At 49.6% G+C, this 140,415-nt stretch overlaps 5 protein-coding genes and 1 non-coding gene across 14 annotated transcripts in view; 4 read left to right on the top strand and 2 right to left on the bottom strand.

Annotated features, from left to right (window-relative positions):
* Positions 1-6,313: 6,313 nt before the first annotated feature.
* Positions 6,314-42,568, top strand: Nap1l4 (nucleosome assembly protein 1 like 4). 4 transcript variants are annotated; one of them, XM_027408843.2, is made up of 16 exons: positions 6,314-6,436; positions 15,784-15,814; positions 17,543-17,601; positions 19,431-19,530; positions 21,887-22,028; positions 22,194-22,280; positions 24,257-24,388; positions 25,638-25,709; positions 28,104-28,243; positions 30,407-30,552; positions 33,042-33,064; positions 33,461-33,580; positions 34,291-34,320; positions 35,183-35,239; positions 37,138-37,173; positions 41,495-42,568. In XM_027408843.2, the coding sequence occupies exons 2-15, from the start codon at positions 15,801-15,803 to the stop codon at positions 37,141-37,143; spliced, it is 1,128 nt and encodes a 375-aa protein (XP_027264644.1). In that variant the 5' UTR covers positions 6,314-6,436; positions 15,784-15,800; the 3' UTR covers positions 37,144-37,173; positions 41,495-42,568. The 4 variants fall into 4 exon arrangements, with proteins under 4 accessions (XP_027264644.1, XP_027264642.1, XP_027264643.1 ...); XM_027408841.2 differs by lacking the exon at positions 37,138-37,173; XM_027408842.2 differs by lacking the exons at positions 6,314-6,436; positions 37,138-37,173 and adding an exon at positions 9,326-9,346.
* Positions 26,308-26,434, top strand: LOC113831553. Its single transcript, XR_003484059.1, has one exon. It is a non-coding gene; the product is annotated as a small nucleolar RNA SNORA54 (small nucleolar RNA).
* A 9,401-nt stretch (positions 42,569-51,969) lies between the features above and the next one.
* Phlda2 (pleckstrin homology like domain family A member 2) lies at positions 51,970-54,698 on the top strand. The gene is made up of 2 exons (XM_027408849.2): positions 51,970-54,137; positions 54,397-54,698. Coding segments are annotated over exons 1-2 (423 nt in total). The 5' UTR covers positions 51,970-53,715; the 3' UTR covers positions 54,398-54,698.
* A 2,339-nt stretch (positions 54,699-57,037) lies between these two features.
* Slc22a18 (solute carrier family 22 member 18) lies at positions 57,038-83,097 on the bottom strand. 6 transcript variants are annotated; one of them, XM_027408846.2, is made up of 12 exons: positions 82,945-83,097; positions 82,492-82,671; positions 80,944-81,196; positions 77,848-77,945; positions 77,385-77,545; positions 76,948-77,080; positions 66,453-66,565; positions 65,509-65,616; positions 63,908-64,008; positions 59,350-59,451; positions 58,931-59,051; positions 57,038-57,285 (listed from the first exon to the last, which is right to left on the bottom strand). In XM_027408846.2, the coding sequence occupies exons 3-12, from the start codon at positions 81,061-81,063 to the stop codon at positions 57,098-57,100; spliced, it is 1,245 nt and encodes a 414-aa protein (XP_027264647.1). In that variant the 5' UTR covers positions 81,064-81,196; positions 82,492-82,671; positions 82,945-83,097; the 3' UTR covers positions 57,038-57,097. The 6 variants fall into 6 exon arrangements, with proteins under 6 accessions (XP_027264647.1, XP_027264646.1, XP_035297983.1 ...); XM_027408845.2 differs by having other exon boundaries at positions 82,492-82,674; positions 82,945-83,096; XM_035442092.1 differs by having other exon boundaries at positions 82,492-82,734; positions 82,945-83,036.
* Positions 83,098-93,480: 10,383 nt separating this feature from the next.
* On the top strand, positions 93,481-99,513 carry Cdkn1c (cyclin dependent kinase inhibitor 1C). The gene is made up of 3 exons (XM_035442093.1): positions 93,481-98,082; positions 98,594-98,732; positions 98,824-99,513. Exons 1-2 carry the CDS (start codon positions 97,122-97,124, stop codon positions 98,725-98,727), a joined length of 1,095 nt encoding a protein of 364 aa, XP_035297984.1. The 5' UTR covers positions 93,481-97,121; the 3' UTR covers positions 98,728-98,732; positions 98,824-99,513.
* Positions 99,514-133,769: 34,256 nt separating this feature from the next.
* Positions 133,770-140,415, bottom strand: part of Kcnq1 (potassium voltage-gated channel subfamily Q member 1) — a 326,442-nt gene continuing 319,796 nt past the window's right edge. Inside the window, exon 16 of the mRNA XM_027408856.2 lies at positions 133,770-133,985. Within this exon, the coding sequence (XP_027264657.1) occupies positions 133,770-133,985 (216 nt within the window). The remainder of the gene's footprint in view (positions 133,986-140,415) is intronic.

Here is a 140,415-nt window from a genome sequence, read left to right on the forward strand (position 1 = left end):
GCCCTAGTTATGTGAGATGGAACATTTGGAAAGTGCTTGTGTGGGAGTGGTTAGTCTAATGTTATCCCTGGGAGAAGAGACCCAGACGCCATACATGCAGAGAAAGGGACACAGGAACACAGAGGTAGGGACTTTCAGGGCATACCAGGTCCTTCCCCAACCCTAATTCTACACAGCCAGTGAGAATGTTTCTGCTACTGCAAGCTTCTGGCTTGTGGTACTTCCTCACAGCAGCCACAGGAAGCAGACAACCATTCGCCACCTCTGCTCTCTGTAGCAGAAAAACATGTGAACTAGTTTTTATGTAACAAGCAGAGATCAGAAGGGACCAGATAGTGTGTGTAACTGAGGCTGGGGAGATTCAGTATTTCAAAGTACCTAGTAGGACTGGAGAGATGGCTCAGCAGTTAAGAGCACAGTTTGCTCCTCCAGAGGATTTGAGTTAGTACCCAGCACCCAGTTCAGATGGCTCACAGCCTCCTGTATCTCCAGCTCCAGGGAATCCAATGCCTTTGACCTCTATGGGCACTTGGACACAGGAGCACAAACCCACACATAGACACACAAATACAGTTTAAAATAAAAAAAAAATACTCAAAATAGCTAATAGACAGGATTTTCAGTGTTCCCAGCGCAAACGTCTGGAGTAACAAATATGTTGATCCAGTTGCTGCTATACAGTGAAGATGCATAGAAATTAGCCAGGAGCTGGGCATTGGTGGTGCACGCCTTTAATCCCAGCATTCGGGAGGCAGAGGCAGGCGGATCTCTGTGAGTTCGAGGCCAGCCTGGTCTTCAGATCGAGTGCCAGGATAGGCTTCAAAGCTACACAGAGAAACCCTGTCTCGAAAACCAAAAAAAAAAAAAAGAAAGAAATTAGCCGGGTGGTGGTGGCACACACCTTTAGTTCCAGCACTTGGGAGACAGAGGCAGGCGGGTCTCTGAGTTCGAGACCAGCCTGATCTTCAACAGCTAGTTCCAGGACAGCCTCCAAAGCCACAGAGAAACACTGCCTCAATCCCCTACCCCCCAAAAAACTATATAAAATCACCATGTTCATTAAAAATGAAAACACTAAAGAATATACTCAAAACCAGACATGGTGTAAGTTCCAGGCCACCGAGAGCTAAATAGTTTTCCTACAGGCAAGTGAATTTGTCACTGAATTTTGCTAATTTGTTCTAAGACATCCTCATCCTGTAGCTCAAGCTGGCCTGGGACTCACTGTGTAGCTTCAACTTGCCTGGGACTTGTGGCAGTTCTCTCACCTTGGCCTCCTGGGTTATAGAATTTCAGGCACAAGCCACCATATCTAGCTTGTTACCAAATTTTATAAGGGACCATTGCACCAATGACAGACTAGTTTGAGATTCCACCTGAGTTCACTGGGCTTCCAGGAGCACGGGTGAAGGTTAACTGAAGAAGCATGGGCAATCCCAAACAGCTGCCATTACTGATCTCACTCCAGCATGGTTTCCCCTATCGATACATTGATGGAGTCCTGCCCACCAGCTTTAACTTTCTACCCTTTGTAGGCTATCATCTGCCAAGCTGTGTAGCTAAAGCAAAATTACATACAGGGAGGGAGGTGGAGGAGAAAGTATCCCAGGTGAGGGTCTAATGACCTTTCTCACCACATCGTGTGAGGAAACATTGACATGCTCAATTTTGAATCTCTTGGAGGAAGTCACAGCCACTCTGATGAAGATGGTAATGACTGTACACCTTGTGGGGTTCGAAACCTGCTCTTCCGGGGGCAAACTTTATGGGGCTCTTCAAGTTCCTGCAGGGAAATTCCAGGCCTGGCACTCACATCACAAGATGCCAGTGTACCCAGGCCCACTAGGTACCTACATGATACGCTGCTAGCCAGGGTTACAGCCTGGCATCATCTTCACATCAAATCGCTGTCGCATCTGTAGGAAGAGCCACCTGCACCTGTACCATTACATTTATCTCTAACAGCCCTTTGAGTGGCTAGAAGGGCCACTCTCTTTAGGGGGCTCTTCTGCACTGAGCAGGGACATGAGCCAACCTAAGATAGTCAGGTCCTATGTTGTGCCATGCTGCTGGCTGCTGGCTGCTATAGGGCCTTGGTCATCATCAGCTCCCAGATCCTTTCTTCCAAAAGTCTTGACACTTCTAGGTAGGGGCAGGGGACAGGTGTTAAGAAAGCTGCATAATCAAATGATGCATGGAGGAAGCAGGCAACAGTGACAGTGGGAGTTCTGGCTGGAAGCAAAGGCTTCTCAGAAGATTTAAATGAGAGGCTGGAGAGATGGCTCAGAGGTTAAGAGCACTGACTGCTCTTCCAGAGGTCCTCAGTTCAATTCCCAGCAACCACATGGTGGCTCACAACCATATGTAATGAGTTCTGGTGTGCAGATATACATGGAAGCAGAATGTTATATACATAATAAATAAGTAAAACCCTTTTAAAAAAAGACTTAAATGATAGGAGGAGGGGCTAAGGTGGGATCATGTAGACAGATGGGACTTTGACATTATTCTCCACTTTCTTACAAATTCCTAATAGGCCTGGAGGGACAGCCAGGGTGTGGACAGCTCCAGATGCAGGCAGGTGGACTTCGGGTGTCATCCAAGCCAGAAACGAACCTATGAACTGAACTGGCCCTTCTAGCCACTCAAAGGGCTGTTAGAGATAAATGTAATGGTACAGGTGATACAGGCTGCCCAATCCCCAGCTACTTGGGAGGCTATGGTAGGAGGGTCATGAGTTCAAGGCCAACCTGAGCCAGAGTGAGTTCAAGGCCAGCTTGGGCAATTTAATGAGACCACCCAAGAATATAACTCAGTGGTTGAGTGCTTTCCTAGCATGTGCTAAGCCCTGGATTTAATTGCTTTGGGGAAAAACGTTTTCAGAATTGGTCTTCAGCTCAGCATATAAATCCCACAGTTGCATTACATTCAGTTTCCTGAGCTCAGGGCCTGTGTGGGACTGAGTGGGCAGGTCTTGGTGTGGGATGAGCCACTCTGAGGGGTAGAATGAAAGGGATCTGCTTGGCTGCTGGTTCTGGCTGCTAGGACCTGGGTGGTTGGATTCCTTCCCTTGTTACTATTACATAGATGGACAGGAGCCAATGACAACACCTAATACCAGCCTCAAGGTGACAACTCACCCAATGCTACTTCAACCCACCCTCCCAAGCCTCCCCAAGTAGACACATGGGAAAACAGAGGCACAGGCACTTGCCCAGGGTCACCAGCTAGTTAGGAGTCTTACCCAGGAGTCCCTAGCCTTTAACCTCTGCCTGATAGCATTTGCACAGCCAGACATCACAACTACTAAGGCCCTACTTTAACATCAGGTGAGATGCACAGGGGCTCCCATAGTTCTGTTCAACACCCAATTCCTGGTACCTATGCATGTGACAGCTGGAGATGGCCCTAGACATGTAATCCCATCATGATGAGGGTGGACCTAGCTAGGATTGGGACCTATGGGAAGGCCATGTTCCAACAGAATCTGGGATTACAGGGTTGCAAACAGTAGCCAAGGAAGGCCTGGAGCCCCAGGAGCTAGAGAATGCAAGGAGGGAGTCCCCACTGGATACACCAAACCTTGACTGAAATATAGCTCAGCTGCCACATATGCATTTCAGTTTTCAGTCTCCAGAGATCGGTCCTGGTTAGTAAGCTCATCCATCTTGGCCTGCTTGGTTGTAACAACTCAGCAAAGCATTCTCAAGGTCCTTACAAATGGGAAGGTTTTGGGGGAATGTTGTCCATCTGCTAGTCACCAACCTCCATCAGATTCAGGAGCCAGCACCAGCTCCTATGGGGGCTCTACCACTTTGATGCCCCCCACACTAACCCCAAGGGGGATAGATGACAAGACAGAAAGTAGACCTGAGACTATTAAACAGACTCTGAAATTTGAAAATGCTGGCATTTGTCTTTGCTTCTTCCCCTGCCCCCATCACTCTCACCAAATGCAAAGCCTGGTGGTGAAGGAAGAGGCAGGAGTGTCCCCATGGATAGCAGAGCTTACTGAGTGGGACACAATCTAGATACCACTGAGGTTTGCAACCAGCTATCATGGTCAGCATTGCCAATGCAAGAAACTAGACTCACCTAGGAGATTACAATCCCTGGTTCCAGGGATTATATTCACTAGGATAATTGATGTGGGAAGACCCCTTTTAGTCTCCCTGGATGGTGGGGGAGGGATCCTAGACTGCATGAAAAGGAGACAGTGGCTGAGCACCAGCACTGCTGCTTGGGTTTACAGACTTAATGTGACCAGTTGACATCCCCATCATGATGGATAGAGTGTACCTTGTACTATGAGTTAAAATAAACCCTTTCTCCTTTAGGTTGTGTTTGATAGGTGAAAAACCAATTATGACAGCAACCCCTGTTGTTAATTCCTCCATCAGGAGCCCTTGAGTGGTTTTAAACTTTTTCCTGTTATAAACACTACGGAGCAGGAATCATTTGCTAAAAATACCAGACTGAAATTGTTTCCAAAGCAACCCTCACCTGATGAAAGGGTAAAATTCTAAGAAATGAAGACCATTTGTCCATCCCTACCTTTTTTTGCTAGCCAAATTGGATGTTTTTCTATAAACTGACATGGGGAGACTGAGGCTTGTACCCAACTCCAGATTATATAGAGGAAATACCTCCCTGGTACCCTCGTCAGCAGCAGTGGAGACAGTCAAGTAGCCTGATGCATTTCCTTCCTTCTTAGGAACCTCTACTCAGATAAAACTGGATCCTTGACTATGCTGCAGAAAATAATTTCAAGACAAGTCAGAGCAAAGCAAAGTTAGCAAGAATATTAAACAGAGATAAATAGCTCAGGCTTTGGATTTAAGTGCAGGCACTGAGCAAGAGAGACAGTCTTGGATGAAAGACAGTTCATCTGTAAGACATGAGTGCAAGCTGCTGAAAGCTAGGCTTACTTACTGTAAGAGGAGTTGTCGTCGTAACCCTGTGGCTCTCTAAATCCAGTTGCTCAAAGGACGTAATTGACAGCAACAGTTAAAGACTAAGTATAAACTGGGAGGTGGTGGCACATACCTTTAATCACAGCACTCAGGAGGCAGAGGCAGGCGGATCTCTGTGAGTTTGAGGCCAGCCTGGTCTACAAGAGCTAGTTCCAGGACATCCTCCAAAGCCTGTCTCGAACCCCCCCTTAAAAAAACAAAAACAAAAACAAAAAACCCAAAAAACAAGGTTTAAATTATTTTATATGTGAGGGGCTTTCAGACTGCCAAGTGAAGTATTAGAAGATGGGTGTATGCACAGCCCAAACCAAATCGAGTCCCTGACTGCCAAACTATTTTCTTTGCTTGTCTGCTTTAGCCACTTCCTACCCATCCTCAAATAGAAATTAAGTAAAAAATATATGAGCTTATTTGCTTTTCTTAATTCTGTAAATGAAACTTTATATATTACCTAGTCCCAATTTAAGGATGGGAGAGAAGTAATATAGTAAAACTCAGCGCTGTAAATCTTCTGGACTTTAGCAAACATACTTCATTTTGAGTTTTATTTTAGAGACAAGGTCTCACGTAGCTGGCCCCAAACTTGCTTAGTTGATAGTGACAAAAGGCTCATCCTCTCACCACCACCTCTCATCTAGCACACCCCACTACACAGCTTTGTTTTTAACGACCCTGTCTGTAGACTTTAGGAAAACACATATCTGCAGGCAGTTTTTTTTTTAAGATTTTATTTATTTATTATGTATACAACATTCTGCTTCCATGTATATCTGCACACCAGAAGAGGGTACCAGATCTCATAACGAATGGTTGTGAGCCACCATGTGGTTGCTGGAAATTGAATTCAGGACCTTTGGAAGAGCAGTCAGTGCTCTTAACCTCTGAGCCATCTCTCCAGCCCCCGAAGGCAGTTTTTTTTTTTTTTTTTTTTTAATCAGGTATGTTTAAGTTTCTTCCTATGAGCAGGGTAGCCCCAAGCCAGGCAGACACCGTAGACCGAGGGCCACAAGGCCTTGGGAAGTAGGCGGTGCTTTCCCCAAGCCAGGGACGGCAGGTAACCTGGAGAGAGAACTGCGGACAGGGTCAGGACGCAAAAATTAAGAGTTGCAAAAGACTCAACAGACAAAAAAAAATAACCCTAAGTCCTCCACGCGCCCCAGCAGCCCCTTTAAAAAGGCGCGGCACCGCGCGTGCGCCGGAATACACGTCACGACTCTATTTACATATAGCTCGCGGGCTTGAGAGCGGGGCCCGTGCACGCTTAACGGCTTTTGATTGGATGTCGCCTCTATCATCACCGAGGCGCAGTTGACAGACAGCTCTACTGCCAATTCACAGACCGTTTTGTTCGCAGAGGGCGGAGCCCGGCGACGCGGCCAGTGGCAGGTGGTTTTATTGGCGGCCACGGCGGCGCAGTCCCGGAGCGAGCTTTACACGGGAGCCAGTGCCGCAGGAGGCGCGAGGTGCGGTCCCGACGGGTAACGGCGTGGCGGGCGGCTGGTCAGGGGCCGGGGCCGGGGCGGCGGAGGTGGGGGTGGGTGGCGCGGGCGGGGCGACGCGCTATGGCGGCTAGCAGAGGCGGGCGGGGCCCCATCAGCCGTCCGGGTGGCGGCGGATGGCGGGCCCGTCCCTCCTCCGCGCCGCCCCGCCCCCGGCTGAAGGTCAGCGCGCTTTGTTCCCGCCGCCTGAGAGCGCACGCGAAGCCGCGCAGGCGGTTCCCTGAGGGGACAAGGCCTCCCCAGCGAGGTGGGCCTGGGTGCGCCTCGTTTTGAAACAGCGCTTGGGAAGGAAGGGGTCCACGGCGTTCGCGCGGTCTGGCCGCCGCCTCGCCCTTCCGGGCTTTGCATGGTCTCCGCACACCGCCCTGGTCCGACTCAACGAGCCTGCGGTGGAGGCGGAGCCAATTTAGTGACACACACACTGAGCCTTCCGACCCGACTGTGGGCCCCTCAAGGGTGCAGGGTCGCCAGCAGTACCCCTTCTTCCCAGGGGTATCCTTGGAGCAGTCGGCCTACGCTTCCTCCAGCTCTGCTTAGCTTTCTCGGAGGAATCCCTGTGGTAGTTTGCTGCTTGTACGCCGCTGTAACAGGCGTATGCAAATTCCCCAGCAAAAAGGCCCAAGTTGAAGTTCTTGGTCCTAAAAGTTGCATGCTTTTTAGTTACTGCCGCCTTCCTGTCATAGTAGCTGCCTCCTCTCGGTGACTAATCTCTGCTTACTACACACCAGGGCCTCCTTAAAGCTCCTGTCGTGTGTTTTAACTCCATTCACAATAATCTTGTGATATAGGTGCAACAGGCTGAGTATGCCTTAGCACGAAACGCCTGGTTTCAGAAGTTTATGGAATATGTAGGTTTAGCAGATTAGCGTTCCTAGTCTGGAAGTCCAAAATCTGGCATAAAACTCTAAAAGAAATGGGCTTTGGAGTGTCCTGAAATTTTAGCATAGGAATGTTCAGCCTGTACTGCAAATTAAAGCCCTGTTAAGTGTGATGGTTTGACTGTGATGGTCGCTTGAATTTAAACTCAAGTAGAATTAACCTGGCTCGGTTGCTATTGAAATAAACAGTGTGCAGATGAACAGTGAGATCCAAAGAAAAGAGTGGTAGGATTGGGATGTAGTCCAAAATGACAAAGGGATGGTTCACTTGTCGGGGGCTTTTGGCAGTTGCATCTTTTTTTGTTTGTTTGTTTGTTTTTGTTTTTTTCGAGACAGGGTTTCTCTGTATTGCTTTAGAGGTTGCCCTGGAACTTGCTCTGTAGACCAGGCTGGTCTCGAACTCACAGAGATCCTCCTGCCTTGCTTCCTGGGAGTGCTGGGATTAAAGGCTTGGGCCACCAACGCCCAGCCAGTTGCAGCATTTTAATGCCTTTGTCTAAAGTAGCTGCTGTCAAACGATGTTGGAGGCTTTTTTTTTTTTTCCCTCCTTGGAGACAGGGTTTCTTTGTAGCTTTTTGAAGCCTGTCTTGGCACCTGGCACTCACTCTGTAGACCTGGCTGGTCTGGAACTCACATAGATTTGTCTGCCTGGGCCTCCCAAGTACTGGGATTAAAGGCGTGGGCCACCACACCTGGCTAAGTTGACCAATATTATTGGTTCACAATGTCAAAACATTTAAACGTTTAAATTTTGATATGTTAGTGTTATTTTTTGTTTTCAAGACAGAGTTTTTCTTGTGTTACAGCCCTAGCTGTCCTGCAACTAGCTCTGTAGACCAGGCTGGTCTGGAAATCACACACATTCACCTGCTCTGACTCCCGGGTGCTGGGATTACAGGCATATGCCCCCACTGCCTGGCTGTATTATCTTTAAATCTTGAGCTGTTTTTCAAGTATGTATAATAACTGATTTTATTGTTTTTTGGATTATAACCTTGACCACCAAAATTCTGGAAAAGATGTATATATTCTGAGGTCTCAGAAAGTATGGCTATTATGGCTTGTGAGTTGGCTGTTTGGATTTCTGTAGTTGAGAAAATAGTTTACAAATTAGTATTTCTTACAGAGATGCAGTTCTTAGGGATGAAGTACTTCACGTCAGTCTGACTTTGTGCTTGAATCTTAAAATGTCCCAACTAAGGTAGGTGTGGTAGTACACATCTAAAGTCCCAGCTGCTCAGGACTGGAGAGATAGCTCAGAGGTTAAGAGCACTGGCTGCTCTTCCAGAGGTCCTGAGTTCAATTCCCAGCAACCATATGGTGGCTCACAACCATCCCTAATGAGATCTGGTGTGACTACAGAACACTGTATAAATAATAAATATATATTTTTTTGGTTTTCCGAAACAGCGTTTCTCTGTGACTTTGGAGACTGTCCTGGAACTAGCTCTTGTAGACCAGGCTGGTCCTGAACTCACAGAGATCCGCTTGCCTCTGCCTCCCGAGTGCTGGAATTCAAGATGTGTGCCACCACCTCCCAGCTAATAAATAAAATCTTAAAAAAAAAAAATCCCAGCTGCTCTGGGGCTCAGACTTCAAAGTCAGTCTTGGCAGCACTGCAAGATCCTGGCTCAGTTTTTTCCCCTCTTAGTTAAGTGAGAGCTAACTAAGAGCGAGTACTAACTCCCTGTTAACTGTCTTCATGCTGTGTAGTTTAAGGCCTGTGCAAAAGTTTGTGTTGTGCTTGTAAAAAAAAAAAAAAATTGCCAGAGTGCCTAAAATTTTTGTTTGGAAGAAAAAAAAAAAAGTCTGGGCAAGAGAGGGGCTGGATAGAGAGTGGTTTGAGTACCAGCACTCATAGGGTGGCTCCTAATGTTCTGTAACTCCAGTTCCAGGGATCCAATGCCCTCTTCTGGCCTCAGCAAGTGGTGCACAGACAAGCAGGGAAAACATCCATACACAAAGAGTAGTTTAAATCCCTGAAGGTCTAAGGCAGGTAGGTGAATGCTTTTACAGCTTGGATCTTGGCACAGGTCACCTGTTCTGAAAGGAGGCAGTGATCATGAGCTGTTGGGGACCACTCCTAAAGAGTACAAGCTTTTTTATTTAAAGGAAGTCTAAGTGGATGTGCTGGCTTATGTCTGTATCCCAGCACTTGGGAGGTAGCTCATTTAGGAAGCTCAAGGTTAGCCAGCCCTACGGCAAGAAAGATGAAGTGCATTTCAGGCATTTAGAATTGAAGCTGATGCCAGTTTGCTGCTTCTGCTGTAGTGGAGGAAGCTACTAGGGGAACTGCAGGAACTTCCTCTTCTTACCCCCACCGCCCACCTTTGCATGAGACTACTGATCAGCGGTAGCCTGTGGAGGCTTCCTGAACCACACTGAGAGACTTGTTACTGATCACAGACTAGGAGGGAGGCCTGTTTTGATGCATAAATGTGAAGACAATTGATGGCATGGATTTGCTTTTATTTGCAGTGGGTTCTTCCTGCCTTTGGTAAACTAGGAAGCTCAGCTGCTTTACTTTGGTCTGCTATTGTATTTTACTTTGGGTGGATTTGGAGTAACAGGAGGCACGTATTTTTTTTTTTTTTAAGATTTATTTATTATGCATATAGTTCTGTCTGCATGCCAGAAGAGGGCATTATGGATGGTTGCTGGGAATTGAACTCAGGACCTCTGGAAGAGCAGCCAGTGCTCTTAACTTCCAAGCCATCTTTCCACCCCGGTACCTTGTATTTGTATATTTGTATTTTGTAGAAGACAGCTTTGCGAACTTTACATTTTGATCCTGTCTGCTTGCTGTGTCAGCTGTTGTAACTGAGTGTGCTTCCATCTTGTGTCCAGGAAACTCAGTCTAGTGAGGTGAGATTGGTTCTGAGCTTTATGTACAAAGACTAGTATATAATTTAAGTCATACTTAGTTACTTCAGAGTAGTAGGTATTGATTGTAAGCAAGTGTGAATAAAGAAATATCTTCATCCCGTGTCTTCCAAAATTGCCTAGGATAGGCCAACGTGTGCAAAGGGACCTGTTTAGTGCCATAGTACTTACAGGTAACAGCAGAGATTAACTGAGCAGAGATTTCTGGCTATCTGTTTCTTGCCAAGTCCTTTACTGAGTCCTGAACTCTGCATTGAGTAAGTGGACATGCTCTGCCCTCCTGGAATTTTCTCTTAATGGTCATTGGTGTTAAACACTCATGAAAAGTTTCAAAAGCAAACAAAAACAGTGATTTTCTAGCACTACCCAGCACCTTCAATTGCTTAACAATATTATGGGGTCGGGGCCTGGAGAGATGGCTCAGAGGTTAAGAGCACTGGCTGTTCTTCCAGAGGTTCTGAGTTCAATTCCCAGCAATCACATGGTGGCTCACAGCCATCTATATGAGATGTGGTGCCCTCTTCTGGCATGTAGGCATACTTGCAAGCAGAACACTATATACATAATAAATAAATCTTTTTTAAAAAAAAAAGAAAAAGAAAAGAAAAACAATATTATGGGCTAACAGGAAGGCTCAGCTGGCAAAGATGCCTGCTGTCAGTGCCAACCCTGATGACCTGAATGTGTCCCCTGGCCCCACATAGTGAAAGGTGAGAACCTACACATGAAAGTTGTCCTGTGACCTACATGTGCATGACATAAACACCCCACATACACAATAAATAAAATAATGTGGTGAGAGCACTAGATACACAAACATGAGAACCTCGGTTTGGACCTGAGCACCAATGTGGAAAGCCAGGTGTGGCCTAGCTTAAGGCTATCTTTTAAGTTCATTGAGACTTGAGGAAAGTGGTAGTGCAGGACACCTTATGTCTTTTGACCTCCACCTATGTGTGCACAAAGGCACACAGTATCACACACATCTCCCCAAAATAAAACATTGTCAAATAATAACTTTTTCAGTTTTGCTTCAGATAGCACATTTATTGTCTTATAGTTCAGAGATTAGAAGCATAGAGTCTCAAGGTATTGCCAGGGTCATGTTATCTTTCAAAACCTGCAGCTATATTATTTCAACATCTGCCTCTGTCAACACTTGGGGGACTCCTGTTTTGTTATTGTTTTTAAAAAAAACAAGGCCCTAGACGGCCTGGAATTTTCTATGTAGCTGATGTTGTCAAACCCAGGCTTGGTGCGTGTCTTGGGGTTTTTGAGACAGCCTGACCTCAGTCACACTCCCTCAGTGCCCTATGGGTGTGTACTACTATGTCTGACTTCCTGTGGTTTATTTTATTTTTTTCTGAGAGAGGGTCTCCTGTTTCAGTTGAGGCTGGCCTTAATATTCTGACTTACGGTTTCAGCCTCCAGTGTGCTGAGATTGTAGAGATAAGCCATCATACCTGGTTTAGTTAAATTTTGTGATAAAGGCTGAAAGATAAAGGGAGGATGTGTGTGTGTGTGTGTGTGTGTGTGTGTGTGTGTGTGTGTGTGTGTGTGAGAGAGAGAGAGAGAGAGAGAGGAGAGAGAGAGAGAGAGAGAGAGAGAGAAAGAACATTAAGTATAATTTACATTAGTTTAAACAAAATAAAGACTAGTGGTGTGTGTTTAGGATCAGATACACTCTATCCCTTTTAGTTAGGGGCAGGAAATTACAACAGTGTTTGAGACAAGGTTTTGTGTATTCCAGGCTTGAAATAAAAGCAATCTTCCTGGCTCCCTTTTGTTTTTAACAACTCGAAAATTAAAAGAATAAATGAATGTTGACTATTAGCATTTTCTTTTTTGGGAATGGACCCAGGCACTCTGCTCGCTGGGTAGTGATTTACTACCGAGCTTCATCTCCAGCCCAGTTAGCAACACATTGTATGCATCTGGGAATCTGAGTCAGTTCCCAGGGGCTTTAAGTGTTTCCATGTACACCTAGCATACTAGGAGTAATGAGCTATGTCCAGTGTCTGCACCTCACTCACTGGCCAGGGGAAATTGGGATGTTCTAGGGGCCTTTTCTGATTCCTTTTTTGAACAGGTCATTCCTTTATTCCTTTGACATGGTCCTAAATTGCTGCAAGTCAGTACTCCTATAGGACCTGAACACACATCCTTAGCTTTGCTTTACTAGGTCATCCTGCCATCTTTCTGTGAACCAAGTTACTGTGCTTTAGGGTTTCTTCATGTGCATGCACATAACATGGATATATGCCAAATGCAGAGGTCAGAGGACAACTTACCTCTTCAGGCTAGTTTAGGTAATAGTAATCACTTACTCTCATGCCTTTTTTTTTTTTTTTTTTTAAGATGGGTTTTTTGTGTGTGTGCAACAGTCCTGGCTGTCCTTGCTTTGCAGATAAGGCTGGCCTCGAACTCAGAGAGAGCCACCTTCCTCTGCCTTCCAAATGCTGGGACTAAAGAAAGGCATCTGCGCCTCCCAACTCATTTGCTTGTGTTAAGACTTTGAGGACCAAAAAAAAAAAGCTCTGGTTGCTCTTGCAGAGGACATGGGTTTGGTTCTCAAGACCTATGTGGTGGCTCAACGCCATCTGGAATCCAGTTACAGGAGGATCTGGTGTCCTCTTCTGGCCTCTTCGGGTATTGTACACATGCTACATTTCCATAAAAAAGTTTGTTTTTTAATCTTTAAGAAGTGGCCAGTTTAGCTGGGCGTTGGTGGCCACGCCTTTAATCCCAGCACTCAGGAGGCAGAGGCAGAGGATCTCTGTGAGTGCGAGACCAGCCTGGTCTCCAGAGCAAGTGCCAGGATAGGCTCCAAAGCTACACAGAGAACCCCTGTCTCGAAAAACCAAAAAATAAAATAAAATAAAAGTGGCCAGTTTAAACTTTGCTGTAAAAGTTTAAAAACTTTTCCTTTGAAAAGTTTTTGATGTTTGGAACAAAAAGGAAATAAGGAAATAAATCTATAGTCGGGCTGTTGTGATCTTGCTGAAAAGCAGCATGTTGGCCCTGGAAGGGAACCTAAACCTCTGTATTTTATTAACTTAGGGTCCTCTGGTGTCTGTTCTAATTTAACTTGATTGCAAGGTTTTGTTTTGTTTTAAGATAGATACTTCTGTAGCCCAGGCTGGCCTCTAACTTAACCATATAGCCAGCATAACCATACCTTCCAAGTCTTGGAGTTACAGGCATGCATCATTATGTCTGACTCTTGATGCCTTTTAAAAGTAGTTTTCCTGACAAGGCTTAGTAATGTGGCTTCATAAGACCAGCATTAAACCTATCATTCCAGCCTCACACCAGCAGATTGATAGCTCTTTATGACTTTCAATGTTTGGTAAACACAATAATGGATGGTGCTGAAGCATGGCTGAGTGAACTCTAGCTTGTGCTAGCACTTTGCTTTGGTCTCAGTGTGCAGGGGATAGAATGACAGGGCAAGACAGTCTGTATGCATGTGTCATAGAGGTGGGTAGGCATGTGGTGCCACTATGGTGAGGCAATTGATCTTCATAATTGCTTCAGGTGGGTATGACTTCTAGGTTATGGATGGTGAGACCTAGGTGCAGAGGAAGGCTGGAATAGCTGGGGAAAAGGATGGTAGACTGGAGTTGTGGTCTAGAGAAGGTCATAGGTAGGTAATGAGGTACTGACTGTAGTTACATAGCCAAAGTGTAGGGAGTACCAGTATGCTACCAGCTCAGCAATATTTATTGGGATATGCTCATTCTTTGAGTGAGAAATCCTGCATGAAAATCTTTCCAAGTTAATATCTAGGGGTGTGGAACCATATTTGACTAAGTAAAACCTAAAGTGTATGGTAGAAAAACCTCAGACTTGGCCATCTGGGGTGGTAGTGTTTGCTGGCGCTGAGAATGGTGGGCTTTGTAGGATGACTATAGGAATGTAGATCCTGTGGTCAGTGAGTTTGGACTCCAAAGAAGATGCTAAGTCTGTGGAATGTTCTTTGGAGGTGATGGAGGTAAAGCCGAGGAGTGGGAAGCTGCTGTAGTGCTGTGGGCCTGGTCATCTGCAGCTGTTGCCTTACTCTTTTTTTTTTCTTCCTTAAAATAGTTTTTAAAAGACAATAGCTGGGTGGTGCTGGTGCATGCCTTTAATCCCCACACTCTGGGAGGCAGGCAGGCAAGCAGATTTCTGATCTGCAGAGAAAGTTCCAGGATAGCTAGGGCTACACAGGTGTACCCTGTCTTGAAAAACAAACAAACAAAAAGACAGAAGTTGAGTTGTAGGGGTGTGGTGATTCCAGCATTCAGCATTTGCAAGGCAGAGGCAGATGGATCTTTGAGTTTGAGGTCAGCCTGCTCTACAGAGTGTTCCTGGAAAAACAAAAACCCTGTCTTGAAAAAACAAAGACAATAACCATGTGATAGTGTTTTTGTGCATTTAATTTTGAATTTGTTTTGATACAGGGTTTCACTGGCCTGAACCTCAATATGTAGAGCAGGGTATCAGTCCTTGAGTACTTGCCAATGCCTACCAAACCCTGGGGTTAAAGGCATGGATCATTTGCACACGTTTTATTTTGAAACAATAAAAATCTAATAGTAGATAGAACTGAGTTAACTATGAAACAGTTGTGCATCACTCTTGCTGGAACCGTTTTTCCTAAGTCTCCTGTTTTCCTAGTACCAGCACAGCTTTCAGAAAGTCTTGTTTGTGTGCACTGGGCAAGTGTGAGGAGCTTTGTATGGTCCCTCAATTCATTATACCTTTAAAGTAAGGAGGCTGCCCTGAGATCAAGCATTCTTACACAGTAGTCATGTGTGTTTTAAATACAGATGACATAAAAGATATGGACAGATAGAATTAACATTACTCTGTATTTGAGAGTGAATGCTTTTGAATTGTTTGGGTTAGAGTTGCTATGTGGATCTGTTAGATTTATTGTAGAAAGAAGGCAGATTAGGATTTTGTTTTCTTACCGTGAAGTCTGGTCACTTTTGTGTCAGTAAGAATTTGATGGCTCTAGCTTAGTTTATCATGCATGAAGCCCTGGGTTTGATACCCAGCACTGCATAAGCCCAGTACGGGGGAGGTGGAATCAGAGTCAGAAATTGGGTCATCAGCTGCATGGCAAGTGGGAAGCCAATCTGGGATACACGAGATCCTTTCTCAAAAAAATAAAAAGTTGTAAACCATGCAGGAGGTGAAACCTAGATTTATTTAATTTTATTTTTTGACTTGGTCTTACTATTGTAGCCCTATCTGACCAAGAACTGCCTATGTAGATCAGGCTGGCCTCAGATTTACAGAGATCTGCTTGCACCTGCCTCCCAGTTGTTGAGAGTAAACGTATACACTACTATGTGCAGTGAGACATAGATTTTAAGGGTACCTGTCTATAACATTAGACACCTGTGTGCTCAAATAACTTCAGGTCATGTCTGGGACATTGCCTTTCTTCACCTGCAGAAAGGTTTCCACTGCTACGTTTGGTAGAATGCCATCAGTAGGTGGTGTTGGAAGAGCAATACAACATTTTTTTGTGAATGTAACTGTTAACTTTCTCATTTTTAGGGGACAAAGACGTTCAGATGGCAGAAAACAGGTAAGCCAAAATGGACTTTGTTTATTGGATTTAGGTTTAGGTAGGGAGCAAGTGTCCACTGTATTTCAGAAACTAGAATTTAAAAGTTAAATATTTTAAATTCCAAGTGGAAATGGCTTTTTTTCTCCCTTTTGCTGACAAAGAAATTGGTGTCAGATACTGTCTCAAACACTGATATTTGAAGACCTTGTGTAAATACAGTTTCTGTGCTTCCTGACATTATTAGCCCCTGCTTCCCTACCCTTGTTGAAGTCCATTAACCTGATATACCTATGAGGGATGGGGAAAGGATTGGGAGGGGGATGGTCAAGGTCCGTATTGGTTGAATGTATTTATTTTTTTGTTGTTGTTGTTTTGTTTTGTTTCAAGACAGGGTTTCTTTGTGTAGCCGTGGCTGTCCTGGAACTCACTCTGTAGACCAGACTAGCCTTGAACTCATATAGATCCAACTGCCTCTGCCTCCTGAGTGCTAGAATTAAAGGCGTGTGCCACCACCACCCAGCCAGTGCCTGGTTTTTAAAATTTTTTTAGTTGGCATGTAAAATAATTTCATCATGGCATTGTGATACACGTGTGCCAGTATGTTTTGCTTGTATTTGCCTTTCATTTCCTCATAGCTCCGTCTGCATTCATGTTACAGAGATGCCTTGGATGGGCTTGTAGAACTTTGTCTTCAGGAAGGTATACATGGTTCTCTGGTAGTTGTGAAGCCCATTGCTTTCAGTGATGCTGCATGGTTGGCATTCAGAGCAATGTGACCATTGTGTCTACTGTACAAGGTCACTTGTGTGCGCTGCTGACCATATGGTAGCATGTTATATAGGTGGTGTGGTTTAAGGCCAATTATACAATCAAGGGATTAACTATCAAAATAAAAATTAGAGGGCTGGAAAGATGACTTGGGAGTTAAGATTGTGTGCCACTCTTGCAAAGACCTAAGTTTGGTTCCCAGCACTCACATTAGGCAGCTCACAAGCTTCAGTTCTGGGGATCTGGTCCTCTTCTGGCCAGCCTCCACTGGCATTGCACTCGTCCACATACCTACATATGGGCATATGCATAAACATAATTTTTGTTCTTGGGTTTTGTTTGGTTTTTAAGACAGAGTCTCAATGTATAGCCTGGGTGGCCTAGAACTCCTGTGTACACTGGGCTTGTGCAAAACTCTCAGAGATCTACTTTCCTCTGTTCCTAAGTGCTGGGATTAAAGGTATAAGTCACCACACATGGCACGTAGGCTTTTTTGTTTGTTTGTTTGTTTGTTTTGAGATTAAGCTGGGGCTACTGAATTAGACCTTGTCTCAAAATAAAGGGGAAATTAAGCATTGGCAAGGGTGCAGATTAGTGCAGAGCAAGCAGCCTGTGTGTTGGAAGGGGAGTTGGGTGGATATGATCTTTTCAGAAGGAAGTCTCCTTTATATAACACGTGAATGTCAGGTTTGTCTTTTTTGTTTTTTGTTTGTTGTGCCCTGCCCCTGTCCCCAAAGGTCTCATGATATAGCTCTAGCTGTCCTGGAAACTCAGTATGTAGAGAGAGCTGGCCTTGAACTCAGAAATACGCCTGCCTCTTCCAAGTGCTAGGATTAAAGGCATGTGCCACCATCTCTAGCTAGTGTTATCTTCACCTTACCTGAAGTTCTTTGCTACACAGATCCCTAATACATTGGAAAAACACTGAAAATGCTGTCTTTAGAACTCTGTTTATAATACTTTGTAAACTTGTTTTAGTCTTTCAGATGGAAGCCCTGCAGATTCTGTGGAAGCTGCTAAAAATGCCAGTAATACAGGTCAGTGCAATGGATGAAGCAGTGATTGAGGGTTTCCATGTGTGTCTGGGAATCTCTTCCAGAACCACTTGTTATAGTAATTATAGTAGCAATAAAGAGTATCTGTCTAAGACAAATACCAGTACTTCATTTAGTGATTAGAAATTCAAACTCTATGAAGGAGAACAACACAACACTGCCCCAGTGTTGGCCTCTACATGACCTGGGCACCCTCTACTTCCCTCACCTGCTTATTTTGAAGGAAAACCTAGATGTATTGTTGTGTCTATAAATGGACACTCACTGTCTTTCCCCATGAAGAAATCTCCATAGGTTGGGTTAGCAAAGTGATTCAGCTTATAGCATTGCTTGCCATGCAAATCTGGCACCCTGAGTTTGTCCCCAGAACCCACTGGGATGCAAGAGCCAACTCCCAGAAGTGATCCCCTGACCTCCACATGCAGGCTGTGGAGCATGTACACTTCTCGTGCACATTGCATTTCTGATTGAACATATACACATAATAATGATGATAAAATGCAAAAAAGTTTAATCTGAGCTGGGTGTGGAGACTGAAAAATCCCTGCTTGGGGAGTCCAAGCAGGAAGGTCTCAAATTTCAAGCTGGCTTGGACTATATGAGAGGGAAATAGATCAACTCCCATCACCAAGTGAAGAACAGTTACTCTCTTGTTGGTGTCTCCTGGTTAATTTGGGGAATGGGTTCTAAATAACCGGTCAGTGTTACACGTCCAGAACAAAGGCATGTGAGCTGTCAGAAGCAAGGTGGTCAGAGTACTTTTTGCAGGAGGTGGGTTTTTGGGAAAAGGCTTTCCAGGAAGAGGGCAAGCTGGGGAGAACCATCTCTTTGAGAAGTGGGTGGATGCAGTTTCACTTTAGGAGCTGATCTTGTCCCTGTCCCTGACTTCCAAACACCAATGGAACTAGGGAGCAATGTATAACTAAAAGTAGACCCCTGAAGTTGGTAGTTAGTGATCTCAGGTAGGGTTTAGAGTTTAGCTGGTTACAGGCAGAAGCCTCTGTCTGACTAAGGAAGATACTTTTAAGGTACAAGTTTCTAAACAAGTACTTTATTATTTCTAGAAATTAGTAGCTAAGCAAAGCTAAGTAGACATTTGTAGGGGTTTTATTTGTTTGTTTATTTTTTTATTTTTTATTTTCGAGACAGGGTTTTTCTGTGTAGCTTTGGAGCCTATCCTGGCACTCGCTCTGGAGACCAGGCTGGCCTCGAACTCACAGAGATCTGCCTGCCTCTGCCTCGAGTGCTGGGATTAAAGGCATGCGCCACCAATGCCTGGCTGGGGTTTTATTTATTTACTTTAACCTTTTTTGAAGAAGCAAATGTGGTCTGAGGCTGTGAAGGTTTGTGGTTTTTGTTTTTTGTTTTTTGTTTTTTTCTTTACCCAGCCCTAACATAAAGTGACCATTGACCTAAATTTGGCCTATGGAATGTATACCTGTTTGTTTGTTTACTTTATTTTTGAGGCAGGGTTTCTCTGTGTAGTTCTGGCTATCCTGGAACTCATTTTGTATACCAGGCTGGCCTCAAATTCACCTGCCTCTGCCTCCCAAGTGCTGGGATTAAAGGTGTGGGCCACCACTACCCAGTAGGAATGTGTACTTCTAAAGCACATTTGTTGTGGTGGTAAGGATTGAGCCCCAGGGCTTCATGTGCTAGGTAAGCATTCTACTATTGAGTTATAGCCCCAGCTGTAGAGTTTTTTATTTTGAGATAAGGTCTTGGCATGGCATCTCCTTGCTTAGCCCAAGATCCATGTTGATGTTTGGGTTCTTAGCTGCAAAATAACTGGTCTTGTTTCCAACTTACAGAAAAGCTCACAGACCAGGTGATGCAGAACCCACAAGTGCTGGCAGCTTTGCAGGAACGTCTTGACAACGTCTCTCACACTCCTTCTAGCTACATAGAAACGTGAGTACATTGCCAATGAGATGTCAAGCGATAGAACAAACATCTCCATGCCTCAGAGTAGGAACAAGTGTGGTTTTCATTTCTCAGGATCAGCCAGCTCATCTTGTCTGCTTGGTGCTGCACAGTGCCACCTTGTGGCTTGAAGAGAACTCAGCTAATATAGTGCTGGTAGAGTAGAGTGCTGTCTGGCTGCTGGAAATCCACACCTTTACCCTTGTTAGGAGGCCTATATTGTATATTGAGATGTCTACTCGGTAGCACTTCCCAGGGCCTCTGTCTGATTTCTGGAAGAGGTCAGCCACCTCAGTCTCCATGAATATAGTTAGGCAAGACTTGGCTGTTACAACTGGAGAAGACACTGAACATTTTCTTGTGTCCACTTAGGCCTTTCTGGGTTTACATAGTGGATGCAGTTTGTCTTTGTCCTGCTTTGCTTTTTCTTGTACTGGGTCGAGTTCAGCCTCTAATGCACAGGTACCTAATAGGCAGTTTTGTTTAGTAGAGTAGGTGGCAGGCTGGAGTGAGGGAGTTGAGAATGGTGTCTGGTTTCTGGCTTTTGTAAGTATGCATATAGAGTGGCATTTGCTCACTGGGATGGTGACAGTTTGTGAGCACAGCCTTATATATGTGTTGACCTTGAATGGTGCTTGGGCCAGTATTCAGATTTACTGTGAGCAAGTTTTCACCTGGGGGCACAATTTTTTTGGGTTTTAAACAGTTTTATAGGTTAAAATTTCCTCCCTTCCTTCCTTCCTTCCTTCCTTCCTTCCTTCCTTCCTTCCTTCCTTCCTTCCTTTCTTTCTTTCTTTCTTTCTTTCTTTCCCTGGTTTTTCAAGACATGGTTTCTCTGTGTAGCCCTAGCTGTTCTGGAGCTTAATCTAGACCAGTTTGGCCTTAGAACTTGATACCTTCCTGTCTCTGCTTCCTGAGTGCTGGGATTAAAGACATGTGCTACCACTGCCCGGCGTGGTTTTTTTGTTTGTTTGTTTGTTTTAATTTAAGAGTGTTTATACAAACAAAAAAATTGAACTCTGGAACAAAGGCAAAGAAATTGTCAGCTGGTATGAATAGAGAAAATTGTATGTGAGTGTCTACATGTGTTCATGATTTTCAGACAACCAACATCAGGGTCTGTGTGCCTACTATCAGCTTACCTGTGTCTGGTCCTTGTCTGGGGATTTTGCTTTTGCTATTTATTATTTCATCCTATTGTGCACATGTAGAGGTTAGAGGACAATTTGAAGGAGTTGATTTTCTCCTTCAACCTAATGATTCTCAGAGACCTAACTCAGGTCTTTAGACTTGGCAGCAAGTGCTTTCACCCACTTTGGTGGGTTTTTGTTTGTTTTAAATTAAGTGTGTGTGTATGTATGCAAACACACATTTGAGTGTAAATGCCCATAGAGGACAGAGGCATCAGATTGCCCTTATATGGCGTTCTAGGTGGTTCTAAGCCACTCATCCTGAGTGTTAGGAATTGAACTTGGGTCTTCTGTAAGAGCAGCAAGTAGTCATAACTGTGAGTGAGTGATCTCTCCAACTCTGGTCTTTTTTTTTTTTTTTTTGAGAGACAGAATCTCATGTAGCCCAGGCTGGCATTGAAGTCTCTAGTAGCCAAAGATAGCCTTAAATACCTGATCTTCTACATTGACTTCCTCAAGTGTTAAGATCATAGGTGCATAACTTCATGCCTAGCTCCACCCCCACTCTCCCCTTGATGGGAATTGAACCAAGGACTATCTATCTGCATGTTAGGTTAGTGCTTTCCTGTGAGCTACACTCTTTATCCTTGGTCTCTGTTTAGCCCAGATTAGCCTTTTGCTCTTGCTACTCTTACTGTTTTGGCCTTCCCATGTGGAGGAGCAAGTGTGCCCAGCTTCCTTTGGTCTGTTTTCATCACCAGTTTGGTTCAGACAAAAGAACAATTTTATAAACTGATCCCCCATTTCTGCTTTTTTGTTTTGTTTTATTTGTTTATTTGTTTGTTTATTTTTTGAGGCAGCCATGGCTGTCCTGGAACTCTCTTTGTAGACCAGGCTGGCCTCGAACCTCCCAGAGATCTGCCTGCCTCTGCCTCTGCCTCTGCCTCCGCCTCCCAAATGCTGGGATTAAAGGTATTCACCGCTACCGCCCAGCTGTCCTGGAACTTCTTAAGTAGACCAGGCTGGCCTTAGGCTCACAGAGATCCACCTGCTTCTGATGGAATTAAAGGCATACATCACCTAGCTTAACAAGCAGTCCGTTCTTTTCTTTTGGCTTGTTTGCATGTGGGGTTTTAGCAGCTCTTTATAGGCAGGGTGTTGTGTGTGGTGGCTGTTTGCTGGCACTAGGTGTTTTATTTCCCGTTCCCTTGTAGTTTACCCAAAGCTGTCAAAAGGAGAATTAATGCTCTGAAGCAGCTGCAGGTGAGGTGTGCGCATATAGAAGCCAAGTTCTACGAGGAAGTTCACGACCTGGAGAGGAAGTATGCAGCCTTGTACCAGCCTCTGTTTGACAAGGTGTGTGCTGTTGATGTGCTTGCCTCATTTGGTTGCTGCTGTGGGTTGAGACATGGTACCACTCAGGGACTTCATGACTGTCTTTTCAGAGGCCTGAGTAAATATCTTAGCTTTTGAGTTTGCAGAGAGCCTAAAGTGCTGATGGACTCTTGGCTTTTAATGCAGAGAAGAGAATTCATCACTGGTGATGTGGAGCCCACAGATGCGGAGTCAGCGTGGCACAGTGAGAATGAGGAAGAAGACAAGTTGGCTGTGAGTTTCTGTTGTGTAGTGTTGTTTAATCCTAGTTACTTTTATGTATTGGATGGTGAACTAAAGGCCTTATTCTGCTACTCATGGTTTCTGTCAGCAAAGCTTTGTAGAGTAGGCCTGTAGTAGTTCCCTTCTCTTCCACTGGGTGCATGGGTCCATGGTGACACTTTGGCATCTGAGGCAGTGCTGTTGGTTATCATAAGTGAGTTGTGGCCCCTTCTCAGTGGTCTATGCAACACAGGATTGAAATACAGGTCAGGTAGGCAAAAATTGATTGTAGTGTGCCAGACTTGATGGAACATGTTTCTTACCCCAGCACTATAGAGAAACAGGCCAGCCTGGTCTACATACATAGTGAGACTCTGTCTCCAGAACAAAACTAACTGTAATTAACACCAGTGAGAGTCTGAGCCCAGAGGAGGTGGAGGTTAGTATGGGTGGGGACTGCACATGTTCCTCCTCAGTAGGGAATGTTAAGCATATGAGGAACCATCTGGAGACCTCAGGCTGTGCTCAGCCTCACTCTAGACCAACAGGTGAGCGAATGACCAGTATCATGATGTCCTATCCATTTACTATGACGGTCTCATTAAAATGCCATGGAAAGTTCCAGCATGGTACAGAGTTAACTTTGACTTCTATCCTGGTTTGCTTGCCCCCCCCCCCAGCTTTTTAAAAATTTTATTTATTTATTTGGTTTTTCGAGACAGGGTTTCTCTGTAGTTTTGGTGCTTGTCCTGGATCTCGCTCTGTAGACCAGTCTGGCCTCGAACTCAGAGATCCACCTGTCTGTGCCTCTCGAGTGCTGGGATTAATGGTGTGTGCCACCACTGTCCGGCTTTTGTTTGCTTTCTTAAAGATACTAGGGATGTAACCCAGAGGCTCATGAGCAAAAGGCAGGTTTTCCACCACTGAGGCACACCCAAGCCCCTGTCAGCCTAATTTTGTATTTAAATAACAGGTAGCTTTGGTTCAGTAGAATTATCTTTTAGGAATCTTTTTGAAATACATTAAATTTTTGTGGCTATATGTAAAAGTTTGTTTTTGTTTTGTAGTCCTGCCTGACATGGAACTCACTGTGTAGACCAGGCTGACCTCAAACTCAGATGGCATACACCACCACACTCAGCAAGAGATACTCTTTTAAACATAGGAAGAATCTTGTTGAAGCTATGGATCTGAATGTTTGTTCCTTATGACTACAAAAAGTGCAGTTTGATGGTTTAGCAATCTCTGTATTTCAGTCATAGCAGGCTATTGTGACAAGCATTCAGAATTCACTTGGTTTAATTACCTTCTTCCTAAGGCTGTATTACAAGTCTCCTTAATGGAGTTTTATGACCTTTCTGGTCACAATGCTCAGTATGTCTGCCCTTGTGTGCTCTTTCCACCTGGGAACTGCATGCCCAAGTTTGCTGATTATATAATGCTGCTACAGCAAACAAGGTTTTCTTGGATTTTGTTACTTCTTTTTCTCCTCACCCTCCCTCCTTCCCGGATTCCATTATATGGCCTTGGTTGGACTGGAACTTGCTATGTAGACAAGGCTGCCCTCAAATTTACAGTAGTCCTCATTCATGCCTCTGCCTCTCAAGTGCTGGGATAGCAGGTGTGTGCTACCACATCTGGCCTGGACTGGGGTTTTTTCCACCTTGATGGTAATGAATGGCTTCCAGTGTCTGCTGGAAGCTATTCATTGTATGATAACAGGAAGCTCACCAAGACAGACTGGCTATTCTTTCACAAGTCTGGTGGTAATTTGCCACCTTTCCAGTTTTCTCCCCTGGATAGGACATTTCGTTGTGAAATTACATATAGACATAGTGCCATGAATACCTTTTCCAACTCCATGGTTTGGAGACACACAAAAGGAAAAGGAAATGTGTGATGGACCCTAAAATAATGTCTTTCAATAAGACTTGAGCTGTGTATAAATTTGTGTTTTCAATGACTTGTGTTTTGAATCTGTTTTGTAGGGAGATATGAAGAATAAAGTAGTTATAGCTGAGAAAGAAGCAGCAACAGCAGAAGAGCTGAACCCCAAAGGCATCCCTGAGTTCTGGTTCACCATCTTCAGAAACGTAGATATGCTTAGCGAGCTGGTGCAGGTGAGGGACTTATGCCCAGTGGGTGTAAGTGGGGAGAGATTGGGGTGAGGGACTTGCCTTGTATTATTCACACACTGCTTACCTGGGTGCTGGGAGGTGCTTGTAGGAGGATAAAAAGTCTCCTGGGACTTGGCACTTGGACAGCAACCCTGATCCCTAGGGGGCATGGTCCTGATCCCTAGAGAGTGTGGTCTTTGCTGGAGGGGCCACATTCTCTTTTGCATGCGGTTCTTGGCAAGGCTGACAGTTCTGTTCACACCAGAGTTTGAGAGGCAGTCTCATGTACCTCCTGCAGAGTCCAGCACTGTACCCTTAAGACCTTGTTCATAGTTCTTCCTGTGTGAAAGCAGGGAGTCTGGGAAGAGTCTTACATCTCCATATTGGTTCTCATTTGATGTGCTAATAGATGGATGATAGGGTGCTAGACATTCAGATCAGGTACATAGCATGTGAGACATCAGTGGAGATCTCTATGCTCCCTCTGTCAGCATCAGAGATGTGACTGCTTTTGGTATAGCCTGCTTCCACAACTGTCTTTGGATTTTTTTTTTTTTTTTTCTTTCTCCTTTTAAATGCCTACTAGGTGTCCTCCTTGTCCTGGTTTGGTTTTATTGTATCATGTCCAAAGAGCTTAAATTAGGATGATAACCTTTAGTGGGCTTAATTCTTAGAACTTTAGAACCTTAAATTCTGGGACTCGATGCCAATCTCAGGGTGAAGAAATTAACAATCTACACCTGTCATTAGTGTACGTTTTTTGAGAATCCAAGTCTTTTCATTCCTTTAGCTTTACGGTACAAGTCTAAGCAATAGTCACTGTGTAAAGCATAGAGCCACACAAGTTGTTGGCTCTTGTACATTATGGCGTTCTGTGATCTTACAGAAGTGGTATATGCAGATTTATTGTCCCTGGTGGATACTGTACAGGAAGACTTGCAACTAACTTGAGCCATTTTCTTCTGACACTAAGCCTTTTGCTTTGTCATCTCAGATGCTGGTAGCCAGAATTCTTGGTAGCACTGTGCCAACTGCAGTGTCAAGTAGTGGCAGGCGAGCTGCAGCCAGCATTGGTGTTGCTCTAGAGACAGGTAGCAGCTGATTCTTGGCATGTCGTTGCCGCCACCAGAGATACACATTGCTTTCCAGAAGTTACTACTGGACAAAAACAGAATTCCAGGAAGGACAAATGCCCAGAATCTGGGACATATGCAAGTGTGACTGCCATGATCTGTGGTTCTCTGTCTGTTAGGAATATGATGAACCGATCTTGAAACATCTGCAAGATATTAAAGTGAAGTTTTCAGACCCTGGACAGCCTATGGTGAGTACTGATCAAGCTCCTTCCTGATTGACTAAGGTGTTAAAAGGTCTGATTCTTGTCAAATTTGGGCATTCCTGAGTGTGCCTGCTCAACAGACATCAGACTTCTCTTGGTGCTGCAGTTGGCAATGTGAGCTGGATATTTGGCTGATAACAGACCATGTCCTTTCCCGAGGCTGGCTACAGGCTAGTAATTACTGGGCTGTGGTTATCACCTGGATAGCTTCCGATTTAGATGCTGGATTTTTTTGTTTGGTGGAGATCAGCACACCATATTTTTCCCAAGTGTCACATGGAGGTGGTAGGGCATTGTGGCATGAGTTTGTAATCCCAGGAGGTAGACGGATTACTTGAATATAGGCAGTCAGGACCAGCCTGAATCACAGCACAGTGAGATCCCATCTTAACAGAATTGGAAGAGCATATACAAACATGAGCAACAATGGTACAGAAATTTAGATACTAAGGAGAGTAACTTGCTGGATTTGGCCTAAAGTAACCATTGTAGATGTGACTGAAAACTACCCTGAAATAGCTTCAAACATGGGAGGTGGTCTGGCCTTTGGGAAGATGGGCTTAACATAGGATTTTCAGGGCTTGTGCACTGTTCGTAATCTGTCAGCCTTACTGTGGTTGGTGGGTTCCATTCCAGTGCTACAGGATTTCCAGTGACACATGACTGACTGGCTGGCTGTTGGCTTTCAGTTTCAGGTCTTGGAGACACACATGGTATGAGGGGCTAGGCAAGGGATCTTGAGAGAAGGACCTAGAAGTTTCTGTCTTCTCAGCTCTACCCCAGACTCTGTTTAACAGATGGAAATAGGCCTGTATAGGTGGTATTTCTTTATCAGCAGTTCTTCAGGGGCAGCTGTACAAATGTCTTTACTTTGTGAGAGATAACATTTGGCTGTCACTCTGAAGATGGGTCATGGATAGTGGGAGTTCAACATGCTTGCTGCCTCTCTTGGTCACGGGCTTACCTCTTATTCATGTGGCCACAGATGCTTCCTTTCCAGCTAAGGCTCTGGCTGTGCTACCTGATCTCTGCTTTTCCTGAACAGGCAGTTTAGAGGTTCTCTGTTGTTTTTACTTTCAGTTCATCCAAATTTAGTTGTTACTACTTTTGCCTTCATTGAATTCTTTTATTATTGTGAGATAGGGTCTTGCTTATGTAGCCTGTACTAACCCAGAATATAGACTTAGACTAAGATGGCTTCAAATTTATGGCCCCCTCCTATCTCTGCTGCCCATGTCCTGGGATTACAGGCATATGTCACCTTGACTGGCTGGTTTGGGGGGGGGGTTGTTTTGTTTTTGTTTTTTTGAGATAGCTTATTCACATGGCACAGATCTCTCCCCTTTGGTAGTTGCTTCTTTTTTGAATTCTGGGTAAAGTAAGCACAGTGAAAAAAGCAAAACTGCCTCTTCCAGGGGCTCTTCCTTCGAGGGTCTGGGTGTGTCACATGGTCCTTTCCAGCTGGGATAGTGTCTGTGTGCTCTAGTTCAGGAGCAAGCACTCATGAGCCCATTGTGTCTTGATAAGTGGCTTTGGGGTCTGTTTCTCTTTATGAATAAGTTGAGGGTAAATGCACACATCACCCTGCTTCCTCCAGTGAGCTGAATTACCAAAATCAACCTATGATAGGTCAGGCACATTAAATTTTTGGTATGCCATCACCCCCAGTTTTGCTTGTTTATTTGCATTTTTGTGAATTGTCTTTTTTTCCTGATGCCATGTGGCCTTGGTATGCCTGTTTTTCTGCAAGTATTGTCTCCCAGTGTGCTTTCTGGATACTGTACACTTCCTTTTTTTTTTTTTTTTTAAGATTTTATTTATTAATTTTGTTACATATACAGTCTTCTGCCTGCATGCCAGCAGAGGGCACAAAATCTCATTCAAGGCGGTTGTGAGCCGCCATGTGGTTACTGGGAATTGAACTCAGGACCTCTGGAAGAACAGTCAGTGCTCTTAACAGCTGAGCCATCTCTCCAGCCCCGATACTGTACATTTTCAAAGGAGCAGCTGATTCTATGCTCTCTATCCACCTCCCATAAAGGATCCTGTTTTTGTTTGGTTTTTAGAGACGGGGTTTCTCTGTGTAACTTTGGAGTCTATCCTGGAACTCGCTCTGTAGACCAGGCTGGCTTCAAACTCACAGAGATCCACCTGCCTCTGCCTCCCGAGTGCTGGGATTAAAGGTGAGCGCCACCAATGCCCAGCTAGGATCCTGTTTTCAAGGCGCAGAATAAGATCCAGATTTCATACAGAGGGAGAAGGGTGGCGCTGCCAATGCTGATTTCATTGGGAAGGTCTGCAGCCCCTGAGATGGGCTATGAGGTGTTCCCTTAAGCTCTTCTTATAGATGTTAGTTCTTACTCTGCATCTTTGCTTCAGTCTTTTGTGCTAGAGTTTCACTTTGAACCCAACGACTACTTCACCAATCCTGTCCTGACGAAAACATACAAGATGAAATCAGAACCAGACAAGGCTGACCCGTTTTCTTTTGAAGGTCCTGAAATTGTGGACTGTGATGGGTAAGATATATGTCTTTCTGAAACAAAAGTGGTAATGCTTGTGGAATTTTTAAATGAAGAGTCAGGTATAGGGTGTTCATGTGTTCAAGGCCAGTCTAGGCTGTATAGCAAAGAAAAAAGATAGAAAATGAGAATGATATAAAAAGTCTTAGAGACTGGAGAAATGGCTGTACATTTAGGAGGATTAGAGTGCAGACCCAGCACTTTTTTTTTTGTTTGTTTGTTTGTTTTTTGTTTTGTTTTGTTTCGAGGCAGGGTTTCTCTGTGGCTTTGGAGGCTGCCCTGGAACTAGCTCTTGTAGACCAGGCTGGTCTCTAACTCAGAGAGATCTGCCTGCTTCTGCCTCCTGAGTGCTGGGACTAACGGTGTGCACCACCACCACCTGTTCCCAGCACTCATTTTTAAAGTCAGCACTTAAAAGCCCTGCAGGGTTTATGTGCAGTAGCTTTTAGTTGGGAAGCTGTAATGTAGACATGGCCAAAGCTGGAAGGTATGTCATGTCCTGAAGTTCAGATATACTTGCAAGTTTGTGTTCAGTTTGTTTGAATGGGGCCAGGTCTTGAATTCTCTAGACATAATTTAAGGGATTCTGTTTGTTTACTTTTTATTTACTTTGTGAGACAGGTTTTCTGTATAGCCTTCCTTGGCTTTCTAGAAATCACTCTGTAGACCAGGCTGGGTTCAAACACTCAGGGACCCACCTGCCTCTGCTTCCTAAGCACTGCAATTAAAGGTGGGTGCCACCACTGCCTGGCTTATTTATTTTTTGTGGCACTGTAGCACTGAAGATTGAGCTCAGGAACTCACACACATAAACATAAAAACAAGTGCTCTACCATTAGATTGTGTCCTCAGCCACAACTTTTTTTTTTTAAGATTTTTATTTTTAGTGTGTATGGATGTTGTGTCTGCATGTGTATCTGTGTACTACATCCATGCAGTCCCTGTGAAGGTTGGAAGAGGATATCAAATGCTCTGAAATTGGAGTTAAAGATGGTTGTGAGCTGCCATGTGGTGCTGGGGAGCAAATCTTGGGCTTCTGAGCCATTTCTCTAGCCCATCCTGAAGTGTTTTTTTGTTTGTTTGTTTTGTTTTGGATTGTTTTTGAGCCATGGTCTCATGTGTCTCTGGCTGGCCTAAAACTTGCTGTGTAGACTAGGCCTAACTTAGCTCCACATGCCTCTGTTTCCCAAGTGCTGGGATTAAAGGCCACCATCATGCCCAGCCATGCACCAAATTCTTTTTTTGTTGTTGTTGTTTGTTTGTTTGTTTTGTTTTGTTTTTCTGAGATAAGGTTTCTCTGTGTAACAGCTCTGACTGTCCTGGAACTAGCTCTGTAGACCATACTGGCCTCGAACTCAGAGATCTGCCTGCCTCTGCCTCCTGAGTGCTGGGATTAAAGGCATGTGCCACCACTACCCGGCAAGCCCCAAACCCTGAAGAACAAAAATACTTGTTGAGTGGTAAAGTTCAGTGCAGGTCACAGTCCAGTGACAGCTTTGAAATTTGGTACACCATTTGCCACCTGATGCATGTCAGTGTTAGTCTAGACTACTCCGTAGAGATAGAGCGTAGAGTTGACTCCTTGTCTCACTGTTTGGGAAACTGACTGTTGAAGTAAAACGCTTACTAGAACCAGCACTAAGTGATTTGGGCTTCATTAAAATCCCACTTGATTTAAAGGCTTGAAGTAATTAGGGTTAGAGTTAGGGAAGCTCTTTTCCTGAGGACAGTCTGTCATGTGGGAGAGGGCTTGGCTCTTCCTGAGCACACAGTAGCCCCTGATGTCCTGTTCACTTAGTTGTTTGTGAGTTGGGTACGTGAGTGGTAATCCTCAGTTTGCTCAGAGACAGCAGATGATGCACTCTATAGCATTATGCACACTTGACGGTCTTGTACAGAAGACACATGTCAGAATCCCTATGGACCACTGTGGTAGAGTGCTGTTGTCATTTCAGAACTGTAAGGCTTTGAGCATTGGTTACTCCAGGATGGTGGGACCAGGCTAGCTTTTGTAAGCTGCCATACAGATGTTCTTTGGGTTCTTTTCCTTGGTTTGCAGATTAATGGTGTCAGACATTCCATAGGGCTGTGGTTCCTTCCTGTGTAGTAATGGGATTTCTCTTGTAGAAAGTGTCTATAACAGCTGCCTTGTCCCTGCAGGTGTACAATTGACTGGAAGAAGGGAAAAAATGTCACAGTCAAAACCATCAAGAAAAAGCAGAAGCACAAGGGTCGGGGCACCGTGCGAACCATCACCAAGCAAGTGCCCAATGAGTCCTTCTTCAACTTCTTCAGCCCCCTGAAAGGTGGGCAGGGCAGCTCAGTGTGTTGTGTGAAGTTGTTCACTCCTCACATGTTGGCTTAGCTTTCAGGAGTTGTGTGTGCACCTCAGGAGAGGATGGTCCCTTTCCTAGGTATATAGAAGGGTACAGCCAGCTAGGCAGGAGGGACCCTTCTTGGCTCAAGCTAGTCACAGTTACAAAGCTTCAGAATCAACTGTCCAGCTTCTTTTTTCTTAAGATCCGTTTTTTCTTAGTTTTACACAAGTTGATAGAGCACAAGGACTTATTTGGGATTTGTATGTGATAAGCACAAGTACATAGATTTATATTTTTTAAAGACTCGAAGCAAAACTATAATATTGGAGCTTTTTGTTTTCTGAGCTATACAATGAAGATGGGATCATGAGCCTTGTATTAATTATTGCAGTCTATCCTGCAGTACTGAATCCTGCAGTAATTCTGTAATACTGAGATGATGTTTGGCCATAATCTTTCTCAGTGTTAAAGGAGACAGGATTTTGTCATTTTCTGTGAAGGGACCATCATTGGACGTAAATGTCCATCCCTGCAGCCAAGGTCAGCAGGTGCAGAGTTGTATGTGTGGCCTTAGTTGGGTCCATTCCTGGATCTAGGCACTTGGCTTTCTTTGTCCCGGAGCTCACTGCTGTTGTCGATCACGATGCCCCTCATGGAACATTTGGGTGTTATTGTTGTTGTTAATGTTTTTCGAGATAGGGTTTCTCTGTATAGCTTTGGAGCCTATCCTGGCACTCGCTCTGGAGACCAGGCTGGCCTCGAACTCACAGAGATCCACCTGCTTCTGCCTCCTGAGTGCTGGGATCAAAGGCGTGCGCCACCACTGCCTGGCCGTTTTTTGTTTTTCTATATAGGGTTTCTCTGTGTAACCGCTAGCTGTCCTGGAACTCACTTTGTAGACCAGGCTGGCCCTGAACTCAGCCACCTGCCTGCCTCTACCTCCCAAGAGGTGGGATTAAAGGCATGTGCCACCACTGCCTGGCCGGGTATTACTATTGTAATGGCCATTTTCTTTGAGCCCAGAAATACAAAGTATGTTGTTTTGGTAAATAAGCTTAATAGTACTCAAGTTTCCTGTGTGAGGAAATCCCCTTTGAGGACACTGACATGTTGAACCAGACCCACTGTGTGGCTCGCTGGGCATAGTGGCACACACCTTTAATCCCAGCATTTGGGAAGCAAAGGCAGGCGAATCTCTGTGAGTTCTAGGCTAGCCTGATCTACGTAGTGATTTCCAGAACATCAGGGCTACATAGTGAGACACACACACACACACACACACACACACACACACACACACACACACACACACACACACACACACACACACACACACACACACACCCCACACACACACACCCACCCCGTCTTGAAGAAAGAGAAAAAAAAAAAGTCAGCTTCTCTGGGAATTTTCTTATTTTTGTTTTTAAAGCAACAGCAAAAGTGGGCTTGATAAGCAGACATGATATTAGGGGTGGTGATTTACAGTAGCACAACTCTGAAATTAGCTCATTCAGTTTTCAGCCTGCATTTTAGTCAGGCAGCACATAAAACCAGGGTCAAGTGATGAGTGCTGTGAACAAGAAAGGAGGAGGATGGCAGGGGGGTGTGTTACAGATTCGGGGATGAAGGAAATGCTGCATAGTATAGCCCCCACTGACCTTCAACCTACAGGATCGGTCTAGAAGGCAAGTGCTAGGGTGCTTGTCCCTGGGAAGATGGGGTTCTAGCCCTCAGACCCTGTACATTGCCTACATAGCAGCAGTCTCTTGGGTGGTGCTCATACAACCAACACTGTCTTTGTGCCAGTGAATGCTGCCAGGCTGTGACACCAAATGACTTGAGCCTTGTGAGAAATGCTGGCACCACAGGTTGAGCAGAAGGGATTAGGTTAACTCCAGCACATTGCTAGTCAAGGTCCAAATTATCTGTCAGGTGGTGGTTGGTTTGGTTTCATGGAGTGTGGTAAGAAGCCCACATCTCCTCTTTGGCCTGGTGAATGTCAGTACCACTATGATAGTCTTGTGTGTATACCCTCACTCATGGTTGCATCAGCCTTGGGTGACAAGCTGCAACCCCTCTGTAGGGTCATCATCAGACTTTGAATTCTTCCTTTATAACAGATAGGCATGCGTAATTCAGCATTTATACAGTGTACAGGGTCAATCTACATGGACAGTTCACTGACTGCCATCCCTAGGGCAGCTGGTTCACCGACTTCCTGCTCATTCTTCAAATTCTCAGGCTTTTTTGACCTACAGCCTTCTCTAGCTGAAGTAATATATGGAGCTTATGAAAATGTTCACAAGGTGCTATGGTGCCTCATTGGGGTCTGACAGAACTGTCCACCAGCTGAGTTGCCTTCAATGTGGATGTTAAGACATTGGTTGTCATTGTAATGTAAGTTTTTTTTTTACATTGTAATGTACATTGTAATTTACATTGTAATGTAATTTTTTTTTTTTTTCTTTTTCTAGCCTCTGGAGATGGAGAATCTTTGGTAAGATATATTATCTAATGCCCTGGTTTTCTGTCTTTCTAATCCATTCTTGCTCCTTTAGTTTCTGTAGTTAAAATGAAGTCATTATACCTTGGGCCTGGGGAGAAATGTTTGTTTTTTTATACCTGTCTTTTAGTCCCTGCTAGAGACCCAGTGCCCCTATGCTGAAAACCTAGACAGATGGCAAAGCTGCAGCTCATCTGCTCTATTGTTTTGCTTTCATGTTATTTCATAGTGCCATTTGAACATTGACTTGAAGGTCATTTTAAGTGGCTTTCAATGTGTTGACTACCCAGCAGTATAGATGATTCAGAGTAAGGGCTGAGGGTAGGGTGAGGGTGCTGAACATGTCTTTAACCCACTGAAATGATTTAATGTATTGGTTTTCTCTCTCAGGATGAAGATTCCGAGTTCACCTTAGCCTCTGACTTTGAAATTGGGCACTTTTTCCGTGAGCGAATCGTGCCACGGGCTGTCCTCTACTTCACTGGGGAGGCCATAGAGGATGATGACAATGTATGTGGGCTGGGGGGAGGGGGAGATATGAAATGCCCAAATTCCTGCATGCAACTGGGCAGCTAATTAACTTAGTTTTAGCCTTAGTCTTAGTTGGGGTAAACATCATGACCAAAAGCATCATCCAGGGAAGTAAGATGAGGAGCCTGGAGGCAGAATCTGATGCAGAGACCATAGAGGGTTGCTGCTTATTGGCTTGATCAGCCTTACTTATAACAGCCAGAACCACCAGCCCAGGAGTGGTTCCACATTCAGTGAGCTGCACCCGTTCATGTTGATCATTAATCAAGAAAATGTACCACTGTCTTGCCTTTAGGCACATCTCATGGAAGCCTTTTCTCAATTGAGAGTGCCTCTTCCCAAATGACTGTAGTTGCCCCTGTTTTAGTCTGAAAATAGAAAGGGAGCTTATCTAACATGCAGCCAGCAGCTCTTTGTCACTCCTTCCCATTCTTAACTCTTGTTTTGAGCAACTTTCAATACTGGAAAGTCCCTCATCATACAGCACAGTCCTTGCTCTGCTGGGCTGAGCTGGGCCTGCAACAGCAGCATGTGCCTCTCGGACACCTGGATGGAGCAAGCCATCACTGCTTCTGTAGCAGCAGCACCAGGCTTCGTGCTGTCTTTAGCATAGCAGGGTGCTTATCAGCTTGGTATTGGGGCTATGTCATGGTTGTAGAAATTTAAATTGTTTTCTGTTTCCCCTGCAGTTTGAAGAAGGAGAGGAGGGAGAAGAGGAGGTAAGGAAGAAGGTGCATGTAGTATTCTCACACCAACCTTGTATAGCTTTGAGTTCTTTGCTTGGAGTTAGGAGGTCAAAGGGTCTTGCTCTGGTTTTGGTTGCCATTTTGATTTTTTTGTGCCCATAGATTTTGACCCTGTAATTGCTTATAAAAATGTCTTAGCTGGTGATGGTGACACCTTTAATCCCAGCACTCGGGATGCTGAGGATCTTTGTGATTTTGAGTTAGGCCTTGTCTACAGAGCAAGTTCAAGGACACCTAAGGCTACACAGAGAAACCTTGCATTGAAAACAAAAGAAAAAAAAAGTACCTTAATAATTATTTAATAAGCAATGTTTACGTTTTTAGAAGTGTTTCTGAGTTACCTGTGAAAGCAAAAAGATATGTAGAGTAATTGTTAGTGACTGGCCCAAAAGCAGGTCTCTGCTGTGATTTGCTTGTGGAAAGCAGAAACCACAGGAATCTTAGCTTCTGGGTCAGTCTATTCAGCTGAATCTTTTTTTCCTTTCATTTTTAAAGAAATACTTTTCCAAGATTTTTAAGAAAAAACTTTTATTTATGCTCATGTGTGGTTATGCTTTGAGTGCTGGTTCCTGGAGTGCAGAAGGCGTCTGATCTCCTGAAGCAGATGTTTCCAGGGGTGTGAGCATAGGTACTAGGACCTGAATTCAGTCTCTCTACAAGAGCAGTTTGTGCTCTTAACCACTGAGTGTCCCTCTAGCTCTGGTTTCTTTTGTAAGAATTAGCTTTAGTTGTGCAAAATAAAAATAAGCTGTGTGTCACTTTCCACGTGTTCAGGTGACGCCCTTTGGTCATGTCCTTAGTCATCTCCCTTTACCTTTGTCTCCTTTTATTATAGGAATTGGAAGGTGACGAGGAGGCAGAAGATGAGGATGATGCTGATGTTAACCCCAAGGTTAGTTCTTTGGGGACTTCCTGAGTCTACCAATATTGCACAGTGGGGCTTTTAAAGCTTCTTCCCATTTTGAGGCAGTGATGCTAGGAATATGTATATCCAAAAAAAAAAAAAAAAAAAAAAAATCTGCAGTTGAGGGCTAGAAAGATGGCTCAGGGATTAAGAGCACTGATTTTGTAGAGGTCCTCTGAGTTCAATTCCCAGCAGCCACATGGTGACTCAAAACTACCTGTAAAGAGATCTGGTACCCTCTTCTGGCCTGCAGGGACACATGCAGACAGAATACTGTATACATAATAAATAAGTAAATATTAGTTTAAAAAATCTGCAGTCGAGGAAAGACACCTCATGTGCCTGGAGCATTGGGTGTTTAATTCAACTAGGTGTTCAGCTCTGTAGACTTGAGCATGCACCTGTAGTTTCCAGCTCTTCCTTAGAGGAATGCTGTAACAGGAAGCACCCATGTTTGTCTGCAGAGGACCTGGCAGGGATTGTGTGCTGTAAAAAAGAAAAATTAGCTTGTGGTCAGAACTTCACATTCATACTTGCTGAGAAAATTCAGGAAAGGTGTCCTAGACATCTGTACGTACATACACACAGCTAAAGAAAAAAATGGACAGGCGCAGCCGGGCGTTGGTGGCGAACACCTTTAATCCCAGCACTCGGGAGGCAGAGGCAGGTGGATCTCTGTGAGTTCACGGCCAGCCTGGTCTCCAGAGCGAGTGCCAGGATAGGCTCCAAAGCTACACAGAGAAACACTGTCTCAAAAAAACCAAAAAAAAAAAAAAAAATGGACAGGCTACTCTACCAATTTTACCAGTTAAGTTTGGGATTTTTCTCTTGTCTCAGGAGACTATTGTTAGAAGACTGTAGGCACATGAAGACAGGATAGCCTGAATTGCTCTAGCGCAGCCATACTGCCTTGTGTTTGACAGTGTGTGGGGTCTGTTGGAATGCACCCCTACCTGGTGTCTCTGTGCTCTGAGTCTCTTGACTGGCTAGTGTCTGTCTGTTGTCCTGTTTTCCCTGCGTGGAGTGTGTGCTAAAAGCTGCCAATGCAATGACTTGGTGCTGTGGCTGCTGTGCTGCCGGGAATGCATGCACACACTAAGAAGTTCCTGAAGGAAAAGTGAGAAATGAGCTGCTGCCACTGTTACGAATGATACTCTCCTCTAAGGATCACCCTTGGGTCACAGAGACTGTACTGGTGAGCCTCATGGGGTGGAGGTGGGGATTTATGCCCTGTGGGCACTAAATGGACACATGGTCACAGTGCACTTGGCAGGGACCAGGGCATGTGCACAGTTCAACTTGGTACACCTTGGCCTCTGTGCTATGTTTGTCTCACTTAGCCTCCGGTGTATCCCCTCTCCTCCCTTTTCTTTTTACTGTTGTTTGCCCTTTGTCATCTGCAGAGCCTTCTGTCTCCTCTCATGTCTGTTTTTTGAAGAGATCCTCTCACCCTGATGATCATGTGTTTAATAAAAAGCCCTTTGGGCATCTGGCCTCTTTTGTTGTCTGGGTGTGGAGAGAATCTAAAGAAGTCATGTAGGCAATGGGACAGTATGGCAAGCTGTTGTTGCAGGCAGTTCAAGGGGTGGTCCTGTTGTCTTTGGGTCAAGATGTGGTTCTGTGGCTTCATGTGCACCTTTCAAAGTGAAGGGCTGTTGGAATCTGCACACAAAAATTACACAGAGAGTGTTGTCTGGGAGTTGTTTGTTGTAAGAGGGAATGAGGTTCTGGCCTTGGGAAGGAATGCAGCTCTGCTATGCTAAAGCTGCTCCTACCCCTACTGGAAGCCTTTGTATCATGAGAATGTGGCTGTTGCCTCCTGTATAATTTTGTGCATTTCATTTCTTTCATGCTGACAGTTCCTTTCAATTTTTTTCCCCATTTAGGTGTAATTTTTGTGTTAATCATTCATGCATTTCTAGGTAAGGTGGAATCTGTTCATACCTAACTTCCAAATTATTGTCTGTACTTGATTCCTTGCATTACTTTGACTTCTGGGACACAGAAAGGTACAATCCACCACATTGTTCAGGAGCTAGGGTTCCTCCAGCTCTTGTAAGCAGCTCGTGTATGGAGCTTCCACAGCTAAATGCATTTGTAAAACCAGCAGAATAGTTAAACTTAACCCCTGCTTTCAGGGCCTGCCTGGTGTTTTTGTTAACTAGTACTTGAGCTATACTTGGGAGGGGTGGGGCATTGTCTTGTGACAGAACAAGAGACTCTGGGGGATCAGCAACTGGCAAGATGGCCACAGAAGCCACCTTGAGCACACAGGCCTGGTAGGGGAGGTACCTGTTGGCTACGCTGTGACAGTCTCAAACACTTCGGCTATAGTTACCCTGGATTTGTGTAGGTGTCTATTGGGTTTATACACTATACCAGGCATTGTGCAGACAAGTGAGTGAACGGAAGATCAAGTCATATTGGCTGAAGTCCCTACCAGTGTGGGGATGATAAAGCCCCACCTCAAGTTTGGTTAGAGGATGACAGAGCCACTTGTGAGCATGTTGTGAGGCACCTTTTCTTTCCTGTGTAATCTGGAGAGCGTCCCTCACCCTTAGGCAACTAGCAGGGAGGAGAGACCCTTGGCAGTGACAAGCCTTCCCTATGGAGTGCTCACAGCTTTGCACATGTATACTGCTGTAGGAGAAGGAAGGCCAGGAAGAGTGGGAGACACCACAAGGAACTCAAAATCTTATCCCATGGGTAGGCCCCTGTCTTTTGTTGTGAAGACAATAGTTAATAAAGAATAGTTCAGAATGACAGTGCAGTCCTACAGAGCCTTGGTTTGTTGCCCTTGGTGGGCTCACTCTGGAGCCATCTTCACTCCAGCAGTTAGGTGCAGTTGACTGTCAGTGTTAAAGGTCTCCTGATTACGAAGGCCATAGTAACAGCAGACCATGGAAGGTGTCTACCTGCAGGTAGTTTTGGCGTGGGCCTGGCTCCCTAGTGTAGCTGGCATGGTGGAGGTAAGTGGCCTCAGTTCCACCTTTCTCAGGCCCACTGTGCTCTTAACAATCACATCTTATGTAGTCCTGGTGGGCAAGGTTTTGGCTTGCTTGTGTGTTTTTAAGTACTGGCTCCCCTCCCTTGACAGGCAGGCTAGCATTGAGTGGCCAAATTGTCATTAAGATGTGATGTGGCAGATGTTACAGTTCAGTTGCAATTTAGTTTCTGACTATGTCCAAAGCCAGTAAATATCCCATTTGCAAAATCCCCTTTTAAACCTGGTTACCACAGCAAGAGCACCAGTTGACACTGTGATCTACTGCCTGGCAGTGGTGGGGTCTGGAGCTATAGTATCCCCGTTTAAGCCTGCTGCCTCACTGCTCTTGCCGTGATGGCAGCCTCTTCTGCCACCGAGTAAGGATTGTGCTCTCTAGTAGCTTCATCACCTGCATTGCTGGGGTCTGCGTTTTGGATTTTACACCCTCAGTTTTGGTTTTATAGAAGACAAAAATGTTAGGTTCTGGTGGTCAGAAATGCCACTTCATTTAAGTAACAAGATAAAATGCAGGGCGCCTGTGTTCTGAGGCAGTGGTGGGGAGATGCCACCTGCAGTGCCTCTTGTTCCGTTTGCCTTTTTTATTTACTTTATTTACTTCTCTACTGGGACTGGACTCCAGTTGTACCCCAGCCCATTGAGCTCACACTCCTTCCTGTGTGTGCATCGCTTGCCTTCCTCTCTCCTGTCCCTGTTGTACTTGCCTGGGACACCCTGCCTCCCTGATGCTCTCTAGATCAGTGGGTCAGTGACCTTGGCTACTGTGTTGACTGCCTCTAGATCTAGCTTTGGCTGTCTTCTGACTGCTCTTGCTTGATTTGCATCTGTATTGGGTTTTTCTAGGGGGAGGAAAAAAAAACTGATATAGGCTGGAGAGATGGCTCAGAGGTTAAGAGCACTGGCTGTTCCTCCAGAGGTCCTGAGTTCAATTCCCAGCAACCACATGGTGGCACCCAATCATCTATAATGAGATCTGATGCCCTCTGCCGGTGTGTAAGCATATATGCAAGACAGAAGACTATACATAATAAATAAACCTTTTTTAAAAGTTTAAAAAGAAAAACAACTGATAGACTGTGGCTTATAATCTATGATCCAACTAATCCAACAATAGCTATCTCCTAATGGAAAGTTCAAAAATCTGATAATTGTTCGGTCCACAAGGCTGGATGTCTCAGCTGATCTTGTGTATATGTCAGAATCCCAAAGAAGTCTCTAATAGAGCCAGTGAAGGAATGGACTTGCCAGAGAGTGAGGGCCAACAGACAAAGAGCAAAAGCTTTCTTCTTCCATGTCCTTTACATAAATGTGGCCTAGATTTATGGTGGGTCTTCTCACCTCAAATGATCCAATCAAGAGAAATCCTTCACAGCACCCAAGCACCTAGCAGCTTGGGTTTGAATTCCAAATGTTGTCAGCAACTGAGAATATCATAGCTTCTCTGGGCTTGGATTCCTTGTCGACTTACAAAGCCCTCTTAGACACGGGTAGGGATGGCAGCCCCAACCTGGAGGCCTGTGTTCTTCTCATCACAGTTCAGAGGCTGGAGAGATGGCTTCACTGTTATGAGCATTGGTTGCTCTTGCAGAGTACCTGGGTTCAATTCCCAGCACCCACACAGTAGCTTGCAACCATCTGTATTCCACTTATAGGGGATCTGATGCCTACCCTTACATAGACATACAGGCGCACATAAGAGTAAAAAAATTTTTTTTTTTAGTTGGAAAACATTTGCAGTCAGACCAGGCCAAGGTTCTCCTTGCATGTCTTGGCACTGTAGGTATATTTTTGCCCCTGAAGTGTGGTGTCTCAAGGTGGACTTGTTGGGGTTCTCCTCTTATACCATAGACACTTCTGGTGTTACCTTAAATGTTCACGCAATGCAGGCTTTTCTTATTAGAACCCCATAACCATGCAAAGTAGTAGAAACACTTTTAACAAATTTCTTTTATTAGGGCTGGAAAGATGACTCAGCAGTTATGAGCACAGGCTACTCTTCCAAAGATTCAGTTTCCATCATCCACATATCAGAACACAACTGTATATAACTAGTCTAGGGAATCTGACTACCCCCTTTTCTGAATTCTGCTGGCATGCATAGTGCACAGACATACATGCAGCCGAAACACCCATGCACATAATAAAATAAGAGTAACGGGGCATAGTGGTGCATGCCCCTTAATCTTAGCACTGGATAGGCAGATACCTTGAGTTCAAGACCATCCTGATCTACATAGTGAGTTCCAGAACAGCCAGGACTACACAGTGAGACTGTCTCAAAACAAAAGCAAAAAAGTAAATTTTTTTTAAAGCACTTGAAAGACCTAGGCATGCAGATAATCTGAGTTCAAGGGCAGCCAGGGCTATGTACATAGTCGTTCTCTAAAAACAATTGTTTGGGGTGCTAAGGATAAAGCCTTGGGCATGCCAGACAAGTGCTCCACTACTGAGCTGTATCACTAACTCTAGTTACTTGGGGACATGATGAGTCTCACCACATGGGTCAGGCTGGCCTTGATTGAGCATGGCATTTCCCTGCCTTATCCTGGAATAACAGACTTTTACCACCATGCTCCACAGTCAGTGTGAGCTTTAGTTGTAGCTCCCAGGGATTCTGGGGAGAGATGAGTTGAGTGCATGTCTTAGCTCTGAGGTAGCATTGAGGTCCTTGGCTGTCCTCGGGCTTTCATTGACCTCCATACAAAGTTCCCTGGGTCCTGAATGTGGTTTAAAGGCACCAGATTTGTGTGTTATGTTAGAGTGAAGTTGCCTTGCGCCTCAGACAGTCATAATCTGGATTCCTGTCTTGTGAGACTGGTGGATGTGGCTCTTTGCAGGAGGTGGCCATGGCCATGAGCTACTGGAGTCAGCTCGCTGGGAAGGACAGCCTTCCCTGCATGAATACCCAAGGACAGAGCTGCCCTTGGGAGAGGCGGTTGCAGGCATAGATGCAGGTGTAGTCTGTAATAGCAGCAAAGCCTCTCGGGGCATAGTTTGTTTCTGTGGCCCCCAACAGATCTCTGCCTAACACATTCTAAGTTAGACTTTGTATTAGAACAGATGAGCAAACTCCTGTGACTTTCCCTGGAGAGCTGACTTGTTTCCATGTCAGCTCTTTCAATGTTTGCAGGAGCCACCTTTTTGGTAAGAAAGAATAAGCTCCTTGGTTCTTGTGGGATGGGGAGACTTGATGAGTGATGTTGGTTTTATTCTCTTCAAATCCTGTATTCTCCTTGCAGAAAGAACCCAGCCAGCCAGCGGAGTGCAAGCAGCAGTGAGAAGCAGCGACCCTGAGGGGCTGCCTTGTGGACGGCTGTCAGGACCCCAGGCTGCAGGCAGGGGCCTCAGTCCCTGCCAAAGCAGAATTTTGACAGTGCTGTGACATCTAACCATTTCCAAGTGCATGATTCCTCTCCCCCTTCCCTTCTTACTTTGCTTAACTTGTACAGTGGAGGCTGGGCTGCAGTTCAGGATAGAAGATTTAGTTGTAGCACCTGCTGCCTTGGTGCCTGAAAACCACGTAGGGGGCGCTGGGGTTGTGTCTGGCATTGGCAGAGCCTGGTGATTTTGTGCACACAGCCCTCCCCTACTGAAGAGGCCCCATGGTTTCCAGCTACTGATCTTCATGGGAAGTTGCTCCAGCTGCTGTACCCTAGTCATCTCCCAAGCACTGTAGAGGAGGCTATGCTCGCCTTAGAGCAGTTCCCCCCACCCACCCACCCCTTTTTTTCCTTGAGTTTTGGTTTCAGGGCTGGGTGGGTTGTGGCACACACCTCTGAGGCCAGAGCTGTCTGGTTCACCCTTGTGCTTATTTATTCACTTGTGCTTGGGGGTGGGGGGGCTTTGAACTTCACTGTCGTCCTCCTCTCACTTACGAGACCGTGTTGCTGACTTGACCAGGAGGATATGACATCAAGTAGAGAGGCCCATGGAGGAAGCCCTGCTGCCACCTGCCACTAGCTGTTCTGTGCCATGCAGACCACTTGTTATCGTTGCCTCTGGAGGGTGTCAGGCTGTAGCCAGGGGGCCAAAGTCCTCCCTCATGAGGGGATTGCTGGCCTGTAGAACAGAGCTTCAGCTTGCACTGTGCACACCAGGGTCACACCTGGGTTTGGTGACCAGTTGGTTGGTGTGTGTGGAGTTTGCGAGTGTGTGGTTGTGGTCTTTGGCAACTGGGACAGCCATGTCCACAGTGACCAGCCGTGTAGAGCGTGCTCAGCCTTACCCGATAACACATTTGTAACTGAATACGGTGTTTTCAATTTGTACAGAATAGTTAGAATATTCTATTAAAGTTGTGAAACACAAGTGAACACTTTTTCTGACAAGCCACCTGCCCTTCCTGACTGCCCACAGCTGGCCACACCCTGATGGACTGAGTGACTGCAGACTTCACACTTGGCTGATGTGGCTGTGAAAGCTCATTCTTTCAAATAGAAGAGAGCTGTTTGGTTGTGGAACCAGCCTGGGACCCTGGGAATATTTTGCTACTGTGGGGCAAAGGCCTAAGAAATGACCTGGGATGGGGTTTGGGAGGTCTTGAGAGATGGCTCTGCAGAGCACTGGCTTGTCTTCCAGAGGACCATCTGTAACTCCAATTCTAGGGTTATCTGATGCCTTTTTCTACCATCCCCAGTGCTGGGATTAATGGCCGGGCTAAGGTAAAACATCAATCTGGGGCTTTGTCTTGTAGATCCAGGAGATGCATACCTCACAAAGATTATGTGATGCCTTTGGTTTTTTAAAAGTGGGGATGGGTGGCTGTGAGATGCTGTTGCTGTCTATAGACCTGGCTTGCCTCTAACCTGCAACACCTCCCCTGCCTTAGCCCCCAGGTGCTAGAAGGTCAGTTTGGTGGCTGTTTCTGACTGACCCTAATGGTGGAAGAGCTTATCCCCGGAATGCCTACCTTACATGCTCAGTTACAGAAGTGGTATATGCCTTTAATACCAGCACCCCAGGCAGAAGCACGCAGATCTTTGAGTTCAAAGCATACCTGGTCTTCAAAGGGATTTCAGGACAGCCAGGGCTGTTACACAGAGAAACCCTGTCTTGGAAAAATCAAAGTGGCCTACTCTCCCTACAAGTCCAGTGTCCAAAGTGGCCTGCCTGCATGGCTGCCTTAACCTTTGCTGCTTCAAAGCCACCGAAGGCGGCAGTAGGGGAGAACGAGGCTTGGAAGTGGACATACATTAGTTGCTTTGACAATGGTGTACCCTTTCTCCACCCTGTCATTCCCCTAGAGAATCCTCTTCATCTGTGCACTCTGCCCCTTACCCCAATCTAATCTCCACCTGGGTCATTTAAATTCATTTGTAAACGTGCATCTCACCATTAAAAGATCAGGTAACTGCACAAAATGATGTGCTTGGGTAATTCCAGGCATATTAGCCTGGCAATCTAAGGGTTGCTTTCTAAGCCAGCCTTGCCTCTAACTCCTAATTTACCACCCATGGGCAATAGACCTCAATGAAGCGGAGCTGGCAGGGGCCACCCGCAGTGTATGTAGCACTATGCACCAGGACTGAGGACACAGCAGGAGGGCAGCTTGAGGGTGACCCAGAATAGAGGTGGGCTTCTTTGACTTTGTGAGCATGGAAGTCATGTGAGCATGACTTTGTGAGCGTGGGACTGGGTCCTGAAGCTGGGCTACCTGTGATCAGAGGTTGCATGCTGTTGCCTCTCCTCTGGGGTCAGGAGGAGGGAGGAGGCCCCTCAGCATGGAGCCCAGATCCCTGGCTGGCCACTGTTAGGTGCTCAGAGAACCCCAAGAAACTTGTCCTCACTAACCCATCCTGTAGACCTGGGGCAGGAGGCCCACAGCTATCACCAAAGTATTCTAGTGAGGCATCTACGCCTCTGGCCAAGGAGTATGCCTTATAGTTTCCTCCTGCACAGCCTCAACTCCACCTAGGCTTCTGGGGTCACGGGCAGAGCCAGCACCCTGGCAGCTCAGCTGCCAGCTTCCAGGGCAGTGGCTGCATCTGTGTGGTGGAGCCTTGGCCATGGAAGGGTGTGATGGCATTCAGCCACACATGGCCACTGAGATGCCAATAAGATTTTGTTGCTTAGTTGGTCTCACTTGCCCACTGAAATGTCTAGCCCCAACACCTCCCTCGGTGGAGCTAGATGGTGCTACTCTGCCAGGGCTTGCACTTGCTTCTGGTGGTGAGGATTGGGTGGGAATGCCTTGGAGTGGGGGGTACCTATCTCTGGCCTCCTCGGGTGGGTCAACCTGCTACCACCTCTAGTTCCAGCCTGCTGAGGAGACCTTGGCTTGCAAAGGGGCCAGGTTGACAGAACAGTCTCCAGCATTGCTCCAGACTTCCTGCCAGCCACCTACACAAATGTGAATGAGGATCTTGGCTCAGGCATTCTCAAAGCCAGTAGTGACTGCCAGGCCTTCCTCTGCCGACAGAACCCACACATCCTCCCCAGACTGGCCTGACCCCACCCACCGGCTGGCACTAGCCTGGCAAGGTGTTCCAGAACTCTAGGGTTCATCTGACCTGCTTTCCCAAGTATGTGGAATCAATTTTCAAACATGGACCCACAGGAAGTCACTGCCCAGGGCACACAGGCCACTAACGACAGTTCTTGGTCACCAATGGCTTAAGAATAAGGCCTGGAAACACCTGCCAAGTCACCTTCATGTGCCTAGGTGGAACCACTGTGCCAGCCAGCTCCCTGGCCATGCTGACTCGTCTCCCACAGGTGGAGACTGAATGTTGTCCATGACAGCCCACTATGTGTGCACGGAACACATCACATTCTCCCTATCTGGTACCTCAACAACTCCAGTGTCTGTTAACTCACTTCTCAGGGCCCCAGTGTGTCTAGCCCTGCTGCTGCCCACAGCAGCCAGCTTTCCCTGTCAGGTAGCTGCCACCTTCAGCAAGGTGCCATCAGGAAGCCTGAGGATGCGTTTGGGTCTCAGCTTGCTCAAGTTCTGACTGGACTGGCACCCCCAAGCCCCATCCATGTTCATCTGGGGAGCAGAGAGTTGGTGGTTCTGTGGCTATTACATGCAGAAACTTGAGCAAACCCCACCCCACTGGCCAGCCATTCCCAGCTCTGTTGTGTGGGGGAAGGGCCCCGTCCCTGGGCATCACCTCAGAGGGTAAAGCTTAGGGGTAGTGAAGAGCTACTCACTGGCCAGGCCCATTCTGTGTGGGATGGCTAGCTCTCAAGCTAGCCCCCAGGTTTGCAGAGGTGGCAAGAGGGTGTTTGCATATGTAATCAGGTAAAGATGCCCCTGAGTCAGTCATCAAGTGGGCCTTCAGCCTGCCTTTGCTGAAGCCCAGGGGCCTACAGTGCTGACTGCTCCTCCAGCTGCCTCCCCAGGCACACCTCAGGACAGAGGCAACCATGAGCTGGATGCCAGGGTCATCGAACACCTCCATATCCTGTATCTGCACAGTTTGTGTGTGAGGCCAGGAAAGCCTGCCTCGGCTTTGGGCCTGGCCCTGGCCCTGGCAGTGCTTCTGTCACACACTCACCAGTATCTGAGGAGCACCAGTGAGCCTTCTCCCTTGTCCCAGAATGTAAATGCCCACTAATGTTACTTATGTCTACAACTCCCTAGTCCTGAAAACATCAGCCCTGGAAAGCACTGCTCCTGGGCATGGTCACTCAGACTACCCTTAGACCTGCTGGTCACATGACTCCCCAGTGTGGGAGCTTAAAACAGTTCCACAAATGTGGTGGGGCTTTGCTCCCTGCCGATTTCAGAGGGTTCTTCCTTCTGGTCCCGGCCCTAAGGGTCCCCAGTGTCCCTTAGTCTGCAGCCGTCACTGCTGTCTGCCCTCAGCCTTCACCTGGACACTAGGAATGGCATTTCTGGCCACCTGGGAAACATCTCTAGCCAATGAGGTCATGTTCTCAGGTTCTGGAGATTAGGAAGTGGGCATGTCTTTGGGGGCCACCACTCAGTCAAGGGGCACCCCATAAATATCAGGTGAAGTGGGGACAGAAGTGACCATAGAGACCCTGGTTTGGGAACATTTGAATAGCTAAGGTGAGATGGTGTCTCCTGTGATAGGAATGCCCCCAGACCCCTCTCAGTTCTGTTTCCATAGGGAGTCCACGGTTGCTCCTTCAGCTCTTTGACTGGAGGCCCGGGGAGGGCAGGACTCCTGAGATTCTGCCTCCCTCTTCTGTCAGGCAGGCAGGTCCCCTCAGCTCTCCAGGCCTGGCCAGCATTGACTCATCTTACGAGCCTCACAGGTACCATGTCCACAGAGAACAGCAAGTCTATTCCACCCTGCCCACCAGTGTAGCTCAGCACATCAAGGAGCTGAGTCTTGCTCTTGCAGACCATTACATCTGGTCCATGCTTTTGGCTGAAGAATGTCTCAAGCGAGCTTTTGACTGTCTTCAGAATCACCTTCTGAGTGCCCTGGCTGGTCTGGCAGACAGTTTTCACATGCTACATTGCAGGGCTGATGGCTTCTGAAGGGGCCCTTGAGAACTTAGAGCAAAAGGAGACTGCAAGCTGGGCGGTGGCAGTACACACCTTTGACTCCAGCACTTGGGAGGCAGAGGCAGGTGGATCTCTGTGAGTTTGAGGCCAGCCTAGTCTACAGAGTGAGTTCCAGGACAGCTGAGGCTACACAGAAAAACACTGTCTGGAAAAACAAAATGAAAGAATGATAGAAAGGGGAGAGAGGATACTGTAGGTGGCAGCATTGGCCTGCGTTGCCAGTACCTGCAGCTTTCCATTCCAACAAATGGGAATCAGGGACATTGAGGACAACTCTGGAAGGTTGAGGCCAGGATGACAGCAAAGACCTGAAACAAGGTAGGGCAGGCAGATCAGCTTCTGTCCCAGGCTTCTTTCTTTGCTTAGACTGTAGCTGGGGAGAAGGGGGATCCAGAGCTGACCTAACTCATAGGTCCTAGACTAGGGCCTTTGGGCTCCAAGGTGGGATCAGATTCCGACTTCTGCTGTGCACCCAAGGACCTGCACATGATGAGAGGCAAGCCTCAGACACCATAGCAATCCCTGAGGTGGCAAGAGGAGAATATTGAAGGCAGGAGAGCAGGACAGCCATCCACAAGCCTCCGTGAGTTCACAGCCCACAGGAAGAGGGTGACATTCAGTCCCTGACAGGCTCCATGACACACCTAGCTGGTTGGGCAAGTGCCTATCAAGCTGGCCTCTACGAGGAGGTGACCTCATTGGGGAAATTTTCAAAGAGGTGCCTCATTCCTCCCAGCTGAGCCAAAGCCTCACACAGCTCAGCTCCAGTGCCAAGGGGCCAGGCAGCTGGGCAGGACAGCGAGTGTTCTGGAAGTTTGGGGACACACAACCCACTGTGACCTGCCTGGGTGAGCAGATCCTTAGGCTCATATTGTGTCAATCCGAATACTGCCCCAATAAATATTAGTAAACTTGGCCAGGAGTGAGGCTGACTGGCGTGAGAGGCTTAGCCCCCAACGCTGCCCTCCTGTCCGAGAAACCCTAACCCAGAACCTTCCCCACACCAAGTTAAGGGGTGTTTTTCCTGGTTCCAGGCACTTGGTGCAATAGAACCAGGCTTTTTTTTTTAATCACTTATTTCTTTGTTTATTGGTTAATTTTGTGTGTGGGGTGTACATGTGGAAATCAGAGGAAATCAGTTTTCTCCTCCTACCATGTGGGTTCTGGGGCTCTGCAGTTTGTCGTCAGGTTCAATGGCAAGTACTTTAACTTGTTTAGCTTTCTCATATCTACCCCTCCCCCCTTTATGTGAATTTTCCCCCATTTTTTAAATTTGATTTAGAAACAAGATTGTTTTACATGTCAATCCCAGTTCCCTCTCCCTCCCCTCCTCCCCTACCACCCCCCCCAACTAAAACCCTACCTATCACATACCCTTTCTGCTCCCCAGGGAGGGTGAGGCCTTCTGTAGGGTGTCTTCAGAGTCTGTCATGTCCTTTGGGATAGGGCCCAGGCCCACCCCCATGTGTCTTGGCTCAGGGAGTATCCCTCTATGTGGAATGGGCTCCCAAAGTCCACACCTATGCTAGGGATAAGTACTGATCTACTACAGAAGGTCCCCCCTTTTAAGAAATATTTTTTTCTAAGCCTTGAACTCATAGAGATCAGCTTGCCTCTGCCTCCGGTTGCTGAGATTTAAGGCAGAGGCAGGTGGATCTCTGAGTTTAAGGCCAGCCTGCTCTACAAAGCAAGATCCAGGACAGGCTCCAAGCTATAGAGAGAAACCCTGTCCCCCCCCCCCCAAAAAAAAAAGTGGCAGGGCCTGAGGTATATCTCAATAGAAGGTAGCCCTCTTGACTGGCACACAAGGCCCTGGGTTTGACTTCCAGCACCCCTTAATCAATTAACTAATTAATTAAATTAATTTTAAAAGTTCCTTAAAGTTCTTTAAAAAATAGTTATTTATTTTGATTCTGTGTGGTATGAGTGCTTGCGTATGCATCTGTGCATCACATTTATGCAGTACCTGAGGAGGCCAGAAGAGGGTGCTAGAACTGAAGTTACAGATAGTTAGGAGCTGCTTTGTAGATGTTGAGAATCCAACTTGGCTTCTCTGCAAAAGCAGACTATGCACTTAACCCTGGCCCATCTCTCCAGCCCTTAATTTAAAAAAAAAAATGTTTAAAAAGAATTTACAGGAAGGAGATTGGGGGGAACTGCAAGACAGCTCAGCAAGTAAAAGCAATTGCTGGGCTTGTCTGATGCCCTGAATTTGGTCCCCAGAACCCATGGTGGAAGGAGACAACAAACTCCTGCAGCTTGTCCTTTTACCTCTATGTGCTGTGACACAGGCACACCTGTGCACACACATAGACAAATACAAATGAAGAAAGAGCCGGGCGGTGGTGGCGCACACCTTTAATCCCAGCACTCGGGAGGCAGAGCAGGCCGATCTCTGTGAGTTCGAGACCAGCCTGGTCTACAAGAGCTAGTTCCAGGATAGCCTCCAAAGCCACAGAGAAACCCTGACTCAAAAAAACAAAAAGCAAAACAAAGAAAAAGAAAGAGAAAGAAAGAATTAGCAGAGGGGCCTGGGGACTGTAGCTCAGTTAGCAGAGCACTTGCCTGGCATGATCAAAGCCCTGGGTTTGATCTGCACTGCATCAAATCAGGAGTGGTCCTGAACACCTGTGGTACCAGCACTTGACAAGTAGAGGCAGGATGATCAAAGGTTGAGGGCTGTCCTCTGCTATACAAGTTAAAAGCCAGCCTGGACTGCACGAGACCCTATCTCAACATACTAACAAACAATAAAAAGATCCTCGAGGCCAAGGCCTCTCTCACTTGGGCTCTTGAGTCAGAGCTTGCTTCCTCCTGATGACCCCAAGTCTGAGAAACAGAAACAGGCACCTCAATCCCCTTACTCTGGGGACTCAGATGACCTCTGGGGTTTGGGGATAGAACCTTCCTGGATGGAGTGTGACCCTGACATAGCACTGCTCTTTATGAGTACCTGTATAGGGTAGGTGTTCCCTAGTATGTCACTAAGAAAGTCTGCACCTACCCAAGAGCACAGTCCAAGGTACCAACTGAGTTCTTATTGACTTGGCCATGCTAGACCACAGGGTATCCAACAACTGTCAACTGACCAGCCTAGGGCTCTCTGCTGACAGAAGGTCTAATGTTCTTGGCTAAAGTTAGTCTAATGTCAGCTCTGCTCATCTGGACAGCAGTTCACCAGAAGCTGTTGTACCTCACACCCAGTTTTGACCTTTTCTGAAGGGCCTGGACTGTTTGGACAGGAAGCCCACAAGAGAACAACAGACACAAGTCTTTCTGTGTCCTGTACCAAGCTTCCCAGTTCCCTTCCCCACTTCTTTCCCCATTTGGGGCCCTGCCTACTGGGTCATTTTTGTTGTTGTTGTTTTGTTTTGTTTTTCTAGACAGGGTTTCTGTATTGTTTTGGAGCTTATCCTGGAACTCGCTCTGTAGACCAGGCTGGCCTCAAACTCACAGAGATCTGCCTCCTGAGTGCTGGGATTAAAGGCATGTACCACCAATGCCCGGCTCACTGGGTCATTTCTAACTTCCAGAGAGCAGCAGGGCTTCTGGGTAGAAAGGAGCTGGATGGCTGAGTTACAGCCTCGATCATGTGTCCCCACCCTGGGCTTTAAGTGCTCACCCTTCTCCTCTGCCCTTGGGGTCATCCAGGCCCTCTGTCCCTTGAACCTGTTTCTTCTCCAGTGATGCACATTAGAATATTCTGTTTGGATCTCTGGAATGGTGGTGGAAGCTGGGTACATAGTACCTAATACTAGGATAGCAAAAGGCCCTCCATGATCTTCGGGGGACCCTTCCAAGATCCCCATAAGTACCAGATCTCCACCCCTATGCTCACAAGGAGCAACACCAAATGTCTGTGAGGCCTGGAGCAAGAGCTCCATTGAGCTGCATGGAACACAGAGAACAGAGCATGATGGGAGTGCGGATCCAGGGCAGCTGCAGTTAGTTTCTTTTCTAACTTGCACTTTCTAGAGTGGCCTCTTTCTTGCCTTGGGCTTTCTTGCCTACTGGAAGCACATGGGGCGGCGGCAGCAGCAGCGCAGGCCACCATATGGCTAAGCAGCCTGGGGAAAGGACACAGGGAGAGCTGGCGCTTTCTAGGAATTCTTTCAGCCTGACATTGGCTAGTCAGCTGGGATGTTTTCAGCGTGGACTCACTAACTATCTTACCCAAGGGTCCCAAAAGCACCCTCCCATCCACCTTCTGGGTTGCTCTCATCTGAGGCAGGAAGGACTGGCTGACTGCTTACCTATCTCTATTGTTGCTGTCCTCTTCCAGAGGAATCCTGAACCCTCCTGCTCTACCACACACCCCTCAGGGCCCTGGGCAGAGCTTGTAAATCCCATTTTTTCGTCAGGGACCCTGAAGGGCAGGGGTCTGTGTGCATTGGGGCTTGTGGACCACGGTGACAGTCAGTGGGTGGGTCCAGGATTTCTTTGTTCATTTCTTTATTTTAAAAGATTTTTAATACTATTTTGATCTCCCCCCCCCCCGCGTGTGTGTGTGTGTGTGTGTGTGTGTGTGTGTGTGTGTGCATTCATGCACAAAAGTCAGAGGAAAATATGAGGGACTTGGGTTCTCTTCCTCCACCATGTTAATACCAGGGATTAAATTCAAGCCATCAGGATTGAGAGCAAGTGCTGGGCGGTGGTGGCACACGCCTTTAGTCCCAGCACTCCAGAGGTAGAGGCAGAAGGATCTCTGTGAGTTCGAGACCAGCCTGGTCTACAAGAGCTAGTACCAGGACAGCCTCCAAAGCCACAGAGAAACCCTGTCTCGAAAACCAAAAAAAAAAAAAAAAAAAAAAAGATTGAGAGCAAGTGCCTCTAACCACTGAGCCATCTTGCCAGTCCCCCCCCCTTTGTTTTTTTGAGACAGAGTATCTCTGTGTAGCTTTGGAGCCTATCTTGGCACTTGCTCTGGAGACCAGGTTGGCTTCGAACTCACAGAGATCCGCCTGCCTCTGCCTCCCGAGTGCTGGGATTAAAGGCGTGTGCCACCAACGCCCAGCACCAGCTCTCTCTTTTTTGTTGTTTATATTTTAAATTTTTTTCTTTTGGTTTTTGAGACAAGTTTTCTCTGTGTAGCTCTGGCTTTCCTGAAACTCACTTTGTAGACCAACCAAGCTGGCCTCGAACTCCCAGAGATCCACCTGCATTTGCCTCCCTGAGTGCTGGGATTAAAGGCACGTGCTTCCACCACCTGGCTTATATTTTTAAAAAGTTTATATTTAGTTCATTTATGTGTTTGAGTGCATTGCCTGCACACATACATGTGTACAGCATGGGTGCCTGGTGCCTGAGGAAGTCAAAAGAGGACATCCCCCATGGGATTATGGATGTAAGCCACCCTATGGGTTCTGGCAAACAAACCCAAGGGGGTCTGAAAAAGCAACAGGTATTCTTAACCCTTGAGCCCTTTGGGCCAGTCCCAAGTTTATTTTTATTTTTACTTTAATGTATATGCATCTGTGTGTTGTGGTAGGGGGGAGGGGCAGGAGAAGGGGACATGTTCCCTGGAGCTGGGTGGATGTTTATGAGCCACCCAACTGGAAGCAGAAACCAAATTTAGGTCCTCTAAAAAACAGCAAGCTCTCTTAACTGCTGAGCCATCTCTCGGGCCCCCTCATTTTTTGCTATGCATCTCTGGGTAGTCTTGAACTCACTATAAAATCCAGACTGACCTAGATTGGCCATTCTTGCCTCAGCCTCCTCATTGCGGGATATACCTGCCTCAGAATCACAGCAGGTCGCCGAACTGGACTTTTAGGCTGGCTGTCAGTTTTAATTTTAGTTGTTTAAATGGAGGCACCGATGTTTTTACTGGGAGCCAGCTGGCCTAGACGTCGGGTGTCTAGTTCTCCAGCAGCCAGGGGTGTTTCCTTGCTGCTCCCCCATATCACCCCAGGACCCCGCTCCCCATCCCACACCGGTGGTCGACTCTCAGGGGTCCCTCGGCCAGCCCCTCCCCCATCCCTGGGAACCTTGGAGGAACAGCGTCCGTTTCCTGCTGCTATTAAACCTTTAAAGGCAGAGGGTAAATAAAACCGTGCACTGAAAGGCGATGACTCAGCCGCCCCCGCCGCCCCTGGCCCCTAGGTTGGTCCCCACATTCTCCAGGATAGCTTTGCTAGCCCCCTCTGAGCTTTCTGCAAATCGGGGTTGTAGGGTTGCAGCCCGAGGTGTCTGTCGCCAAGATTGTGGCACACAAACGGCTCAGGAAGGAGCAGGCTTCTTCCTGCTGTTCACATGGCTGAGCATTGCGGGGTGTTATACACCCATTCCCTTTCCTCACTGCTTAACCTAATAAAGGTCATTGTTCCATTTTACAGAAGGGAAAAGAAACTCAGAGTACTCCTTCTAGGCACAACTCCGGGGAGCAATACGGGTAATAAAGCCCTTTGGGGCAGGGCCACTTCCCAAGAAGGTCTAGTGGGTGGCCTTTGGATGCGCGCCCAAGTTGGGAGGAGACGGCTGCCGGGGCTGGGAAAGAATCCCTGGGTCCGTGACCCTCGTGAAGCAGGAGCCTTGGGTCTCTCAGTGAGTGGAACTCTGGGCGCTGGGGTCCGGTCTAGGGGTGGGGGCGCTGCCTGGGTCTTTCCCGCCAGTGAGTCACAGCGAGCTGGGGCCGCTGCTGTGCATTCCTAGGCAGGCGGCGCCAGCCCCCGGCCGGGGAGGGGACCTAGAGTTACTCCAACAGGCAGCTGGCACTTTGGGGCTGGAGGGGAGGCTCGGGGCGCCCATCAGAGAGGCGCCGAGCAGCCCCCCTACCCCCTCCAGCCTCCGATAAGCGGTAGCCCCAGGCAGTGGGTAGGGGGCAGCCCGGGGCGGTCGGTGGGGGCAGCCCCAAGAGCTTGCCTAGGCAGGAGAGTGCCCGGCTCCGGGGCGTGTCTAGGACGTGGGGAGGAGTCCTTATAAGGCCCATGCTGCGGCCGGCAGCAGAACCAGCGAGCGCATTCGATACATCCTTTCGCAATGGCTTCGAAACTCACGATGACCCCCGGAGAGATTCTTCGTGAAGGGGAGCTGGAGAAGCGAAGCGACAGCCTGTTCCAGCTCTGGAAGAAGAAGCGCGGAGTGCTCACCGACGACAGCCTGCGCCTCTTCTCCGGCACCAGCGAGCGCGCTAAGGAGCTGCGCTTCCATTCCATCCTCAAGGTGGACTGCGTGGAGCACACCCGCAAGTACGTGTACTTCACCATCGTCACCACCGACTTCAAGGAGATCGACTTCCGCTGCACCGGCGAGAGCTGCTGGAACGCGTCCATCACCCTGGCCCTGATCGACTACCAAAACCGTCGAGCGGTGGAAGGTTTCCGCCGCCACCGTTTTCAGCGCGCCGCGTCTGAAGCGGAGGAGGAGCCGGAGTCCCCGGAGCAGCGCGCCCTGAGTCCGTGGTGAGTGCTGCGCTCGCCCGCGCTGTCCCAATACCGGGAATGGAGATGTGTGTGTTTGTGGATGCGGGTCATGCGGCCCATTGGGGGGAAACTTGGATTTCAAATGCTACCGGGGAGGATACGGGGATCCTAGCTCCTTGAAGACGCTTTGGAGAGGGGACCTGGGACGTAAGGCAGTATTTCGCCCCCCACTTGGAGACTTACAGACTGCACCCAGACCCTCTCTAGGACAGCTCCTGACTCAGTCTTCTCTCCACAGAGACGCACGGGACCAGTCGAGCCGGGAACCAACCCACGCGGCCGCGTCAAACAGGATCCCAGGAGCCCAGCAGATGCCCCGGGCGACGCCGCTGCTCTTCGCCCAAGATTTTCCCGTGCTTGCTGAGCCTCGCCCCGCTGTGCGGGCGCGCTAACTTATTGGACTGTATTTATTTTGATGGTCGTCCACTGTCAACCCACCGTTCCGTCTTAATATTTTTTATACTGTATTTTCATTCCAAATAAACAATGCCATTTCTCTTTTTTAAAACTTGTGTGGTTCGTGTAGTTCCTGCTGGTGTGTGTGTGTGTGTGTGTGTGTGTGTGTGTGTGTGTAAGGGAGGGAGTGAAAGGGTCTCCCATCCAGTGTCATTCCCTCTCCACATCCCAGGAACCATTCAAATTGCCTTTGAATGAATTGTCACCTGCTAGTGGGGTTCACAGCCTCTCCAGGTCAGGAAGTACTCCGGGTGTGGCTTGGCTACCTTTTGCTCCTGGGTGTGGCTTGGGGAGGATAGGGCTGGTGGCCATGCTTCCTCAGAGTTCACTCACTAACTAGCATCTCCTGGACACCTGAGTAGTTTCTCTGTCCACTAGGGTGGCAGCCCTCATTGTCATCTCCCACCCACACACCACCTGTCCAGCAGCTGATTCAAAGGGCAGTTGACTATTTGCTCCTTGACAACCCCCATCACTGGACCACAGTGACTTGAGAGTCCAGCTGCCAGTCCTCCTGTTCCGTGTCTAGCAACAGGACTAGCACACTGCGTCCATCTTTTGTCACAAATGGGAGGCAGGCCTGGCTGTCTCCAGGGATGCAACAGTGGGACCCAGAGCTGTGACACTGGTGTGAAGCCTGGGGGCTCACAGGACACCTGTCCTACTTCTACCCCACTTCTTGAGTCACTTGCCAGGTGTTACCTCACACTCCTCACCTGGCTGTGTTCTTTGTAAGGGGCTCAAAAATTTGTGTCCAGTAGGCAGGCAGCCAGGTGGTAGGGCCTGAGACAGAGGTGTAGCCCTTCCCTGAAGCTTTTTGCTGGAGGACAAGTCCAAAAAGGTAGAGTGACACTGAGTCACTGCCCAAGCAGGGTATCATCCTCCCTGGGCCTCTCTGGCTATGGGAATGCCTCCCAGATTGGCCTTGGAAGCCAGGACTGGGAGGGGCTCCCCTTTCTCCTTAGGAAGTCTTGGGTGCTAGAATTGTTTTTTCTTACAAGAGTTTCTCTCTCTCTCTCTCTCTCTCTCTCTCTCTCTCTCTCTCTCTCTCGGGTTTTTGAGACAGGGTTTCTCTGTGGCTTTGGAGGCTGTCCTGGAACTAGCTCTTGTAGACCAGGCTGGTCTCGAACTCACAGAGATCCGCCTGCCTCTGCCTACCAAGTGCTGGGGTTAAAGGCAGGCGCCACCACCGCCCAGCAGAATTTCTCTCTTAAAGCAAATAGAGGAGGACCTTTTCTAAGAGCAGAAGTCATCAGCAGGGTCCCAGGAGACCCTTCTGTCCCATTTGTTTAAGACCTCATCCCACAGATCCTCACATGACCACATGACCAAGTTCAGGTGATGAGCCCCTTGTTCCTGGTAGGGTTTAAGTGGATGCTGTGTCCTGAGGTGGTAGGTGGAGTGTGGCTAGACTGTGGGATTCTGAGGTTTAAGGATTTTAAGTTTTTGCTTGTTTGTTTTTTGTTTGGGGGAATTTTGTTTGTTTCTAGACAGAGTTTCTCTGTGTATCATTGACTGTGCTGGGATTCACTTTGTAGACCAGGCTGGCCTCGAACTCTGCCTGGTGGGATTAAAGGCATGCGCCATTATGCCCAGCTAAGGTGTCCCCCCCCCCACATGTATGTATGTGCACCACATGTGTGCCCAGAGCCCATGGAAGTCAAAAAAAGAGCATCAGATCCCTTGGAACTAGAGTAATAGATGGCCATTAGCCTTTATGTGGATGCTATGAATTGAACTGGGTCCTCTGCAAGTGATCCTAAGTGCTGAGCCATCTCTCTTCAGCCCAGATTCTAAGTTCTAACAGCTTCTTTCAAATAAGCCCACTGGAGTTGGCTGCTTGGTCTCAGGAGGAGAACCTAGCCCCTGTCACCGGGGATGTCTGTGGGGAGGTGGGTCAGACTAGTGTCCCTCGTGCAGTTCTCAAGCTGGGGAGGCTAGGTCATGTGTTTGGCTCCCAGTTGTTTCCTCCCAAGCCGAGTTCCCCTCTTCCTCCTCTTTATAAAGACAAGATCTTACTGTGTAGCCCTAGCTGCCCTGGAAGTAGCTACTCAGTATATAGACTGGGTTGACCTTGAACTCAGAGATCTGTCTGCCTCTTCCTGGAATTCTGGATTAAAGGCATGTGCCACCACAACTGGCTCCTGTCTTTTAAAGCAAGCCTGCTTCAGATCCCAGGATGGTGACACTGTGAGCTCGAAGAGGGGGAGCACCCTGTGTCAGGGCTGTTTCTGGAAGACTCCTCAGTGGCTGTGTTAGTGGACACAAGGACTGGATTAATGATCTGGAACTGATTCAGGCAAGTTTGTGCTCCTTAGAGCCTTGGGCCCAGCTGCAGTTCCTCTTCCAGAAAGCCCCCTGGCTTGGCTCCATCCTTGACCCCTGGGTTCTCTATCCACAGATTTAGGCAAAGCCCAAAGAACTCAGGAGGAAGAGACTCCGAAGTTTATTGCCTGACTGGACCAGGTCACCAGGCTGTGTGGTCACTGGGCTTTGTCTTTCTTCTGGGACAGTGGCTTCCTCCAGAGGACCAATAGGACAAGCAAATTCACCATAAGCTGCACCTGGCCAAAGATGGCGACACCATAGCTGCGGTACAACAGGCCACCCAGGGTGGGTCCTACAGTGCGAGTCAGTGGATGCACAGAGGCAGAGAGGCCCAGCATGGTCCCTGGGAGAAAGGGAAATAGCAGTTAGACTCTAGGGAGGTCTCTGGACCCTGCCTTCTGGCCTTAGCCCAGCCTTCTGTCCATTGTTCATGGATGGCTTGAGATACTTCAGAGTGCCATCCTCCTCACAGCTGCCCCTCACCTCCAGCACCCCCTGCCCCCAGTTAAGCACAGCATCCTCCATTCACAGGGTCAGTTTCCCCGTGTAGATGGGACTGAGCTTCTTTCCTGCTCTAGAAATTCCCCAGGCAAGGGAGGAGCCTGGGAAAGGGGTCACAGAGCAGGAATAGGACACACCCTCCAAGACCTGTTAGGGTAGATGTGATCTGCATAGGCTGGGCTCCACCCAGGACATCCGGGGTGCTGGCTTTCACACTCTCTCTAAATGGTGACTGAGATGGCCAGTGTAGATTTGGCTAGAAAGGGTCTGGTCCCCTGAGCCACTGTAGGGTTTTAGGGCTGGCATTCTGGTTGGGTGTGGTGTCCCTAGTGCCTCTCATATGGCCCTTCCGCCACCATCCTCCTATAGATTCCATGGATCTCAGGGGTCAGGGCCAGGGCTACAGGAGCTACCAGTGTCCTCCCCTGAGTGTGTGAGCCCACGTCTCCATGCTTCTGGTCAGCTGTCTTAGTGTGGACATGTGTGTACAGGGTCTTGTTAAAGTGACTGCAAGTGGAGAACAGTGCTCACTAGCACAGTAGCTGTTCCACCTGTTATTCCCAGGTGGGAGTCACACTCTGCCCCATTCTGCTCCAGAAGGTGATCACTGACTGAGCTTTGCTACTCACTGGCCAGGGCCTTCTGAGAGCAGGCTTTTAACTGGGTTAAGACAAGGGCCTGCAAGGCCCTGCCCACACTCAGGGCCCCGCTGAAGGGAAACTCAGGTGCAGCCTCTCTCACTGCCCACAAGCCTGCCTGCCTGCCTGTCTGCCTGCCTGCCTGCCTGCAGACACTAACTGACATAGGGCAATTACCGCCCCCTCTGCGGGCTCCTGTTCCCAGGCAAACCAGGCTCTGCTCTTTCCAAGCTAAGGGGTGGTGCCACAGACATGACGTGGCCTTGGTGGCTTGGCCTGCTTCTCCTGGCCAGCCCCACCCTCCACTTGCCTAGCCTCAACACCCCTTTTTCTCCTTCCAGAGAGACTTCCTGGCCCAGTCCTTCAGAGCTGCTGTCCTGGCAGCATGGAGTGGCCACCCTAGACAGGCTTGGAGGTCAGGCTTGGAAGATTTCCCTAGCTGTGTGGATGCGAACCCTCCATTCAGGAAGCTTTGAGCACTGTCTTGTCAAGGTCTGGGAAGTCTCCCATGCTGCTCTCCTTCTCTGGCCTCTTTACCACTCTAGTCACCAGCTGTCTTCCTAAGTGGCCCCATAAGCCCTTCAAGGTCCACTTCTTTGTTCCTCTGGCCTCTGCCTAGACAAAGTCTCTGGTCTCTTCTCTTTTTAGCAAAATTCTGGTATGGATCAGAGCCCAGCTAAATGCCTCTTCCAGGAAGCCCTCCATCTGTGCCCTTGCCTGCTTTGGTACTTGTCAGCAGGGCTAGGAAGGGGCAGGATCTTCACCTGGGCTCTTCTTGTCGCCTCCACCTTCTCTGACCCAGGCTACTGGGAGGAACCCTGGCTGTTAGGGCCCCGTTGTACAGCTCACCTGTGTCTGAAGCTGACACAGCCTTGGTCAGCATGCTGTCGGTGACCACATTGAGGGCACAGAAACTGAATACCAGGCCGGGCATCAGAAAGCAGAAGTGCAGAACATTGGACATCAGCGCCTGGCAAAGCAATGGGCAGGGTCAGGTTGAGCAGAGAAGTTACAAAGCCAGATGGCCACCCACCCTGAGCTCCCACCCATAGTGCTACACCATGGAAAGTAGATCGGCTGAGGAGGAGAGAGAGTGTAATGTGGCCTGAGGCAGGCCAGGGACTTGAGCACACACAAGACATGGGTGGAGGATTGCCTGAGACCTGATTCACAAGGCATCTCTCTCTCTCTCTCTCTCTCTCTCTCTCTCTCTCTCTCTCTCTCTCTCTCTCTCTCTCTCTCTTCTGTGTGTGTGTGTGTGCTCTCACCATGCCCAGTCCCACAACAGCAAAGACCAGCACACTGGATCGCAGCAAGGCTTCCTCTGGGAAATGGGTGCTCAGTCTCCCAATGACCAGGCCTTGGATCACCTAAGAAGAGTGACAAGGGGGAGGGGAAGATAGTCTAGACCAGTGGTTCTCAACATGTGGGTTGTGACCTCTTTGGGTCAAATGACCCTTTTACCGCCGTTGCCTAAAACCATCAGAAAACACAGATGTTTAAGTTACAATTCACAATAGTAACAAAATTACAATTATGATATAGCAAGGAAAACAATTTTATGGTTGGGGGAAGTCACCAAAACATGAGGAACTGTGCTTATTACTATTATTATTATTATTATTATTAATTTTGGGTTTTTGAGTCGGTGTTTCTCTGTGTAGCCCTGATTGTTCTGCCCTGGAACTTGCTCTGTAGACCAAACTGACCTTGAACTCAGAGATCCGCCTGCCTTTGCCTCCCAAGTAGTGGAATTAAAGACTGAGCCCAGTTTTTGTTTTGTTTTGTTTTTGTTAAGAAATTGTATTAAAGAGTTGCAGCATTAGGGAGGCTGAGCCACTAGTCTAGACCACAGCCTGTCAGGAGAGTGGTGGTGTACACCTTTAAAGTCAGGTGGATCTCTGTTTGAGGTCATCCTGGTCTACAAAATAAGTTCTAGGACAGCCTGTTACACAGAGAAACCCTGTCTCAGCCCCGCCTCCCAATCCCCCCTCCTTCCCCCTAACAAAAAAAAAAAAAAAAAAAAAAAAAAAAGAGAAGGTATTCTAAAGAGAACTTGTGAGCCTCTCTCTGGCCATCAGACTACAGAAACAATGGACCCCAAGGCATTGGAATTTTCCCAGGAGTCTCACACTGGGGAAGGGAAAGGCTGAAGCCTGGTGCCAGCCAAAGGGGGAGCTTGTCTCCCAGAGAGAGCTCACAGAGTTCTGAGAACTTGTCAGACCACCTTGCAGGAGAGACTGGAGCTAACAGTGATGGGTCAGTGAGGGGTGGGACCACACCTTGACCAGGACTGCTTAGCTATGCACACCTCCTGCCCTCTGTTTAAGTCTGAACCTCATGTCCAGACCCTGATGACAGACTCAAGAGTCTCTGGACTTCTTTGTCCCTCTTCCCAGTGTGGCCAAAATGAATGACTCTCCTGTCTGCTTTTCACTGTTACCTGTCCTAAAATATCTTCAAGGTAAAGGGACCTCTGGACTGGTGACTGGGGGCCTCTCACCATCTGTACCCATTGAGAGACACCCACCCCAACCCCAGTAGGAACTGCAACCAGAGCAGACAGCTGGTCTGAGTCACGTGATTCCTAGAAAGCCACAAGGTCATAGGGCAGTGAATGGCTCCTCTCAACAAAAAGGGAAAGAGAATTCATGCCAGGGATACTCAGGGAGATCAGAGACATGACTCAGCAGGCTAGGCAGCCCAGGGTGAGGCTCCCTATCTCATCTCTCAGATAGGAAGTGCCCGTCTCTACCAGGAAGGAAGGGTGTGAGACCAAAGGCCAGGATTGAGTAGAGTTAGAGCAAGGAACTGCTGGGCTACTGGGGCCAGCGGTTGTCAGGGTTCATGGGGGTTGGACCGAGGCTTGCAGAGCCCAAACCGGTTCTGCCACAACCCCCACTATGCCTGGCAGAACCTTGTTGCTTCCTCCAGAATCAATCCTCTCTAGACTGTTTTTATGGAAGCATTTAATACTGGCCTCAGCCACTTGGCCCTCCATCCTGACTAACCGCCCCAGCCTTGACTTCCCCATTAAGTTGAAAATAAGCTTCTAGACGCCATGCAGGCCTCACCGTTATCTGACAAAAAAAAACAGTGAGGTTAGTCAACCAGCCAAGAAGGCCACTTTCTCTCAGGCTTCCCAATTGTACCTTCTGCCTTCCCACATGGTCACCACCAAGGCTTGTGTTCTCCTTCTCCCCCTTTTACAGTGTCTCTCCCTCTTGTTCAGGATCTTATTTGGTACCCTAGTAGCTCTATACTACCCTCACCTCAGTGCCCACTGAATGGCTAGCATCCTAGAGTAGCTCTGGGTGACAGGTATCAGGACTACCATAGGAGTCTCTCTTGAGGGGTCCTTAAGAGACATGGTCTGCTAGCCCGATGATGGTGGTTCATGCTTTTATTTAGCTATTTATTTATTTTTTAAAGATTTTATTTATTTATTTATTATGTATACTACATTCTGCTTCCATGTATATCTGCACACCAGATCTCATAAGGGATGTTGTGAGCCACCATGTGGTTGCTGGGAATTGAACTCAGGACCTCTGGAAGAGCAGTCAGTGCTTTTAACCTCTGAGCCATCTCTCCAGCCCTATTTTTGGTTTTTAAAGACAGGCTTTCTCTGTGTAACAGCTCTGGCTGTCCTGGAACTTGCTTTGAAGACCAGGCTGGCCTCGAACTCACAGAGATTTGCTTGTCTCTGCCTCCTGAGTGCTGGGATCACAGGGGTGGGCCACCACTGTCTGGATGTGTCTCATGCTTTTAATCCCTGCACTCGGAAGGCAGAGACAAGTGGAGCTCTGAGTTCCAGAATAGCCAGGACTACACACAGAAACCCTGTCTCAAAAACAAAACAAAACAAATAAAACAAAACAAAACAAAGCACCAAAAAAGAGGGAGAGACAGACAGGCATGGTCTGCAATCCTGATGGAGCCAGGGCTCTGATTCCATGCTTTAGGACTCCCTGGGTGCCGTTCCCCAGTGTCCCAATGTCCCCATCCCCTGGGAACCTGCAGGAGCATATAGCGTGGGCAGGACACAGCTTGCATGGGGACTTTCTTCTTCTCAGGGACTTTTGGTGATCATTCCCACTGTGATGTGGTTGGGATATGCCTGGCCCTCAGTTTTACCCTCTGTCCAAGGGCACAAGTCTACTCACTCCTGGCTGGTCTTGGGGCCCAGAGCTCTAACACACCTGTTCTCTTGTCTCTCCTTCCCACTCTCCCCTGAAATAGGCCCTGTGTCAGATTCCTCTTTCCAAACCTCTACAATAACCCCAGATTACCACTTTAACTTGCCTGCCATACACAGCTCCACGTGACCATAACTGTAGACCCCAGAAGTATCTGTTTCCAAGGGTCTGCACATCAACTGAGTACAGGCAGGGGTGGCCTGGCTGCAAGCAAATGGCAAGCAGCTCCATTCATTCATTCATTCATTCATTCATTCATTCATTCTTCATTTTTGAGAAAGGGTTATCAGTCTAGACTAAAAATAACTATGTAGTCAAGGATGACCTTGAACTTCTGATCCTCCTACCTCCACCTTTGAGTGTTGGGATTATAGGATTACAGGCATGCACCACCATGCCTGATTTATGTGGTTCTGTGGACAGAACCCAGGCTTTGTGCATGCTAGGCAAGCACTCCAACAACTGAGCACATTTCCAGTAAGCAATCCATTTAGAACGAAACTCTACTTAGCCACGGTTCAGTATTGTTGGCTTTCTTTCTTTTCTTTTCTTTTCTTTTTTTTTCTCCCCAGACAGGGTTTCTCTGTGTATCTTTTGGAGCCTATCCTGGAACTCACTCTGTAAACCAGGCTGGCCTGGAACTCACAGAGATCCACTTGCCTCTGCCTTCTGAATGCTGGAATTACAGGCCTGTGTCACCATTGCCTGTAATCCCTATCAGGGTGCCCCTTTTCACTGGTGCAGATTAGAGGCCTTCCTTGTCCTTGGTAGGGGGACTGACTACTAGGGAGTAGGCCAGCTCTGAGCCTGGAAACTCAGGGAGCAGATGGCTCAGAGGTGTCAGGAATGCCACCAAGCTTCCAGAGTGATGTGGACCCCTTCTGTGCCAGTCTCAGAAGAACCACTCCTGTGTACCAGCTGACAGTCATATTGAGCCATGGTAGCACATCTCCACCTGTCTCCACCACCCAGGGTCTGGTCAAAGGCCAGTAGGAACCAGGATGCTGGCCTTAGGCTTAGAGCCAGGGGGCCCTAAGGGGCTAGATGAAAGGATACTCCACCCCCTCCCTACCTCAAACTGGTCCAAGGGCACCCCTGACCCCCAAAGGAACCTCTGATCCCTGTAAGGGCAGCCTACTTGATGACTGTGCCTTGCTCTTAAGGAGATCCTGGAGTGCCCAGGATCTTTCTCACGGCACCCCTAGCCACCCCATGGGACATGCATCATGGTTAGCATCACTTGACTAAGAAAGGAAATGGAGTCTGAAAAGTTACTATGTTACATAGCTAGGGAGGACAGACAGAGCACCACCACCACATGCCCATCTCTGGTGTCTCCAGTCCCTCCCAGACCTGTCCGCTGCCCAGCATTGAGGCGTGCACCTGGTTGACCCTGGTCTCTGCCACAACATAGGATGGGAAGCCAAATGCTGATTATTTTCCCCAACCCCCTGTGTGTATGTATGTGCCTCCCCAGACACTCTCTCACTCAAGACAGAACCCCCAGGTGGGAGAGGAGGGAGCCGGGATGGCCACTCAGTCACCCTGGAGCCAGATCTCCCAGAGACTATTGCTGGGAAGCTAAGTCCTTTCCACCCTTAGCAGTCTCTGCTCATGCCCCACTCACCATCTGGAGGACCCCGAAGAAGGACATGAGGTAGCCAGCCTGTGCAGCCTCTAGCTGGAAGAAGTCCATGGAGATAATGGAGAACATGACCATGAAGACCCCTGGGCAGAGGAGTAGGCAACCATGGTATCAGGCCCCGCTGCAGCACACACCTCCCTCCTGTGTCCTAGGCAGGGGCTTGCTTGGCCAGGGAGTGACCTCTGAGATTATAGAAGTCGACCCCCTGGGGTGATGCTGTTAAGTAGTCCCTGTGAGCTACAAGGTGCCAGGATGGGAACTCAGGGAGTCATGGGAACTCTCAGAGGCCCCTGTCACTTAGGGGTGTGTGTGCGGGGGGGGGGGAGGGGGGGATGGGGGGGATAGGAGGTGTTTCAGATTCCAGTCACTGTAGCTGAAACATCCAGCCTGGAATGGGTGGGCCTGGTCCCAGCTGGCAGGTGGGGCGACTTCTTTGTGACTCCTACCATCTCTGCCAGAGGCCTCAGTCTGGGGTTGCACAGCAGCAGAGCTTCTGGGTCAGAAAAATGCTGAACCTTTGGGGTCCTGGTACCTCTGAGCCCATAGCAGAAGCAGTGGTAGGGTCCTTGCCTGGCTTTTGTGAGGCTCTGGGTTCTATTCCCGGTACCACAAACAAAACATTAGACTGTGGTGGTCTCTGAATGGCAGAGTCACTCTGGTATATTCAAATCTGGGAAGACTGGGTAAGGGGTCCTCTGTTCCTTCACCAGATGGCCAGAGCAAGAGGCTCCAGAGTCTGGCAGTCTGGCAGGCCTCTATGTTATTTCTGGAAGCCAGGTCTTGGGTGGTGAGATATACAGGTTAGCAAGAATCTGTGGGCTGGACCTCCCGGAGTATAATTGATGTGAGGGAGGAGCGATAATATGAACAAAGGAGTCAAGACCATGATGGGGAAACCCACAGAATCAGCTGACCAAATGAACTGACCCTGCACACTGTCAACTGGGGAACTGGAGTAGGACTGATCTAGGGCCCCTGAATACAGGTGACATTGGTGTGGCTTGGGTGCAATATAAGGCCACTGGCAGTGGGTCCAAGATCTAACTATAACACATAAACTGACTTTGAGGAGCCCATTCTCTATGGAGAGACACCTTGCTCAGCCTAGACATGGGGGGGGTGATAGAAATGGGGGAGGGTCTTGGTACTGTCTCAAGGAGGTGATGGGACAGACTTAGTTGACATTCTAGGGGAGGCCTTACCCTCTCTGAGGAGCAGATGGGAGGTGGGATGGGGAGAAGAGAGGGAGAGTGAGAGGAGAGAAGAGAGGGGCAACTGGGATTGGAATGTATAAATAAATAAATAAATAAATAAATAAATAAATAAATATCTGTGGGCCGTGTGCCAGGCCCTGTGGTGGAGACCCACAAGAAGGTGCAGAGCATGGCAGGGAAGACTCTGACCCCTTCTCTTCCCTCTGTGCTAGTACACAATCTGAATCTGTACCCACAGTGTGTGCTGGAAGCCCCCACAGGTATAACTGGACAATAAGGACTCACAGGCAGAGCAAAGCATCACCTAGCCCTGGGTCCCCAGGACTTGGGTTCTCAGCTACCCCAGACTCCGGACACCGGGGGACTCACCTGAAGGGAAGCCAGAGATGACCTTGACCAGGAATACAGGCAGCACATTAGGCAGCAGCAGCAGGCGGGTGATGGCCTTCAGGTCAAATACACTGGCCTTGGTTCCACCTGGCCACCCGGGACATCAGTCAAAAACACTGGTTGTGGGGCTCTGGCTGCCAGCCTTGTCCCCCAGGCTTGAGCTGACTATTCTCTCAGCAGCTCTCTCCCACAGCTTCTAGGGGCTTTGGGGTCACTCATCACACTTTGGCTAACCCAAGGACCCCTGTATCCCAGGCAGGGCAGGGAAAGGTAGGTGTTCAGAAGATGCAGCTGGCATCAGGTAGCTCTGCTAGAACATTCCTAGACCCTCAACCTTCTTGACAAGGGCAGTTGCTCCAGCCCAGCCAGAGAGGCATGCCTTGACACCCAGGACATTCTCAGTCACTGGCCTCCCAGCTGTGCCTAGATGTCCCCGAGGCCCTGCTCTTGCTTCTTGTATCACAGCCTCCAGTCCCAAGAAGTCTCCCAGGTTAGTCTCCATCTCAGTCACTGGGCAGAGGCACAGAGGTACCCTTCTGAAGAGCCGGCCTGGCCCATATTTGTCACCAGTTCAGTGGGATCACCCACTGAGTCAGTAACCTCACATGGCTCGGGACATTCAGTATCTCAGACACTAGAAGCCACCCCCAAGCCCCTGTGTCCCCTGAATATTTCCTGGCTTTTCTAGACTTGCCTTGTAGGGCCTCCCTGCTCAGGGCCTTGGCTTGCCCGACTCCCATAACTGTGCCCAGCTTGACCTACAAGGAGTCATCAGCAAGAGGTAGGGAGAAGACTGCATTTCCTCTGTGTGTCCCCAGAATCCCTTGGTTGGAAGTTCTTCTTATTCTCAGTAGTGGCACAGGGTGCTGGCTTCTGGGACAAAGTGGTACCTACTGGCCCAGCTGTAGGCAGGTGGGGCTTACCCTGATGGGCTGATTGGACACCAGCTTCCTTGGTGGTGACAGGAACACAAGTAAAGCTGAGGACAGCTCCTAGGAGTGTGACCACAAGAGCCACGATGGCAGGACACTGGATCCTAGGGGGACAGCCTGGGTCATTTGGTGTGCTGTTGCAGGGATACACTCTAGAGCCACCCCCACCCTACCTTGTCTCTTTGGCCCCATTAAAACCTCACTTGCTGCCAGGCAGTGGTGACACACAACTTTAATCCCAGTACTTGTGAGGCAGAGGCAGTTGGATCTCTGTGAGTTTGAAGTTAGCCTGGTCTACAGAGCGAGTTCCAGGACAGACTTCAAAGCTACACAGAGAAACCGTGACTGGAAAACAAAACAAAACAAAACAAACAAACAAAAAAAACCAATAACCTTACCTGCTAAGGGTGCTCAGTCACAGACACTCAATCCCTTAAAGTACCTTTATCAGATGACAGCTGCCCCAACATGAAGGCCCTGCAGCGTCTGGGAGGTGGGGGTTGGGATAGGGGGTGGGGGCAGCATGTGAGTCTAGAAGGTTGCAGGGCTGGTGTGGAGTGGCCTTGCTCAGGGTACAGTTGGTTCCCAGGTTCCCCAGGGTCAGGCAGGTTTGTGGGTGTCCCTGGGGACCAGGTACATGGTCCCCTTGCTAGTGAGGACAGGCTGGGCACTAAGTAGTCTCTAAGAAACCACCTTTCTTCCTCTAAAAGACCTTTCACCACTTTCTAGGGGGCAGGACCTGCCAGGGCTGGGGAGTTTGGGTTCTGTGTCTCAGATTCTGTAGGAAACCCTCCTGCCTGCCAGAGACTCACTGTCCCCTTGGTGCCTTGCTATGAATCATGGAACAACCCAATACTTCCAGTATAGCCTGTCCCTCTGGGAAATACAGACACTTGGGGACTGGTCTTTCAGATCCCATAGTCTCTTCCAGAGCCCAGCCCAACACTTGCTCTGAGTAGGGAATTTCTCTGAGCTAGATGAGAACCCCAGGCTGAAATACCCTTCCCTCTGCAGATTCGAGAACTCCTACATACTCAGTATGGGCTCATCCCCCAAGCTGGGCCCTGGTCTCAGCAGGGGACTCTTAACCTTATGCTTAGAATCTGGACCCCATGGGCAGATGGGCCTAGGCTGAACCTTGCATTGAAGCTTCATCAGGGAAATGTGATCAGATGTTCACACCAACTGTCAAGGAGCTGCCCCCAACAGTATCCTACACCTACTCTGTTCTGGCTCCTGGACAGACATGAGTGAGAGTCAGGGTCTTGGGAGAACCCCCAAGCTGCCAAACAAGACCAGTTTAAGCTGCCAAACAAGACCAGTTCAAGCTGCCTGTGTCCCTTCCACAGGGGTGTGTACATGTGTGCATGCACACACAGACATGCTCACCAATACAGAATATCTCTCTCATACAGAGGGACAACATATACAAACACCTAGGCATATACAGGTACCTTTGCTAGAACTCTGTTGTACACCTGCAGGCAGGAGGTATCAAGGAAACCAGTAGGGCCACTAATAGAGATCAGATTTCAACAGCTCTACTCAATGTGGGGCTGGGCACACCTCTCTTGCTATTTCCCTGTCCTCCAGGGCAATTGTGCGTCTAGTTCTGACTGCTACCATTCCCTCAATTGGACCCCTTCCCTGGCCAACATCAGGAAACATAATACTGGACCCCAGAATGAGATTTCTTCAGGCCCCAAGGGACTGGCAGGAAATGATGGGTGACATAAGGAAGGACACCCTTTCCAGTGGCTGGCCTCAGAGGCCTTTCTTTTGGCTTCTGGTCTCTGAAGCCTCAACATCACTGCAAGAGGTCTGGCCAGGTGGGAACAAATCTGCTTTTTTCATTAGATGCCCGGAAGCACTCAGGAGCAGAGGTGGCCACCTATGATGCTATTTTAGCAAACTGGTGATAAGTGAGGGTAGGTCGTAGGGCGCTAGGATCCTGCCTGTCTTCTGAGTGGTAATCAGCAAGTCAAAGGCCAGTACTGCCCTGGGAATGCAGGTCCTGGGGCTGGGATACTCTGCAGGCCCAGGAGAACCTGAGGCCAAAAGTCTCCTAGACCCCACAAACAAAACAGGACAAATTAAAAAAAAACAAAACAAAACAAAACAAAAAAACAACAACAACAAAAACCAAAACACTGAAAGGAAATCAGGCAAGAAGGAAAGTCAGTGTTGGGGGTGGGGATGTGTGGCTCAGTGCTAATATTCTTGCCTAGTGTGTGCCAGGCCCTGGGTTCAATCCCCAGTACTGGGGGATGGGGAGTGAAACTCTGGGCCAGTGAGATGGTTCAGAGAGTAAAGGTGCTTGCTGACCTGAATTTAAACTCCAGAACACAGAAGGGGACTCCTGCACGTTGTCCTCTGACCTCTACAATTACACTACAGTGCATGTTCCCTCCTACTAACACACACACACACACACACACACACACACACACACACACACACACACACACACACACACAGAGCAATATAAAATATTAGGGGGCTGGAGAGGTGGCTGAGCAGTAAGAGCCCTTACTGGTCTTTCCGAGGATCCGGGTTTAATTCCAAGCACCCATATCAGGTAGCTCACAACTGTCTGAAACTCCAGCTCCAAGAGACACGACACCTTTCTCAGACTCACACTCACACATGGCACCCATACATAAATAAAAATAAACAATTTCCGGGTGTGGTGGTGCATACCTTCCATCCCAGCACTGGGGAGGCAGAGGCAGATGGATCTCTGAGTTCCAGGCCAGCTTGGTCTACTGAGTGAGTTCTAGGACAGCCAAGGATAAACCTGTCTTGAAAAAGAAAACAAACAGACAAACAAACAAAACTCTAAAAAAATAGTATCTATGGTTTTCTTTTTAGTAAGGGTCTCACTTTGTAGTCTTGGCTGATGTGATACTTGCTACACAGAGCCAGCTGGCCTCAGGCTCACAGAGATCCACCTGCTTCTGCCTCTCACCTGCTTTAAAGACTTTAGGACAGGCATTGCCTTGCCTGGCTAAAATTACATCTTTAAAAAAATTATCTTTAAAAAAAGAGTAAAACTGCAGGACAGATAACCCCTAGGGCTTTCAATCTTGTGGAATATTGTGACATCCCCTCCAGGGCCTTCTGGTTATCGCACCCCAGCAAGTAATCCAAGAAGCTCCCCTCAGGGTCCCGCCTCTGTGACTTGCACAGGTGCAAGGCCATGCTGGACAGGTTTTCAGAACGTCACACGACCTGTGCCTAGTTTTATGCTTTTCTTTTCTTTCTTTTAAAAAATGATTAATTTATTTTGATTTCATGTGCATTGTGGTTTTGCCTGCCTGCATGTCTGTGGAGGGTAACTCCAGATCCCCTGGAACTGGAGTTACAGTTGTGATCTGCCATGTGGATGCTAAGAAGTGAATCTAGGTTCTCTCTCTCTGCCTTTTTCTTTCTCTTTCTTTTCTTTTGGACACGGTCTTACTATGTAGGCCTGGCTGTCCTGGAACTCACAGACATCTGCCTGTTTCTGCTTCCTGAGTGTTGGGATTAAAGGCATTTGCCAGCCTGGCATAGTGGTGTAGAGGCAGAGGTAGGTGGATCAGCCTGGTCTACATAGTGAGTTCAAAGACAGCTATATAGTGAGACCCTGTTTAAAACACAATCAAAACCAAAAACTAAAACCCAAACCAAAAAACCCCAAAAACCCAAAGCAAACAACAAAAGGCATGTACCACCACCAAATAAAAAGTACATTTTATTTGTACCTTTCTTTCTTTCTTTCTTTCTTTCTTTCTTTCTTTCTTTCTTTCTTTCTTTCTTTCTTTCTTTCTGGTTGAGCCAAGACTTCAAGAACATCAGCTCAGCCTCTCCCCACCTTCTTTACATGCATTGGATAAGTGGAAAGTGGATAGGTGGGCACATGAATACCTTTCAGAGATGAGGAGTCCTCCATAGACATTGTTCCTGTCTTCCCTGGCTACCTGACTACATTTCCTCAGTTACAAATGAGGGCTGGACCACAGTCCTGTCTCCTCACCACTGTGTTTCTGCTGTCCTGGAGCCTGGCTACCCACATCCTATCTGCCAGCTGCGAGGAGGCTTCTGGCACTGCAGCCATAGCTCAACAAACTATAGTCGCTGCTTGTTTCTCCTTGTTTCCAGGGCCTGTCTGTAATGCCAAGGGTGGTGATGGCCCTCTGCCTGGCCTAGACTATGCCCAACCCTATCTGGGCTCTTCTGTGTTGCAGGATGACAATTCCTTCCTCACCACTCTGGACCCCTGCCCAATGTCTCCACAGCCCCGAGAGGGTCTGTACAGCCAAGGCCCTTGATGCCAGGAGCTAACATGCAGATGTGACTTAAAGTCTCACATACTCTCCTGTAACTTGGAAGACAGTGTGCGTATGATACCTTTCACAAGAGGTGGGGACAGGGACTCCAGAGCACCATTGAACACCCAGCCTGGGGCTCAGTCAGAAACCAGCTGCACCACCTGCCCTGCAATATGCCCAACATTCAAGCCCTGTGGCTAAGATGAATCTGAAAACAAAAATGCTGCAGGTGGGGTGTTCCTATAACCCCCAAACAAGTTTTGAATCCCTTCGACCTAGTGCTTCCTAGCCTGGAGCTCCCGCCAAGCTCCTCTTCCCGCCTCTTCATCTCTTCTTTGTGACACAGGTCTTCAACCAAATGACCAGTTTCTTCTTGCCTGGAGCCTTTGAGGACTTGAGGGGTGAGCAACACCCCTCACCCTCCCTGGCTTTGAGAGGCACATGCTCTAAGGCCTCAGGGACCAGATAAGATTTGCCACCGATGTCTTGGGTATGACTCTGAGCAGGGGTCACAGGGGCTACTTGGTATCCAGGAGGGTTTGCAGGTGGCCACTGTTATCTCGGGGGAACCTGACCCTCAGGGTTTGTGGCTGGATACTTCCTAGTTCATTTCTTAAAGTCCTACCAGACTTGGTGGCGTCTATTCAAATTCCTGCTCTTTGTGGGTGACTGAGAATTCCAGACTCCTAGGTGGAAGGTCCAGCTGGACCAACAACATGCTGGATGGCCATAGCTGAGCCGGCCCTCACTGGGATGGGAAGCCCCAGTTTGCTGTGGCCCCGGGTCTCTTTTTTCTGGGTTTGCATCATTCCTCAGTAGCTCTGTCTTCCCTGGCCATCCTGGTCTGAGCCCCATGGGATCTGCAAGCTTGGATCTGAAGAGATAGTACAGTCCAGGCTAGTTACTAACTCAGCTTTGCTTATAGCAGTGGGTCTCAGCCCCTTTGGGGGCTGAAGGATCTGTTCACAGGGTCACATATCAGATATCATGTATATTAGATATTTACATTATGACTCATAACAGTAGCAAAATTAATTACAAAGTAGCAGCAAGATAATTTTATGGTTAGGGGTCACCATAACATGAGGAACTGTATTAAAAGGGTCACAGCATTAGGAAGGTTGAGAATCACTGGCTTACAGGGACAGCCAGCAGCCTGCCTTGTTTGCTAGTCACTGTTTCCATGCCCCAGGTCTTGATCACTGAGGTCACTTCCACAGCCCTCAGGATTGAACTTGGATATCTTATATTGTCTTAACCCATTGGTCTTCTAGGGTCTCCTAATACTCACTAAAAGCCTGATGGCTCCATCTTCAAACAGACAAACAAACAAACAAACAAACAAACAAAAAACAAAACAAAACAAAACCCCGAAGACTGGCCTCTTGGGCAGTCCTCACTCTTCCTTGGGCCTGGTATTTCTCAACCTCCCAGGACACTCACTGTGTGTCTGCCTCCAAAGGGCCAGTGCCCCAACAGCAGGGACTTTACTATCTGGCCACTAGAGGCTCCGTAGGCTGTATACTCAGTACCTATGGTGGTCCCTGAGATGATGTGAAGGTGGTACCCTCCCACTTCCAAATGCCCTTTTGGACCTTGCCCCCATATTCCTGGCTCTGGTCACTCTCACCCCATGAATCTTTTCAAGTAACTATAGTATCTTGTCTATATAACTGTGCCTCCATGGACAGGCACCCCAGCTCACGAATGCTGCTGCCTACCCATAGGCAGGGCTCCTCTCTAGGCCTATGCCATGGCCTTGGATGTGCTCAGACTAGAGGGTGACTCTTAATACCTGAACCAGGTCCTGAGAGCCAATGGCTCAGGACCCTCCCCAAGTCCAACCCCAGGCTGTTAGATGTTGGGGTTCGGGGTGATAAGTCACAGGACCACCCCTACCTGCTGATGTGTGTGTAGTGGTTCTGAGCTCAGGGCACTTCTTGGGCAGCTCATCCTCCTAGGCCTGAGCACTAGGCTGGCCCAAACCAGTTATACCAGTGGCCGCCCCTGCAGGCTCCAGTGCCAAGTCCACTTCCTCCTCCCACCTGCTGCCCCAGGCTTCAGAGTTGGGCATGGTTGGGACCTTCTCTGGGGATAAGCTCTCAGGGGTGGGCACAGAGACAGGTGACCGGGAGACCCTTATGTGGTCTTGATTTTTATCAAGGAGGGGGAGGGTATGGGAGGCTCTTGCCTGAGGCAAAGTCAGGTGCAGACTAGACTTGTCATGCAGGTGGGGGCTGGGGGTAGAGAGAGTGTTCAGGCTGCCTGTGGAGGATGAAGCCCTCCCTGTGGTACACTTGGGTCCTGGGGCTTTATGGGAATGAGAGGTGACTGCAAATGGGTTAAATACCCAAGCCTCCATGCCCTCACAAACACGTAGGGGACAATCACACTTGCAGCTGTGTGAATCCTGGAGGTCTGCCTGGCTATGGATCTGGCTAGTCACATCTGGTGGGACAAAGACAGATTCCCTAGCTGTAAGTATCAAGAAAGAACGTCCCATGCACCTTCCACAAGTTTGGACAGTCTGAGGTCTGCTTTGATCATGAGGATTCCTTCAAAGGTCTTACGTGTGGCAACTTGAAGAAGTCCCCCACTCTCACTGCACACTGAGCCCAGGTTTGGGCACTGGACTGCCTCCTCTTTTGGATCTCAGGTCCCTCATTCATTAAACGAGATGTTGAGGCTGGCCTCTTTCTACATAATATAAATGTCATGGTTATAAAGGGTCTCAGATCTTGGGATAAAATGAGGCAGTGAAGCTGATAGGATATTCTGGAAGGTGTGACAGAGGAGAAGGCCATCTTGGGGGCTGCTGGCAGGGAATGGTGTCTTCTAAGTCAACCGTGGGGGTGCAGAAAATGCAGGTGAGGACAAAGAGGTTGGATGGGGCAGCCTGCTGGTGGAAAATGTGTGGATGGCAGTGACTGTACACCATCAGGGCTTCTCAGTACCCGAGGGTTAGGTCACCCTTGCAGCACTGGTGAGTTTGGAGGACCCATGGACCCACATAACAGGTGAGAAAACCTGTAAAAGTAAGGGATGTCCCTACCCCTGGAAGCAGTAGGGTGGCCTTGGGTGTCTGACAATTGCCTTTCCCTGGGTGCCTGCATCCTAAAAAAGGCTCACCTAGGATGCCTCTTCTCCCCCACACAGCTACAGTCTGCTTTTGCTGACCCCTCTGTTCTCTCCTCCTTTCCTGTGGTCAATCCATGGAGAAGCCACAGGGACAAAGGCTTGCTGGGCCTGAGATAACTTGCTATTGCAGCTCAGGTCCCTGCCCTCAGCAAGACACACAGTCCTCAGCTTCTCTGCCTCCTAAACTTGAAAGGCCAGGAGCATCCAGGGCACCCTGGAGGAGGCAGCGACTGCTATCTTCCGCTGGCAGAGCTGCTCAGCTGCACATCTTCTCCACAGTCCTTTGGTTCAACAGTCCCCAGGGGACCTTCATGCGGCTTGGACCCCCTAGGGAGAGCTCAGTTTGGACTGCATATTGGTGTTGAGACGAGTTTATATTTCCCTCCCACCCACAGGAAGAAACAGGCAAGAACTTGCTCTCTGTCCTGACCCCAATGGCCATCTCTGGCCCAGGCACTGTCCTTACTCACTTGGATGGTGCCGAGCCCTCCACCCTCATCTCTCTGCTCATAATCATCCCCATTTCTCAGCTCCATAGCTTGACTCTTCCCCTTCCTTGGCCCCTGCAGCCATTTGTTTCTTCTTTCTTCCCTGGACCCCATGCTTTGTGTACATTCTGTTTACTCACCTCCCTCCTGTCCTGCATTGGGTTTCTACTTAAAATCCTGATGATCACCTATCTATCCCCTCCCCTTCATCCTGGTTTCTTTCTTTCCATATCTCACATGGTTCAACCATCATCATCATCATCATCATCATCATCATCATCATCATGTTTTTTTTTTCTAGACAGGGTTTCTCTGTGTAGTCCTGGCTGTCCTGGAACTCACTCTGTGACCAGGCTGGCCTCAAACCCAGAGATCCATCTGCCTCTGCCTCCCTAACACTGGGATTAAAGGTGTGTGCCACCACATCCAGCTTCAATCCAATTTTATAACATCTGTGGGAAAGGTCTTTTCTATCAACCAGTTAAATAAGACATAACTTAACTGAAAATAAAATATCTGGATGTGGTGGTGCATGCCTTTAATCCCAGCACTGACTTGGGAGACAGAGGTAGACAAATTTCTGTGAGGCTGAAGTCAGCCTGGTCTACATAGCAAGTTCTAGCAAGTTTCAGGCCAGCCAGGGCTGCATAGTGAGACCTTATTTAAAGAGGAAGAAGAAGAAGAAGAAGAAGAAGAAGAAGAAGAAGAAGAAGAAGAAGAAGAAGAAGAGGAGGAGGAGGAGGAGGAGGAGGAGGAGGAGGAGGAGGAGGAGGAGGAGGAGGAGGAGGAGGAGGAGGGGAAAGAAAGAAAGAAAGAAAGAAAGAAAGAAAGAATAAAGAAAAATGGATCTGCTTGGCTGAAATGCAAATACCTCCAGGGTCATCAGTTCTTGAAATCAAAATATGTGCTCAGGGTCAGAAACTCTGCTCAAAACTGCTCTGCTTATCAGCTTCACATCGGCCCGTCTTATGCACACGAGACCATGCTCTAACCACTCAGAGTGAGGCACAGGACCCCTCTGCATTAGGAGTAGAAACCTAACTGGACACCCACTGATATGCTTGCACCCCTTCTGCAGAAGTGAAACCTTTTGCCTTGCTGGTCATTTTCTTTGCCTAGGTGGTCATTTTCTTAGGACCTAGACCCATTTCTAACACATCTTATTCCTGATTGCACCCCAGAATGTAGAACCCCCAAGGGCACTTGTTAGATGTCCAGTTCACACTAGTGAGCAGACAAGTTCAGGTTCCCATTTACATGTCGAGAGGACATTCAGGGCCATGTCAATGAGCCTTGTCATGTGTCCCTAGAGACCTTCTTGACAAGCTGGGTCTGATTGCAGGGGACAGACATGAGAGCCCACCACAGATCATCCCAGAACCATGCTGTAATGGGTCCACAGTGTCCATACTTGGAACTCTGAGCTCAGTCATCGCTCAGATGCCTCTATTGTCATTGGGTTGGTCTGAGGAAATTTGGGGGAGCCTAGGTGACAGACTCTCAGGAGAGCCTGGCTTGAGGAGGAAGTCAAACCCTGAGAATCTAGGACTGGCATTGTTTATCCAAGATGTTTATCCTGCTTGTGACAGATGTGTCCCCCAAATAACACCTCTAAAGCACAAGGATTTAGGCACTAGAAAGGCTCTGTCCAGGAGACAGCCTATAGAGAATTGTGTGGATCTTCAGGACAACAGGCTCCTCTGAGAAAGGAGCACATACCCCTGCCAGATGAGCCACCTGTCCCATCCCAGCACCACAGCTGATTTCATGAGTTTTTGGTTTGAATGACAGCAGCTGTAGACTGACTCTTACAATCTCGCACGGATGGGCTCAGGAGGTTTGGGGCAAGGAGCAAGAGAACATGGTAAATCCAAGGTGAGACTTTTCTCCCAAGAGGCCCTCACCTGCTTAAAGATAGCTGGGTCTGTCCCCACTGCAGGGGACAGACAGAGGAGCCTACACCAGATCATCCTAGAACCATGTATCTGGGAGGTCTTTCCAGGCAGTAAAAGCTGGGTCCCCAGGACAGGGACAGGTCAAGAGCTCTAGGGCAGGGGGCTGGGAACTTGTTAGAAACTAACTCAGTTGATCTCAAGTCTGTAAGCCACTGTCAGAACTAACTTTTAGGGATGAGGAAAAAGGCACAACAGGCAGGCAGCACACCCTCCCTCTTCCTCAAAGGGACTCCGACCCCAGCCCCCCTCCCTAGAGTACAGCCACCTCTAGAAACAGCTTGAGTGGGACTGGCTGTAGTAAGAATGAATGTCAGGAGTCCTGACAGACGATTGTCAGACAAGGCATTTTTCTCCTGCCCAGGACAGACGTTTCCAATGCGGCACTTTTGCGCCCTTGGCCGGACTGATGGCGCCCCCTGGTGGCAAAGTCACCGCAAGGCCCCACCCACCCTGCAGGTTGGTCCCCAAATGCTTGGCATTTAGGTGGGGAAACCAAGTCTCAGAGAAGTGCTGCTGCTGGGTCGATGGTCTGAGGGTGAGCGGCCTTCCCAGTGCCTTCCAGGCTCCCCACCCGGGTCCTCGTCAGGCCACTTACCCGTACGTGGTGTTAAGGGTCCCGCCAAGCAGGGAGCCGAAGATGACTCCGATGCCGAAGCAGAGACCCAGTCGGCCTAGGGCCGCGGGCCGTTCTGCGGGCGCCGTCAGATCTGTGATGACCATCTGGGCAGCTGTGGGTGGGAGGGGGCTGAACTGGACCCGACCCCTCCTCGTGGAGAGCCCACCCAGGGGTCCAGGCCACTCCCCAAGCTCCTTCAACTAGGCCAAGCCTCGCAGCCCCTCTATCCAGACAGTATCCCCCACAGCCCCTTACACAGCTTCCTCTCCACTCTATATGGCCTGCCCCAGACCACGCACCATCTCTCCATTTGGAGGCCACCACTCTTGTCACTTGCCACCTGTCCCCTACCTGAAGCCACGCCCTCATCTCTCTCCTCTACCCTCTTCCAGCCAGGCTTACCCACCCGTCTCTACCTGGAAGAGTGTGCATGAGTGCTGCAGGTATGCGCGAGGCGAAGAGCAGGAAGACACCAGGTAGGGCTGGGCTACAGGAGGCCACCAGGAGCAGGTATAGAGTGGAGGCTGCCACGAAGGAGAGTGAAAGTGCCGCCCGTGCCCCATACTGGTCTGCAAACCTGGGGCATCAGGGCGAGTCAGTTCCCAGAAGGTAGGGCCCTTCCCTCGTGCTCCACTTGGGGCTGCTGGGAGGCTGGTGAAGGGGCACCCAGGACATGTGTGGGTATACGGGCTTCTACCTAGGAAGTTGTCTACAGGCCCACCAGCTGAAGTTTGGGGTGTCACTAATATGGCACCAAGGATGCTTGAAAGCAGACCAAGGCCTGGACCTCTCCTGCACCCATTGTACAGGGATGCTGGGGACCAGATTCTGAGGGGTGGTCATAGGTCTTGTGGGTTCTGCATCCCTCACACACCATACCTGCCAAACACAGGCCCACCCAGCAGCTGAAGCACACCAAAGGTTGTCTGAACGTAGCCAAAGACCACAGAATCTAGGCCCAGTGTCCGAGACAGATACTGAAACACAACAAGGGTCTGTAGTTAGGCCACCTCAGACAGGTAGGGGTGCGAGGGAGCAGAGGGCAGTGTCATGGGAGAGGAGGCCTTCCCTGGGGACCCTCTCCCTCCTCTCTCGGGTGGACCCTGTAGGAGTCTCTAGCCACCCCCTCTGCAGGACACACTTCAAGTGGGCCACAGAGAGACACCCAGTCAATATTTTGTCTTCAAAGCTCTATAACATTGTCCTGGTCAGCAAGCAACTTCCCCAAGCCCCCGAATAACCTCTGAGATGTGGCCCATTGTCCAGAAAGACAGTCTGCTCTGTGAGTTCCTTAGGACTCATTCTGTCTTGGGGGCTGACCATCTGATAGAAGGGAGGTGGCAGCATCCCTATAGAGGACCCAAGCAGTCCTGGGACCCCAGGATCTTATCCTCCCCACCTCAGCTGCACCCCACCTGAGCCACTGTCTCCCTCTAGACTTCTGCCTCCTCCCTCCATCTTCTTGGTCCACTGTCTTATTTGTCTTCAGTCTATAGGCATCTGTCCCAAGGATAACACTCCTTAAGCTCCCCTCTGTTCTCTTGAAGCCTTCCTGGGGGCCCGATTACAACAATGGCAGTCTGTTAGGACTCTTCTTCCTAGTGCCTTCCCCTCCAGTCCTCAGATCCTTGGGTCCTGGGCCAGGTGCTCCAGGTCTCTCCCATCTCGCCTGAAGCAGTTGCTTTTCGTCCTCCTCCCTCCAGCAGTTAGCTCAGGGAAGCTCCAGCAGGCCCCTCTATTATTGGCACCTGCCTCAGTGGCTTGCTTCTTCCTCCTTGACCCTGTGCTCTAGATTCTCCTGGATCTCACAACTCATCAGTAGTCTCTACCAGCCTCCTTTCACACTTGGAGAGCTTGCTGGAGACACAGCCACCATGTAGAGCCCTATACCTCAGTCCCACTGCCAGCATGTCCTTCATCTACTCTGTACCATGTCTAAAATCATCTCCAGTGCAGCATGGCAAGAACCAGACACCTGTCCTCCTTAATACCAACTGTTGTTTCTTTGATTTTATTTGATGTGCATGGCTGTTTTTGCCTGCATATAGTCTATGCATCATGTACATGTAGGGCCCACAGAGGAAATCATATTCCCTGGAACAACAGGTGCAGGTGGTTGTGAGCCTCCATGTGGGTCCTTTGGGAGAGCAGTCAGTGCTCTTAGCCATGGAGCCCCCTAATATTGCTTCTTCATCTCAGGCAGCAGCATCTCTGTCCTCCCAGGATTGGGTCCAAAGTCCCAGTGTCATTCCTCAACTCCTTTCTCTCACCCTCACATGCAAATGATCCACTAGCAATATATCTGCCCCCTTTCCAGCTCTCCACACTTCTCCCTAACCATTCTGGAATCTCTTCGGCACCTGATGGGTATGGTTCTGGGACCTCATTGCCTCTTTCTAGCTGCAGGCTCAGCACCACCTTAGGTGCCTTTGCACTGGCAATGCGTCTCTGGCTGCCTTTCACCCCTTTGTTTTTATGGTGCCTTCTAAGCCAAATTTTCTGACTCCAAATCTGCCACATGGCCCCAGACTCTCGATGCCCTCACCCTTCCTCAGCATTTCTTCTTTTACCGCACAGTGTAACTATTACACCATCACCACTGAAACACTGTCAGCCACCAGCTCTGAGGGCCAGCTGTCTGGTCCTTTGTGCTCTGCTGTGTCACAGTGTCTGCTCACAGGGATAGGCTGGCCAATCAGAGCCTCTCTCTGGGAGCCACTGCAGGTCCCTGCAGGTTGTTCTGAGGCTGAAATATATTCTCCTCCCTGTGCCAACCCTCCTTTTATGAGGAGAAAGGTAAGGCTCCTGAATTTCAGGAGGGAGGCTTGGAGTGGGGACCCTGGCTATCTGTGAGCCAGCAGAGCTCAATTTAGGAGAGGTGATGGAGGGTGGGGTCCCGAGATGAAAGTGTCTGCCACTCCCAGAATGACCACAAAGGTCAGGGCTGCCTTTAACCCAGATCCACAGCTGCAGGCAGGGCCAACTCTGCTCCAGGAAGCAGAGGAGTGGAGGAGGGCCAGAACAACCAGGACTCAGACTTCACTTCTTGGTCATATATAACTCTGTTCTCTGTGTCCCTCTGTTCTCTGAACCTTGGACATTAGGATATGATGTGAGCAGGGTTCTGGCTTCAATCAAAATTCCTGTGTTCCTGGCATCTCAGTTCTGCATAGCCTGGCCTGCTGACCTTACTGAGGACCAGGTCCATATGCTGAGTGGGGCCCAATCCTAGCAAAGAGCCAACCTCAACCCAATGCTCCAGCCTGCCTGGCCTTGAGAATCTCCAAAGGAGCACTGAAAGGTGGTCTGTGGCCAATGTCATGACCCCACCCAGGCTGGGCAGAAAAAGGGGATGGATAGTATCTGAGTTCCCCCAGATACTGATGCCCATACACCATGGAACCCTGTGGGCCAGCTCCATACAGATTCGTTGAGTGACTAACCAATAGTGAAAAGTGGGAATGAACCAAAGGTTGTAGGCAGACACCCTATAGCCAATGGTGACTATTCTGCCCCACCATGCCCTAATTGAGGTAGATTCAGAAAGGCTGTGGGATCAAGTCTCTATCCTCATGTTTTGGTGGGTAGGAGAGAAACCAATGGAATATGTAACGTGGAATGGGGCATAAAGAAAACAGAGGGGATGCCTTAGCAGGATGAAGGGATGAACAGACACAAAGGTCAGAAAAGACTGGGACTGCATACAGCCCGTTGAGACAGGAGCTGAGCAGGTGTTGGGCATAGGCGCCCAGGGGAAGAACAGGGACAGGGGGCAACAAGTGAGGGTGGTTACAGGGGGAGGGTACTGCAGAGAGGGCAGCTCACAGGTTGGGAGTGTAAAGGGGTTCAGTTCCTAGGATCCTTAACTTATCCAGCAGCAGGGGTCCAGCAGCATCAAGCCCCACCTTGCTCCTTGTCATTGCCCAATAGGAAGGCGGAGCGGGGCCTCTGGTGTGGGGTGTGGGTGTTACTCACTGGTAAAATGGAGAATTGCATGAAGAGACAAGTTAGCTCCAAGGCAGCCAGCACATAGGTGAGTATGATGATCCCTTGCCGGCGCAGAGCACCCATGCTGCCAGGGAGCTGGCCAGACATCCGGGCAGGTGGTTATCTGGAGCCCTGGAGGGACTTCAGCCAGAGCAGAGCAAACCTTGCAGCGGGCAAGGGCAAAAGTCCTGTTGATTCTGGCTGTGTGCTGACTCACCAGGTTGGAAGGGGTGGCCTGTGCCTGCAGGAGAGGGAAAGGAGAGTGGTGGACTGTAGAGCTCACCAGGGCTCTCCAGTTACCTCGATCTTCAAGAATGGGTCAGGTACCCTCCCCATCTGCCAGCTCCTTGTCTAAGGCACAGTCTCCATCAAAGAGGAGACGGGCATCCCATACTTCAGGGGGACACCCTCATCTGAAAAGGGCATCTGTCCTCCACAGGAAGACTCCATGTCTTATTTCTAGAGGGAAATGCAGGCATGTATGATTTCTGGCTGTTGCTTTGGGTGGGTATGGGGCTGATGCAAGTCATTACGCAGGGGCCGTCTCGGCCCCATTGAACCTTCCTTCTTTTGGGACCTGCCTGGAGCTCTAGGGTCTTCTGGCGTTGCTGTGGATTAGGGACTGGGACAGCTCCCTCTTCAGGCTCCACCCTTGCAGGGCAGCTAAGCCTCACTTATAGTGGGGTGCTTTCCTGCCTCCCGACCTCTTCCACCGGTGAAAACCGGATTTCACGGCCAGGATGAGGCCCTTTCAAAGTTTTGCCTGACACCCCAGGACAGCCTTCACCCGAGAAGATGGCCCTGATACCTGGTGGGTATCTTGGGCTCTGGAAGCTCAACAGGTGACTTCGGGTACCTGTCTTCGCCGGGAGAGCGTGGGCTGCGTTCCTGGTGGGTGAGACCTCCCAGGTGTTTCCTGACACCTGCCCTTCCGCAGTGACCCGGGAAGGACCCGCCCCACAATAACCTGTGTCCTCCCACTTCTCCAGGGCTGGCCCACCGGCCTGGCAGCTCGCTCCACCCACCCAGGGTTCAGGGATAGCTGGCAAAGCAGCCTCTGAGCATTCACTGGCCAAACCAGACACGCCTCCTGAGGCCCCGCCCCATCACCCGCCCCAGCGGGGCTTAGGAGGTTCCAATTGCTGTGCATCAGAACCTACAGAAATGCCTCCTTTTCCCCATGTCACCCTGCCTGCCTTGTCCCTGCAGAGATGCCTGGTACATAGTAGCACATAGTGGCCCCCATGGTGCCGCGAGGGAACTCCCGGGAAGACACGGTTCTGATCTAGTTTGACCCAGGCCCATTACTATCCATGCTCATTCCTCTCCAGATAGGTTGATCATTGCTAGGAAATGAGACGCTCCTTCAACCTTTCCACCTTGAAGCCCAGTACGGGTCAGGTTATAGGCCTCAGCATCAAAATCAGCATCTCCTTTGCTGTGTGTTCGTTCACCCAGCTTAGCAGATCAGAAACGGGAGGAGTTGTGACAGGGTGGGCAGACATGGGCATCCAGGGAAGCTCAGTGAGAACATACCTCAAAACAGGCTGTTGGCCGGGCTGTGGGAGTTCGAACCGATGGATCAGGCCCAGGGCTCTGTTTCCAGGTGTGTGTGGTATGTTTGGGGTAGATTCCAGTGCAAGAAATGGGATGGGAGATGTGTTGGAAGTGTGGATCCCAGGTCCTCTGCCAAGAGCCTGTAGAAACCTACCACGGCTGCTTGAGGGTTGGAGGAGGAGACCCAGTCAGTCAGGGCTTCCAGGAAGGATAAGAACAAGACTGATATGGAAAGGAGAGAACTTGGGGGTCAGGAGAAGGGAGGAATAGGCCTGTCAGGTCAGCCCCCTGATTAGGTTAATTCTTCCCCAGTGGGCATATGACATTTTTACTGTTCCAGAGTCCTTGGGGCAGAGCTTGGTGAGTAAGTAAGTCTGCCTCGGGACAATTGGGGAGAGGCCAAGGATAAGCAAGGAGGGGCAGGCTACTCACCCACAAACAGAGCTTGCAGTTTTGGGGAAAAGGCGAGTGGAATGATCCTAGCTTTTGTACTTGTTCTTAACAGGCTCCAGAGGGGCGGGGCATTTCCTGGTTGTAAGGGAGTGTGGGAAAATTGCCCTTCTGGCTAGAGAGGAACAGGGAACCCTAGAACCTGTGATCTCCTTCAGAAGAGGAAGTAGCTTTCTCCCAGGGCCAGTATTACTCATGTGGCCACTGTTCTGCCAAGGAGACCAATCCAGACAGCTGCAGGAAGGGCTGGTTCCTGTCTGGGGTAGGGCTGGGAGGCAGCTTTTCAGAAGAGGAGGTGACTACTCATCTAGGGCCTAAGGAGAAACAGATGTACCAGGTGGAGGACCGGGTAAGGCAGGGGGAACAGTATGGCAGGGCTCAGAGGCAAGTGCAGGCAACTGAGAACACCTGATGGGCTTGGACTTAAGGGGTCCAGTGGGCTTAGGGGAAGGAATAGAGGTACAGGAATGTGGCCACATGTGCCGAGTAAGTCACTGTGACTGCTGTGTGCTGGGGCTCAGGATCCACCAGAGCTTCCCTGAGCCCAGAGATACTGCCTCTGTGATTTCCTGGGCTTAATGATGTGGCCCTGAAGCAGGAATCTCCCATAACCATTGAGCACCTACTGTGTGCAGGCTGTATCTGTTTAAAGGGAGAGACTATCATTTATTCTTTGGCAGTTTCATACATAGATACTATGTATCTTGATCATATGCACACCTAACTCTCTCTTCCCATTCTCCCTCTCAGAACCTCCAACACATATCCCTCTTTCATAGTCTCTCTCTTTCCTTACTGAGTCCAGCTAGTGCCACCTGCTGAACCTTTGACTGGTTCAGTTATCTTGATCTTGCGCAGGTAGCCATGGCTGCACTGAGTTCATGGTCACAATACTATATCGTGTCCAAAAGACAGCATTTCCCAGCACTTCTGCCCATACTCTGGCTCTTACATTCTTTCTGTCCCTTATTCCTTGATGTCCCCTGAGCCTCGGAGATCAGGTTGGTACAGATGTCCCATTCAGAGCTGAGCTCTCAACAATCACTTATTCTCAGCACTGTGAGTTATAAGTCTCATTGATTGCTGCTCACTACGAGAGAGGACTCTCTGGCTAAGGTTAAGAACAGCATTGACTTATGCATATAAACAAACATTTAGAAGGCAGTTTGATAACATTCACTTAGCAAGACAACAGTAGTAGGGCCTGTGGCCACTCAAGCCTTGTGCTTTTGACTGAGTTTACCAGGGATGAATTCACTCCAACGGAGCAAGTCCTAGCTAAGAGTGGATGGTTATTCCCACAGCATTCAAGCCACTATTGCACCAGTGGACACATTTTGCTTGGTGGGTTGGTATTGTAGCCTGCAGGATTAGACCATGGGTTAATCCTGCTGGGTTAGACCATGGATGGTTTCTCTCTCCCTGTGGCCTGCAAAGCAACTTCCAATACTATGAAAGCTAGCCAGCAGGAGGAAGCATAAAGGGTAGTTCCAGCTTCATTTCTCTATGTCCTGCAATCAAAATATGTTCAACAATGGGCCTGTGTCCTTTTAGTGTGTGTATATTCATGTGTGTAAGTTCCTGTAAAGGCCAGCGATCAATATCAGGTGTTATTTATTACACAGCAGCTGTCCACTGTCACCGGGACCACAGGACTTACCAGTCTCTGCCCACCTCCACAGCACTGGCATATCAAGCTGTTTCCAGGAAATCACTTTCCTCTGCATCCTTTATTCGATTGTTTACAGTTCATGTGTTGAGGGAGACAGATAACATCTCAGCTGTGACCATGTGTGTATTATTTACTTTTTTGTTGCTTTGATAAAGCACCATGAACAAGGCGACTTACAGAAGAAAGAGGTTATTTGGGTTTATGCTTTCAGAGGGATAAGAGTCCATGATGGCCGAGGAGAGTCATGGCAGCTGGAGCTGGAAGCTGAGAGTGCACATTTTGAATGCCAAGTAGGAAGCAGAGGAACAAACTTGAAATGGTACAAGTCTTTAAATGCTCCAAGCCTGCCCCATGACATGCTTCTCCAACAAGGCCACATCTCCTAAGCCTTTCTAAAACAGTACCATCAACTGGGAACTAAGACTATGGGGGACATCTCATTGAAACCACCACTTTGTGCCCCCCCCCCACGTAGGCTTTGTGGTCATATCATATGCAAAATGCACTTCATCTAGCTTCAAAAGCCCCACAGTCTCAACACTGTTTTGAAGTTCAAAGTGTCTTCTGAGACTCAAGTCCAGCTCTTAACTGTAACCCTCTGCAAAAAAAAAAAAAAAAACTCCCAAAAAACAAACAACAACAACAACAACAAAACAACTAAATAACATATTTGCAACACACAATGACACAGAAAATACATTATCATTCCAAAAGGGAGGAATGGGGGCACAGTGAGGAAATGGTGTGAATTTTGGGCCAAATCGAGATCAAAACCTAGCAAGGTGAACTCTAAAATGTGTAACTCCATGTCTCATGTCAGAGGGCTCAGAGGGCTCCATTTTTTTTAGATTTGCTGCCTGCAACAGACTTTTTTTTTCTCTTGGCTGTTTCTGCTCCCTGTATGCAGTTCTCCCTGACAGATATACCATGGCTCTGGCATTTCCAACATCTTGGGGTTTTCAGTGTAACTCAAGCTTCATTTCCATCATCTCACAAAATGACCTCTCAGGGCTTCTTGCCTTCTTGGGGCTTTCAGGCAGGGACTCTCCTGCCACACATCGCCTGGCCTTGGTGACATTCTGAAACTATGGAGAAAGGTTCCATGACCCTTTCTCTTTCATGACATGGGCAGCATTGCAAAGTTTGGCTGCCAGCTTGGGGTAGATCCTTGCCCCTTTAAAATACATTAGTGGCAGCTTTGATTGCAGTCATTTTTCCAGGAACAGAAAATGCCTTATGCTCTCTTTCACAAACTGGAAGCTTAGCTTTATCCTGGTGCATATCAGGCCTCTCTGTAAGGGTGCTGATCTCCACTCTAGCTTTCCTCCAGCACCAGCCTCATCTGATCCGGCCAGTGTTCTTTACCTCTTTAAACTGCACAATTTGTATTTCTTTCTGCCCTGCTTGCTCTTTTTTCACTGTAGACCTTCATAAGAGTAATTATTAGTAAACACTCAACAGAGTTAATAGTAGGCTGTCTTGAGATCACTTCTGTCAATGAAATTAGCCTTTAAACAGCCTTGGGCAAGCTCTTAGGACAAGGACAGAAAACAAATGCATTCTTTTGGCCAGACTGTCTCAGGAACAGTCTCTAGCCTAGTTTCCAATATTATTCCCTTCTGAAATTTCTTGAGTTGGGACTCTACAATCTGCATTTCTCTTGGCCCTAGTGTCTTCCAGGCTACTCAGATGGCTCATTAAGCTCTGTTTATCACATTCAGTTGCTTTTTAATCCCAATGTTTTTCACATTCTTCCAAAATCCTAGAATGATTAGGCTTGTCACATCAATACCCTACTCTTGGTACCAACTTCTATATCAGTTACTTTTCTAAGCTGGGATAAAACACCACAAGGAAGACAACTTATAAAAGGAAGAAGTCATTTGGATTTATATTTCCAGAGGGATATGAGTCCATGTTCTCAGAACGAGGCATGGTGGGTGGAGCTGGAACCTGAGAACTCACATCTAAAATTGCAAACAGGAAGCAGAGAAAGTGCATTCAAAATGGTGTGAGCCTTTAAACTCTGCAAGCTTGCCTCCAGTGACACAGCTCCTCAAAAGCCTCCTAAGCTTCCCCCAAACAGCATCACCAGCTAGGGACCCAAGTAGCCAAATGCCTGAGACTACGGGGACATCTCATTTAAACCACCACAACATGGAAGCCATGCTCTGACTGGCAGCATTGGGCTTCTGATCTGGCATGCTGTAGGCTTGCAGAGGGATAGCCTGGCTGAGGAGCCACTGAGGAGTTGAGAGACAGCCAGTACAGGCAGCTTCTTTCATGGTTCAGCCAGCAGGGGATAAAACTGTGGGTTTTAGGTCTGACAGGAGCCATGAAAGCTACACATCTAAGGAGAGAATAGCTGATTTGAGACATTGCATAGCAATCTGGAGAGCACTAAACCCACCATGAGCTCTGCTGCATGGAGCTGCCCTCAGTTGAGCAGAACAATATTTTTTTGCTTTTGGTTTTTCCAGACAGGGTTTCTCTGTGTAACAGTCCTGACTATCCTGGAACTCACTTTGTAGACCAGGCTGGCCTCAAACTCACAGAGATTTCTCTGCTTCTGCCTCCCAAGTGCGGGGATTAAATGTGTGCTGCTGCGGCCACCACCACCACCTGGCTCAGAACAGGATTTTTACAGAAGGATGAGGGCTCCAGACTTGTCAGCAGAGGGAACTGTGAGCAGACAGGTAACAAGGGAATGGCCAGTGTGGGGTTGTGCCTGAGTCTGCTTATGACCGCTGGGCCAGCACCCAGGTTCTTGTGTGCTATTAGGTGTGTCCTCTGCCTCCTGCGGCCTGACATGAGCATTTCCCAGTGTAGCCAACAGTTCAGTGTAGACAATTCATTTGAAAAGTTTTGGAATCACCTCTGTGGCACTTCTTTGGGAATAACAGGGCTTTGACTGGGGCTGGGGACAGAGAAAGGGACAGGGTTCAATGTAGTTGTAACAGCCCTGCTCAGGCTCTAGCGGTCTCAAGCCTGTCCCAGGTCCCTTCTCTTCCAAAGTGAGTGAAGTTTCAGACCTCGGCCAGCAGGCGGCGCCCAGGTCTACAGCTCTCTGTCCTGCTCCCAGAAAGCTGCAGCATCTCAGGTTGCATCTATGGGTGTTGACGCCAGGAAACAGCCTGTGGACTGACTCGAGGCATCAGAGCGTGGGATCCAGGCAGGGCAGACAGTTTCCCATCATCCGCTAAGCTCCACTGTGGGCCTGTTCCCTGGGAGTTTATACAGTTCAGGCTGATAGTGAAGACTGATGAAGGCTTTCCCAGAAGTCTATAAAAGTGTCCACTGAGATTCTAAGTGAGAATGTGCAATGTCCAGAGCCTGGTCCCATTTCTCCAACCGAGGCCAGATGTCCAGAGATTAGGGTAGGAGCTGGTGAAGCCCATAGTTGGCTTGGGGATTCTTGACTTGATTGGAATGGAGGGCCCTCTCCTCTCTGATCTCCGGAAGCCACACAGACCACTTTGGTATCCCATCTGGTCTCCTGATCAGATCAGAGAGCAGTGTCAGAGGGCCCTGGAGCTTCCCTTGCATCAGTTGCCCCTGCAACCCAGTCAAGGGGTCAGAGTTTGTTTCTTTGCTTATATTTTTGAAATATCTATTTTATTATTTAAATTATGGGAGCATGGGTGTGAGTGCATGTCTCTGTGTTTGTACGTACATATGTGCACGTGTGAGTGCATGTTCACATGTTCACATGCTGAGGCAAGGGCCATTGGCTTTTGGGTTATATGCTGGTGTGAGAAGCATGATATGGGTGCTAGGAACCAAACTCAAGTTCTCTGGAAGAACAGTGTGTGCTTTTAACCACTGATCCATCTCTCCAGTCCTTGTATTTCATTTTTTGGGCCAGGGGCTCCTTCTGTAGCCTAGTCAAGGCAATTCTGCCCCTGCATCCACCATCTCCCTCTTTCTTTTGAGATAGTGTCTCTCTATGAAGCGCTGGCTGGACTGAAACTCACTATGTAGACTAGGCTGGCTTTGAACTCGCAGAGATCTTCCTGCTGCCTCTGGAGCGCTGGGATTAAAGGTGTGCATCACCACACTTGGCTAGCTGGTTACGTTTCTGAGACTCCCTGGCTGACTCCACCTTAGGGTCTCAGGTACAACATTCAACCCAAGGACTGGCCATTGAAGACTGGAGTGTGTCTCTGTCCCCCCTGGTTCTGGAACAAAATAGCCAAACCAAGGAAGCCTATCAGAGCCTAGCTATGGGTTCTCTCCTGGGTTCTGCCTGCCATGATCACATCTCTGGCATCCCTTGTTCAGCTGCTGGCAGATCCCTTCCATCTGTGGGTGTGGCACAGGTTAACACCTTGAAATCCCTTTTGTCTCCCGTCTTTCTGGGCCTGGATCTTCTCTCCCTACCCTCCTGTTTGGAAGCCCCCGAGAACTCAGCTTTAAGCATACTTAGCCCAAAGAGTCTATGTGCTGCTTAAACATGTAGGGAAGAGCATTGGCTTGGGACAATCAGGCCCAGGCCCAGACACCCCATGTCCTCTTCCATGCCCTGAGCACCAAGGCTGAAATCCAGGTGTAGCTAAGACTCAGCACTGGCCTGGTTCACTCTCTGCTGTCAACCAACACCTGGTGGAAGCTGGACTTGGTGTGTAATCAGCACTCAGGAAGCTGAGACAGGAGAGTTGTGAATTTGAGCCCAGCTTAGGCTGCCCAGGAGATCCTGTCTAAAAAAAAAAAAAAAAAAAAAATCAAACCCAAAATAAAAGTCTAGGGTAATATAAGGAGGTAGCAGAGGACGTTGGGGCTTGGCAGAGGGGCTGCTAACACACATGGGAGTGTTCACAAGGGCTCTGCGGTTAACAGTTATGATTGACCAGGCTTAGATAAGGCTCTTGCCCCCCTCCAGCCTCAGTTCCAGCCTCAGTTTTCCCATATGGGATGTGGGGGTGAGCCCTGCTCTCTGCCTCATTGAGTCTCCTGAAGATTAAATGCAGTTATCGACACCTAGAGACCATAGCATGGGAACTCAGGGACAGAGAGGGTGCAGTAGATCGGTATGCAGAAGGGGAGACAACAGTGAGTGTCTGCATTTGTGTTCACAGACTGGAGGAATGGGCTGCTGCTTACTTGCTGGGGGAGGGGCAGTGCTGTCAGAGCTGGTAATTAGGCTGCGGATTAGGGGACCCCACGTGACCATTGGTGCAAGTGCTTTTGTTGTGGTCTGAGTCTCCCTTAGCACCCCCCACCCCACTCTGGGATCAAAGGAAATGTCCAGTTTTCTTTGCAACACAGTGGGAGGGGGTCACCCGGAAGGGTCTGCGCCTTCCTCTCAGCGTTGTTAGGGGCGACCAGGGGAAGGGTGGTGAGGCACCCTCAAGGAAGGCTTGTTTTGACAGTTCCCATGCCGTTTACATGGTCCTCAAGTCACTAGAGGAGCCTCCTGAATGAGAAGGCGGAGGCATTACCTAAGAGCACCAGCCACTAAGAGGGTGGGCCTCAGCCTGGTCTTCTCCTGCACTTGCCCCCACCCACAGAGCGAGTAGGGTGGGCCAGCCTTCAGAGATGGAACCTTAGGCCCTCCCTGCCTGGCTCCCGTCAGTACCCACCCTCTCATTCTCTGCTACAAACACCTGAGAAAGCTGGGGTGCTCACAGACCTGGGGTCCTGTGAAGAACTACTGACTGCAGGGGTTGTGCCTTGTATCTTAAGGCATGTATATATCCATTCACATGGTCACCTAGGTCCACAAAGGGAGGGCCGGGGGACATGCCTCCTAGCCAGCCCAGCTGGCTTTGGTGCTCTGAGGCCTGGGGCTTTGTGCAGTAATTTCAGGGGAGGGAAACAAGGCAGAAGGCACTGGAGGCAGGCAGGCCAGGCCTGTAGGGAAGAGAGAGAGCAGGTGGGCTAGGAAGGAGGGCTGAGGAGAGGAGGGGAAGAGGAGGGGACAGGAGGAGGGGAGGAGGGGGAGGGGAGGAGGGGAGGAGGGGAGGAGGGGAAGAATTGTGAAAGACCTCAATTCCCTTGGAGCTTGCTCTCTCCCTCTTTTTTTTTTTTTTTGAATGTGTCTCTTTTAGTCTTAGGGTTTTTGTTGTTTGTTTGTTTTGTCTTTGTTTTTTTTGAGATAGGCTCTCATTATGTAGCCCAGAACTCACAGAAATTGGCCTGCTTCTACCTCCCAAGCGGTGGGCTCAAAGGCTTGTGCCACCACACAAGGCACCCTCAGTCTTCAGAGCAGGCTCTTTGCCCCTGCCTCTGGTCTTCCTTCCCTTTGTCCTACCACTTACCAGCCTGAGAGGACAGGACAAGCTCACAGGTTAACGGCTAGTTTGTCTAAGGCGGGAGTCACCGCCCTCGTTCCCCAATTACCTAGGCTTTAGCTTTTAACAGTTCTAACTGAACACACTGGGCAAAACCACAATCTTGAGCGCAGGCAGGCAGCCTCAGCACAGCAAGACCCCTGCCAAATCACCTTCAGGTGTGAGGCCCAGTTGTAGGCAGGACCACTCACATCGCGGGTGAACTCCTGCTGTAATATGGTTACTGAACACCAGGGGGCAGCAGGAGTCCAGCCTTGGTCTTGGTCTTGATGCTGCCCCAGGCGCCTCTGCTGCTGCTTGTCATTGCTACTCTTTCCTAGGCCTTGAGCAGCCAGTTGGAGAAAAACCTGCTCACCTCGGCATGGGGTTCTGGGGGAGACGCTGTAAAGATGGACTGCTATTTTGGGAGCTGTCCCAGGCCCTGATGTTCCAGCTTCCAGGCTGGCTAACTTCTCTCTTTAGAACACAGCCCAGGGAGGGCTGGGTGCAAGGGAATAGTAGGAAGGAGTTGTATGAATAAAGGAATTGAGGAAGACCCCCTTGCCCTGATCATACAGGGCCCAGGTGAGCCTAAACTTTCAAACTCCACTTATGGTGGGACCCTGAGCAGTGGCTCTACCTGTCTCTCTGGCCGTGGTTCCTTCACAGGGATGGTACAGGATTAAGTGAGGTCACACGACATAATGCCTAAAAGTCCAGTAGTCTGAGGACAAGGCTCAGTTGTTAGAGTTCTTGCCTAGCACACACTTCATGAACTAGGCATGTGCATACCAGAAATCCCAGCACTTAGGAGGCGGAGGCAGGAGGATCTACAAGGTCATCCTTGGCTACATACCGAGTCTGGCCCACTGGAAGACTGTCTCAGAATAAAATATAATAAAAGAAAGCATCTTTTGGCTGTTCCTTTCATGCCCGAGGTTCTGTCTGGGGTCTGAACGTGTTTGTGGTGGTGGATGCGCTTCTTCTCCCTGCAGTGGAGGACAGGGAGGATCCTCACCCTCCTCCCTTGGGAGCCATCCTCTCCTCTAGCCTCTCCAGCAGGTCCTGAGATCCTCTGAGACTGTAGCTATTGGAAGCTAGGCGAAAGGTAGGTGGCTTGGAGGGACCTAAGGGTCCTGGGTGCACCCAGTGAGCAGGAAGTTCCGATTGTGAGTCCTGCCGGTGCCAACAAGAAAGGGGATGTGGGGGAAGGGAACCCAGGAACACAAGATCTACGTTATCATTTCCTTGGCAAAGTGGGCTCCTGGGCCTGGGGACCCAGCGTTGCACGCAGTCTCTGGAAAGAGGGAAGGCTTTGTGCTGGCCTAGTGTTTGACTTCGACTCCTACCAACCCTTTAGACCTCCTCATCCCTGAGAGAGGGGGATCAGGATTCTAGGGTGCCCAGTGGTTCTGGACTTACAGAACTTGACTGGGTCCTGGGCCCAGTCAAGTTATGCAGCTGGGCGCAGGCTCCCCGCCTCCAAACCGCGGCGGCGGCTAGGCGGCCGCCGCACGTGTCTGGGGGCGGCTCCTGCCTGCGGCTGTTCCTTGTTCGTAGTCTCCCTTTGCAGGGCCTGCCCTGCCCCTCCCACCCATTCCTGGGGAGTGAGGACCCCCGGCCCGGACCCCGAGTACAAGGCAGGCCCTGTAATCGGAGCCTGGGCCGCATGTGGCCGCGTCACCGGAGAGAGGCCGGCACCTGCGGAGGACGTGTCTGGCAGCGGCCCCAAGAACAGCCCGTCCTGGGGGCGGGGCGAGCTGAGCGCGGGAACTGGTGCGGGAGGGCGTTCGCGCTGCGCCCGCCTGGGGCCCCGCCAAGTGCGCGCAGGGCGCTGCTTGGGGGCGGTGGGGTTGGTCTGTACCCGTGCAAACCCCTCGGAGCCTCCAGCCCAACCAATGGGGCAGGAGTTGGGAGTTTGGGGGGCCGTGTGGGGACCTTCCAGGAGTTCCCGCCATCGCAAACAGAGCCAACCCAAACTCCATCCAGGGCTTGGTCCAAGTGTTCGTTAAGATCGAGGCCAACGAATTGGTTGTTGACCCTGACTGCTGAGTGAGCTCAGGCCGGATGCTGAACCTCTCTGAGTCTTTGTCTTTGTCCTGTCCTCTCTCCTGGGTGTTGGATTGAAGGAGCAAGGGAGCCCAAAGCAGATGCAGGTCAGAGCCCGGAGTAGGCACAAGATAGAGACGCTTTTGGCTTCCTTGGAAGTGCATCATTATCAGGGAGGCAACTAGACGCCCCCCCCCCACGCGCTTCCCCAATAGAGACCCCAGAAGGACTAAGGGAGATTGCTCTCTGTCCATGGCCCTCCAGGGCCCCCCAGAAGCAACAAAGTGTGTCACCCAGCCCTTCGGCCTTCTGCCTCTAGTTCTGACCCTGGGCTTGCATCCTCCACCTTCCTTGATGGATGGGTGACATGTGGAACATGGCTTCATGGAAAATTCTTCAAGGCCTTAATTTATCTGATAAGACAGCTCAGGGTCTTAGAATCTGAGAAGGCTTCAGGCAGGTTTGACTAAGGGCCGGGGGCGGGGGGAGGGAGACAAGCCTCAACCCTATATTTGGTTACCCCAGCAGGGCCCCAGAACCTGGGGCTGTTGGTCAGGGGGTGTGTATGAACAGGAGAGCCATCCACGCAGGCAGGAAAGAGAGGCATAGGGCAGCCAGGAAGCTGGTGCTGCCCAAGAAGGCCACCAGGGGGCAGCATGAAGCCAAGGACAGGTCTGGACTCGGCCTTCGCTCTCTCTAGCTAGGGGTTGGGAGACCCTGGGCACTCGGCTTCCTCGGGCGCCTGAGTCCCTGTAGCTGAGCAGCCATGCGGGTGTTGGAGAGCGACCCCGGGACGTTCCGGGAAACTGACCTGGCTTAGCTGTTCCAGTCTCCTCTAAGAATGAAAGTGCAAGAAGTGTTGGGGCCAAGTTTTTTCCTGCGTTGTACAATTCACTAATCAAATCTTGGAGCTGGTTCGAGGAGCCGGAGGGTGTGGGTTAAGCAGGCCTTAATCGCCTAGGAGCCACAGCAAGGGTTTAATCTAGCCAGCCCATTTCCTCATCCGAACATAGTATTGGTGTCGGCCTGCCTGCTGTGTGTTCTAGCGGCAGTCAGTAGCGCCGCGGTAGAGTCAGCTCCAAACTTTAAGCGATGAAGGACACGCAATTTATTTATTTATTCATTCATTTATTTTCGGTGCTGGGGATGGAACCCAGAGCCAGCGTTCATACTTCTCAAGTGCCTCACTACTGAGTCACCCCCTGCTCTTCAAATTTTATCTCCTACTCCAATCACTGGCAGAGTGGCTGTGCCTGAGTCTTGCCACGACCCTCTTCCCTCCTTTTGGTCAGCGGGGTGGCTATACAGAAAAATAGCTCCCAGGGTTGTCATATAAACGGGTGCACATAGAAATTTTGCCAAAGATCTGTGGCAGAAACTGGTCTCTGCACTTAGATGTGTAGTCTTTCCAGATGCTCCGGAGAAGCTAGAGGTGAAGTACACACACTGCCCGAGGCTATGGGTGAAGATTGCAGGGATAAACATCACTCTACTCACCATGACCAAGGGAGGTGGCTCAGAGTTTTTACCTCCTTTACCTCACAAGACAGAAACCCTGGAGAATTGTCCCTGATGAGCCAGACACCAGGCCAGCACCCCCTCCCAGCACCCTACCCCAGCTTTCCACAGCAATACAGTAAAAATGTTCTTTTTTTCCCCCTTTGGATGTATTTTAAATCACAAAATAGGAGGTGATTCTTGAAGCCAGACAGATGTTTACTTACCTGCAGACCCCTTGGGTTGGAGAGCTAGTTGGGGGCCTCAATACTGCTCCTGGAACTAGTGTGCTTAACAAGTTTTTGGATGCTATCCTTGATGGAATTTCACCTGTCACAGACTTGAAGAGGGGCCATTTTCCCTTGTGTTGAGGTGGGACAAATGAACCGAAAAAATAGAAATCTAAAAGCAGAAAGCAGACGGGCAGTGGTGGCGCATACCTTTGATCCCAGCACTCAGGAGGCAGAAGACAGAGGATCTCTGTGAATTTGAGGACAGCCTGGTTTACAAATCGAGATCCCGGACAGTCAGAACTGTTACACAGAGAAACTGTCTTAAAAAAAAAAAAATAAGGGCAACGGAGGGTGGGAGTGTCCTAGCCAGGCTGATGCCCAGTAAGGCAGCCTGCACAGCATCTATACTGCTTCTCCCAACAAATAGGACATGATAGCTCCACATCACAGGGGGTATGTACACTCCCCACAGCAGCTTTTGGCTTGGGCTGTGGGCAGAGTGGGTCTTCTCTGTCCCTGTCATCCTTGACAGCTGCAGCGTGGGCATTTGGACTGTTGGGGAGACGCTGGGGACCAGGTGGTCTCTAACTAGCATGGTTCGGTGACTTGGGGTTCTCTGGAGAGGCCCCTGTGGCCTGGGCACAGGGACAGAACAAAGCCCTGATTCCTTCTGACCTTGGACAAGTTGATTTTAGCCTTTGGTTCATGAGGCCCCTCAGAAGCCTTCATTAGTTTTACTTTACTCAAGAAAAATACCGTGACGTACCAATGTAATGTGGTGTACTGAGAAAAATAAATCCTCCCAGGTCACAGGCGCTGGCCTCTCCGCCAGAGCAGCTCCCAAAACCTGCCTCTCACCTGTTCCAGGACGACCTATTCAGTCTGGCATCTGGCTTCAGGGTTTGAAGACCTTTTATCAACCACTTGCCTTCCTGGTTGTCCGAACTACCTAACCACTGCAAATAAGATTCTGTCTCCGAATTCTTAGAGGCATCTCTTCTGGGAGCTGAGAGCTTGGGGGCTCTGCAGGGCCTTTCAAGTATGTCCGGAAGTCCTAGTTCCCCATGGCGGGGGAGGGGGCTTGCTCCTGGCACATGCTGCAGTCACCTTCTGGACTCCCTGCCCTAAATAATGGACTCCTTTTGGCGACGGGGGTGGGGGGTCTGCCAGCCGCAGTTGGGGTGTGTTTGTGTGAGTATCCAGAGCCCCACCAAGAGGCACTGCCGTGAAGGAGAGGGTGGGTCCTTCCCTCTTTTCCAGCACAACTACTTCCAGCCAACCAAGGCAGGCAGAACTGGGGGTTGCATATGGCTTGACCCAAATCTGAGGTCTTGGGCATCTATCAGTGTCGCGATGTAGGTGTACATCACGATAGGGCCAGGATGGGCCAGTTTGTGTCTCATCTGGGTAGGTGGGCCCAGAGATCATGTTACAGACCCTGGTTAAGGACCTCAAGATCTCCACAATATTGTCCCTCTGGAAAAGAATGGAGCTGACCCCTGTTTCTATCTTCTTGATAGAAGCTCTTAGGGCTAGCAGGTGTGCTGACGCCTCGAAGGCAGGGACACAGGCCTGGGTGCAGAGAGCGGCTCCAGCCATGGTCCTGCCAGGGCCAGGATCCAGCTGGTAGTGCTGGGTTAAAGTCCTATCATCTGGCTCAGCCCTAGTGAGAACACAGACCGCGGGGACCGAAGGACCTGCACCGACGCCGGCATCGCCAAGGGGCAGTGCCCAGCTTCAGGGTCCGAGGGGGCGCGCGCGTCGCGGCTGCGCAAGCCCCCGCCTGCAGACAAAGGAGCCCGCGGGGGCGGGGGGGATGGGGCGAGGGGAGGGGTAGCGGTGTCACGTTACCGCCCGCAGAGCTCTTTAACTCGAGCCCCGCCCCCTGTCCCGCGCAGCCCGCTCGCCGCTCGGCCGCCAATCAGCGCACGCCCGTCGCCGGCCCCGCCCGGCCCCGGGGCGTGTGTGTGCGCCCGGCCAATGAGCGAGTCTAGGGGGCCGGGCCTCTGTGGGCGGGGCGGGGCGCTCCGGCCAATCGCCGCGGTGTTGTTGAAACTGAAAATACTACATTATGCTAATCTCGAGGAGGCCCGCGCGCGCGGGGGTGGGGCCAGCGCGTATAAAGGGGCGCAGCGGGCTGGGCGTTCCACAGGCCGAGTGCGCTGTGCTCGAGGGGTGCCGGCTAGGCCCGACTGAGAGCAAGCGAACAGACAGGCAAGCTCCGAGGGGGCGCGGCCCAGGCTGGACAGGACAAGCGATCGAGACGCAGGAGCCGTCCACCACCAATCAGCCAGGTAGCCGCCGCGTCCCTAGACAGAGGCGGACGCGGGCTGTGCAAGGGGTCTCACCCACGCCCAGCCTCCGCCCTCCTCCTCTCCCCTCTTCCTTCTCCTCCCGCTCCCTTCTTTCTCGCCGCCCGCGTTTGCACAGCCTTCGACCATGGGCATGTCCGACGTGTACCTTCGCAGCAGAACAGCGATGGAACGCTTGGCTTCCAGCGACACCTTCCCAGTGATAGCGCGCAGCAGCGCCTGCCGCAGCCTCTTCGGGCCTGTGGACCACGAGGAGCTGGGCCGTGAGCTGCGGATGCGCCTGGCGGAGCTGAATGCCGAGGACCAGAACCGCTGGGACTTCAACTTCCAGCAGGATGTGCCTCTCCGAGGCCCTGGTCGTCTGCAGTGGATGGAGGTGGACAGCGAGTCTGTGCCCGCCTTCTACCGCGAGACGGTGCAGGTGGGGCGCTGTCGCCTGGTGTTGGGGTCCCGGCCTCCCCCGGTGGCTGTGGCTGTCATCCCGCGTTCTGGGCCGCCGGCTGGCGAGGCCCCCGACGGCCTAGAGGAGGAGCCTGAGCAGCCGCCCAGCGCCCCAGCCTCGGCCGTGGTCGCGGAGCCCACCCCGCCCCTGACCCCGGCCCCGGCCTCAGATCCAGCCTCAGACCCGATTCCGGACGTGACCCCGGACGCGACCTCGGACCCGACTCCGGACCCGATCCCGGACGCGAAGCCGGACGTGGCGCCTCAGGACGGCGAGGAACAGGTCCCTGAGCAGGTCCCTGAGCAGGTCCCTGAGCAGGGCGAGGAGCAGGGTGCTGAGCCGGGTGCTGAGCAGGGCGCTGAGCCGGGCTCTGAGCAGGGCGAGGAGCAGGGCGCGGATGCAGTCGAGGAGCCAATCGAGGAGCAGGGTGCGGAGCAGGGTGCGGAGCCGGTCGAGGAGCAGGACGAGGAGGCGGCAGAGGAGCAGGGCGCGGAGCCGGTCGAGGAGCAGGATGAGAACCAGGAGCAGCGCGGCCGGGAGCTGAAGGAGCAGCCTGTCTCGGGGATTCCAGGACGTCCCGCGGCCGGGACTGCTGCGGCCACTGCGAACGGTGCGATCAAGAAGCTGTCGGGGCCTCTCATCTCCGGTGAGCCCCGCACGGCCCCGCCCCGGCCCGGCCTCGCTTTGTCCGGCCGGCCGGGCTCTCCCTCGCCCTCGGGGGCCTCGCCCGGTCCCCGCCTCCTCCCGTGGCATTAAAGGGCCCGCGGCGCTTAGGGCGCGGTTGCGCCTGCACCCCTTTCCTACTGGTGGGGGTGCATCCCTAAGGCTCCCGAGCGTGCAGTGGGAGGGTGAGCCTGGCCGCGACCCACTCGGATCGCGGTCTTTGGCTCGGGCTGCGGGAGCCCCTTAGGGCGCCGTGTGTGCGGCATGGAGGGGGTTAAGTGCGGCGGCAGCCCCGGGGGGCTTGGCCGCGGGACAAGGGGAAATGCTTACACAGCACATTGCGCGGCGACGTAAACAAAGCTGACCCGCCGCGGACCTCGGCGCGGGCGGGGATGGCGCCCCCACCCCAGCCCCGCGCCCTGTGCACTCCGCGGGTCCCCTCGCGGGTCTCCGGGCCGGCCCCGCCCTGACCGGCGCGCGCTGTCGCCCCGCAGACTTCTTCGCCAAGCGCAAGAGATCTGCGCAGGAGAACAAGGCGTCGAACGACGTCCCTGCGGGGTGTCCCTCTCCTAACGTGGCTCCTGGGGTGGGCGCGGTGGAGCAGACCCCGCGCAAGCGTCTGCGATGAGTTAGGTGAGTCCGGCGCCCCCCCCGGGGGGTCGCGGAGGGGCCGCCCCCGGGGGGTTCCTGCCGTGCGTGCTCACCTGAGTCCCTTTCCCCGCAGTATAGAGCCTAACGGCCAGAGAGAACTTGCTGGGCATCTGGGCAGCGGACGATGGAAGAACTCTGGGCTTCGGCTGGGACCTTTCGTTCATGTAGCAGGAACCGCAGATGGCTGCGCAAAAGCAGCCCACGGTTTTGTGGAAATCTGAAAACTGTGCAATGTATTGAGAACACTCTGTACCATGTGCAAGGAGTACGCTGGTCCCAAGGTGTAAAGCTTTAAATCATTTATGTAAAATGTTTAATCTCTACTCGCTCTCAGTGCAAAAAAAAAAAAAAGAGAGAGAAACTAGAAAACGTAGAAGGAAAAAGACGAGAAAAGGAAGAAAACATGTATATTTGTACAAAAAGTTAAAAAATTATGCTAACTTAATATTTGTATTTATCCATGCGTGGATCTCTCTACCATGCAACTGCTGGGTTATTGATTATTACCAAAGGCACTAGAAATCACCAGCTTCAGATTACCCACAAATGTAAATCTACTTTTATATTAGACTCTAGGGGAATGGTCGATGCTTAAAAGCCCCCACACAGTCATCTCCAGTTAGATTACAGTCTCCCCCCTGCTTTATTAGATTGCTCTTAAACTTGGTGACCAGACTGTCAAAATGGTTCCTGTGCTGCCCATACCAACTGCCCAGGGCTCCTCGCCCGCCAGGTTCTAAATAAAGAGGCCCAACAAAAATTACACTTCCAGTCTGTTTGTCCTTTTACACCTTTGTAGTCCCAGAATTGGGGCAACTGAACATGGTGGGTGGGGGCTGTTACCACTTGACAGGGCGTTGGCTACTTGCAAAGTGTGTGTGTGTGTGTGTGTGTGTGTGTGTGTGTGTGTGTGTGTGGTGGCTTTCACTGGGCCTACTGACCTGCTACTCAGAGGTTTGGGAAACAATTGCCTGCCCACAACAGATGCTCCCTTTTCCTCCTAACTCCAGTCAGGCCCTGATGGGGACATGCAGGATGTAGTACAACATACACAGCTCACATGTGCTGAACACGGTGGAGCCCTGAAAGCTCCAGGGTCCCTAGGTCCATAAGGCTGAGCATGCCCAAGAGTGGGCAGCATGATGGTTTGGTAGGGAGTGGGGAGGAGATGATGAACAACGCCACAGGAGAACACAGGGTGGAGTGCCTGTGAGCAGGTGGGGTGGGGTGAGGATGGGCCCTGACCCAGCTTCTGTGGAAGAATTCAAAGCTATGCCTCCCACAACTCATGCCCTGTTTCCCAACAGCCCACTGGTTCCCAAGAGCCCCCTTTAAGTATAAAAAGGGAAGGGTTCTTTATACCTGCTCTATAAACCTATGAAAGTGATGGCTTTTAAAGGAAAAGATGACATAAAAGAGATAGGCCTATGAAGTCCTTGAGAAGCTCCTTGGGTAGAGAGAGAAGTCTTGTAAGGTGTAAAGGCCTGAACAAGATTTTAGAGATGCATGGGCATGTATATTTAACATAACCTTTCCTGAATACCTTAGAGGTCCAGCTGTGGCCAGGCTCGGAGAAATGCCCCCACCCCATTGAGAGGGCAGACCTCACTGAAGCTCCGCTGCCTGCTAGCCTCTTCAGCTTGTTAGATCTCAGCAAGGAAAGCTGCCGGGAGGTGGGGGAAATGCCCAGCATTCACCTGTGTGATAGAGCAGCCCTTTTCTCCATGACTTGAGGGTGGTCATGGTACTTGAGGTGCTGGGCAGCAGAGGCCTCACCATTAGGAGAACACCAGTCCAGAAGCATGTCAGGTAGCCATGGGGCCTCAAGGAGGTGAATGAACTATGCGAACATGTGCAGAGGCCTCCGTGTGCAGGTTAGCCAGACCTTTGTTCCCTGCTCTGATTCTTACAAACACTAGCCCTAGGGCCCACCTGCAACCCCACATTCTATGATACTTTTTGGGGGGCTTCTTCAAAAGCATCCAGGGCTATGTGAAAACACAGAGGTCAATGCCACCGTCATTTTTTGGGTGCGGCAGGGTCTGTAGCCAGAACAGGAAGATGCCTGGCTTAGGAAGCAACATCACACGTGCAATTTTGAGCCCATGTAGTCCCAGCTTGACCTTGGGAGCAAGTTTCTCTATTTGAGCTGGGAAATGTCTGATGTCCTATGGCTGCTGCCCTGGGCATGCAGGATGTTTGGTGGTACTGTCCTGTCCTGTGCCACGACGGAGGGGCAGTTAGTAAGTCTGTTGTATTAACCACCCAAGTGGTAATGATACATGATGGTGGGTGGGAAGGTCACCCTGGGAAGGGTGGGTGAGTCTCTAAATAGGGATCATCCAGAACCCCTCAACAGAACAGCCTGAACCATGACGGAAGAAAGGGAAGAAGGGTGAGTGTGTTGGAGCAGAGGAGGAGGAGAAAGAGGAGACCAAGCGGGCTGTCAGGCTCCCAGGGGCTGCCTGGTGCCTAGGTGGGACTTGGGCTACCACCATATGGGTTATGTTATTGAGGGTAAGTATGCACTTTGGGGTGTGACTGGTGGGACTTCTTCTTCCCTTGCCTCCTGAGCCTGATCTACAGGGTGCAGGTTCGATTTTGTGCAAGGCAGTGAGGAATGGAAGCAAAGAGAACCACTACTGGCAGAGAGCAGGAGAGACAGCAAGAAGGCAGGGCATGACGGAGGGTGCTGTGCTATAGAGGCTGGGTGGCTCATATTCCAAAGGAATGAGAGCTGTCAGAGAACATGGGAAGAATAAAACTGCAGTTCCAGGCTCCCTAAGGCCCTCTGTGTGGGAGGCAAAGATAAACCCAGCGAACCACAGTACACTGAGACCAGTGTTGGAGACAGCAGAGCAACATCCAAGCTTTATTTTAAACAGGGCACAGTTGGGTTCCTAGCAGCCAGCGCATGCTGACTGCACAAGATCAGTGGGACCAGCAGAGGAAACTTGCAGGGCCTAGGCCCTGAGGCCCTAGGGTATTCCCGGAATAGGGAGCTAGAGTGGCTGGAGGAAAGACCAGGAACTGCTTTGAGCTGTATTTAGCTGGAAGGTCCGAGGTTTCTAGGGTTGATGTGAAGGGTGGGATGGGAGCAGGTTGTCAGAATGAGGGAAGGGGACAAGATCAAGCTTCCTCTTTGAGATGTAAGTTGCAATTCAGGCCATCACCACCCTGATTTCTCTGTTTTGGGCGGGCCATGAGATCCTTGGAACATGTTCATTGTCTCAACAGGTAAGGTATGAACACCATGTCACAGATGTATGGAGTGCGGCTTTGAGAGGCAAGCTAGCTTGCCCAGTACCACTGCTGGTTCCACATAGGAGAGACCTGGCCAGTGCATAGCCTGGATGGTCCCCAGGATCAACAGCACTGATTTAGGCTTCTGCTTTTTATGTTTGTTTTTGACACATTGTTATTAATGAAAGTTCATGATTTATGCTTACTTTTGGTAGGTTGTCCTGTCTATGGGTTTATACAAAAGTGTGATGTCCTGTTTTCACTATTAAAGTATCAAAGAGTGGAATCCATCTGCCCTCTGCCTCCACCCCCAGCAACCCTGATCTTTCTGGTCACCATAGTTTTGCCTTTTCAGAATGACTGTGTGCAGCCTTTTAAGACTAGCTACATGCATTCAAGGCTTTCCATGGCTTTTCCGTGGCTTCCCTTTCTTTTTAGCACACACATACAGTAGCTATATGATGCTCTACACTAGTTTATCCCATCACCCACTGAAGGGGATCATGGCTGCTTTCAGTTTGGGCAAGTTTGACTCAAGTCCCAGAAAACATCTGTGTTGATTCAAGTTTTCAGTTCACTTGGGCAAACACCAAGGAGCTCAGTTGGTGCGTCCTATGGGAGGAGCCTGTTTGGTTTTGAGAGAAACCACCAAACTTCCCAGAGGGGCTGTAGTGTTGTGATCCCAACAGCAATGAGGGAGTTCCTGTTGAGGATTGGTTGCCAGGACTTCTCTTTGCACCACATCTACCACCAATTCAGGTGAATCAGAGAACAGAAACCAGGCTGGGAAAATGACTCAGCAAGCAAGGCACTCAATGTTAAGGCTGATAGCCTGGGTTTGATCCCTGAGATCCACACGATAGATAGCAAAAACTAACTCCTACAAGTTATACTGTGCACACCCCTCACCCCCCACTAAATAATGTATTACAATTAAGAAAAGAAAGAGAATCTTGGCTGCGGACGTGACTTAGCTGCTAGAGAGCTTGCTTACATTTACGAAGCTCTGGGTTTGATTCCCAGCACTGCATAAGCTGGGTGCAGTTGTGCGTACCTGTAATCCCAGCACTCAGGATGTACAGGCAGGAGGATCAGAAGTTCAAGTTCATCCTCAGTTATATAGTGAGTTTGAGGACAGAGGGTGGCCCAAGCCACATGAAATCTGCCTCGATAAACAAATAAATATAAAAGACAAAGAAGTAAGTTGAGGATATGATTCACACCTATCACCTGACATTTGGCCTCCCAAATAAGATAGGAGGATTGTCATTAGTTTGAGGCTATCCTAGGCCAAACATAATGCCCCAAAATACCCCCCTCCACACACAAGCTAGATCTAATCTCTAGTACCAAAAGAAGACAAAAAGTCAAACCTAGAATCAGTTTTATGTGGCTCAGTCTGGTGCCTGGAGAGTTCTGTGTCAGTCTGAGTTGCAAGTGGAAATCCTATCTCAAAAGGAAAAAACAAAACAAAACAAAACAAAAAAAAACAAAGAAAGGAAGGACAGAAACCCTTCTTCCAACTTGTACACAACCAGGATGGAGCATAATTAAAAATTGACACTGATGGTCTCGGCTTTGTCTCAGTTCGTTGGCTTCTTTACCTGGCCCAGGATGAAGAATTAAAGCTGTGGCCAATTTTCTAACCAGTTGTGAGGTCACTTGTGTTATTGCCCAGTTGTCTGGAGTCTGCCTCTCCTGCATTCTAACAGACCTGCACATGGGACTACTGCTGCCTAGTGAAGTATGTCTATAGTATGTTGCTTCTGAAATGAGCTTGCCTGGGCCAGTGTTCTGCCATTTTGTCTCTGCCTTGGGACTGGCAGAATCTGAATCTAGTTGCTCCTTCTCAGAAGACAGAGTACAGTTCAGGCACAGCCTACAAGACTGGCTGTCACAGAGTGAGAAATGTTCATTGCTTTCTGTTAGCCACTGATGGTGTGGGGTGTGTTTGTTAGGTAGCATAGTGAAAACCAAGTTGACAGATACACTTTCCAGCTCACCATATGCAGGAAGGACAGTAGGAGCCTGTTGGCTCTGTTTTGTCATTCTGGAGACATTTGTCATTCTGTTATGTTTTGTACAGTCATTTGAGTTTATCCCCCAATGGCTCTTTGCGAGGGAAGCTGTGTCCCCAGGATGTTGGTATGAACTGGTGGAGGAGTTAGTTGGAGGTCTTTAGTAAACTGGGGGTATAACTTTGGAAAAGATGGTGGGATCCTCAGTCTTTCTCTGGCTTCCCACTTTGTGATGCAGTGATTTCATCCTTTCCCATGTACCAGCCATGAAGCTCTCACCAGAAGCTACATGAACCTACAGAAAGTGAGCTAAGCAAATCTTTTCATTTTATCAAGTACTCGGTTTCATACAATTTGCTATAGTAATAGAATACGAACTAATATACATGAGAATGTGTCCAGAAATGATTTACAGACTTTTGAGAGTCAGAGACAGTTCCCAACATTACCAAATCCAGCTGTAGAGATACTGAGTATCTTGGGATATATAATGCAGATAAGCCCTGGAGTACAAAGGGGAAGTGGCCTCACTCAGCGAGCCTTATGGACTTGGGAAGAAATGCTTTGATCTTTACTGCCCTTAGAAGTTCTGGGTATGATATTTCTCCTCTGTCCATGTGTTTCAACAGTGGCTCAATCCCTATGCTGTCCATCTCCCACCATAGCTGTATCTCCACCACACATCACCAAAAATGGCATGGAGTCAGGTACAGACGGCAACTGTCATCTTCTCTTCCACAGCTAACACCTCTCCCAAGTCTTTTCCAAATCAAGAGCCCTTCACTGTTGCGTGGTTGAAGACAGTGCCTGTGGTTATAAACTGGGAGTCTGGGGAGGGCTGGAGGAGTAATGTGGCTGTGCTTTGTGTGGCAGCAGTGAGGGGGGTGTGCCGGAGGTTGAGATCAACATCCAACACAGCTCATCCTGTGCTTCATCAGGAAGGGATTGCCAGCAGGTCCCTGATTCCTCGCACTTAGTCTCATCATCAGGCCAGTCTGTGCTCCCTCACCATATGGATGCCAGAGGCCAGTTGCCAGTTAGTGTCTGGGGAGACCCAGACAGAAGCTGAACCACCTTTCAGACCTGGCCCTAGAAGTGGCACCTTGTCACCTTTGCTGCATGTGATTCTCAGCACAGAGATCTCCAGATCCAAGAAACTGGAGGCAGAGTCTGCTCCTTAGTGGCAAGAGGGACAAAGAATCTGCAGCCATCATAGCCAGGGCAGCTATTAGCGTGGGGTTGACTTCAGGGAGTAATTGTCGTCTGCCTTTCAAACAAAATAAATACTTTTTCCACTCAAGAAAAAATACTCAGCAGTAAACAAAAATAATGCTTGAAAGCTTCTTAATAAGTTCAACATGGGGAGGGAACAGGAGGTAATTCGGGTGAATATGATAAAAATATATACATGCATGAAATTTTCAAAAACAAAAACTACAGCTGGAATTGCTCAGTGGTTAGTGCATTTGCCACATAAGCATCAACAGGAGAACTTCAGATCCTCAGAGCCTATGTAAATGCCAGGTGGGCATGATGGCCTGCCTCTAGTCTCAGTGCTTAGAAGGCAGAGACAGGGAGTCCCTGGAGAAAATGGCTAATTAGATTAGCCACATCATTGAGCTCTGGGTTCAACTGAGAGACACTGCCTCAGTGAATAAGATGGAGACAAATTGAAGATTCTCAAAGTCAACTTCAGGTGTCCATGTACACATGTACACATATGCGCATCCACTCACCTGAAATACATGCAGACCATATGCATGTGAAAACACACTCATGTACATCATATATGTGCATGTACATGCATATCACATATGTGTACACACATATGCATACCACACATGAAAAAGAAAAAATAAAAATAGGTCAATTTTAGAAAGCAGTAAGAGTCAGCAATGAGTAAGTAGAGAACTCATGTAGTATGTTAAATTCGCACAGCCTTTAATGAATGCCAAACATGGATCCGTAGAGAAATAAAAAAAAAATAAGTTGTGATTATAAAAACAAACTTCTTGGGGCCGGGGATGCTACTCAATCAGTTGTGTGCTTGCCCAGCATACAGGAAGCCCTGGATTCCATCCCTAGCACCACCATCCATAGGGTGTGATGATGCGTGCCTGGGATCCTAGCTCTCAGAGGGGGGAACAGGAGGATCAGAAGTTGAAAGTCATCTTTGCTACACAGCAAGTTTAAGGGCAGCCTGGGTTACATGAGATCCTCTGTCATATAGGAAAAAAAGAAGTCTTCTTTTGTTTGAAATGCCCAAATGGCTTTCTGCATGCCACATCAGGATGGTGTTCATGGAAGCAGGAGCAAGTAGTCTGGAGTCACTCAAACAGCTCTATCCAAAACACCCAAGACACCACTAGCAGTCCTTTCTAACTTTGTTCCTTGTAGGGGAATTCACGGCCCGTACGGCTCACTGCAAGCCCCTCTGGGACCGCTGCTTCCGGAGCTGGAGCCGACAGGCCAGAAAAGGCTGCCCAGCCCATAAGCCGTGTGACGGCGACCTGGGTCCTCGCACCACCATGCTATTTCCACCCGCCGGTACACGGAGACTCTACGCGTGCGCATTACCCAGGAAGGAACGCAGTGAGTAAAAGCGTGTATGTATGTGTGTGCACACACATGTTGATGTCAGAGGACAAGTTGGGAGAGTTGGTTCTATTTTTCCACCATGTGGGTCTGGACAATCGGATTCAGGTCATCATGTTTAGTGGCAGTCACCTTTATCCAATGACCCTGAATCTCTTGGGGCTTGCATTTATTTATCTATTTTTTTTTTGTGTGTGTGTGTGTGTGTGCAGGTGTATGCGTGTGTAGGAACACATATGCTGAAGTATGTGTATGAGGTCAGAGGACAACTTAGGGGAAATCAGGCGCCTCTCCTTTCACTGACTGTGTGGGTCCCAGCTACTCAGGTTGTCATGATAGGCTGCAAAACCATCTAGGTCCTAATGTATCTTTCTTTTGTTAACTTTGTATCTGATGTTGAATTTACTCAGCAACTTGTAATAGTATTGCTTGGGTTTCCTGAAAGTTTCTTAGGGAAGTTTGCAAACACAGTAGCAATTAGTAGTGTAACAACAAACTAACAGTAACCTACCTCTGCCTCTCAACAGTGGTTACATTTTACTCATTGTAAACCTCTGTTTCCATCTCCATTTTTGTTTTCTCTGCAGTGTGGTAAACTAATCCCAAGCCCTGTTTCCTAAGCAGATGCTCACTCTGTTTGCGCACCCAACTGGCTTTGCACTGCAATGGAATCCTCTTCTCCACTTTCAGGAGCCTTCATCAGCGATGTCCATCCAGGAGCCATCATCAGTGACACTTGTCTAGCACTGTTTGTTCTCTGTAAGGTGCCTGTGGTTGACCACTCTCTGGGCAAGTCAGGAGATTCTGGGTAATTTTGTACTCAGTACTACCATTTGTCCAGTGTCCCCCCCCCCATGGGTGGTTCCCCACTGGAAGAGGGTATCCCAAGTTGCCTTAGAGCCTTGACTGGTCTCTATGTTGCTACTCTGTTTAGCTTCTGAGTCACTGATCCATTTCTGGTGACCAATAGGAACTAAAAAGGGAGTGACACATGGTTGAAGGATCTCATCAGTTGAAAACCAGATTGGGTCCTCAGCCACCAAGAGCTGTCCTTTGGGACTATAAGGGTTTGTATGTAGTTAGAAATCATCTTTACTGAGATAAACATGGTGACGCAGGCCAAGAGGTAGAGGCAGGAGGATCAGGAATTCAATGTCATCCTCTATTATATAGTGAGTTCAAGGCCAGACTGGGCTACATAAGACCCTGTCTACAAAAAATAATAAACAAGTAAATAAATAAATAAAATTTGAAAGAAAATAACTGTTTGTTCTTTCCCTTGAAACTACCCATTTTATTGGGCCAGAGAGCTGCCCCAGGGGCATACCCATGATCCTGGAGACTGGGGCAAGGGCCTTGGGTTGAGATAGTTGGTTCATGTTTGGGTGCTTAGAGCATGGTAAGCTCCTTGGTCAGTATCCATGTGAACTGGGCTTGTAGCTGTCCAGCTCACACTGGTGGATCCAGCCTGGCTCTGGGTGGCAGGGGCCTGTGGCCATACTGGGCTCTTCTTGTTCTGTGCCTCCTCTCTTTGCCGCAGTTGGACTCCCCTTGCCTCTATCATATCTGGTTTCCTGGTCATGAAGAAGGCAGACAATATGCCTGTTTCCCTCTGTGGCCTTTGTTCTCCCTTTCTGAAGAAGAACATATGACGGAGAGTCCAGTGTCAGTGCCCTCAGGGTGTTTTAAACTTACTGTAGTCTTCACTTAGTCTCCCAAAAGGCTCCCACCTGCCCAGATCCTATAATCCTACGCTATCAATCCCATCCCAGGCCTTGTCTGGTATGAGGGAGACACTCCTTGGTCTGTCCAAGTAGAAGGGAGTTCCAGCCAAGCTTTGGGGGTTTTTCATGTTGATGACCTCAGGGTCATCACAGGGCTTTCTTTGTCTTTTGGCCCCAATATTTCAGTATTGGACCAAAGCCCAAGGTTTGGATGACAAGGCCTTAACCTTGAAGACATAATGAATGCAGACCTGAGAGGTCAAGGTGAAGATGCCTGACATCTAGGGCTCTGAGTGAAGGTGCCTCAGTGGAACTGCATGACAATGTTGAGTGTTAAAGCTTTGGAGAGGTGATTCTATCATGAAAGCCTCAAACATTCTCATTTCCCTTGTGGTAACCACCATCTTGGAAGCAGAGAGTAGCCCGTGACAGTCACAAAACTACAGGTGCCTTGTAATGGACTTGCAGTCTCTAAGATGTCAGAAATACCTTTCAGCTTTGCATAAATAGCACAGTATCAGGTGTTTTGTCACAGTCCACAGGATGGCTGGGGAAACAGCTTAGTGGTAGAGCATTCACCTATTACATTCAAACCCCAGTACCACTTAAAAAGAAAATAAAATCACAGTTCATAAGGACTGGATGCTCCTGATGGCCCCACCTTTGTGTGGGGAGTTGTGATATATGGTGAGGTGGGCAGGGGCTTGGCTAGAGGTTACAACAGGCAGTGCTCATTTCCTGGTCCCTTGCTAGAGGTCTGTATCCTCTGTCTTCCCATTCATATTATTGCTCTCACAGACCCTTTTCTTTTGGTATATGGTATCCCTAAGGGCCAGGGAATTTGGGCTTGCTTTTTTGCATTCCTGTATTGTATCACTCAGTTCAGGATCTGCCCTTAGATACTCACATTGGTTTTGAGGATGCTTTGCTTCAAGCCCAGAGCCCTAGGCATAAACGTGGGAGGAAGACGGGTAAAGGGAAGAACTTGGGGTAGGAGAAGAGAAGGGAAGTGGAAATATGCTCAGTGGTAGAGTGCTTGCCTAGCACGTGCTAGTCCCTGGGTTCTATCCCTGGCACCAAAATGAAAAAGAAGACAGGGGGAAGAGGAGACTGGGGGAGGGGAAGAAGTGAGAGCTCCTTGGATACAGGCATTTGTTGCCAAGCTTGACCACACGAGTCCCCTGGGGCCCCACATAGTAAAAGCAGAGAACTGATTTCTACAAGCTGTCTTCTGGCTTCTACTCATACAGGCCTTGGTGCACCCCCACCCTAAATAGAAATATAAAAAGCTTTTTTTTTCTAGAAAGGAAGAGAAGAAGGAAATAGGGAAGAAAGAGAGAGGGGGGAGGAAGTTGAATCCCCTCACATGGGTGATTTGTCTTGTTTTCTCTCAGTTGCTTAGTTCAGGGTTTTTGCACCTTTCTTGTTGTGTTCTAGGGTTGGAGGAGCCAGGCTTGAGCAGGCATCTCCCCACCGCCCTGCCTGGCTCCACCTCTTGAAGGCTTTGCTGAGGATCTCGGCCCCTCTGCCCAGGTCAGCTTGTGTGAGGTGGCAAATGGGCAGAAGTGGCCCTCTGAAGTGGAACAGATTGGGAAGATGAATATTCAGATGGTCAGAGGCCTGAGGGGAGGCACAGGGCCTTGTAGCCAATAGGCTGCCTTCATCATGGACAGGACCATCCGTCTCAGAAGCCACTGGAAGAAAGGAGGGGAAGGTGGATAGCCACTGCACACAGAAGATTGGACCCTCTTAAATTGGCCACTGGGTGGGGTGTCAAGGAGACTAGCCACACAGCCACCAGGCACCCACAGCAAGTGTCCTGAGTTGGAGTCACAGGAGTTTAGAAATGCCCAAGCAGGAAATGAGATGCAACTTATAAAAGACATCAAAGGAAATGGAAAAAATTCTTCTAATATGCGAGAGAGGCAAGGATGGGGGAGGAATGCTGGCCTTTTATTAGGGCATGCGGGAAGGATAGAGATAGCACCAGAATGTCAGAAATAGTCACATTTCAATCTTAGACACTCGTGGGGGGAGTTTTTATACATACACCCTGCCCCATCGAGAGGCCTGCTGTGGCCCTGCTCAGCTAATGCCAACTCCTCTAGGCTTCAGGATGTGGCCTGTGTGCCCATTCAGTGGGGTGCACACAAGCAGCCAGCTTAGGGCTGGTGCTGGCAAGAACCTGGGGACTGAACACATGCCTTTTCCTGGAAGAAAGTCCTGGTAGGTATGTGCCAATGCCTGAAGAGTCCAGAGGGAGTGGGACTGCCAAGTCCTGCTCTCATTGAACAGAGATGGAGTGTCCAACAGAAAGGGTGCTTCTGTTGAGGGAGGATGGTGGCTGGCCTTGGATACAGCCAGGGGCCACAACAGCCTCCCCTGCTTAGGTCTTGTCCCTCTTGTCCCTTGTGCCATGTATTGTTAGCCATTTAAATATGGCTCTTCTAGGAAGGCATGGTGGCTAATGCTTGTAATCATAGCACTTAGGAGGCTAAAGCTGGAAGACTGTCAAGAATTGGAGGCCATCCTGGGCTACATAATGAGTCCAGGTCAAACTGGAATAGAATGAAATCCAGTTTTGTGGTTGGGAGGCTTATGCTGATGATCTCAGTATTCAGAGACAGAGGCAGGAGGATTTCCCTGAGCTCCAGGTCAGCCTAGGCTACAGAGTGAGACCCTGTAAAAAAAAAAAAAAACCAAACCAAACCAAACCAAAACAAAAAAAGCAAAACCAACCCAAACAAACCAAACAATAAAAGGACTCTATGGTCACTCCTGCCTCTAGGAGTCTTCTCCTGCAGTTGTCCTGCTTAGAAACCTGCCTTTGAACCTGGGTGACTCCAGGGGAAGCCTTAGAATGCCAGGGCCTTTCAGGTAGCACTTGGCATTTCCTGCCCACCTCAGTTGTGTCCACACCAACAGGGAGACAGATACACTGCCAGTCCGAATAACTCCTTAAAGTTCTTCCCAGCCCAATCTGGACGATTCACTAGCCAAAGCCCTCACCCTCCCAAAGGGTGCTCTGAGGGGTGTGTATATTAGAAAAGACTAGACCCCTCCCCTGAGCAGGGTCCCCGGAGGGGACCACAGCCCTGGGCTGGCTTTCCTTACTGTGAGGGGAAGTTGGTGCTGTTTGCATAGGAAACTTCCCTGAAGCTTTGAACTCATTCTGAGCCTGGCCACATCCCCACTCAATGGACAACGGGAAGTTTGTTGGAAGTGGACCCAGAGCAGCAGGGCAAGACTTCAGCCTGTTTCCTTCCCGAATAAGTAGCGTTAGTACTAATATAAGAGGGGTTGGGCCCTAGTTTAGCCAAATGAAGTGGACAGGAATCTGGAGGGCAGAGAGAGTTGATTTTCAGGCCCTGGAGGGAAACAAGGGAACCCACACTTTTTCAAGCTCCCAACACTGTGGGTGTTAGAATCTGTAATAACTTGGGGTTCAAAACCTCAAGGATTTGTTTCTGAGAGACCTAGGCACACCCCAGTTCTGGTGGGTCAGAAGTCTCCCAGCAGGAGGGGAGGCTGCTGCCAGAGGCCACCCCTGGGCAGAGCCAGGGTAGGCCTCGGCAGCTCAGTTGTGTGTGTGTGTGTAGGGGCGGGGGGCAGGCAGCTGCGCCGAGGCACAAGGGCAGGCGCTCACCACGGTGGCCCGGGTCGCTCTGCCGGGACCGACGACCGAGCCTCCCCCTCCCGGCCGCGGCGGCTCTCGGCCCGCCGGTCCTCGGGGAGGGGAGGGAAGGCAGCTGGACCCGGCGGCGATTTATGGGCCTTTCAGGCGAGCAGGTGCCTCCTCGGGCCGCTCATTGTCTCGCGCGCCTCACAATGGGGCTTGCGGCAGCCGTAGAGCCTCCCCCGCCGCGCCTCGAGGCCTGCACGGGCGCCACGGCCGGCCCGGGGCGGTGCAGGAGCCCGGGATCCGTCCATCCATCCTTGTATTCTTGCAGCAGTCCACCCGTTCTTCTATCCATCCACCAGTCTGTCCTTCCATCCTTCCACTCACGCACCCATCCATCCAGTGCCTCCATATACCCACCCGCCTCCACCCATGCACCATGCTCGCATGCACCCCCCTTCTCTGCACAGCGGCCCTGCACTCCCAGCATCCCACACTGCGTGCAGCCTGGCCCGGCTGGACCACGGGGACCCTGCGTCCCGACGGTGCGCCCGCGGCTGCGGCGCCCTGCTCCTCCTGCGCCGTCGGGCACCCGGGTCTCCGCCGGGCTGGCACGGCCAGCGCCGCCGCGTCCGGGTCGAACACACAGGGGCCCATTCTTCTGGGCTCCGCGCAACCATATGTCAAATCCGCGTCGACGCAGCAGCCCCCCGCTCATTCAGGCGCAGAACGTCCCGCAACAGCGAACAATCGCAACTCTGTTCATGTCTATTATGGATGCGAACCGGGCGAGAAAAAAAAAAAAATCATTTAACGCCAAGAGATAGCCAGCTAATTACCAACCATATGTGAGCCCGGATTCAAAGCCATGCGGAGTTCATTCTGAGTCCCGGCGACTTTATTAGGTATAGAAGACAGATGTCCCGACAGCTCACGCATCACAGAAAACTGTGTCAGGGAGTTTTTGAAACGAGGGGAGAGATCTTTAAACATTAAAGGCCCGGACTGCTGATGGACTGGGCCAGGGTCCTCTGGGACTCGGGCCCTGGGAATAGGATTTGGCCACTGGCTGTGCCAGAATCTCGCTTGGCTGGTCCAGCGGAGGGCCCTTCCTTCGCCTTCATCGTAGACTCAGGTGTTCCACAGGCCCCTTAAGATTTATGGCATCTATCAGGACTTTGGGGCTATTCTGTTGAGAGCTTAGAGTCCCTTTCTTTTACCCCTAAGGGGGCTTTTAGTAGGGAGCTGTGTTGGTAGAGACTGGTTAAACTCGTCTAGCCTGGGCTTGGTTAGCCTGGTACACAATAAGCCTTTGCTTGGAGTGGAGGGAATGAGTGACTTGGTGAATGAATGAATGAGCCCATGTGTGACAGCTTTTCCCGGGAGTCGGAGTGGCAGAGTGGATACAATAGCAAGGAAAACACTCATGATTCCTTTACCAAGAAAATAGCCTCTGGCCATGAGCCTCCAAATAAGTGAGTATGGAAAAGGGGAAGTGAGCAAGTGAGGAAGGAGGGGTGGTGGTGGAGAGAGAGACAGAGACAGACAGAGACAGACACACAGAAACACACACAGAGAGAGATCTTTCTGTTTTCCATGCAATGTAATTACAACCCAGATTTTCCCCCTTGTTATTCTTTTAAGCCAAATGTCTGAATAAAAGGATTATGTCCCCCCACCCGGGACTGACTGTGCCCCTGTGAGCAGGCGGGGGCCTAGATTAACTGCGGCCCATGCCTTGTGAATTTTTTCTATGAAAATAAGTGAGGTCAGCTGCCATTCAATTGTCACAGAATATATATTTGAGAATTTAAATATTTGAATCAAAGGAAAAGGCCGGGCTTTACATCTATGACCAACCCAACCAGCATGTTCCCTGAATCCCTGCACAAAGGAAACAGTTCACTCCAAATGAATTGTCTCCGCCAGGAAGATTCTGCAGAAGGGGCAGCCGGCTCTCTCCCTTTTGTTTCTTGTGCTTTTGTTTTGTGTTGTATTTTTCTTTCCTCTTCTTCCCCTCTCATCTAATGCAGGAGGGTGTTTTCTGAAACTTGGGGACTGACTTTGGGCAAGAGGACATGAAGAAACATGTAGAACCTCCCAGAACAGTTCACATCAGAGACCACTCTGGCATAAAGCAAAACTTAATTGAACATGTGTGGGTGAAAAACCAGATAGGAGGGGAGGCCCCGTGTCACTAGCACAAGCAGCTGATCAACTGTCCCCAGGTAGGGAGAAGTGGCCTGTGCTTACTGCTTACGGGGGGTGGTGGTGGTGGTGGGGATGGACACAGATGGGGACGGGACCTCACAGCCTCTGTAGCTGGTCCTTCAGCTCTTACCCTGGTTCCTTAGAATGATAGATCTTCAGCCCTCAGACCAGACTCCATTAGCATTTAGTGATTAAGACACACACAGACTGTTCATGGGCTGTCTTGATCTGTGAGGATGGCATGGGGGAGGGCACTCTCATGTTGTGTCCCTAGGTGTTAGTATGAGACTTTTAAAGGACAATGGCTGCAGCCACATTAGCGAAATTGTGCAAATGGTCTCTAGGGGTAGGTGGCAGTGCTGTTGTCTAAGGTCTGGAGGCCAAGGCTGTTGTCTCTTTGTGCAGGCGTCTCCTTTGTGGGCTGATGGGATGGAGGCTGGGTCTTCACAGGAAACACCACAGCCAGGGGCTTCAACAGTCCACGTCCCCTGCTCCATGTCCGGAGGCTGGAAGTCAGAGAGGAAGAGCAAGAAGCAGAGGAGCTGGCCCCTCCCCAAGCCTCTGTCCTTAGCTTGCAGACTGCATCTTCCTGTGTTCTTATGAGATTGTCTTCTGCACAGCTATGCCCTGATCTCCCTTCCCCACAAGGATCCCAGTCAGAGTGAATTAGGGCCACCACAGACCTTATAAAATGACCCAGCTTTCAGATATAATCACCCTTTGAGGTTAGTATTCAACAGCAGATTTTTTTCTTCTTTTTTTTTCTTTTTCTTTTTTTTTAGGGGAGGACTTGACTCAGTGTATGACTTTCTGCTCACATTCCCACTGTGTGTCCCTCTGCAGGACAGTGGGAGCTGGGCTGTTTCACTGAGGCTGGGGGCTGAGGTTCAGGACTTCCTACTGCTCAGAGAGACATTTGGGGACCCTGGTGTTTCCCCAGCCCTCCCCCCTCCCCAGAGGATGAGTCTAGAAGCAGGCTGTGTGTGGGGTCTATGTCCTCACTGAGGACTGAGGCTCTTTGGAAGCTGGCCCTGACCCAGAGGTGAGGGAGAGAGCTGAAAGAACAGACTGGGTCTCCACTGGGGTCCTTAAACACCATTCTGCCAGGTCCTGTGCTCCCCCAGATATTCATTTCCTTTGCTTTAGTCTCTTGTATCTGCCTCTGGCTCCTTTCCTTTCCCTCTTTCTCCTCACTCTCTCCTTCCTTCCCCTCTGCTCTCTTGCTTTCTTTCTCCTTCTGCTCTGGCCTTGAATGCCTTCTTAAAGCCAAAGAAGAGCCCAGCAGGGGCTGAGAAGTCAGATAACCTCACAGTCCAACAGGATGACCTGGTTGGGCCTGATTATCTTCTGTTCTTGCACCAGCCACATTGTTGCTGTGTGACCCAGGTAGGTAGGTTGACCTCTCTGAACCTTGGCCAGATTACTCTGTAGCAAGCCAAATGCTGATCTGCCTCTTCAGCACAAGAGAGAAGGAGCTAATGAAAATGGCTGAAAAAAAAAAAAAAACAAAAAACTCCAGGCATTTAAAAAATGTCACGTAATTGCAAAATAATAACAATAACAACAATATACTTTGGAATTTTGCTGAACTGAGAGCAGGCCTGAGTGGAATTTGGCATTAAGCGGTCTGCTCTGGCCTCTGTCCAATGGGGTCTAGTTACTTCTGCACCCCAGGAAGTCATTCTGAGGAGGCCCTCTTGTAAGGTGGTTCTGCCACTGGACTCCTCCATGTGCTGGGGCCCAGGTGCCCCCACCGGCCAGAGGCCAGCTTGGAGCATTGTTGCTATAATCCCAGGTCCTACAGTCAGTGATTTTATATATATATATATAATATATTATATATATATATATATATATAAAAATATATTTCTCTGATTGCAGAACTGTGTGCCTGCTTTAAAAAAAATCAAATACAGAAAGGTATTATTTCCCTTGGTAGAGTCTTGTCTGTGCCATAGCCAGATACTGGATGTTTGGGAATCTGTACACTCATATTGAGAGGAACCACATTTACCTTTGAAGTAAAAATCATGTATTTAGTTAAGCACTAGAATATATATGCATATACACATAGATATGGCTCATTGATATTTTGATAGGGTCTACCAATAAACCCACTGTAAGTTGAAAATAACATAAGCCAAAATGGAGTGATTAGGTCTAGAACCCAGAGAAAATCGAAGCCCATTTTGGTTCACCTAATCTATGCAAGTGCTGTTTACAACATTAGCCGGCAGGCCAGCAAAATCATGGGCAAAGCTCCTTTTGTGCACCTTCTTGAGACAGAGTCTAATGTCGCACAGGCTGGCCTCACATTTCCCATGTGTCCAAGGCTGGCCAAACTCCTTGATCTTCCTGCTTTCACCTTCTGAGTGTTGGGATTCCAGGAATGCACCTCCCCTACAAAGCCTTCTCTTTTTAAAAATAATAAAGTGTGGAGTATCTCATGCAATTTCTTGAATACTGTCCTGAAAATAAAAGCAGAATAGTTGTATAGATTCAAAGTTTAAAGTTTGGTTTCTACTGAAGGATGACCTGTGCCATGGGAAGTGTGAGTTATCTTTTTCGTCTTTTGTGAGATGGTGGTCTCAGGAAGGCCAGGCTGGCTTGGAGCACCTGATCCTCCTACTTCTACCTCTCAAATACTGGGTTCTCTTTTTTCTCTTTGCGGGAAGGCCTTGTTATATTGTGTAAACTAACCTGGAACTCATTATGTAGGCCAGGGTGGCCTCTTGCTTGAGATCCTCCTGCCTTAGTCTCCCAAATGCTGGGGATTCCAGGTGTGCATCTCCATGGTCTCTGCAATTTCCAATTTCCAGTTGTTATAAGTGGAAATATTTAACCACAATGATATGTTTAAGAGGCTCAGAACATGAGCATGTTTCAAACAGAACATATGAAATGCAGCTTAATACAGCATACAGTGCTATATTAATACAGTGGTCTGTTAGAATCCAAAATTCAGCAGAGCCTGCTGCCCTGGGACCTGTGGAAACAGAAGCTCTTTGGTAAGACTGTCTAAGCCAAACACTAAGCTCCAAATTCCATGAAGCCTTTGCCTCTAAAAGTCAGGTGGGTTTCAAGCCCAAAGGTGGATCCAGCGGCTAGACCCAACATAACCATTACCTACTTTCACTGGGAGGAGATGGCAGAATGAAACTGCCAAGAAAATATAGGAATCTGCCACTGAGTTATGTCATCTTGGTGTGGAAGAGCTTCTGCTGTAACAAGTTTGTGCTAATGCAACTGAAAGCCTTGAAGGTGTCTCAACCACTCTCTTGATGTCGGGGAAGTGCCAAAGCAGTACTATATTAGTGTTGTCCATTTGAGTGACCTTAAACCTAAGAGGTGGTAGGTAGCAAGGATCCTTCAAAAATCAATGTCCACAGTGGTTACTGGGAGTGTTGGGTTGTCTGCATTGCAGGTACTGAACTTTCCTGTATTATCACATCACCACAGACAGCAAATTCTCCTGAAGAGACCATGTTGAAGTCTGGAACACAACCTTTTGGGAATGAGAAGTAGAGACTTGCTTTAGAGGATGAAGTGGTGTTCCTCAATCTTACAAATTTTCTTCTCTCCCCTTGAAGAAGCCAAGATGGCTGACCAGATAGATATCTATGTCCGGTCTCGTCTCAGTGTTCTTCATCAGAGACTTATACCCAAAGCACCTTCTTGCTGTTCTGTGTCCTCACCTTTGTTCCTCCTCTTCTCCAGTTTCCACTAGTTCTCTTCATCTCATGAGTTTATGTTGGTGATTTCAAGTCCCTTGTGGTAGCAACACAGCTGTGTGGTAAAAACCAATACCTGAATCTTAATACTCTGAAATTCTTAAGATGGCAGAACTCTAGGTTTGATTTTTTCCTGATTTTTTTTCTTTTAAATAAATATATTTAACAGACAAGGTGGAGTGTGACAGAAGAAAGTACCTGACAACAATCTTGGGCCCCCATAGGCCTTTATGTACATTGTCCTCACACCCTCTCACCCCTAACACTGTACACCTAAATAATAACTACAACTGAAGATGTCTGCCAGTGGGAAGTGTGTTAGGGAAGGTCAGCTTCCAGGTGGCAGGTTTTTAGAAGCTCCTGTGGAGAAGTGAAAGTATGATGAAGAAGATAACATTCCCCAGCAGAAGTCACTCCTGGTCATATGCATTGCAGCTACAGCAGAGTGTCCATCAAGGCCCAGGACAGGCTGTCAATCCAAGACTCACCAAGATTTGAAGCAGGGATGGAGACTGGCTTTACTGAGTAGACCCTCGGAAGGAAGGGACTGTAGGGGCTGGAAAGAAAGCCAAAGGAGGTCTGTGAATTCCACATTAACTGGAAACTGATTCCATCCCTGGCCTTGGAAACTTCTATGATGTCTCCTGGACGAGCATTTCCCCTACCTACCTAGTGTCACTGTTGGCAGGAGCTGTCAGGATGAGTCTTTGGGGTATTGGCAGGATTCTTCTCAAGGCAGGAGCCAAGGGAGGTAGGTATGACAAAGAATGAGGTCCCTGACCCTAATCCAAGGAAGTATTTGAGGTTCAGGATGCTCAAAGCACAAAAGGGGGGAGGTGCAGAAGGAGAGGAGCTTGATAGGCCAGGTGTGTCAGGGAAGGATGGGATTTAGCCCGCCCAGGCTGCAGTAGGATAGACTAGAGGACAGGAGCTGCAGCCTGATGCCAGGCCAAAAGAGTAAGGCCTTGGAAGACAATCTGAATGCTCAGAGCAGCTGGGCCAGATCTCCCTTGTCAGTTGACTTCAGAGTGGGTCAGTGCCATAAATTAGGATTCACAGCCCACTGAAGGACTAAGCATCATGCCTCAGAGAAAGGGTGTGGTGCTCTCACCCATGGAAGACCATGGCTGTATGGTGCTATGAGGTTGGTTTGACATCACCAAAGGAGGACTTGCCAGTCCCTTTCACTTACTTACCTACCTACCCATCCATCCATCTATTCATCCATGCATCTATTTACTCATTCTTTCATCCTCCAGTCCATCCATCCATCCATCCATCCATCCATCCATCCATCCATCCATCCATCCATTTTATCCATCTATTTCACTCAATATTAATCTATCCTTCCATGCATTCACCCATGTATCCATCCACCCATTCTATCCATCAAGCCACTCATCCATCTCTCTAGCCATCCATCCCTATACCTACCTATCCATCTATACGTGTATTCTGTCCAGACCACCCAGCCCAGTCCCTCAGTCCTCCACCCTGATAAGGTCGCAGGAGGTAAGGCTGACACCCCATCCCCTTTTCCCCCAAATAGTGCTGACCAACAAGCATGGAAAACAGTTTGGATGAGTTGGGGTGGGGGCTGCTGAGGCGAATTTTTGCTCAGTTGCAAGGTGGGGTCCCAGGGGGCCACAGTTATGGGAGACCCCCATCTGCAGCCGAAGCAGCCAGGCCTGGGCGGAAGGGCGCAGGCCGAGGGCTTGCTCGGCAGGGGGTCCCGTGTCCCCACCGCCCGCCTCCCCCACCGCCCCGCGCGCAGTCTGTTTGGAGAAGAAAGCGGACCAATTTGTTTTCATTCAGAGTCACTTAAGATCCCATTTTGGAGAAATGAAAAGAGAAAAGCCCGCTTCCCGCGCCCGGCCCGCTGGGTGCTCGCCCGTGCCCGGCGGCGCGCTGGGGGGTGGGGCGGTGCCCCTCCCCCACCCTCCCTCTCATCCCCTCCCCTCCCCACCGCCCCCTTCCCACCGCCCCTTCCCACCTTCCTCTAGTCTCCACTCTCCCTCCTCTCTCCTTCACTCCCCCACCCTTCTGCTTTCCCCTCCCCCCAACTCCTGCAGTCCCGCAGACCCTTAGCCCCGCGTCCCGGCCCGGCCGCGCTCATCTACATGGCCGGCACACTCGCGGCCCATCTGCGGAGGCGCAATTAAACGCGGGGGGCAGGGGGGGTGCCCGAAATTAGCATTTCCGCGGCCATCTGGCGCGAGGAGCGGGCGCGGCCGGACAAAGGGCGCCGGGCGAGGGGAGAGGCGAGTGTGCCGCGGCATTGACCTGCAAATGAGGCTTTGTCTGCGCATTAAAGCTCGCCGGACCCCCGACCCCGGCCTGCGCCCCCACCGTGGCCCCCGGTAGCCCAGGCCGGACCTAGCACCCCAAGGCCCGTGACCCCCGTGGGGTCGCCTACACCCAGGCTTGCACCATGGCCTCCCGCAGAGGCCGGCCCCTAGGCCCAGCCAGGCTTTATGGGTTCCTCAGGTGGCAGGTGCCCCAATACCGGCCCAAGCCCTGCTGGGGTTGACCAGGGACTTGGGGTAGGGACTTGAGGTGCTGGAGATGCCCTAGATAGTCACCTGCATGGATTGACCAATCTTTGAGCCCATAGCCATAAGGGCTGGAGTCTTCTGTCTTCAACACCAAGGAGGCCCAGAGTGCTGGAGTTGTGCAGGCCAAGACTGCAAGCCTTGGACTCTGGGTCTATGTCAGTGGCCTGTGTCTCTTACAGGCCTTGCCAGATAATTGGACTTTTCTACAGTGTGGCTCAGACACTGGAGCTCCTTAAATGGGGTCCTCATAGCAGATCCCATGACCTCCGTTGGACTGTGGGGCTCAGTTTCCCAAGGTGGACAAGTGGGAGTGTTGGGGGTGCTGTTTCTGGATGAGGACCATGCGTGGACCAGTCTACAGGTGGATGAGGTTTCTCAAGCAGGGGGCCAACAAGAAAAAGGTTCACGGCCCATCCTGGGATGAGCAGAGCAGGTCTCTGACCCTGGATTCCATCCTGGGACAGTGGTGATGCTAGAGGGATGCAGGTAGGGCCAGAGTAATCACTAAGCATGAGCTGTGATAAAGGTTTAGTAGTATTGGAAGGACAAATCTAGCCAAGGTGGATGTTGAAGATTTCATTGACACTGTAGTAAACATTGCCCTATCAACTCATTTCCTTAGAGATTGGACAAGGGTGTTCAGAGACGTGAGGGTATGGACATGTAGCAGTTCCTGGCACAGCCTGGCATTAAACCACAGGTATTCCAAGGGGCATGGTCCCTTCATCAGTGATGTGGCTGAGTGGCTAGGACCTTACATATGGGCCCATCCCTACCTGTGGGCCAATAAACATATGAAGAATTGTTCAGTTTCATCAGCCATCAAAGAAATGCAAATAGAACCACTTTGCAGGGTTGGGGAGATGGCTTAGTTTGCATGAAGATGTGAGTTCTATCTCTAGAACCCATGTTTAGGAAAAAAAAAAAAAGCTGGCATGGTAGCACACATTTGTAATCTCAGCATTGCAGAGATGGAGAGGAACAGGTGAATTCCTGGGGCTCGATGGATGTGAGGGGGAGGGAAGGAGTTGGGTCTGGAGCTATGGGACCTTGGAGAAGAGCATCTCTATCCTTGCATTTCAGCCTGTGCACATACTAAAGGAGGTGCTGCCACCTCTGGATAGGTCCCCAGGAACTGGGAGAGTGGCCTGGGGTCAGAGGTGGAGGAGTGTCACTGGATACTAAGATGTTCTCCAGAAGGTATGAGCACCTCCAGGCCTGCTCAGTGTGGGTGAGATGGCCAGGATAGGCACTGTCAGCAGATCCTGACTGTAGTGGGGACAGTGGTCACCTGTCCTGTGGGGCAGCCCCTGGCACAACATGACCAACAAGGTCTAAAAAGTCTCCTGTTTGGCAGGATTGATATTTAGGATGTATAAAGAACTCAAGAAGCCAAACCACTAAAGCATCAAACTACTCCCTAAACAGACTAGCAGAAGAAGGTCTAGTGCTTAAAGATGAGGTACAAATGGCTAATGAACATACAAAGCATTGTTCAGTTTCACCAGCTACCAGAGAAATGCAAATAAAGGCCACATTGAAGGGTTGGGGCAATGATTCAATTTGCATAAAGATATGAGTTCATCCTCTCCCCTTTCCCCTCTTTTTAAAGCTAGGCCAGGCTTGGGAAGAGGTAGATTCCTGGACCCAACCACCTAGCTTAATCTGCCACTTTCAGGTCAACGAGAGACAAGGTGGACACACACATGAAGAATAGCGTCTGAGATATCCTGCATGTATACATACACCAGCTACATTGGGATTTCATCTAACCCAGCCATCAAGAACAACAAACACTGGTCAGGCTATGGAGAAGAGTCCCTTATGCACTATGCTGCTGGAGGGTATGAAACTAGTCCAGCCACTATGGAAATCAGTATGAAGGTTTGTCAAAAAACTAACAATAGATCTTCCATATGACCCAGCTATACACTCCCGGGTATTTACCCAAAGGCCTCTAAGTCAACACATCACAAAGATACCTGTACATTGCTGTTCATCATGGCATTACGCACAATGGCTGAGTTATGGAGGCAGCCTAGGTATGCAAGAAAAGGTGACTGGGTAAAGAGAATGTGGTTTATACGCACAATGGAATTTTCTTTTCAGTCACAGAAAAGAATGAAATGAGGTGGTTGAAAGAAAAATGGATAAGACAGGAGATAGTCACGTTAAATGAATTATGTCAATCTCAGGAAGACAAGCAAGTGTTCTTTGTGGGTCCTAGACTTCAGAGATGACATAAAGTCATGTATGCACTGATGATAGGAAAATAGAATAAGAAACTGGGGCAACAAAGGACGCTAATGGGAGGGAGGCAAGAAGGGAGGATGGTGGAGTATGGGGGTAAGAGGAGTAACTTGGAGTATACTTTCTATTTGCATGGACATGGCCTTGTAATAGCAGTGATTAATAAAGATGGTGATTAGGATCCAGGAGGTAGCTAAGTTGCTGAAGTGCTTGCCTTGACAGCATGAAGACCCGACTTCAATCCCTAGCCTAGCCTACTTGGCTAGCTCCAGGTCTGAGTGAGACCCTGTTTCAAAAAAAAAAAAAAAAAAAAAAAAAAAAAAAAAGTGGACAGAGACTAAGGAATGGCATTCGAGGTTGACTTCTGGCCTCCCACATACATGCATCCATATTGTGCACCCAGAACATGTGTGTGCACTTGCATCTGAATAACGGCACAACAACAATGAACTCGCTGCCTGTTGGGTGTGGGTCTTATGTAGGGGAGTCCTGGGTGCATTTGGTGTCTGGGGCACTGGGGAGCAGATATGAGCTTGTGGCATGAGCACACAAGTGATCCGGTGTTGGTGGGGCATAGGGGGCTTTGCTGTGTGTGTAGAGCCATGGTACTGGGAGTAGAGCTGGTGGGTCAGGGAAAGTCAGTGCCTTGTTTTTCACACCAGGCACCTCTCACTCTCAGGGGCTAGGTCTCAGGCCCCCAGCAAACAGTGAGTCCCATGTGCTCAAGGCTCCGAGTGACCACAGTCTCTCTGGCAGTTGTCTTCAGGAATTCTTGGGTCCAGCTAGAGCTGGCTTCCTTGTAGGTCAGCTTTTCTTAATCTCCGTGGGTTCTCCTTCTCAAGTGTCCCCTCTGTAATCCACTCTGAAGATACTACCTCGTCTGTAGGGGACAATGTCTCCTGAAAGCCAGAGATCCTAGATCTGCTTTGGAAGGCTTTGTGTTCAGTTTTGTAGGATGATCAGAAGGGGAGGGGAGAAGGGCCAATTTTTTTTTTCTTGAGATGGTGGCACTAGGGAAGTTGGAACTGTAGCAGTTAAAGGACAGGGTGCTGGCCCTTGACTGGGCTCTTCTTGTTACAGTGTCTAATCCCTGCTTCCTACCTCTTACCCTCTTTCCAGGATGACCAACCTTTCAGAGGAGCTGAGTGGAGAGGCAGCCAGTCCAGTGGCCCTATCCTTAGAAGAAGAGGCTACCAGGGAGCCTGGGGTTTGGGGATGGATTCTTGGCTAGAGGGGTAGCCCAGCGGGTAATAGGGAAAGAGCACTGGACATGGGGCCTGGTTGCAGCATCCAGCCTGCATTAGTTAGTGGGCAATGCCTCAGTGACTTCAGCCTATGTTCATCTCCTGGGCATGCCAGCCTCCATCTTCCTGCCAACATTTAAGTGGCCTTTAGCCTAGGCCTCTGTGGTGGTTTGAAGGAAAATGGCCTCCCATAGGACCATAGTGAGTGGCTCTATTAGGAGCCTTGTTGGGGTAGGTGTGGCTTTGTTGGAGGAGGTGTGTCATGAGGAGGCAGGCTTTGAGATCTCAGATGCTCAAGCCAGGCCCATTGTGGCCCACAGTCTCTTCCTGCTGTGTCTTGATCCCTATGTAGAACTCTTAGCTACCTCTTCAGCACCATGTCTGCCTGTGTGATGCTGTGCTTTGGGCCATGACGATAATGGACTAAACCTCTGAACTGTAAGCTACCACTTCAATTAAATGATTTCCTTTATAAGAGGTCATGGTGTCTCTTCACAGCAATAGAAATCCTAACTAAAACAGTCTTCATTCATCTTCTCCTTTATTGAGGATTGTGAATTGAGCAGAGCACTGGGTAGAGTGGCTCTCTCAGGCTCTGTTTCATGGGAATTGGCAGGTGGATAAGGGACCAGCCTTAGTTCCAGAACATAGCATGGAGTAGGGGCAGGGGCAGGGGTAGGGGCAGTGGAGTCCCTAATCCTGCTCTGGGCTGCCCTGTCTCTGAGATTCTAGAGGTAGCTGCCTTCCTTACCCATGTTCCCTATTGTCCTGGGCCTTGGGGTGGGGTATATCCTACACCTCCATCCTCATGTGGATCCCCAGGATTTCACTGGGCTCTGATGGTACTGGGCCTAGATAGGGAGGCAGTTGCCACAATGACAGGCTGGCTCCTGTGGAGGCTGAATGGGCATTCTGCCCTGCCACCCTCAGCTGTCATCCGCTGCTGGGATTCAGTTTCCTAGAGTGGGTACAGCAGCAGGTGGATTCTTGAGGCCCTGGGACTTCATAGCTCATGAGGCTGTCTCCCTGGGGAACAGGGCCCAGAGTGTGCAAGAAAGAAGTCTGCTGGTGACCTGAGGCCTCTCTGCTCTTGGCAGCAAGAGGAATTGCTGGGGGCAAGGGTGCCAGGCCTTGGCAGGGCTCTCTGGAAGACAGGCCAGCTGGGTGCTGCATAACTGAAGTCCTTGGATAGATTTGGGACGCAGGACTGGTAGAGTGATTTGAGGACAGTTCCCAGGCTGGTGGCTGTGGGGAGGGTAGAGGGATTTGTATCTGGGGATAAAGGGGTGGGACTGGCTTTTATTGGCTCTTCTACAGTTCCAGCTCTAGAGGGATGCCCTCTCCATGTGCTTTGGGGGAAGCTACTGGTGTTCTGAGTGGTGTAGGGGAGGGAGACATGGCTTCCTCCAGTCTCCTAGGACATTTTCTTGAACTCTGTGCTAAATGAGCCAAGTAGATTAACCAAAGGAACCTTCATTTTGAGTACACAGATATGTATGCACATCCCTGAAGAGTTAGTTGACTTTGGGTCAGAGCTGGAGGTGGAACCCCTGAGGTGAGGGGGTGTTGTGTGGGTTGGCAAGCTATCTTGTTATCCAGAGCTGACTTCAGGGAACAGAAGCAGCCTGCCAGCCTTCAGAGCAGTGACACTGCCTGCATATGGAGGCAGCCTCCTCTGTCCTGGAGCCTTGAGGCCATCAGCATGTGAAAGCCACCTGCTTCACCAGGGCAGAGCTTCTTAGAGGGGCTACAGGGACCTAGAGAAGCCCTGCAGGTACTCCATTTGCATCCTGTCCGTGGACATGGGCAATATGGTTCCACCTATTGAATGGAGAAAGAACACAACAGCATCCAATGAGAGTTGTGAAGGCTAGGAATTGGGGAATGTGTGGGGAATGCTTTAGAAGCTTGTCTATAATTGCCCTACTCCCCACTTCCTGGGCTGCACCTCTCCAACTCTTCCATTCAAGGATGTAGCCTCTGTTTTCTGGGTGTTTTGGATGAATCACTCACTCATTTGAAACTCCTATCCAGCTCTCCTAAGTGGCTCCATAGTATCAAGATAGACCAGATGGGATAATGGGCCTTTTAAGTCACTCCTCTTCCCACATACCTGGTGGATCTTTCTGCTCCACTCAGGCACAGCTCAGGGACATAGAGTTTGTTGTCTTGGGGTTGGGAATGGATATAGTCACCATACCCACCCGTTATAACCATGCCTAAGGAATAAATGACTAGCCCTCTGTAGGGACAACTGAGCACAGTTGCCTAGGAAGTCACACTATGTGAAAGGGAAGATACACAGAGGTGGGATGCCCAGGGCTATCTCAGCCTTGGGTGCTGCTGCTGTAGGCATACCCACGAGAGGTGGCGGGTTGGAGAGCAGAAAGGCCTCTCTTCTCATCTTTGTATTCAGGGTGTTGAAAGATTCACAACAAAGCTTTGTTTATAGTACAGGAAGAAGCAAGCCTCTGGAGGGGACTCAGAAGTCATCTAGAAATTCTAGAATTGAGGCATAGGTGAACCTTAGGGTATGTGGGGGGGTGGTGCAGGGATGTTCCAAAGACTCTGGAGCTGTTTCCCAGGCAACTGGGCTCAACTGTGCTCACTAGTTCCTTGAAAATAGGCAGATTCTAGAATATTCTAGAATGTTCTGGCATAGTCTTACTCAATTTCATCCTATAGGATGGAGAGGGAGACATAACACTCAGGTACCTGGTTAAGTTCATAGGTCAGAAATTCAAGCTCCTAAAAGACATAGGCCTATAATTCTAGCACTAGGGAGGCTGGGGCAAGAAGTTACAAGTTCTAGGTCTGCCTGGGCTTACAGAGTGAGATTCTGTCCCTGAAAACAATGAAAAGACATTCATGATCCAGAGGCTGTAATAGTCCATTACCCACCCCCAGGCAAATCTCAGTTTTTCTTCATGTAAGCCCATAAACACTGGTTCTTAGCTGTTTAAGGTTTTGGAGGGTGGTGTCAGCTTCCTAAATAGAACAGACAATGCAGGTCTGTTTGGGCCATACAGGGACAAGCTGGAGAAAAGCAGGTCTAGCTTTGGGCACCACTGGAAAGCCAGCCTGGCTTGGAGCAGCCCCAGGCTGACTGACTGTCCTTGCTCTGTACTTCAAACTCCCTTGACAAGACCCTGTGTATTCTAAACTTCTTTGATGGAACCCTAATGACTGGTCACTGTCTTGATAGTTCCCTTTTAAGGAAGACTCTATTGAGAGACATCCCCCAGGACAGGCCTGGCTCCTGAGTGATGCTGGGGTCTTTCTCTCTTGGTCTCTGATAGGGCCCACAGCATCCCCATGCCATGGAGAACCATCCCTAGCATGAGCCTCCTCCTCCTGAGTCTGGTTGATAACTTCTAGCTTCAATTGAGTCTTCTTGGCCAGGCCTCTGTGGGGGCTGTGGATTGGGGGGATGTGGGATCCCCATGTTCTTGCACCAGGCCCCACTGGCAGATCGTCTGACCCCTCAGAGTGCCTGGACTGTGATGTAAGATGTCTTAGCATAGCCCCATGGGTACCACACTTACATGGAATCCTGAGATGCCATTGGATGAGGCTCAATCTGGCTAGTCTACCAAAAAGCGTTCCATCTCATGTGGAACTGAAATTCTGATATTTCTGCCTGTTCTACCTGCCCCCCAACCCCCCCCGTGTGTGTGTGTGTGTGTGTGTGTGTGTGTGTGTGTGTGTGTGTGTGTGTGTGTGTGTAGGGGTTGGTTGTATGGAGGATAATAAAATCTTAAGAAACAACCAGAAAGAATTCTATGGGGTTAGGGGAGTCTCATTAGTTGTCAGTATATAAGCAGCATTTTTGAGTAAATAAGTAGCCTTCTAAGTGGCAGGTGCTATAGTAACCTTCCTGGAACCAATGGGCATGTCCTGAAGGCTCTCTGGCCTGTGGCTGTCTCAGGTGGGCATGGTGCTTAGTGACTTCCAGCTTGTGTGGGCTGACAGAGGAGCTGTACTCAGGCCATCTGAGACCGTGTCTCCATTTTTCCTTCAGCCTGGCCCCTGAAATCCTAAGGCCCTGGAAAGCAGCTCTGTCTTAGCCAGGTAATATCTCCATGTCCTGAGGCTCCTAGGCCAAGCATCGAACTTCTCTGTCATGGCTCATTTTGTCCCCAACATAATGTTTTTATTTATTGATTGGGAATTCTATGCAATGCACCCAGTCACACTTGCTTCCCATTCCTCCCAGGTCCATCCTTGAGCCCTCAGCCACCCTCCCCCACATAAGAAAACAAAATAAAATACAAAAAAACCAGTAAGTCCAATTTGTGTTGCCATATACTCATTGGAGCCTGGTCAAACTCCCAGTGGCTAGCCCCTTAAAGAAAACCGAGTCCTTCCCCACCACCCACCCCCACCAGAAGCCATCAACTGTGAAGAGCTACACTTCAGCATCTTTGTCACAATTTTTAAAGCCTTTCTTCAATAGCTTTCTGTCTGGACTGTTTCTTTTGCGGGGGTGGTGGGGAGGGTGTTGTCACATTCTTAGTTACGAGTCTGCAGTCATCGATATTACTGCAAAAGATGCCTCCTTGCCCAAAGCAGCTGGTGGCAGCACTAATCATGGACATTAACATGGTTGCCTGTGTCTGCCATGGCTCTTTACACATACAGACACTGAGCTGTTCGGCCTCATCCTGGGCCTTGGTTTTCTCATTTCTCAGGTGGAGAGGCCTCGTTGCTTGAAGGCCCTTCTGTTCTAGACATCTGTCCTCTTTAATGTTCCCTTCTTGTCCCTGAAGGCTGTTTGGATGCTATTCACCATTATGGCTTGGCAGGAAGATGAGGCTGTGGGTTTGACTGGAGTAGGGTGGAGGGGTGAGAAGGTTCAAAGGTCACTATGGTCCCCAGTATGTCTTGATGTCCCCCTCCTTATACTACAGTCCACATCTGAGAAGCAGTGAGAAGATCAGCCTGGTAGTCTGGGTTCTCTTGGGTTGAGAAGCTGCTGCCTAGGCCTGTGTGAAGCCAGGCCTAAAAACAGGTGACTGGGGGCTGGGCTGGGCTCTGGGAGCTAAGGAGGGCTTATCTTCTCTGGGACCTCAGGAGTGGGCCCTGGGGGACTGGAGAGAGTCTAAAGAGGGGTGGAGATGGCTCCCTTATGTGTCATGGGAACTGTGGAAGGGGATGAAGATACAAAGACAACCCTTGCTGCTCCCTGGCACTCTGGAGTGCCTAACAAGGACATTGAGAGGAGGGCCAGATAACAGAACCAAGCTCAGGCCATATAGGGACTGGCCAGGAGAGAAAAGGATCTTGTGTTCTAGTGGATTCCATCTCCCACACTCAACCAGTATCTGAGCTTTAGTGGGAGGGACCTGGTCCTGGGAGGCTAGGGATAGGATACCAGGATCCATCCCTCAACTTAACTGGACCCTCCATTAGAGAAGACAAGATGCTTCTTAGGGAAGCATCTCTGGTCAACAACAAGTACTCTTACCCAATCCACACTCAGGAGACCTGGTGAGCAAAATAGGAGCAGCATTGTCCTAGAGCAGGAGAGAAAGCAGATACTGACCAGGGAGTGAGAGGTGGTTGACTGGTGAGCTCCTATGCTGCCCCCAAAGCCCTGCTCTGCTTGCCTACCAACCTTGTGCTTGGCAGGAAAAGCCTAGAATCCTGAGGTCAATGAAAACTGAGGCTGTCTGCTCAGATCTGGCTGCCCTAAGCACAGCCTAGATCCCTGTTGTCCTAGGTGGGAGGACCTGAGCGACAAGATGTGGACTCCAAAGCTCAGGGCATAGGCCTGGCTCCACCCAGACCTCAAGTATACAGACACAGCAAGAGGAGAATGCATGGGGCTGAATATGGTGAGGGAGATACCCTTGATCACCCAGAGGGAGACCTTAGAAGGGCACCCACAGTGCTGGGAAAGTGGTTTTCGCTAAAGCAGGAGGGCTCTCAGAATTGGGGGCCCAGAACTTCACGGAGGGATGTTTCACCTCTGTTGGGGACCATACTGGGGATGCCAGCTGGGGGCTGAGGGAGAAGTGGGGGAATGTCCCAGGAGCACTGGCCCTGACCCTTCACCTCTATTCTGCCGGGCTGGGAGGCTGCTGCACGTCCAAAGGCAGGGGCCAGTGACCTCTTTCAGGGCACAGGTGTAACTCTTCTAAGGGGTCCAGACACTTCTGTGGCCAGTGAGTACCTTTATTTTACTCAGTGATTTAGCTAGTTTTGCTTGAGCCCAATTGAAGTTGGGATATTCCTCGGCCTGCTGCTCCCTGTTTCACTGTTTCTCTGGCACCAGCCAGTTAAGATGGCGTGTATGTGTATGGGGGGGGGTGTTGGGTGTAGGGGAGGGGAATTCAGCTAAACATGGCTGCTGAGATTCCAGGGACAGTGTGGGTGACTATGTGAGCCAGGGTGGTCTTGGGAGGGACCAGCCAGCTGCCTTCCTGCCTTTGAGAGGCTTGCTCTACACTGAGAAGGCAGGACTAGGAAGAGGTGGGGCTTGATGCTGAAGGGGTGTGGCTAGAAAGGGGGTGTGACTTGATTCTGAAAGATCAGGGAAGGGGTCTAGAACTAGAAGGCCAGGCAGGAGTGTAGGAGGAAGGAAGAGCCAGCCTCACCCATCTAGGGGATTTCTCCGGCTGCCTTAAGCATATGGCTGTGCCTTTGCCTAGGTGTCTCATCTCCATCAGCACTTTGTTGAGGATACTTTTACTGTCCTATGTCACAGGCAGAGTCAGGTAACTGGTGAAAGGACACAGCCTGGGTGGCAGTGGTCTCTTCTCTCTGCATGCTGGTTCAAAGATGGGAGAAGCTCAGGTTTGGGCAGGGCCAAGCCCAGTGCTCAAGAACCACAGCTGGGCCAGAAAGGGAGCAAGGGCAGTGGCAGAGGCAATCCCATGAAACAAGAGCCCTCCTGGTCCTCTAGCAAATGTTCCTAGCACCCACTGGACACCAGGGCCTTGATAAGGGGACAAAGGCAAAGCTCTGGGGACAAATACTCATGGGCATTGTCAGCCCAGCCACTAGAGAGCTGAGGCGAGGCCCACAAAGGGCCCGAAGAAAGGGCCTCGGGAGGGGCTGCAAATGGGCCTTCCCGCACATGCCACCGTTGCCCAGGCGACGGCCCTCTCATGGAGAGGTCTGCTGGGCCATTGTCCAGGGCCTGCAGGACGTGTCACACACCAGATGGTCGTGTGCTGTCTAGGTCACTTATAGGGGGACAGAGTGAAGGAATGTGGCCAGCCCGGCAGGCCGGGGCACCATCTGTTCCCTCAGACCATGGGCATCGGGTGGGCATTGAGCGTCCAGCCTGCCAGGCCCAGCCTTCTTCCCAGCTTTAATTAGGTAATTCCATAATTGGGCTTTATTTCAGGTAAATTGCATTTCACACCCGAGAGGGCTGCAATGGTCCTTGTGGGAGAACAGCACTTGGCCACTCTACACAGTCCATATAGTACAGCATTGAGGCCGGCAGGGTACAGCAACTATGTCCTGCCCAGATGGGCGGCCCTGAGCTCCTCATGGGCTGTATGTAGCCTGCTTGGGCAATGCTGAGGGCCCTGGCTATAGTCAACCAAAGCCTGGGGCTTCCACAAATATTTACCCAACAAGGAAACAACAGCTTCTGCCTTTCAGCAATTGTTGCTGCAGAACTCCCCTTGAAGGGGGTTGATGCCGGGAAGCCTGAGGCCTTAGTTGCCCTTCCACCCTTCCCTGCCAGGGATAGCCAGAGCTTGTCAGACCAGAAACCAAGATCTTGTGGTGGGAGCTTCTAGGACATTCAGACCCCTAAGAGGTTCAATGAAAGAGGAACTTGCGGGCTTTCCCTTCCTATAGGGGCCTCCAGCTACATCACCACACACGCACCCTTGATCCTTCTGGTGGCCACCTGCTGCCTTCAAAGATCCGGGCACCTCCATTCTCCAAATCTCAGATGCCTTCAGCCCTGATGGCCTGGCATATGAGGTAGGCTCTGGAAGGAGGACAGAACAGGGACAGAGTAGGTTCTGGTCAACAACAAGTACTCTTACCCAATCCACACTCAGGAGACCTGGTGAGCAAAATAGGAGCAGCATTGTCCTAGAGCAGGAGAGAAAGCAGATACTGAGCAGAGACAATGGAGACTGGTTGGACAAGTCCCTGTTAACAGTGCACTGTTTCTGTTCTCAGTGGATGGATCACAAAGAGTGACCACTACAGGGCCAGGTGGGCAGGGTGGTACTCTCTTGGAAGAGGCCTCTAGCCTAGTAGACTAACTGGACAGCCAGAGGAACATCATAGTCCCATCAGGGAAACCGAGGCTTTGAGGGGAGCCCAGGAACTCTAGTGCTTCTTTGTACACTTGCATTTCAGGAATCAAACTCTTATGGTCTTGGGAGGTGGTCCTGGAAAGGGCCCACTCTTGAATGGCCCCTTGGGTCACCAGTAAGAGTCATCTTGGCTGGGAAGGACAGATGAGACCCTGGCACATGTCTGAGGGTGACTTCCTAGGCATATGCCAGTGTTGTCCAGCTAAGCCAGGTCTTAACCCAGGCTCAGCTACTCCCAGGGCTCAGAGTCTTCTGGGAATCAGGTGGTAACTACATCTTGATCACATTGAGTAGAGAGGGATACCTGGAGTGGAGGTCCAGGGCTACTCCCAATCCAGCCGTGTTCAACTTTTGACATGCCTCATTGTACCTTTGATCCCTTGGAGCCAGGGCCTTCTCTGCATGTTCACTCCATGACTACCTGGGCACCTGGGTCCTAGGGAACTGTAGGGTCCTGTCCACAAAGAGGTTGAGACTGTCCATGGGGAGCAGCAGGAGACAGGAAGGTGGGGTAGGGCAGAAAATGGAAGTTGAAATCTGTTATTCTAAAGACTGCCACTCCCCAGACACTCCCAGAAGCAAGCATGTGCCAAGATCAACCTGGGATGCCCCAAGTTTATTGGAAAAGCCTCTCAATCAAGATCACACTATAAAATTCATTAAAACAGAGATTCTGAATCACCAGAAATTATCCTGATTTCTGTGAGGTGCGATGTCCAAGGAACCAATCCTGAGAAATGGTGATGCTCCAAATCTTGCCGTGGCTCAGCTGCTGACTGAGGGATGTGGTGTGATGAGGCAGGAGCATGAACATCTGTCCAGCACCTCTGGTTAGCAAGGAGTAGGAGGCAGGTTGCACACATAGGGCCATGTAGGGCTTGAGGGCCCTGCTGGCCACTTTGAGGAAGGAGCTGTCAGTCCACACTGGCTAGGGTGGACAGTGGACATTCCCTTGCTTGGGACATCCTTTGAGGGAAGCTAGGAACCTCCAGGGTATCCTGCCCATGTGGTCAGCATCGCTAGAGAGTGAAAGACTCGGGCTCTGGCCTGCTGAGCCCCATTGGCCTGTGGCCTGTAGAGTGGGCTGGGCATGCCCTGCCTGCCTGCTCTCAGTTGGGCCCTGGATTCAAGGCTGAGGGTAGGAACCCCAGACTCTGTCAGATTTTCTTTCTTTCTCCCTTTAGAAAGCTACTTGACATCACCTGGACGGGCCTCCCTCTGCCCGAGTTGCATCTTAGCCCTACACAGATGCTCCCCATCACCATGTCCCAGCCATCAGGTGAGTAACTTCACCTTGAAGGAATGACAGTTATGGCCTGAGAGGAACTCCATGCCTGGCCAAGTTCATGTACCCACTGGCTGGGCCTTAGTGAGCTCCAGGTTCAGGCTGGTGGCTTGGACCATGGGTTTTGGGGCCTTGGGAAGCTAAACTGTCATATCAGGCCTTCAAAGGGGGTGAGGACCAGGTGAGTGCCCTTGTTGAGAGGGAGGTGGGGCAGACCTGTGGGGGTTACCCTGGACCTCCCTTCTTAGCTCCTTCAGGAGCCCTCCTCAGGGCCCACCCTGGGCACGGTCAGCTGTTCATAGGTGGGTAGGCTGTTGCTGGGCAGGAAGAGCTCAGGGTTGATGGAGCCACCTTCATCACTAGCCATCATTTGTCGCCTGCTGTTGCAGATTGGATCACCCTGGTGCAGGGACAGCAGCTGGTGGAGCATATCTGTGATGGTAACCAGCCTCTGGTCCAGTTGTGTCACCTGTGGAGACAGAAGCAGAGTTGAACATGGTGCTAAGGATAGGTTGTTGCAGGCCACCTTAGGGCCTGCCTGGGCATGATAGGGCCTGAAAGGCATAGCATGACACATGTCCTTATAGATGTGTGTTGAATTTGTGCATGCATGCCTGAGAGGCTCTTGTTCATCCTAATGTGCGTGTCTATGTGTGCTTATTGGGGTGCAGTACAGTAGTGCCCATACACACATATTAGTCCTTTCCTGTTTCTACACAGACCTAGTGGCTGGGAGATACCTCTTAGCCTCTTCCCGGGACTTTCAGTCTTTGAGACTCTGGACAAGCCTTCTGGAGCCTCTAATACAGCCTCTGGCTCTTTGAGGCCAAATGGAGAGGAGAGGAAGGCGCACAATGGATGGAAGTTCAGAGGCCAAGGGCTATGTCTGGCTCAGCTTGGAGGGGATTGGAGCCCTACACAAAGGGGCCTCGCTGGGAGGGGCTGGCACCTGGAGAGAGGGATTGGGACAACTGAAGGTTGAGCAGGCAGAGGCTGAGTGGGCCATGAAATAGTGCCAATCCCCAGAGGTATCTTAACAGGTACTAACTTAGGACAATACCACTTTTCTAGGACCCCATTGATCAGGGCAGTGACTGAGTGGACCTCTGGAGCAGGTTGTCCCTACCCCATGCCTGTAAAGGGCTTGTTTTGTTCCAAGCACTAGGCGGGTAGCTAAGAAACTAGAGGGGAGGTAGAGGCAGGGCAGAACCTGGGATAAATGGGTGCAGAGTAGGCACTTGACAAGGGCCACACTTGCTGTGCTTGTAGGAAACAATGGAGAGTCACTGGAGAACTCCTTAGAGAGAAGGAACCATTGTGTAAGGGCCTGGAGCCCAGCCCTGGGGGCCTGAAGTGGATAGCCACTTCCTTTCTTCTCTAGAAGGGAAGACCTGTCTAGGGAGGCCAGAGCTCCCACACAGATCCATAGTGGCAGGGGCTGCTCTAGGGTCAGTTGGAGGACTGGGTGGTGGTGGGGATACATGAACCTACCCAGCATAAGCAATAGAGCAGGGGTTGACTAAGGGGACCTCAGATACTAAGCACATGGGGTAAGCACATGGGGTGGTTCTCTCAGCGTGCTCTGTTAGTAAAGCAGGGACTCCCCCTCACCCCCACATGGAGACCTGGAATAAAGGGAATACCAGTGATGCAGGGATGAAGCCAGAGGTCTTGACAGATGGCCTCATATGGTCAGACCTGCAAAACTGCTTTAGGGAAAATCATGAGATGACTCAGACAACTGCTGACTGCTGGCCTCAAAACCTAGTTGACTTGGGCCCTGAGGACAAGAGGCAGTCATGGGGCCAGCCTCCATCTTCCTGAACAAGTGTGTACCATGGGTGAAGTCTGTGTCCTAGGCAGGCTCCTGATACTTTCAGTAGTGGCTCGTCTGTCCCACTACTTGTTTGTATTTTGAAAGGGCTAGATAGAAGTATCCAGGCTTGAGGGCTCACAGGGGAAAACTGATGCTTTGGGCTTAAGAGTGCCACGGGTGGAAGCTAAAGCCCAGTTGTCACTGGCAGGTAAAGCTAGAGTTCCTGCCCTGACTGAGGCCTCCCCAAGCTCTGCACAGAAGGAGGGCTGCCTGAGGCTAGTCTTGGTCTGGCTTTATGAAGCTTTAAACACACAGCCAATTTGAGTAGGCAGGGGAAAGAGCACCAATTGGCTCATGGGAGATGGATCGTTTCATGAATGTTTATTAACCCACAGTTGAACACCTGTGGACACCTTACCTTTGCTAATGGACACCTCATCTTTGCTAAAGGACAGAGTCCTTACAGAGAGTTCTTGTGGTGGGAGGAGGGCTGTTTGAAACCTCGTGCAGGGCAGCTGCCACAGGGCCCCCCAACACTTTGTGTGCCACTCTAGGCTATCCCTGAAGTGTTCCTGGATAGTTCCCAAGCTCACAATGACCCTATGGTTGCTGCTTATGTCAACTGGAGTTTTGAGGAGTCTGTTTGGGTCCAAAGGTGTCCTATTGGCTAAGCTGCTAGAGACAGGACATAGGCTAGAGGTTCAGAATCTGGAGCCTTAGTGTGCTGCTGTCACCTTGTTTGAAGGAGGGTAGGACTGTGGAGACAGGAAATAGTGCAAGGGGTCTCTGAGCACATGGACTCCTCCAACTCTCTGATTGCTTTAGAGTTTGCCTGGATTCCATGGCCATGTGTGAGATCTTTATGGGTCCTCTTGGCCATCCACAGGATTCTCCTAGACTGTCCAGCTGCCCACAAATAGGGTCCTCTTGCTTGCCCTGGCCATCATGGTGATGAGCAGTAACTTGTAGCTGAGTTTTGTACCTTTCCTGGCCTTGATCAGACCACATCACCTCAGCCAGCTTGGCCTGGGATGGGGACACCAGGGTTTGGGTTCAGGGTACAGGACCATAGGATACATTCAGGCTGAGGATCCTTGTTGGTCAGCCCAGGATCCTTTGTAGGGTCAGAGGAGAATGGTCTTTGGGGAAATTCATAGGTTACTTTCAGAGGCCATATTAAAAATATTTACTCTCCAGTGAAGAGTCATCAGATGCCATCTGGCAATAGAGGAGTCTGTGGGAAGTTGACCAGTGTGGATGTCATATACTTAATTTGTGCTCTTGCCTGGATCATGGTGGTTGTGGTGCTTGCTAGCTAGTCTGTCTAGCACAGCTTGGAGATCAGGGGTTACCCTGTCAGGTAGGACTGCTTGGTGCAGAGACCTGGCCATACATGCTCCTTGTTGCCTCTGTTTCCCTAGCTGGGAAGTAAACCAAGCTGCTGCTCACTGAGTGTGCTGTTCAGAAGCCTGGGGAGCTTGCCTGCCAAGGCAATGCTTCTGCCTTGAGGGCAGGTGGTCTTAGCTTGCTCTTACTTCCTGGCCACTTAGGCTCCCAGAGCAGCCCATAGAGAGCCTCTATGTCCTTCATGCCCAAGCCCATGTCCAGTCCTGCTGGGCCATTGCAGGGAGTGTCCTGGCCTGGGTAGAGTGGCTCCTCAGCCCAGAACTCAGCTCCAAAGACAACACTTCAGCAACTGTTCCTGAAGCCACCTGGCTCTACTTTCCCGCTTTGGAGTTTTGAATGCATGGGCAGAAAGCTGGGGAGCACTTTGCCCACTGCTGAGTAGGTGAAGGCAGGGAGCCACGTCACAGCAGGCTTCAGGGAAGGTAGTGCCCGCTCTGGGATCTGGGATGGTGTTCTCCAAGAGCCACTGGGACAGATCAGTTTTGGGGATCTCAGATCTCACCACTATTTGCAATTTGATAGCGACTAACAGAGCGAGCCAGACAAAAGCCTTGTTGTGCCCTGTCTCTGCTCACCTAAGTAGAAGCCATAGATGACTTCTGTAGGCTCCAGAAGAGAAAAAAAAAATCATTTAGAATAACAGCTAGTTAGGGAGCCTGTGGGTGGCTGGTGATCAAACTCAAGGTGACAAGGATTCCTGTTTGATGTGGTTATGAATTTGTTTTCAAAGGAAAATCTTCAAGAGTCTTTTCAGAATTTTTTTTTCAGAACCTGCCCAGCCTTGATCCTTGGTCAGGACCCCCCAAACCTTGGCCTTGTGGATTGCCTCAGCCAGCTTAGCCTGGGGTGGGGACACCTGGGCTTGGGTTTAGGGTGTAAGGTCCTGGGATGCATTCAGGTTGGGCTCATTGTTGGTCAGTCCAGGGCTCTCTGTAGGGTCACAGGAGAATGGCCTTTGGTGCCTTGAGGGACATCCATAGGTCACCTTTAGAGGTCATATTAAAAATGTTTGATGCCCAGTGAAGAGCTATCAGATGCAAACCTGGCAATAGACAAGCCCATGGGGCGTCAGCCTGTGGGAGGTAGGTACAAGACAGAGTGCATAGGAGCCTAGAACCCAGATGAGCTGCTCCCTGGACTCCGTTGACCCTGGGCTCCCACTGATCTCCACTTCTGCATCTTATGGATCAGGCAACAAGGCCTGGGTAGAACACTGCCTGGCAGGCCCTGATGATTCTCAGCCTTACCCTAGGCTGCCTGCCCATCACTCCTCCTTCACTTCCCCTTTCCCCAGCACCCGGACACCACTATCAGAGAGACACCTCTTTAGTGCTGTCTAGGCTAAGTGTGGCCCCTACTTTGCACAGAAGGAAGTCTGCCTAGGGTACTACAGGAGAGGGAAGAACTAGGGCAGAAGTTGGAGGGGTAGCAAGCCAGCAATGATTGGTGGGCCTTTATTAAGCACTTACTGGGTACTGGGGCTCCAGTGGGTTTGTTTATACATGATGGTCCTTTCAAAACACAAGTGAGCTTAGTGTATCTCGGCATTACGATTCATCATTTCAAATACCCCAAGGGGCTGCAAAAGTCATCTCCCCCCTCCTACCTCTTTGCTGGCCTTCTGCTATGGAACTTTCCTCCTGCCTCCCAGAGTCTATTCAGCTGGAGACCAGGGTCCTTGGACAGTTCTGTTCTCCAGCCCAGCCAGTATCCCCTTTTCCTGGGACTGTTACAGTAGTGTCTACTGGTCTCCTGCTTCAGTGGATTTATACAGGATGGTCCTTTCAAAACACAAAACATCCCTCTGCTGCTGGCCTAGGAGCCACCTTATAACTCACTCCTATTTTCTATGTGGCCTTTTTTCTTTCTAATTCCCTTGACTCCAGACCTATGCTGCCCCTCAAACATGACAGTGTGTACCTGTCTCAGGGCTGTCCACTCTCAGTCCTTTCTTTCCTCTGCTGTGGTTCTGCCAGCCCACAGTCATGGTCTCCTTAGGGTGCCCGGCATCATCTGTTAGTCATCAGTTTCTCTCACTTGAATTGGGTCATGTCAGTTGTGGGTCTCTGTCCACACTTGCTGTAAATTCAGGGAAGGATGCAGCCAATGCTAGACACATGTGAGTACCTTTATTTACCCCAGAGTCCAAGCCCTAGGGGAATGAAGGACTTTTACCTTCTCTCAGAGCATTCAGGGAAGGGGTGCTGCCTTGCTGCCTATAGGCCACATCCTCACTCAGCACTCATCTGCATGGTGAGACCATGGAGAACTCCCATGAATTGTACATGGTCAGTTGAAGCTTGTATAGGTTGGTCTTATGGAGTGGATGCTGGCACACATTAAGTGTGGTGACTGAAAGAGGCTGTACTTAGAGTTGTTGTATTTATGACTTCCAGTTCTCTAGCTTTTGTAGAAAAGCCTGCATGCAGTATCTCTGACTGACAATCATCAGGGTGGCCTTCTGTCCATTGGTTCCCAGGACCCACAAGGAACATAGGTGAGCATTCCTGAGAATGCAGGCAGGGTCCAATCTGGGTGCATCTAGGTCATGTAGAACAGTCTCTCTGCGCCAATCCCAGGACCTCTATTTTATAAAGTACTGTCTTCAACCCCAGTTGTTCATTTCACAAATGTCTAAAAACACTTGGTGTGGCAGCACACACCTTTGACCTCAGCAGATGCAAGTGAATCTCTGTGAGTCTGAGGCCACCCTGGTCTATATAGTGAGTTCCACACCAGCCAGGGTTACATAAAGAGACACTATCTCTAAGAAAAAAATATCAAAAAATAATGACTTGACTCCTTGTCTTTTTTCTGCAGATAAACACTTGACTCCCACCAGCATACCAGAAAAATTACTTATGTCAACAAACAGATATTCCTGATCACCAGAAACACCAGTCATGTGAGTACATCAACCATACCAGATGGTACATGGGACTACAAAGAGCATCCCAAGACTGAGATGTGGCAGGTACCCCAACTATTCACCAAATCATTCCTCAAGAGCCTCACCCAGGAAAACTGTCACAGTAGAGACTTTTGCCTGTGTCTGTGACATTTAGCCCCACTTTCTATGGACCCTGCCATCCAGACTTGCAGCTGAACAGCTTTACACAAACCTGTGGTTCATAAGACTTTTTTACCTGGTCCCCTACAGCTGCTTCCTTGTGCCTGCCTCTCTAACCCTTTCTTGGACCCCTACTACCATACATACATTCACACACACATACATACACACACACATGCACACCCATGTAAGTATTCATACAAAGCCAGCCCCTTCAGGCCTCTGCAGACATGGCCTGGCCTGGGCCAGCAGTCTCACCCCTGACCCAGACGCCTGCACTCCCCTCCTTTGCTTTGCTCTGGGCGGCATCAGCTGACCTTTGTTCTCAGACCTATGCCTTCTTCTCTCAGCTTTTCTACCACACTAATGAATGTCATCTCCCTCTGCAGCCCCTCCTTAATCCTTTCTCACACAGACCCTGAACACATCCTCCTCCATTTTACCTGAGGACCTTTGTACTCACTGGACTCTATGGCCTGGAAAACCCGATCTCCACTACTTTGTGGACTTTCAGCTCAAATGCCCACTGCTCTCCTGCTTATCTCATTTCTCCTAGTACACTCTGTGACTTTTGCCCTTCCATGGACTTCTTGAGTTTATCATTTT

This window comes from Cricetulus griseus, chromosome 3, assembly GCF_003668045.3.
Source record: "Cricetulus griseus strain 17A/GY chromosome 3, alternate assembly CriGri-PICRH-1.0, whole genome shotgun sequence".
NCBI classification, from domain to species: domain Eukaryota; kingdom Metazoa; phylum Chordata; class Mammalia; order Rodentia; family Cricetidae; genus Cricetulus; species Cricetulus griseus.

What these genes read in the sequence shown, in the direction of transcription:
- Nap1l4 (XM_027408841.2), top strand. An exon ending in ACCAGCCTCTGTTTGACAAG is followed by an intron (nt 22,029 to 22,193) that starts GTGTGTGCTGTT and finishes CTTTTAATGCAG; the next exon opens with AGAAGAGAATTCATCACTGG. An exon ending in CAGACCCTGGACAGCCTATG is followed by an intron (nt 25,710 to 28,103) that starts GTGAGTACTGAT and finishes TCTTTGCTTCAG; the next exon opens with TCTTTTGTGCTAGAGTTTCA.
- Cdkn1c (XM_035442093.1), top strand. Translation starts at nt 97,122, where the DNA reads ATGGGCATGTCCGACGTGTACCTTCGCAGCAGAACAGCGATGGAACGC. An exon ending in GTCGGGGCCTCTCATCTCCG is followed by an intron (nt 98,083 to 98,593) that starts GTGAGCCCCGCA and finishes GTCGCCCCGCAG; the next exon opens with ACTTCTTCGCCAAGCGCAAG.
- Phlda2 (XM_027408849.2), top strand. Translation starts at nt 53,716, where the DNA reads ATGGCTTCGAAACTCACGATGACCCCCGGAGAGATTCTTCGTGAAGGG.
- Slc22a18 (XM_027408844.1), bottom strand. Translation starts at nt 82,105, where the DNA reads ATGCACAGCAATTGGAACCTCCTAAGCCCCGCTGGGGCGGGTGATGGG. An exon ending in CGCTCTCCCGGCGAAGACAG is followed by an intron (nt 81,197 to 81,811) that starts GTACCCGAAGTC and finishes CCTCTCCTGCAG; the next exon opens with GCACAGGCCACCCCTTCCAA. An exon ending in TGTGTCAGCTTCAGACACAG is followed by an intron (nt 57,286 to 58,930) that starts GTGAGCTGTACA and finishes CCTTTCTCCCAG; the next exon opens with GGACCATGCTGGGCCTCTCT.